This window comes from Bufo gargarizans, chromosome 3, assembly GCF_014858855.1.
Source record: "Bufo gargarizans isolate SCDJY-AF-19 chromosome 3, ASM1485885v1, whole genome shotgun sequence".
Lineage (NCBI taxonomy): Eukaryota > Metazoa > Chordata > Amphibia > Anura > Bufonidae > Bufo > Bufo gargarizans.
In genome coordinates this window covers 515,704,517-515,848,695 of record NC_058082.1, presented here as the reverse complement: position 1 = coordinate 515,848,695, position 144,179 = coordinate 515,704,517, and the positions used below count along the sequence as shown (strand labels likewise).

Here is a 144,179-nt window from a genome sequence, read left to right as displayed (position 1 = left end):
CAGTGTCATCCACAGATCCCCCCCTTCAGTGTCGTCCACAGAGCCCCCCTTCAGTGTTGTCCACAGATCCCCCTTCAGTGTCATCCACAGATGCCCCTCCTTCAGTGTCATCCACAGATCCCCCCCTTCAGTGTCATCCACAGATCCCCCCTTTAGTGTTGCCCACAGATCCCCCTTTCAGTGTCGTCCACAGATCCCCCCTTCAGTGTCGTCCACAGATCCCTCTTCAGTGTCGTCCACAGATCCCCCCTTCAGTGTTGTCCACAGATCCCCCCTTCAGTGTCGTCCACAGATCCCCCCTTCAGTGTCATCCACAGATCCCCCCTTCAGTGTCGTCCACAGAGCCCCCCTTCAGTGTTGTCCACAGATCCCCCTTCAGTGTCATCCACAGATGCCCCTCCTTCAGTGTCATCCACAGATCCCCCCCTTCAGTGTCGTCCACAGATCCCCCCTTCAGTGTTGTCCACAGATCCCCCTTTCAGTGTCGTCCACAGATGCCCCCTTCAGTGTCGTCCACAGATCCCTCCTTCAGTGTCGTCCACATATCCCGCCTTCAGTGTCGTCCTCAGATATCCCCCTTCAGTGTCGTCCACAGATATCCCCCCCCCCACTGTCGTCCACAGATATCCCCCCACCCAGTGCCGCCTCCTAGCTAATTTATTCACTGCACTTGCTTCTGTGAAATTGAAGAGAAGCGCTGTAATCTCGCACAGGCGCACTGGCAGAGGCCAGGAAGATGGTGCATGGGCACTTTGATGCCTCTGTCAGTGCGCCTGTGCGAGATTACGGCACTTCTCTTCAATTCCACAGAGGCAAGTGCAGTGAATAAATGAGCTAGGAGGCGGCGCTGGGCGGGGAGATTGCAGGCACAGGCAGCATCGCTTTGCTGCCTGTGCTGTTCACAGTGCTCCCTGTGCTGATAAAGTCCTGTCACTGAGCAGGCTGCATAACACGCCTTAGGGCCGTAGGTTGGGCATCACTGTCCTAGGGGATGTAACACTGGGAGAGTCACTTATAGAGAAGGATTTGGGTGTCCTTGTCGATGGTAGATTAAATAACAGCAACAATAACAGCTGCTTTTAAGGCAACAAGGATATTGTCATGCATTAAACGAGGAATGGACTCGCGGGCAGAGATGTAATATTACCACTTTACAAAGCGCTGGTACGGCCTCATCTGGAATATGCAGTTTAGTTCTGGGCACCAGTCCACAGAAAGGACTCTCTACAGCTAGAAAAAGTACAGAGGAGAGCGACTAAACTGATCAGGGGCATGGAGGGTCTCAGTTATGAAGAAAGATTAAAAGAGATGAGCGAAACGAAGTTAACAAAGTGGAATTCAATCCGAATTTCAGGAAAAATTTGATTTGCACCGAATCCAAATTTTCTAATGCTTTGTGTTAACGCATTGCATTTTTTGCTAAAATGGCTGCTGTACGTGTTAGGACATGGAGCAAGGAACTCTGGAAACGAGGTATCACCCACAATGCCATGCATGCAGCCAATCAGCAGCCAGCCCTGTGATGTCATAGCCCTATAAATAGCCTCAGCCATCTTGGATTCAGCCATTTTCCAGTGTACTTAGTGCGGGGATTGATGTCAGCAGGCGCTAGGGACAGTGGAACAAAAGACTTTAAATCTTTTATTTTGCTGTATAGAAATTCAGGGAAAGGATAGGGAGAAATCATTCCACAGCATTGAAGCAGAACAGAGTTCAGTAGGGGAGTTTACAGCCTGGGTAATAGGAACAATCCTATTACACCTTGCTGCACTGAGTGCGGATCCAAATTGCCATTATACAGCTCTGTAATTCCAGCAAACCGTTCTTGTTATTGGGGTGCAAGTGCTGTTTAATAAAGCCATTAATAGGGTTTATTACAAGGAAATATTTCTATGTCTTATTTGCCATTGTGCGGTGCAGTCATATGTTCTAAAGCATTTTTTGGCTTGTATTAGAGGGGAAAAAAGGGCGTATTAACCGTTGTGTGGTGAAGTGAGAAAATTACAGACCCATTTGGCGTGTATTAATGGCACAAAAATATATATTTGCTGTTCAGCGGTGCATTTATATGTTCTAAAGCACTTTTTGGCGTATATTAGTTGCAAAAAATATATATTTGCCGTTCAGCCTTGCAGTTATATGTTCTAAAGCACTTTTTTGCATGTATTAGTGGCAAAAAATATATATTATTTGCCGTTCAACGGTGTAGTTATATATTCTAAAGCCTTTTGTGGCATGAATTAGTAGCAAAAAATATATATATTATTTGCCGTTCAGCGGTGCAGTTACAGACGTGGACAAAATTGTTGGTACCCTTTGGTCAATGAAAGAAAAAGTCACAATGGTCACAGAAATAACTTTAATCTGACAAAAGTAATAATAAATTAAAATTCTATAAATGTTAACCAATGAAAGTCAGACATTGTTTTTCAACCATGCTTCAACAGAATTATGTAAAAAAATAAACTCATGAAACAGGCATGGACAAAAATGATGGTACCCCTAGAAAACACAGAACATAATGTGACCAAAGGGACATGTTAATTCAAGGTGTGTCCACTAATTAGCATCACAGGTGTCTACAACCTTGTAATCAGCCATTGGGCCTATATATATGGCTCCAGGTAATCACTGTGTTGTTTGGTGATATGGTGTGTACCACACTCGACATGGACCAGAGGAAGCAAAGGAAAGAGCTGTCTCAAGAGATCAGAAAGAAAATTATAGACAAGCATGTTAAAGGTAAAGGCTATAAGACCATCTCCAAGCAACTAGATGTTCCTGTGAGTACAGTTGCACATATTATTCATAAGTTTAAGATCCATGGGACTGTAGCCAACCTCCCTGGACGTGGCCGCAGGAGGAAAATTGATGACAAATCTAAGAGACGGATAATCCGAATGGTAACAAAAGAGCCTAGAAAGACTTCTAAAGAGATTCAAGGTGAACTTCATGCTCAAGGAACATCAGTGTCAGATCGCACCATCCGTCGTTGTTTGAGCCAAAGTGGACTACATGGGAGACGACCAAGGAGGACACCATTGTTGAAAACGAATCATAAAAAAGCAAGACTGGAATATGCCAAACTACATGTTGACAAGCCACAAAGCTTCTGGGAGAATGTCCTGTGGACAGATGAGACAAAAATCGAAGTTTTTGCCAAGGCACATCAGCTGTATGTTCACAGACGAAAAAATGAAGCATATCAAGAAAAGAACACTGTCCCTACTGTGAAACATGGAGGAGGCTCTGTTATGTTCTGGGGCTGCTTTGCTGCGTCTGGCACAGGGTGTCTTGAATCTGTGCAGGGTACAATGAAATCTCAAGACTATCAAGGAATTCTAGAGAGAAATGTACTAGCCAGTGTCAGAAAGCTTGGTCTCAGTCGCAGGTCATGGGTCTTGCAACAGGACAATGACCCAAAACACACCGCTAAAAACACCCAAGAATGGCTAAGAGGAAAAAATTGGACTATTCTAAAGTGGCCTTCTATGAGCCCTGACCTCAATCCTATTGAGCATCTTTGGAAGGAGCTGAAACATGCAGTCTGGAAAAGGCACCCTTCAAACCGGACACAACTGGAGCAGTTTGCTCATGAGGAGTGGGCCAAAATACCTGCTGAGAGGTGCAGATGTCTCATTGACAGTTACAGGAAGCGTTTGATTGCAGTGATTGCCTCAAAAGGTTGCGCAACAAAATATTAAGTTAGGGGTACCATCATTTTTGTCCATGCCTGTTTCATGAGTTTATTTTTTTACATAATTCTGTTGAAGCATGGTTGAAAAACAATGTCTGACTTTCATTGGTTAACATTTATAGAATTTTAATTTATTATTACTTTTGTCAGATTAAAGTTATTTCTGTGACCATTGTGACTTTTTCTTTCATTGACCAAAGGGTACCAACAATTTTGTCCACGTCTGTATATGTTCTAAAGCCCTTTTTGGAGTGTATTAGTAGGGGGGGGGGGGGGAAGAAAAAGGGCTTATTAGCCATTGTGTGGTGTGAAGTGAGAAAATTACAGGCCCTGCACAGGGGAGTGGCAGAGGCCTAAATATTTCTGGCGCAGGCACAGGTCGCAGCAGAGTAAGGGGGCGTGGCAGCAGGGGTCACAGCAAGAGGCCTGAGCTCCTAGTGTCATCTAGCGGTCGTGTCTTGTCTTGACCAGCAACCCAGTGGTTCTTGAATGGTTGACTCGGTCATCCACTTCATCCCGAGTAACATTAGACACCCCCAGCCAAGAGTTGGCATGGCCAAGGAGTAGGCCCTGTGCCCTCACCTTTCCTCAACCTGCCTCTGTCCTTTTCTGTTCCCTCAGCCAGAGAAGTATTATATACTGTGGGCTGAGCTCCACTATACAGTAAAGATGAGCTACTAGAGGACAGTCAGCAGCTACTGGCCAGCCAAGATGTGGAAGAGACATCTGCTGCTTCCTCCACATGGGCGGGCAAGTAGTGATGAGGAGAGTGGCGTGGGAGGTGGTGTTGCGAGCGGTTAAGCTCCTGACGTGCAAACAGTACTCAATGATGATGATGTAGCAGATCGCACTTGGGACCTGGGTGAATTAGGGGCTTCATCATCATCGGGAGAAGAAGTTGGCAGCTTGCCTGTGAGTCAGCGACGGAGCCAGCAAGTCGCTAGCATGGCCAGGAGTCAGCAGGGTGGCAGCAGTGGGAGGTCGGGAGCCAAACATGCTTGGCGTAGACCAACCGCTTCGCAGGAGCCTACCTGCCCAGAAAGTAGTGGTGTAGGAAGCAGCAGCAGTAGCAGACAGTCAGTGTGGAGTGTTGGGGGAAAATCACCTACTCAGTGGTGTGGCAGTTTTTTGTTAAGCCACTGGAGGAGGTGAACATGGTCATTTGTAGAATCTGTGGGCAGAAGGTGAATCGTGGCCTGGGTGCCAATGATGTGGTGGTCCAGCCTGCCGCAGCAACCTCTGCTTCAGACACAGTGGCACGCACCAGATGTTAGGCAGTCAGGGCTCCACCACCTCAGCCGAAGGGAGCTGTCTGTCCTTCCCATCATCTGCTGGTCCTGATGCTCCTTCTTCTACTCTTCATCAGTCATTCCATCAGCAATCGATCACCAAAGTGATTGCCAAGAGACAACAGTATGCGTGCACTCATCCAACTGCGCAGAAGCTGAATGTGCTCCTGGCCAAGTTGCTGAAAGTTGCTGAAAGGTGCAGAGTCCAGTACTTGGAAAAGGAGGGACTACAGCACATTTCAGAGAACCGATGGCTTCTGCTGAGCCGAGGTGCAGAATCCCAAGCCGTCATTTCTTTGCCAAAAAGAACAGAAGGTGGGCCAGTCCTTGAGCCTGTCGGTGTCTGCCAAAGTGCACAGCAGCGCCGACGTGTGGAGCTACGGTCAGGGACGATACATGTCCTTTAAGACCCACTGGGTGAATGTGGTTCCTGCACAGCCACACCAGCAACTTGGCCAGGTGACGCCGCTTTCGCCTCCACGCTCTCACGCCGTTGGTCCTGCGACACTGGTCACCTCAGCAGAGAAAATTCACAGTGTCCCTCCAGCATACCACATGTACAGGGCACGGCGGTGCCACGCTGTTCTACATCTCGTTTGCCTGGGAGAATGGAGTCACACAGGGAAGGAACTACTCCGTGTACTTCATCAAGAAATCGAATGCTGGCTTTCTCCACGACAACAGGAAGAACATAGTTTCAGCGCTGCTAAAAGGAGGGCTGAGCCATGCACCCTGCATGGCACATGTGGTAAATCTGGTTGTCAAGCGGTTCCTGAAGTCTTCCACCCATTACTGGCGGGGGGCTGTTATTACTGGCAAATGGGGGGGGCTGTTATTACTGGCAAAGGGGGGGCTGTTATTACTGGCAAAGGGGGAGCTGTTATTACTGGCAAAGGGAGGGCTGCTATTACTGGCAAAGGGGGAGCTGTTATTACTGGCAAAGGGGGGCTGTTATTACTGGCAAAGGGGGGCTGTTATTACTGGCAAAGGGGGGCTGTTATTACTGGCAAAGGGGGGCTTTTATTACTGGCAAAGGGGGACTTTTATTACTGGCAGGGGCTGTTATTACTGGCAAAGGGGGGCTTTTATTACTGGCGGGGGCTGTTATTACTGGCAAAGGGGGGCTTTTATTACTGGGGGCTGTTATTACTGGCAAAGGGGGCTGTTATTACTGGGGGCTGTTATTACTGGCAAAGGGGGGCTGTTATTACTGGGGGCTGTTATTACTGGCACAGAGGGGCTCTTATTACTGGGGGCTGTTATTACTGACACAGAGGGGCTCTTATTACTGGGGGCTGTTATTACTGACACAGAGGGGCTCTTATTACTGGGGGGCTGTTATTACTGGCACAGAGGGGCTCTTATTACTGGGGGCTGTTATTACTGGCACAGGGGGCTGTTATTACTGGGGGCTGCTATTACTGGCATAGGGGGCTATTATTACTGGCAGGGGGGGCTGTTAATACTGGCACATGATTGGGGGCACTATAGGGGCATCTACTGAGGCCACAAAGAAGGGGTATTTTATAAGGGCTCTCTGTACAGTACAATTTTATACTGGGGCACATTATGGTGGGTACTATGGGAAAGGGGGAGATGAGTACTATGGGGTCATCTACGGGGGGCACTAAGAAGGGGTATTTTATACTTGCAAATTATAGGGGACACTGAGGGCATCTACTGGAGCATTTTATACTGGTACATTATGGGGGGCACTAGGAGGAAGGAGGGTGTGGAGCACTATGGGGTCATTTACTATGGGCACTATATAGGGGTATTTTATACTGGCACATTATGGGGGCACTATGGGGACATTACCTCAACTGGGGGCATTACAAGGGGGGATTTTTTGCACTGTCACATTATAAGGAGAATTATTACTATTGGGGGGGCATTATGGTGGGCTTTATTACTCCCCCATGGTATGACCCCCTTGTAGCAGCACTGGCCTCTCCCTGCTCTGCTATCCTTCTGCCCCTTCTCCAAATCCTTATTATGAAATCTTTCTCATTAGGATAAAACAGAACATCAGCTCCGCCGAGCCCCCGGCCAAAGTGTGGAAGTGGTGTCCGAGATCCCCAAGGGCCAAGCCAAGTAACTGTAAGTTTTCATGTGAAATATGTTTGTTATACACATATAGCCTACACTGTGGAGTCTGTTCTATAAGCACCATTGTTTTGTGGCGGCGGACAGAAAATAATCTGAAAGTGCTCCTCCCGAGACCAGGCTCTGGATCCGCCATTGGTAGTGGGTTGAACTTGAGAAGGAGGAGGACATTGGAGCACAAGCAATGTGTAGTGAAATGAGTGGTTTTTCTGCACAGGTGACAGGAGAGGAGCAGGATCAGCCAGAGGAGCTACAGGGCGATGAGGAAGAGGAGGCAAAGGACCCAGACACACTGTGGCAGTATGCAGTGGAGATGGAGGCAGGGCGTTCCTCCGAGTCACTTGCACAAATGGCCCAATGCATGCTCACTTGCTTGCGTAGTGACAGCCGAATTGTCACCATTCGTCAGAGAGATGACTTCTGGCTTTCCACCAGTTCAGAATGGGGGCCTTTTTTACACCTGCTGAGAGGGAGGACAAACTGAACTACTATAGAGACATCCTATGTAGTCCGCTGCCTATCTGCGCCATCGTCCATCTTCTCGCAGGTACTTGGACAGCACCCTGCCACACTGAAGATCCACTGGACTACTGGGCAGCCAAATTGGATTTGTGGCCGCAACTCAGAGCGGGTGTTTAGTGCGGCGGGGGCCATAGTTACACCAAGAAGAACTCGGCTTTCCACCCAAAATGTGGAGAGACTGACCTTTGTCAAGAGGAATCAGGCGTGGATCAGCCAGGATTTCCACCCACCAATGCCTAATGCATCAGACTAGATCATCCATGGTGCCACACCAACACTTTGACAAAAGAGAGCGGTTTCTTCTGGCTACTTGCCTAAGCTACTATTCTGATGCTGCCACCCATCTGATGCCAAGTGCTCCTTATTTCACCCACCATCTTCAGCTGGTGCTGGTATTTCCACCCACCTCCCCACTCTGTCACCTTACCACTCTGTGGTCTCCTGATGCTTCTGCCATCTCCACTCTATGTCACCTTGCCACTCTGTGGTCTCCTGATGCTGCTGCCACCTCCACACCATGTCACCTTGCCACTCTGTGGTCTCCTGATGCTGCTGCCACCTTAACACTGTCATTGGGCCACTCTGTGTTTTCCTCATGCTGCTTCAACCTCTCCACTAAGTCATAGGGCCACTCTTCTCATGCTGTTCCCACCATCCCCACTTCATGACTGGGTCACTATTTTGCCTTTCGGCCTGGTTGACATAATTTATTTGACCCTTCTTCTGATCTGTCAGAAGGAAGGAAAAAATGAGACACACAATGTATCTTGTCTACGTAACAGCTGTAAGGCCTGCATGACATGGTCCCTATTTTGCATCAGAATTGGCTTATGATTTGGTAGCCAAAAGCAGGAGTGGGTACAAAAGACAGAAGACATGCAAATATTCCATTCACGTGTGATCTGTTTTGGATCCACTTGTGTTTTTTTTTTGCTTTAGCAATACTGATGGAATACTGACCAAATGCTGACCGAGTAAAGGCTGATGCTCCACAGACAGGATCCGTTTTTTGGGGGTTATTGTTCTGACGTATCAGGGGGAGGGCAAAATAATCAGTGATGTCAGCACAAACTTACTGCTGACACCATCTCCACTCTGTTGGGGGGGGTTCTACTTGTGTAAGAGTTTAATAGAACAGGTTCTGTAGACATCTATGTGGAATCAGCTGCCGACGGTGTAAAAGGAGTGCGCTTTTTCTTGACGTTAACATTGACCTGTAAGGCCGAGGTCACACTTAAACTATTTGGTCAGTTTTGGCCCCCTAACTGCCCAAATAAGTGAAGTGTGCAGTGATTCTAAGAGTGACGCCTGTCATCTGCGTGTCATATTGTTTCACTATCACAGCAGACTCCCTATGCGTATTACTGCAAGGCACAGTGTTCTACACCACTATAAAGGCTCTCTGCAGCCAGGAAATAGCCGTATATATTTTTTTAAACTTTCAAGTTTTATTGATTTTTCAACATAAGAAAATCAGATGGTAAATATGTCACTTGTATAAGCCAGTATCAATGTTAACATATGCAAAGCACATCCTTGACATACATATTGTATTGTTACATAGTTAGGCCTCATGCACACAACAGTATTTTTTCACAGTCCGCAAAACGGGGTTCCGTTGTTCCGTGATCCGTTTCCGTTTTTGTTTCCGTGTGTCTTCCTTGATTTTTGGAGGCTCGCCAGACATGAAGGAAAGTGAAAAAAAATCTAAGTCAAGTTTGCCTTGCAAATGATAGGAAAAAAACGGACACGGATCACGAACGCGGATGACAATCTTGTGTGCATCTGTGTTTTTTCATGGACCCATAGACTTGAATGGATCCGCGAACTGTTGTCCATGAAAAAAATAGGACAGGTCATATTTTTTTGACGGACTGGAAACACGGATCACGGACACGGATGACAAACGGTGCATTAGCCGAGTTTTCCACGGACCCATTGAAAGTCAATGGGTCCGCAGAAAATCACGGAAAACGGAACAACGGACACGGGACACAACAACGGTCGAGTGCATGAGGCCTTAATCTAACATAAGAATATCAGATAGTAAATATGTCACGTGCAGAATCCAACATCAATCGCTAACATATGTAAAGTACATCTTTGACATATACATCATATTGTAACATAGTCAATCCAAAAAACATACTAATACATTAAAGTCCAGAACTTGTGATCCTTCTAAGATATATAGTTTAATCTATAACGTGTCACTATATAGTTGTTTCCTACACAGTTGACTATCCACCATTCTCTTCCACTATGCATACTATACCATCAGTCACTATAAAGCCAAAGTGGAGATTTTAGCTGCAAATGGTAAGGAGTTCCACAACTCCCATCTTTTGTGAGCTTTTAAGCGGTCAGGATAAGAGTCTGCATATATATATATATATATTCATGCTGCATATATTGATTTACTAGGGAGATCACATCAGCTAACTGAGGGGTAATGGGCAGCTTCCAGGAGGTCGCAATAAGCTTCCTTGCAGCTGAGAGAATGCCCATTATAACCGGTCTATGAGAATAAGGTAGATCCCCTATTCCAATGGACAGCACAGCTAATGGAGGGTCAAGGGGGATCAGGAAGCCTGCCACTGTCGAGATAAGGTCAAAAATCTTCTTCCAAAATGGGAGAATAATAGGGCATGTCCACCACATATGGGATAAGCTTCCCTTTTCCCCACAGTTCCTCCGACAATTTTAGCTATAGCCAGGATCCATGTGGGCTATACGGGCTGGGGTCAAGTACCATCTAAGCTGTATTTTCCTATTTTGTTCTATGTGATTAATGCATTTGGCGGTAGCTATCGTCCAATGGAAAGCATCCTTCCACTCCTCGACCCTCCAAGAGCTCCCCAACTCTTCTTCCCACTTCTCCATAAAGTTAAGCTTAGTTTCTAATGTAGGGCCGAGTGCATGATACGCAGTCGCCAGTCCTTTCCCCTGACCTGTCTTACTAATGAAATACTTACTAAAAGAGGTAGTTCTAGTCAATGGATCAATGGGAGGTCTCGTCCCGTGTAGCACATGTCTAACTTGGAGGTATTGATAAAAAAAAGTATTAGGTATACCATAGGTTTGATGCAAGGTCTCAAATGTTTTCATGGTAGCACCTTGGTATAACTGTTCCAGACAAAAAGGAATGATGGAACCCCTGGCAGTATTCAACAGTTTCTTTAAGAACCATGTAAGGAAAGAAATTTGGTGAGAGTTAGGCACATAAACATTAGCTATAGTATATTCAGCATGATTTATGGAGCAAAGGAGAATATTATATTGTCCCGCTTGATCAATAATGGTTTGATGTGCTTTAAATTGGACCGAGCGTCTGACCCCTATAAGAACAAAATAAAGATGTGGGTATTGTCTATTAGAACACCTATCGGTATCTTTGGCCAACAAATGGGTTTCTTGAGCTAGCAGTATATCACACTTGCTCCTATTAGCATCATTCCATAACGCAGAGCGCTTGTAGGGGGAGTTTAAACCCCTCACATTTATAAACATTAGGTGTAGTACCATTGTGAGGCTGTGGAGGTAAACAAGTACTTAGCATTATTCAGGAAAGAACGGTGGATTTCAGGTGGCACGGTAGACATAATAGATTCAGGATCACATTGCAGCTGGAAGAAACAACAATAGTTAACAAGATCACAAAGTGAAACTAGGCAAACATGCCTATATTGGTATGATAACCAATGATGAGCGCCCATGAGTTTTCAGGAGTGCAGAGGTTTCCAAAGTAGACAAAAAGATCCTGAAAGGATCACCTTAACTAGCTATTTGAAGCTAAAATAAGTGAATAGAAACTTGGCATAGTAAATACAACTATGAGGGTGTTACCTTTCCCAACTCACTCTATAGACAGATAAGCAAAGATGTTAAGTAATCTATAGAGAGGTTAGTGATAGAGCAAGTACAGAATAGGAGGACAGCGATTTCTCAGCATAGAATACATGAGCTGTCCCACATCCCAGGAGAAATTTCATATTAAAACAACATTCATGTTATCTCCTCATCAGCGTGTTTGGGGGACAGCCGATCATTCTTTCTCTTATTACTTCTCCCGTGTCTGCCAGCCTGTGCAGTGGACCATGGGATCGGAGCTGGTAGTACTGGAAAGGCCTGCAGATTATGGACAATACACCAATCTTCAATGGAGATCATGGGGTCTCCCAGTGCTGATAAAAGTTCCGTAAGGTCCTCATGTCGCCGGATAGTAAAAAAAAATTCCCGCCACCGTAGAGGTGAGTCCAAATGGGAACATCCAGCGGTACAATATCTTCCTATTCCGCAGCAGATCTGTAAGAGGCTTCAGTTGCTTCCTTTTGTGCAGAGTCATAGGGGCTAGGTCTTGGTACAGCACAAGCTGGTGGTCCTCAAAGGACCAGGTGGGGTTTACTCTGGCTTTCCCCAACATATCTTCCTTAACTCTGAAGTCCAGAAATTTGCAGATAATATCCCTGGGGGGATCATTAGGGTTAGGTCTTAGAGCTCCCCCTGCTCTATAACATGCTGCCTTCAGCTCAGATGTCATGTTTAATGTGACAGGCTCCCTTTCAGTCATCATCTTTACCTCCAAACCAGCATTGATTCCTAGATAAATTAGTAAACCTTAGTAAACCCTTTAGGGGTAATGTATCAATACTAGTAGTGTCTCTCACACCAGTCTTAAAAGAAAACCCTCATGGCATATGATGCTCAAGGCTTATTGATTGTGGTGCATTGTCGGGAGTCCCTTGGGCTAGAAAAAAGAAATCTACGCCAGCTGGGAAGCTGGCATCGCTTTCTGACCTAATGTGCAGAAATTCTCTGGCGCACATATTGTTGCTCCTGCTCCTTGCCCGTCTCAAACCAGTTTTTCAGTATCAAGGGAGGTGTAAAAAAAAATGTTGGGATTTTTGTCTGAAAAAGCCACTTTCACCAAATATTGTGACTTTTGTACTCCAGTGGTATGCACCCCCACCCCACCCCCCCTTATTTGTGAAGAAGAGTAACATTTAGTCTCGGATAATTCTAAAAACATATGTACACAATTATAGTAAGTCATTAAACTCGACTGTTGGATTCTAGAGGATGAAAACTCTTTTCTCAGCAGTTTTTGCATGTGTCCAGCAGACAAGGGATCTAGAGAAAATAAATTGTCCCTTTAAACTGGCTATGAGTGCGATAGTTTATATTCATTTTCAAAGTTTGCTTACTATGCCATATAGAAAAGAGCGTGCTGAAATGTGAGACGGCAACTGAAAGATCATTTGTTACCGCTGCAATACAGAACCAAAAAGAGTAAATATGCAGATGTAGATTCCCATGTCAACATTTATGGCGTATCCGCAGGGTATGTTATAAATGTCTGTGTGCATTTCACCTCTGGACCTCATCTCATGGCTGCTGTGAATGGCGAGGTGGCTGCGCATGGTCACTTCTATGGGAGTTCGATAAAAAGGGTAAATGTACTTCTACAATAAAAATATTAATAAATTATTTGTGAAGGAATCTCATCCATTCCATTCTGGGACAGAGTGCAACTTCAACTGCTTAAAGGGCTTCTGTCACCCCACTAAACCGTTTTTTTTTTTGTTTACTTATAATCCCTACACTGCGATTTATGCCTACATAATAATAATCAATTTCATCATTTTGGTCCAGTAGATTTTGTTTAAAACGTGCTTTTAAAATATGCAAATTACCTTGCTACCAGCAAGTAGGGCGGCTACTTGCTGGTAGCAGCCGCATCCTCCATGTGACGTCATGCGCCTGCGCCGATGACGTCACATCTACACCCGGCGCAGGCGCATTGAGGATGGAGCGGCCGAGCGAGCGGCCGCCTCTCAGTGCGCCTGCGCCGACTGAATACCATTATGGCGCAGGCGTGAGATCTTGATAGCAGACAGGGCCAGCAGAGGACGATCCCGTTCCCTGGCCCTGTCAATCAACATGCGGAGGGGGCGTCTTTAGGATTGGAGGATGCGACTGCTACCAGCAAGTAGCCGCCCTACTTGCTGGTAGCAAGGTAATTTGCATATTTTAAAAGCACGTTTTAAACAAAATGATTAATTAGATTATGTAGGCATAAATCACAGTGTAGGGATTATAAGTAAACAAAAAAAAAAAAAAACGGTTTAGTGGGGTGACAGAAGCCCTTTAATAACATTTAAATAAGTGGGACGGAAGAGTTGTAATTACACCTGCTCGCCGCTGCAATGTCAATGGCAAGCAGGTAAACCGTAAAGAGAACGTAGTGCTTGGATGAGCTTTGCATTTCTTTTAAACAACCGATCAATGGGGGTTTCGGGAGTTGGACCTCCCGCCAATCTGATTTCTATTACCTACACTGACGAGCAAAAGGGTAACAATGTTTTGAACTTTTGACTATTACGTCATATGTCGGGAAGGGGTTAAAAATGTCGAAGTAGCTCTATCCCCTCTTCTGCTGTAGTTTAGTAGTTTACCAAGAAAGGCGGGCGGGTAAGAAGTGACATATGACTACAGGCAAATTCAGACTAAACAGGAATAGTTTGTGGTCTGTAAACATGGAGACACATAGGTCTGCATGGGAACTGAATACACCAGTTGCTGGGATATTCAATGCAGATGGTTTGTGTTTATTTGCTTGAATTTAATTTTTTTTTTTTTTTACTTAAGATGCACTTGGGCAATACACAGGGTTAAAAGAGAACAGAGCACTACATCTCAAGTGTCCTTATTGCTTGCTTCATTCCAGTAGTTCACGGCATCTCTTAGGCCGCTTTCAGACGGGCGTTGCAGGAAAATGTGCGGGTGCGTTGCGGGAACACCCGCGATTTTTCCGCGCGAGTGCAAAACATTGTAATGCGTTTTGCACTCGCGTGAGAAAAATCACGCATGTTTGGTACTCGGTGTTCTGTAGATTGTATTATTTTCTCTTATAACATGGTTATAAGGGAAAATAATAACATTCTGAATACAGAATGCATAGTAAAATAGCACTGGAGGGGTTAAAAAAAAAAAAAAATTTAACTCACCTTAGTCCACTTGATCGCGTAGCCCGGCTTCTCTTCTGTCTCCTTTGCTGAACAGGACCTGTGGTGAGCATTCATTTCAGGACCTGTGGTGGCGTCACTCCGGTCATCACATGTTCCATCACATGATCCATCACCATGGTAAAAGATCATGTGATGGAACATGTGATGATCGGAGTGACGTCACCACAGGTCCTGTTCAGCAAAGGGGACAGACGAGATGCCGGGCAGCGCGATCAAGTGGCCTAAGGTGAGTTAAATATTTTTTTAAAACATTTTAACCCCTCCAGCGCTATTTTACTATGCATTCTATATTCAGAATGCTATTATTTTCCCTTATAACCATGTTATAAGGGAAAATAATAATCATCGGGTCTCCATCCCGATCGTTTCCTAGCAACCGTGTGTGAAAATCGCACCGCATCTGCACTTGCTTGCGGATGCTTGTGATTTTCACGCAACCCCATTCATTTCTATGGGGTCTGCGTTACGTGAAAAACGCACAAAATAGAGCATGCTGCGCTTTTCATGCAACGCATAAGTGATGCGTGAAAATCACCGCTCATGTGAACAGCCCCATAGAAATGAATGGGTCGGGATTCAGTGCGGGTGCAATGCGTTCAACTCACACATCGCATCCGCGCGGAATACTCGCCCGTGTGAAAGGGGCCTTAGGGTATGGCTGACGGTGTGGTTTATAGCATGTCACGCCAACCAATGGATGCATTTTGTAGTAAAGTTGTGTAGCCATTTGCTGCAGTCGGTGGCCGTGTCAGCCACACTGTTGAGCCGTACCCTTAGTCCTGCTGCCTTCATTTTTGGGAAATCTTTAAAATGTACCCCTTGTTAATAAACAGCACTTTGCGTTGGGTAGAGAACAGCAGATCTGTGTGACCTGTAGCGATTGACTCTTGGATACCCTCTCCCATAGGTCCATAGGTATACATCCAGATAAGAGACAGTACTTAAGGGAAGTCAAATGCAATTGTTTGTAGTTTATTTATTCCACTCTGAGACAAGAGCAATGTTTTGGGTGATTATAGCTCCCTTTTTTCGGCAGATTAGTAGTAATGTATCGGTAGGAGTGTTCCTACTCTGCCTGAAGAAGGGTCATAATCATTCTTGTCTCATAACGGTGTGAATAAACTACTAGCAATTGCATTCCCTTCCCTTGAGGCCTATTGCACACGACCGTAGGTGTCCCGTTGCCGTATTGTGGACCACATATGCGGATCCGCTATGCATGGGCACTGTTCCGTGTGCATTTCGCATCACGGATGCAGACCCATTGATTTAAATGGGACCGCAAATTCGGAGATGCCGAATGGTGCGGAACGGAAGCACGGAACGGAACCCTACTAAAGCACTACAGTAGGGATCCGGGCAGATCTCTGACCCATTAAAGTGAATGGGCACATATGTTCCTGTGCAGGAGGCCTGAGAGCTATTTTCTAAATATAAGTCCTTGTTGAAGTCCTTGCTCTACCATTGTTAGGATCAAACCACATATACAGGTTTTTAGATGCAGTTTTTTAAACCAAAATTGGGAGCGGATCATAAACAGAGTATTTAAGGTTTTCTGCTTTCCCCATATTAATGACATATCCTCAGGATACACTGACGAGCAAAAGGGTAACAATGTTTAGAACTTTTGATTTTCAGGCTCCAAATCTCACCATCCGCTACAGCGTCAAACATGAGACTACCCTAATTTTATAGACAATCATCTTGGCTATCTCATACATAAATTGGACTTGCAACTATTTAGCATATAAAGAGTTATGCAGATTCTTGTCATGTAACTGCATTGTTACTGTCACGGATCAGCGGATGTGAACCCACTGTGCTACTGACTGGCTGTACCCTGGAGGGGTGTGACTAAGCAACTACCTCTGATGGTGAGGATAGACTTGGGCCGATAGGGTAGTTGCCTGGTGCCACTCCAGAGCACTGCAGTCCCAGAGTCAGTAGCAACTGGTTCAGGCCGACCAGAAGATACCTGAGATAGGTACCAGCAGTACAGGCGTGGTAGACAGGCAGGGTCATTACCAGGAGCAAAAAAGCAGGAACCGAAGGATGAGGCAGAGGCGTAGTCAGACAGGCAGAAGGTCAGGGCAGGCAGCACAGGTACAGGTCAGGCAATCCGGGTCGGCAACGGGAGAGACAAAGCAAGCAGGCAGGGATCAGATGATAAGCGGAGTCCAGGGACAAAGTATAGGTCAGGAACACAAGTGGTTATCAAGCTTTTTAGCAACAGACTAGGATCTTGACACTCAGGCATCTGGGAAAAGGGCTGAACCCCTTAAGTACGTGTAGGAGAGCCAGGGTTGGTCAACGAGGTCACCTAACAAACCCAGCCCATCCTAGAGAGTGATGCGTACCGCCCTTAGAGCAGTGACAAATGAAACCACCAGCCGAACTCATGCTGTGTCCAGGGCTGAATGGAAGCTGTGGAGCGGATTCCTCAAAAGCAACATCACTCACACAGTGTCCCAGACTGCAGCGGTAACTGAGAACCACTGGCCACCGATCACCGAAGATCGCGGCGGTAAACAGGGGAACAGTGTCGCACAGCAGTCGCTGTTACAGTTACTGGTTTGCTCCTGGTGGTGGAACAATCTTTTTCTTCTTGTATACTACAAATAACCTGTTCTCACATTCCCTAATAGTTCACTGTGTTTGATTCCCAGGCGAAAGGTCACTGGTTCAAATCCAGGAGCAGCTATGAAGAAGATTTCCCAAGAAAAGAGAAACAGCATCATCCAGCTCATCAACAACATTATCTAAGCCAAGAAAATTGCCAAACTGCATCACGTGAGTGCCATGACAGTCAGAATAGAACCACGGCATAGAAGGTGCATGCGGCGGGTGAGGGAGCCCTCAGCAGTGCGGGGACCCGATGGGTGACAAGGTAGCCTGATGCCATGCACAGGCTTCCCAATGCCTTGCACGGCATCGGGACCGGCCTTCTATAGGTGCAGAGGAGATCCAACCCCAGGCTGGGTCTCCTAAGCAACCTGTTACTGTATTACTCAGTGTAGTACACTAACAGGCAAGTAAAGTCATACATTAATGTAAAAAAAAAAATTTTCATTGAAACTGTACATAGAACGATGTCAGAAACACTGACGCAGTAATCTTAAACACCTTTGGGTTACTTTCACATGTCATTCATTTTGAAATGGTTTTTTTTTTAAACACATGCAGATTATGGTTTGTTCTGTGCCTTTACAAATGCATATTCACTCTGATTTTTGGCTTCAAAAACGTCATCAAAATGGCAGGTGTGACTTTACCCTGAATAAAAACAGTTATAATAAGGTATGTATTGAGCTTGAAGGACACCTAGTGGTCTGGATGAGAATTACAAGTAACCAAAGTAACAGCAGGAGATGTACTGTACAAGTGAGAAATCCCTGGGAGAACACTATCTTCTAGGAGGAGGGCAATGTTCTCTCTGCAGTGATAAAACATCAAATAAAGAAGTCAGATATCCAATCCAGTATATGTGAAATGCAGTGGAAACTATAAAGAGTAAGGCCTCATGCACACGACCATTGTGTGCATCCGCGTCCGTTCTGTCATTTTTCACAGTTTAGCGGAGGTCCTATTCATTTCTATGGACCTGTGAAAAAAAACTGATAGTCCTCTGTTTTTTTCCATGATCCGTGATTCCAGTCCGTCAAAAAAAAATATAACCTGTCCTATTCTTGTCAGTGGAAAACGGAGGACGGACCCAATCAAGTCAATGGGGGTCCGTAAAAAAAAAACGGATGCACAACTAGTATGTCATCGGTGTCCGCGTCCATGTCAGGTTTTTTTTCTACAAGACCATGGTGCAATAAAATTACACTTTTCATTAACCTTCCCTTTTTTTCCCCCTGTCAGACAAAAAAATAAAAGGAAGACACAAGGAAACACAACTGAAGCAAAATCGGACACGGATCACTGACAGTGAAAAAACACTGTCGTGTGCATAAGGCCTAATCCTGAAACTCCACTTGTAAGACCACAGAAAAATAGAGTAGTTCCGCGCAGTCTCTACTTATGGTTAGTCAGTCATTGCATGTGATGTGCAATCTCACAGAAATCCTTCCTCATATACGTCTGTGAGATTGTGCGGTTTTTCTTCAGCCCTCGGAGTACTTCAGATGAAAAAGTTATAGCCTTTTCTCAATGCCGAGTGATCCTCTAGGTATTCAATACTTTTCTTCACTTCAGCAAAAGGTCAGGATTTAAAGGGAGTCTGTCACCTACCTGACCAGTTTCAAACAGGTGACATTGTTCAGTGGCACAGACATGACACAGATGTTACCCGTGTTTAGCTCTTCAGATGCTTCAAATCGCCCAAAAAGTCGTTTTTATCATATGCTAATGAGCCATCGCAAGTGCCCATGGGCGGAGAGTTTTCTGAAAGTGCCCAAGTTCCCCCGCCTCACTCGCGCCTAACTCCGCCCCTCAGTAAGCTCAGGCCAGCCCTGTGGCTCTGTGACATCATATTTCCCTTTAGGCTGTTCGCGCATCACTGCCGGGCCCGGGCATGTGCACTGTTCTGCCCACTGTGGGCAGAGGCACAGAGATATGCAATGTGCATGCGCCAATTTCACGCCAGTAACTTGTGCATGCGCACTCCATATCCCTGTCCCTCTGCCCACAGTGGGCAGAACAGTTGCGCATGCCTGGGCCCAGCAGTGATGCGAAACCCAGGTCAGTCTGCAAAAAACGGATCCGCAAAAAATACAGATGTCGATGTGCATTCCTTATTTTGCGGAACAGAACAGCTCGCCCAATAGAACAGTACTATCCTTGTCCGTAATGCAGACAATAATAGGACATGTTCTATTTTTTTACGGAACGGAAATACGGACATATGGAAACAGAATGCACACGGAGTACCTTTATTTTTTTTGGGGACCTATTGAAATGAATGGTTCCGTATACGGTCCGCAATTAAAAACAAAAACGGAACGGACACGGAAAGAAAATACATTTGTGCGCAAGAGGCCTAAGCAAAAGAAAATGATACTGTCAAGTTTATTAACAAACCTAAAAAGAGTTTCTGGAGGGAGGAGTCAGTGTTCAAAGCATTCACCTTACACAGGCAGTATAATTTCTTCCATGGTGGCAGGCCACATGACTGCATCGGGGTCTGGGGGGAGGGGGGACCCAGTACTGAACTACTTCTGTTCCTCACATGAAAACATAGAATTTTCACACAGCTGCCACTAGAGGGAGCTCCATGCAAATAGATTTTTCCAGCTTCCATTGCAGTAAATGATACCGTAACTTTAAAGTCCAAGAAAACTGAAAAAAGTCCAACTTCCAATAAAAAGCGTTGCATCTTTATTCTTCAAAAATCAAGAATAAAATCCAAGTGTGACATCATACAGAAAGGATAGCGTTATAGTCTACGCATTTCGGATACCAAAATACACTATGGATCTTGCCTGATCCAGGTTTATGGTCCGTGCCTCCATTGAGCAGGACACAGATGAGCGCAGCTCATTTTCCTCATTTGAGTAAATGGTAACTGTATAAAATGACTATGCACCGAGCTCCCCCTAGTGGTGAGTTCAGCCAGTTTCATAATACAATGTGTGATGTGTGATGTGTGAAGGAAGCCGTAGACATACAGCTGAATGGGGAGATTTATCAATGTATGAAACCGCCACTGTGTGTGTTGTCTTTGGGTCCTTCTGCATCTGTGCCGGCCGACACAGCAAATGTTGAATATCAATGGGTGGTATGTGCTATATACGCGTGAAACATCACTCAGTCAGTGAGGTTCAGCACCAACTATGGCCCTCTCTGGGCGATCCCGGTCTACCTCGGCTATGATGTACATAACGTCTCTCTGTCAGTGACGGAGTAATATCATGTGCAGCAGTGATGGCGGCAGCGCAGTAGCCCTGGGCTAACAGCAGTTGCCACCGCCAATCGAGGTGCTGGCTATCCACAACTGTATCTTCGCCCTGAGGACCTAGATATAGTTGGAAGTTGTGTCGCTGTCACTGACATGCCCCAATGGGGCCCCCAGACAGGTGGAGGCCTCATGGAATTGCGTTGTTGGTGTGGTGATAAAGACCGCCACTGGTCATGTACGATGTGTTCTAGTGAAGGGACGATGTTCAGTGATATTTTGCAAAATATATAGTTTTATATTTGCAAATAGCCATTAAATTTTAGCAGACATACCTCTCATACAACAGCCATGTTTTTTTCTTTCTGTACGCCATTTATTAACGCCAGATTACAGACATGAACCAACTCGTTTTTAAATAAGCCCTTGAGCGCTGTCCCCTTTACTTGCACATATTGTCCACATTAGGCCTCATGCACACGAACGTTGTGTGTTTTGCGGTCCGCAAACCGTGGATCCGCAAAACACGGATGGCATCCGAGTGCGTTCCCCAATTTTCGGAAAGGCACGGACAGCCTTTAATATAACTGCCTATTGTTGTCCGAAAAGCACGGACAAGAATAGGACAGGTTATATATTTTTTTGTGGGGCTACGGAACGGAGCAACGGATGCAGACAGTACACGTAGTGCTGTCCGCATATTTTGCAGCCCTATTGAAGTGAATGGGTCCGCATGCGAGCTGCCAAAACTGCGGCTCGGATGCGGATCAAAACAACGCCGTGTGCATGAGGCCTTAAAGGGACACTGACAGGCAAATTCAGCATATTTAGTTATATATATGACATTACAGGTCTTATACAGTCTATTAAAAGCATCTAAGTATCCCCCTGTCTACCTTTTAAATACCGAAAAATAAAGTTTTATAACCTGCCTGTCTCCTCACCAATCTGCCCAAGGGGCGGCGTTTCATCTCAAAATGCGCCCAGCCAGCTGCTCCCAACTGCCGTTCTGAACGATGCCAGGAGGATTATATTGCCCATGCGCAGGATCGTGACTGGGGAGAGTTGTAGCCGCCGCCCAGCGAAGTGAATATTGATGAGCTGGGCGGGGCTTCAGAACGGCAGTTGGGAGCAGCTGGCTGGGCGCCTTTTGCGATTACGACACGACTCTTGCATAAAATCCAACTGTGCTGGATTTTGTGTCACAAGTCGCATGCGACATTCACTCCACTGACATTCAATATAAGTCACACATGACACGCGACTCGCCTGCAACATGGCTGTTTTCACAGCCATATCCCAACTCCAAAATAGTCACGCAACAGTAATTTGCTAACAAGTCGCATATATTTTTGTGTTGTGTAACTTTTCTGCGACATGCTGTCACGCAATATGTTGCTGTGTAGTCCAAGCCTTAAAGACATTGTTACCCTCATGCATGTCATGCCCATGGAAGTATTCCTTATCTCCATACACTTGTTTGTTTGATGGAATGTAGAAATGTCAGCACACACTCATTTTTAATAGCAATTACTTGCAAATATTTTTAGAACGGATGATAACCTGAAGGAGGAAGGAAAAGTGAGGAGTAAGGCTCCATTCACACGTCCGTAACGTGTTTTGCGGATACACAGATCCACAAAACACGGACACCGGCAATGTGCATTCTGCCTTTTGCGGACCGCACATCACCGGCACTAATAGAATATGCCTATTCTTGTCCACACAGAGCTATCGGACAGGTATATTGCGGACATGCTAGCGGCGATCTATCCCTGCATGTCCGCAGCTCTACAGGGTAAAACTAGGTGACAGATTCTCTTTAACGCAGGGCAAAAGGGGCAGTTGACCTGGGCCCAGTTTTTCAGAAAAAAAAGGCAGTATTTACATTACTGCCAAGGAACACCTCATCATTAATAAAATTTACTAGTCTACGAGGTGTGGATTTTTTTGTGTGTGTTGTGGTGGAGGGCATGATTGCATGCTAGGGTGTAGGAAAGCGGGATCCAGGGGGCCCAAGTAAATTCTTGCCATGGGTCCAATCAATATTAAAGACGGCCCTGGACCTGATGGTAGAGGGACTGGGAGAGAACAGCAGAAAAGCAGTTCTTCAGCCACAAATCTTCCCTATTCTGCTCCCACACCAGAATGTACAAGGGCACTTCGCCATGCAGGCACCACCCTTCATAGGAGTCAACCAACTGTGGCTGCAGTAGTTGACCAACAGGTTCTGGATTATCTAAACCAGACCACTCGTGAAAACGACACTGTGTTCTCTGCATAGCCTGGCCCCACAGCTCCAGTAGGTTTCTGCACAACATCAAAACTGGATTCAGGTGAGGTGTTCCATAACTTGGAACATTGGTGCTTCTTTGGTCATACGGCCCCCACCGGGAGCACCTGCACCACCTGTGCTACTCCCCACCCAGGTGTGCTTGTTCATCCATACTATTGGCCGATTACTTATGAAGTGGAACACATTATGGTTCAGATGTCCCTGATAGTAGCCAGAGGAGCATTATGTCCACTTGCTCCAGGACCACATAGTCAACCCTCTAATTGTGTTACACAAAGGAGTTATCCTGCTGACAGGTCTCAGCAAATCATCGGATGTGGCAGTGATTCAGAGGAATTATTTGATTAGTAGTTTAATGTAGTCTGCCTTTTTGTATTACTCTAAGTATGTTGATGAAAAAAAAAGTATCATTATTGTACACCGTTTTTTTTGTTTTGTTTTTTAAATTAAAGGGGTACTCCGCAAATTAAGAAAATAAAATTACTGAAAATACTGTTATGGGCAACTAAGCCAGTTCTACTTTACACCAATTTGAAAAATGACTATATATATATAATAAATAAATATAAAGAAAGAAATTACAGCACTCTCAAACACTTAAGTCACAATGTTTTGAGCTCATTCACAGTCTTTTTTCAAGCTATGAGCTTAAACGTTGCGTCTAGTGTTGAGTCAAATTGTGTTTCAATTTTGGCGTACAAGGTTCGGGTTATCTAAGAATTCCGTTATGGATTCTGCTACCACTGGACCATAAGTTATGGTCCGTGGTAGCGGAATCCATAATGGAATTCTTAGATAACCCGAATCTTGTATGCCGAACTTGAAACCACATGTTCGCGAATAAAGTGTTTTTCTTTTCACTCCTTTTTTGTGAGAGTGCTGTCATTTCTTTTTTTTATTCTTATATTCTCCTGGATTTGTTGCCGGATCCATTGGCCTGCGCCTCCATAATTATATTTAGCCTGCTGTGCTGCCATTGTCATAAATATATATATTAGGGTTACTCCTTCAGTATATACAGTGGATATAGAAAGTCTACACACCCCTGTTAAAATGTCAGGCTTCTGTGATGTAAAAAAATGAGACAAAGATAAATAATTTCAGAACTTTTTCCACCTTTAAAGTGACCTATAAACTGTACCACTCAAAATATTTCAATTTGTTTTTCAATTAGGTGGAGGGAAGAAAACAAAAAATAAATAAAATAATGTGGTTGCATATACTGTGTTCAGAATTAAGCAATCACATTCAAAATCATGTTAAATAGGAGTCAGCATACACCTGCCATCATTTAAAGTGCCTCTGATAAACCCCAAATAAAGTTTAGCTGCTCTAGTTGGTCTTTCCTGAAATTTTCTTAGTCGCATCCCACAGCAAAAGCCATGGTCCACAGAGAGCTTCCAAAGCATCAGAGGGATCTCATTGTTAAAAGGTATCCAAGGCATTAGATATACCATGGAACACAGTGAAGACAGTCATCATCAAGTGGAGAAAATATGGCACAACAGTATATAAGAACTGGACGTCCCTCCAAAATTGATGAAAAGACGAGAAGAAAACTGGTCTGGGAGGCTACCAAGAGGCCTACAGCAACATTAAATGAGCTGCAGGAATATCTGGCAAGTACTGGCTGTGTGGTACATGTGACAACAATCTCCAGTATTCTTCTTATGTCTGGGCTATGGGGTAGAGTGGCAAGACGAAAGCCTTTTCTTAAAAGGCCCAAAAGCATGTGGGAAAAGGTGTTATGGTCTGATTAAACCAAGGTTGAACTTTTTAACCATAATTCCAAAAGATATGTTTGGCGCAAAAACTAACACTGCACATCACCAAAAGAACACCATACCTACAGTGAAGCATGATGGTGGCAGCAGCATCAGTCTTTGGGACTGTTTTTCTTCAGCTGGAACTGGGGCCTTAGTTAAGCTAGAGGGAATTATGAACAGTTCTAAATACCAGTCCATATTCAGGCTTCTGCTAGAAGAAAGCTGAACATGAAGAGGAACTCTATCTTTCAGCATGACAACGACCCAAAGCATACATCCAAATCAACAAAGGAATGGTTTCACCAGAAGAAGATAAAAGTTTTGGAATGGCTCAACCAGAACCCAGACCTGAATACGATTGAAAATCTGTGGGTGATCTGAAGAGGGCTGTGCACAGGAGATGCCCTCGCAATCTGACAGATTTGGAGTGTTTTTGCAAAGAAGAGTGGGCAAATCTTGCCAAGTCAAAATGTACCATGCTGATTGACTCATACCCAAAAAGACTGAATACTGTAATAAAATCAAATGGTGCTGGGGGCGTGGTTTGCCAGCCGAGAGAGATGGCCGCTTGAGCTGTGAGCTCCCGAGCCCTACAAAGCGACTACATAGCTACAGCGAGTTGACATTCGTCACAACCGCCGATATCTGGAGCATAGGTCTCCCTCCTTACCCCCATGATGACGAGAGGGAAAAGATCGGTCAAGAAACAAGGAAAGCTGGACTTCTTTGTGGAGAGACTAAGGGATCAAGATGGCGCGGGCTCGCCGGCCTCCATGCGCTCCTCGGGCTCTGCGGAACAAGTTTACCCAGTGACCACTCCGCTTCAGCAGAGAAGCCCGCTAGCCTCTCAGCCTTCCCCTACACATTCATCTCCTCCGATCCAGCCTGAGACGTGCTTGCCTGACCGACACAACCCTTCCAGCTCCCGGGACCGGGATGACGACTCCCCCTGCCAAAGCCCACCGAAACAAAAACCGCGGCTCCATGGAGGCACGCTGAGACCAGCGGGGGTGAGTGAACGGGATGCCCCGTCTCTAATAGACTTCCCTACCACGGATGACCTAGCTACAAGCAACATGATCAAAGAAATGCTGGTGGTCTTTAGCCGCTCCATGCATAGTGAGATTGTGGCCTTGTTATCTCCCCTGCAGGCCTCAATTACAGAGGCAGATAAACGGCTCACCCATGTTGAATCTAAAATGGGAGACTTTGCGGCATCTCACAACCACCTGGTGGATGCACATGAGGAGTTAACCTCTGAAGTCGAGAGACTTAAAAATAAAGTGGTGGACCTAGAAGACAGGTCCCGCCGCAATAACATTAAACTCAGAGGCATATCAGAAGATATACCACCAAGGGAACTGGAAGCCTATATTCTAGACCTTATGAGATCCCTCCTGCCAAACGTAAGCGACAAAGATCTCAATCTAGACAGGGCCCACTGAGTGGCCCGGCCGAAACACCTTCCGGATTCTGTCCCTGGAGACGTCTTAGCTGGGGTCCACTTCTTTCATATTAAAGAACTGCTCATGAGTGCCTCCAGGATAAAAGGCTCCCTGCCAGCTCCACATGAAGGGGTTAAAATCTTTGCCGACTTATCCGCCCCTACTCTTCAACAAAGAAGAACCCTGGCCCCCTTCACTGCTGCTTTAAGAGACCATAACATACCCTATCGTTGGGGCTTTCCCACCAAGGTTCTAATCCAGCATCAGGGAACGCTGCACGCAGTGCATTCCCTGGATTCAGGATGGAAACTCCTGGCAGATTGGAACATCTCCATGAAAGAACCTCCTGAGCTTCAATCAAAAGGCCCAGAACCTATCACAATAGACTGGCAGACAGTCTCATCCAGGCGTAAGCCACACCGTTGACTGGTGACCTGCCAACTTGTTCAAAGGTTGTCTTACACTGTTTGGGCTCGGTGCGGTTAGTCGGGTAGAAACCGCCTCACAAGCCCACACCATAGTGCCTGATGGCTATCAGGTGTCTTTCCATGGTTATAGTTTTATCCTTTTTCTTGTTTTTATTTTTCATGTCATGTTTTTGTTGCCTTAGCATTTTCTTTCTTTGCCCTCCTCAAGTACCAATAGACATCAAACTGCGGGGTTCAGAACAGGGATCATGTTTTTCGGGGCCTGTGCCCCATCTTTCCACTATGTGTAGGATTTACTTTGCAGATCTGCCTTTCCCTCCTTCATCATGGTTCTCAAAATTGCCGCTCTGAATGTTAAAGGGCTGAACAGCCCCTTTAAGAGATCTATGATATGGATTTTGCAAACTGAAATGTGACATCTTCTGTGCCACAGAAACTCATCTGCTTAAATCTGATGGTCACAGGATCCATCATCCTAGGTTCCCGCACATTTATCAATCCCATTATCTTAAAAAGCAGAGAGGAATCCTAGTGGTCATAAGTAATTCTGTGACCTTCTCCTTAAAATCCTCGGTTCTGGACCCTAGCGGAATATACTCAGTTTTTTGTATATGCCCCTAACAGGCATCAGTTATCCTTTCTCCGCCGCCTGGCTTCGAGGGTGTGTGGGCTGAGTTCTGGCCATGTAATCTGGGGAGGGGACTTTAATTCCATTTTAGACCCAAGTGTGGACACCACGACCCCCTCCAGAGATACTCCTGGGGCTGTTAACTCCCTATTTCTACAAGAAGACCTGTATGATGTTTGGAGAATCCAGCATGGGTCTGAAAGAGATTACTCTTTCTTCTCGGCGGCAGGCCAATCCTATTCTAGAATAGACATGTTTCTGACTGGCAGGTCAGTGATTGCTAACACGATCTCGTCGTCCATCCATACGATCACATGGTCAGCCCACGCCCCGATCACTCTGACGCTTAAAGAAACTCATTTAACTAAACCCTATTTTCCCTGGAGAAATAACACTTATGTAATCGATCATCCCGACCTCTCCAAAGAACTCAAATCTGCATTGACGGAGTTCTTCAGTATAAATGATGGCTCTGTTTCTAATCCCTCCACCCTGTGGTGCGCCCACAAGGCGTATATTAGAGGCGTCTTTATTAAAATAGGTAGCAGACTCCAAAGAGAACGTAGAGAGAAGATAGACAGGCTACTGAATGAGATTAGGACAGTTGAGACCCTTAATAAGTCCTCTGTTTCTTCTGTGCATTCAGAAAACCTAAAATTACTTAGCTCACAGTTATCTGCCTGTCTCCTTTATAGGCATGAATTGTTCTTAAAAAGGACACAGGATGCATTTTACTCTCAAAATAACAAAGCAGGTCGCTTGCTGGCTAACCGCTTAAAACAAAGAGCAGCTAAGTCCAAGATCCCCTATATCCTAGACCCTTCCTCAGGGAAGAAAATAGTATCTCCTGTGGACATAGCTGACGCATTTGGCGAATTCTATGCTTCTCTCTACAATCTATCTCCTCGTCAGCTAGCCACGCCTCCACAAGCAGAACTTATTGATGCCTTTCTAGACAGGTTAGGTCTTACAAAGCTGACTACTGCCCAGTTGAAAACTCTCAATGCCCCCTTGACCATTGAAGAACTCCATGCCATTGTTAAAAAATTACCTCCACATAAAGCCCCAGGTCTAGACGGCCTATCTAATTCCTACTATAAGGTATTGTTCAACCAGCTCTCCAAATATATGCTCCACTCATTCCAATCAGCCAGAGAAACAGGATTCTTCCCCAAAGAAATGCTCGAAGCGTTAATAGTGACCATTCCCAAACCCAATATCCCTCCTAAACACAGATATAATGATATTCTCCAGAATCCTATCGACCAGACTAGCCCCCCTCAACCCTTTAATGGTGCACTCCGACCAAATCGGATTTGTTAAAGGACGCCAAATCCAAGAAAACTCTAGAAGAGTCTTAAACATACTCTCTCACCTTCACAAAAGGAAAACCCCAGCACTATTTGTGACATTGGACGCTGAAAAGCATTTGACCGCATCTGTTGGCCCTTCTCCTTCGCGGTTTTGTCCAAAATGGGCTTAGCAGGCCCCATCCTTGCTTCTATTCAGGTCCTGTATAAGAACCCTTCTGCTAGAGTATGGGTAAATGTGTCCCTTTCCAGACCCTTCACCATTTCCAATGGGACCAGACAGGGCTGCCCCTTTTCCCCTCTCATGTTTATATTATCTATTGAACCCCTTGCTCAAGGGAAAGTGTCGGGCGTCCAGATCGCGGATCGCACTCATATACTGAGTCTTTACGCAGACGACGTGATACTCACGCTTACCGACCCTGTCTCCTCCCTATCCTCAGCCCTGGACACGATTTCCCACTTTGGCCTACTTTCCTATTATAAATTAAATTCATCCAAATCCCAGGCCTTACCCATTAATTTAGACCCCCAAACAGTGAAATTCCTAAAAGAAAACTTTGACTAAGGGTCCATTCACACGTCCGTTTTTTCTTTCCTGATCTGTTCCGTTTTTTCAGGAACAGATCAGGACCAGATCTGGACCCATTCATTTTCAATGGGTCCTGGAAAAAATCGGACAGCACAATGTGTGCTGTCCGTTTCCGTTGTTCCGTTCCGCATGTCCGTTTAAATATAAAACATGTCCTATTCTTGTCCTGAAAAATCGGATCCTGGTACAATACAAAGTCAATGGATCCGCAAAAAACGGATGACATTCGGATGTCATTCCGTATGTCATCCGTTTTTTGCGGATTCCGTTCCTGGAAACACATAACAAATTTTTTTTTTTTTTTTTTTTTTTTTTTTTTTTTCAAAGAAATCCAAACAACTTTATTTGATTATTGAAATGTATACATGTTCCCGTTTTTTGCGGATCCGCAAAAAACGGATGACATACGGAAACATTTTCAGGAACAACGGATCCGCAAAAAACGGACCGTTTTTCAGGATGAAAAAAAACAGGACGTGTGAATGGACCCTTAGATTGGCAACCGGACCAAATTCAATATCTAGGCATAAACCTTACCTCCTCAATCCATCGACTGTATTTGGCCAACTACCCTTCTCTTTTATCTGGTCTAAAAAAAGACCTACAGCAATATGACAAGTTTGAAATATCTTGGCTAGGTAGGTTGGCCACTTTCCAAATGTTTGCCTTGCCTAAACTCCTTTACCTATTTAGAGTCCTCCCTATAAAACTTCCTGTATCTTATTTTTTTCAATGCAACAAGCTATTAAATACCTTCCTATGGCATGGCAGGAAACCTAGAATAGCGTCAAAAATTTTGCATGCCAGGAAACAACTAGGCGGCATTAGTTTACCTAATATCCATGACTACTATCTAGCGACACAAATTGCCCAATTGGAGAGCTGGTGTAAGATGGATTTTTCTAAACAGTGGACTCATATTGATTCCACGGAGGTCCCATGGGGCAACCTGAAAGCTTTACTGATAGCCTCGCTAACTAAATCATATATAAGACCCGACCTGTCCTTCCTTGCCTCCAATGCCGTAGATTGTTGGGTCCGATATCATACCCTCACATCCAAAGAGTCCCGCCCCACTCCAGGCCCTCTCCCGTTAATGGTTCTAGACTATCTTATCCCGTATTTGGGAGTGGGAACTTGGCACAAATATGATATAACAGAGATTCTTCAGTTGTTTCAAGATGACAGCCTTTTCTCCTTTGAAAGCTTACACCACACCTTTAAGGTTCCCAATGCTGAATTCTACAACTATCTCAGAATTAGGCATTTCCTAGCCGACAATCCCACTCTGCCAACGGCCAACGAGCGGATCCTAGAGCTTTGGTCGTTACCCAAGCAGAAGCTTAAAACCCTCCGCCCTTTATACTCACAGCTTAGTCGCAAGGACACTTTTATTATGTCCGCGCCATTCCTATCTTGGGAACGAGACTTAGGGTCCAAATTTACGCCTTTGCAATGGCAATCAGCTTTTAAATACGTCTCGAAGAACATCACCTGTGTGACCCAATATGAATCATTTTTTAAAACCTCCCTGAGATGGTACTTCACCCCTGAAAGGTTACACATTATATACCCGTCTGTCTCTCCCCTATGTTGGAGGAGCTGTGGCCATAAAGGCACACTGTATCATATACTATGGAACTGCCTGATAATTAAGCCATTTTGGGATGAGGTCTTTTCCCCGATTTCTCAGATCTCAGATTCAAAGTCAACCCTGAGTACCCCCTCCCCCTCGTTAGCTTTGCTGATGATTGGTATCACAGCTATACCTATTGCCTACAGGGGATTGGTCTGTCATATCCTTCTTTCTGCTAAATTAGCTATCACTTCTAAATGGAAGTCTCTATACCTCCCTACATTAATCAAAGTAATCCAAAGGGTTAACAAGACCTGCCTCTTCGAACAAATCATGGCCTCTGCGACTTCGAATGTTTCTTGCAATACCGTGAAATATGAGAAGACGTGGCAAGTGTGGAGGTCATCGAGCTATATGTCCCCCTCCTAACCGTCCATGGTTGACAAAGATGGAACTCTCTGAAATATGCTCCCCTCATCCTTTTCCCCTATTGGTACACCCTGAGGAATTGTTGATTTTCTGTATTACTTCTTGATATGCTATATAATTTGTGTTGATCTATGTTTTTAACTCCCTCTGTCTGGGAGATTCGATGTTCACCTATGACTTTCACCTGAGTCTACTCACCTGCGAGTGAGTAATAACAGTAATTTTTTGTCATTTGCTGATATATCTCAATAAAAAATTATTGATTCTAAAAAAAATCAAAAGGTGCTTCAACAAAGTATTATTTTAAAGGTTGTGCACACTTATGCAACCATATTATTTTATTTTTATATTTTTTCTTCCCTCTACCTAAAATATATCAGTTTGTTTTTCAATTGAGTTGTACAGTTTATAGGTCACATTAAAGGTGGAAAAAGTTAGGAAATTATTTATCTTTGTCTAATTTTTTTTTTAAACAACCTGACATTTTAACAGGGGTGTCTAGACTTTTTATATCCACTGTAATTCTTTTGCTAGAGGTAGTTGTGCGCATATATTACGCTTTTTGTGAGGCAAGGTAACCAAAATGGCTATTCTGGCACAGTTTTATTTTTTTTACAGTGTTCACCTGACAGAGTAGATCATGTGATATTTTGATAAGCAGGTCGTTACGGACACAGCGATACCTAATATATATATTTTTTAAATTTTGATTTACACACTAAAAGAATTATTGAAAAAAAAAATGTTTTTGTGTCTCTATTTTCTGTACAGTACAGACCAAAAGTTTGGACACGCCTTCTCATTCAAAGAGTTTTCTTTATTTTCATGATTATGAAAATTGTAGATTCACACTGAAGGCATCAAAACTATGAATTAACACATGTGGAATTATATACATAACAAAAAAGTGTGAAACAACTGAAAATATGTCATATTCTAGGTTCTTTAAAGTAGCCACCTTTTGCTTTGATTACTGCTTTGCACACTCTTGGCATTCTTTTGATGAGCTTCAAAAGGTAGTCACCTGAAATGGTTTTCACTTCACAGGTGTGCCCTGTCAGGTTTAATAAGTGGGATTTCTTGCCTTATAAATAGGGTTGGGACCATCAGTTGCGTTGTGGAGAAGTCAGGTGGATACACAGCTGATAGTCCTACTGAATAGACTGTGTGAATTTGTATTATGGCAAGAAAAAAGCAGCTAAGTAAAGAAAAACGAGTGACCATCATTACTTTAAGAAATGAAGGTCAGTCAGCCGAAAAATTTGGAAAACTTTGAAAGTGTCCCCAAGTGCAGTCACAAAAACCATCAAGCGCTACAAAGAAACTGGCTCACATGCGGACCGCCCCAGGAAAGGAAGACCAAAAGTCACCTCTGCTGCGGAGGATAAGTTCATCCGAGTCACCAGCCTCAGAAATCGCAGGTTAACAGCAGCTCAGATTAGAGACCAGGTCAATGCCACACAGAGTACTAGCAGCAGACACATCTCTAGAACAACTGTTAAGAGGAGACTGTGTGAATCAGGCCTTCATGGTAAAATATCTGCTAGGAAACCACTGCTAAGGACAGGCAACAAGCAGAAGAGACTTGTTTGGGCTAAAGAACACAAAGAATGGACACTAGACCAGTGGAAATCTGTGCTTTGGTCTGATGAGTCCAAATTTGAGATTTTTGGTTCCAACCACCGTGTCTTTGTGCGACTCAGAAAAGGTGAACGGATGGACTCTACATGTCTAGTTCACACCGTGAAGCATGGAGGAGGAGGTGTGATGGTGTGGGGGTGCTTTGCTGGTGACACTGTTGGGGATTTATTTTAAATTGAAGGCATACTGAACCAGCATGGCTACCACAGCATCTTGCAGCGGCATGCTATTCCATCCGGTTTGCGTTTAGTTGGACCATCATTCATTTTTCAACAGGACAATGACCCCAAACACACCTCCAGGCTGTGTAAGGGCTATTTGACCATGAAGGAGAGTGGTGGGGTGCTGCGCCAGATGACCTGGCCTCCACAGTCACCGGACCTGAACCTAATCGAGATGGTTTGGGGTGAGCTGGACCGCAGAGTGAAGGCAAAAGGGCCAACAAGTGCTAAGCATCTCTGGGAACTCCTTCAAGACTGTTGGAAGACCATTTCAGGTGACTACCTCTTGAAGCTCATCAAGAGAATGCCAAGAGTGTGCAAAGCAGTAATCAAAGCAAAAGGTGGCTACTTTGAAGAACCTAGAATATGACATATTTTCAGTTGTTTCACACTTTTTTGTTATGTATATAATTCCACATGTGTTAATTCATAGTTTTGATGCCTTCAGTGTGAATCTACAATTTTCATAGTCATAAAAATAAAGATAAATCTTTGAATGATAAGGTGTGTCCAAACTTTCGGTCTGTACTGTGTATAATATATATATATATATATATATATATATATATATATATATATATATATACACACACACACACACACACACACACTCACCTAAAGAATTATTAGGAACACCTGTTCTATTTCTCATTAATGCGATTATCTAGTCAACCAATCACATGGCAGTTGCTTCAATGCATGTAGGGTTGTGGTCCTGGTCAAGACAATCTCCTGAACTCCAAACTGAATGTCAGAATGGGAAAGAAAGGTGGGCTACAACAGCATAAGACCCCACCGGGTAGCACTCATCTCCACTACAAATAGGAAAAAGAGGCTACAATTTGCACAAGCACACCAAAATTGGACTGTTGAAGACTAAAAATGTTGCCTGGTCTGATGAGTCTCGATTTCTGTTGAGACATTCAAATGGTAGAGTCCGAATTTGGCGTAAACAGAATGAGAACATGTATCCATCATGCCTTGTTACCACTGTGCAGGCTGGTGGTGGTGGTGGTGTAATGGTGTGGGGGATGTTTTCTGGGCACACTTTAGGCCCCTTAGTGCCAATTGGCCATCGTTTAAATGCCACGGGCTACCTGAGCATTGTTTCTGACCATGTCCATCCCTTCATGACCACCATGTACCCATCCTCTGATAGCTACTTCCAGCAGGATAATGCACCATGTCACAAAGTTCGAATCATTTCAAATTGGTTTCTTGAACATGACAATGAGTTCACTGTACTAAAATGGCCCCCACAGTCACCAGATCTCAACCCAATAGAGCATCTTTGGGATGTGGTGGAACGGGAGCTTCGTGCCCTGGATGTGCATCCCTCAAATCTCCATCAACTGCAAGATGCTATCCTATCAATATGGGCCAACATTTCCTATCAGCACCTTGTTGAATCAATGCCACGTAGAATTAAGGCAGTTCTGAAGGCAAAGGGGGGTCCAACACCGTATTAGTATGGTGTTCCTAATAATTCTTTAGGCAAGTGTGTGTATATATATATATATATATATATATATACACACACACACACATACAATGTGACAACTCAGGGTCCCTTAGCTCTCCAGGATCGCCGTCTTCTCCATTTAGACTGTTGGCATACCTTAAGAAGCCACTCCAACACTGCAGATTTGGGTGCAACCTGTCCACGGCCAGCTTTGTCACTTTTACAGCAGTCCAAACAAATCATAAACATAAATCCTCGGCCATCTTGCCACTGACTACATAGTATTTCTCCCACTCTAACGGGATCTGGGTCTACCACCCAGCTCCCCAAAACACAACACAGTGCTTAACCCCACACAGGGTAGAGGGTCCTGGCTCCCACAGGCCTTGGCGCAGTCTGCTTCTTCCCCAGACTGGAAGCCCTGATTGAGGAGCTCAGCCCACCTTTTACCTGAGCTCCTCAGCTGGCTGCTAATTATCTAAGTTACCAGCCTTGCTGCTGCAGACAGTGGGAAAAACCTATTTTCCCAGCATTTCCTGTTCTCACCTAGGCTCCTCTGGGTGAGATACACCATTTCAATGGCCCTCTGGCAGCCCCACTGCCACAATTGTTTTTCTATAACTTTTTTCTTACTTTTTTGACCCAGAACCACTTAGTTCTTGAAGATCCAGTAGGTCTGATGGATCTACAATACACTGCAGTACACAAGCAGAGTGTCAGCTGTATGTTACAGCTGATCTTCTGCTGCGCTTGGCCCTCCTAAACAGGTTGGCCCTCCTGGTTGTGTCTGTAGTTTGCCCCTTCTATACAGCGGTCCCCAAGGACCACGGCATGGAAGGAGTTATGTCAGCCATTTCAAGCAGAGTGTCAGCTGTATGCTACAGCTGACACTCTGCACCCTCAACCATCCTGTTGAGGGGAAGAGGACTGCTGCAGGGGAGGGAGAGAGACAGTGCGCACTCCGTGTGAAGCCAGGAGGAGTTACAGAAAATCCGTCAGATGACAGATTCTCTGTAAACTCACTGAGAGCAGCCTGCTGTGCATAGGAAAGCACAGCAGGCTGTAGAACAAGAACAAAAATATAAATAAAGACAACCAATTGGAGAAATAATTTTCTCTACAAAATAAATTAGTGTAAATTTTTTTTTATTATTTTTTTACAAAAGGTGTCCATGGCCTTTAAGGATCTTCATTTTCTTAATTCCCAGCGAACTCCTTTAAAAAATGAGAGCAACTTGACCTGACACTTATTATGACTCCCTATGCCAGAAACTTTTTGAATGCCACTGTACCTAAATTTAGGTGCATGTGGCCTTTGTAGGCCACTCTTGCCATTTTCTGAAAAGAGGGCCATCAGCCCTGTAAAGCTTTCTTTCATTTACATGAGTTTACTGTCTAGGAGCTGGAGAAGATTTCAGTCTAGATGCGCAGACTGCCTGAGGATGCGCCTAATTTATGAAAAGGTTGTTTTGGGGATATTACATATTACAAATTACATTTGGGAATATTAAAGACCAGTGTAAAATGCTGGTCTATGATAAATGAAGCCCAAATAGTTTATTGTGCATTTACAGAGTACTGGAAGTAAACCAGTCTTTGGTGGCCACAGCAACAAATTATAGCAAATCTTTACTGTTCAAAGAGCAAGATGGGAAATGAAAGCTGGACTTTGGTTGCTATGGCCAACAAAGACGTATTTACTTTTTGCTAATTTCATAATTCTTAGCCATCCAGTTATTGAACATCTTTCTCACATAACCCCCTTCCAAAAATTAAAATTTTTCATGATTTTAAATTCAATATACACATGAATGAAGTATTGGTTGGCACTTTGCCCAAAATAAACAGGATATATATCTTCTTGATTATTTTTTACAAGGTCCACATTCGCTTGCAAGTCCCTGACTATATAAAAAAATAAAAACTAGCTAATGAACAGAAATGGCAACCAGATGCAGCCAAACCTTCCCTACCCAAAGAAGAAAAAATTACCAAAATTATCTGGGCATATGAATACAGGCCGGCTGCCAAGGAACAGCTACCTGTAGTGTCATCTGCAGAAAGGTTGTGAACGCGTAGTCCAGATGTTCCAGTTGATCTGCATTCCAGAGGGATTGGCAAAGTACTAGGAGTGGTCTCCATCTATTGAGGCATCATAAATGGGGAGATATGGCGATTGAGATGGTCATGGGAGCTGCTGGATACCCTGAGGAGCATGTTGTGTAGGGCAGGCATTATCTTCTTAGAACATCACATCTCCTAACAGATTTAAAAAATAAATAAAAAAAAGCGACATTCTACAATGTCCTGAACATACTGAAAGCTGGTCATTGTTCCCTCCACAAATAACAGACAGAAATGGCCATGGTAGCTAATTGCGTCTCACACTATGACACCTGGTGGCACATTTATTAAGTCTTAATAAACCTTGCCCCAGGCACTCAAAATACCTGCAACATCCAAAGCACCTCATCCACCATCAGGCCTGGTCCCTACATCCAGAGTGTGCCCCAGAGGAACTTGTGTCTACCTCTCCTTCACTGCCGCATGCCTGCCCAGGGTTCTCCTCCAAACAGTCTGGGTGTTTTTCCTGTCACAATAAAGCACTGCTAGTATGCGGACATCTAATTTTTCATTTTTAGACTTCTGTGGACTAGTCTCATATTCAAGAAGATAGGTTGGCACTGCCCTTCAAGAGCATATATCAACATGAAGGGAAGACCCACAATATAAGTATAGAAGTTGAAGCATTCAGCAGAGCACAATATAGAAGCTATTTCATACTGCTTGGATATTTTTGCTCTAAGGTCCAATGGAAAACCTGTAACAGGGTTCCCCACCTATCAATGTGTCATTTGTCATATGGGTATCGGTCGTGTGCATGAGACCCAAGACAAATGATCACTAGGAATATGAGTGTTTATTTCTACTAAAAATCTTTGTGTAGTTTCGAGAAATGAGACTTTAAAGTTTGTGATGAAGTCAGTAGCCTCTACTAATATCTTGTTGTATTCAGAACAGAGGGCTGAAAAGGAGTTTGTCCAGGACTTCCATATCTATAACATACCCTTAGAATAGATCATCAATATCTAATGGGAGGGGGATCATCCGATTCCTGGCACTCCCCCAGATCAACAGTTGAAGTCACTGTGCTTGGGGCGGGCACTGCAGCTTGTGACATTAAATCCATCAATCAAATGGCCTTTGTGTAGCTCAGTCCGATACCAAGCTGCTATACAAAGGTATGGTGCTGTATTTGGTACACTATGATTTGGTCAGGGAGCTTGTCCAAGCACTGCGGTCCCATCAAACAGCTGATCAGTGGGGGTGCTGGGAGTTTGACTCCACCAATCCGATATTGATGGCCTATCCTTACCATAGTTCATCAATATACAAGTCTCAGAAAACCCCTTTAGAAGTGCTATAAAACAAAAAGAGACATAAAACAATTCAGGCACTTTATTACATTAATACACAAATTTCTCAACATAAAACTAAAACCTGAACAGAAACAAAAATAAAACAAACCATGCTGTTGCCAAAGGAAAGGTGTAATAAATACAGACAACCCATCTATAAGAAGTCCTCTGTGTTTCAGCCTTGCATTTTATTCTTGCGAAAATGGTATTGAGAAATTAGCAATTTTTCATCTGAACATGGTCATTAAAAAACTGTGAAAACATTACAAAAGTTGTGCAGCAATCCACTACTGAGAAAATAGTATCTTTTATCAAGACTATTTATTTTTTAGTGCCGATGCTCTTAACGAAGCCCTGGAAAGTCAAGTATCTACAAGTAGAAGCTCTAGTGGATAAGATTCCTCCTGAAGCTCATGGAAGTCGGTTACATCCTTGGGGCTGGGTTCTTCCATCCCTGTAATGAGAAACATCAGAATATATGTTCAATATATTGAAGTGCTTTAAATAATTATTTTCTGTTACATTGTTTCTTATCTGTACTAAGGTGTTTATCCCAACCCTAATGTGCGGGTGCGTTGCGGGAGCACGCGCAATTTTTCCGCGCGAGTGCAAAACATTGTAATGCGTTTTGCACGCGCGTGAGAAAAATCGCGCATGTTTGGTACCCGAACGTCTTCACAGAAGTTCGGGCTTGGGATCGGTGTTCTGTAGATTGGATTATTTTCCCTTATAACATGGTTATAAGGGAAAATAATAGCATTCTGAATATAGAATGCATAGTAAAATAGCACTGGAGGGGTTAAAAAATAAATTTAACTCACCTTAGTCCACTTGATCGCAAAGCCGGCATCTCCTTCTGTCTTCATCTTAGCTGTGTGGAGGAACAGGACCTGTGGTGACATCACTCCGGTCATCACATGATCTTTTACCATGGTGATGGATCATGTGATGACCGGAGTGACGTCACCACAGGTCTTGTTCCTCCACACAGCACAGAAGACAGACAGAAGAGATGCCGGGCTGCGCGATCAAGTGGATTAAGGAGAGTTAAATTATTTTTTATTTTATTTTTAACCCCTCCAGCTCTATTGTACTATGCATTCTGTATTCAGAATGCTATTATTTTCCCTTATAACCATGTTATAAGGGAAAATAATAATGATCGGGTCTCCATCCCGATCGTCTCCTAGCAACCGTGCGTGAAAATCTCACCGCATCCGCTTGCGGATGCTTGCGATTTTCACGCGACCCCATTTATTTCTATGGGGCCTGCATTACGTGAAAAACACACAAAATAGAGCATGCTGCGATTTTCACGCAACGCATAAGTGATGAACCCCATAGAAATGAATGGGTCTGGATTCAGTGCGGGTGCAATGCGTTCAACTCGCGCATCGCATCCGCTTGGAATACTCGCCCGTGTGAAAGGGGCCTAAGGCATAAAGCAAGTGGAATAATGATGGACTTTCTTGTATTGGCATACTTTAATTCATATACAAACTAAAATATATGTCCTGCTTCTATGATGTATCTCACAGAATTAGTCTTTGTTCACGTTAGAACACTATCCTACATATTTTTGGCATATAAGAGTTACTCACTGATATTTGAAAGGACAAAGGGGTGCACCCCAAACACAACAGTTAGGTGACTCAATGTAGGAGTACACACACTGGTCCCGACAGGGTGTGGACTAACCTGACAGAGTTGGTCTACATAATCACAACTCTATAGTGCACTGGTTACAAGTACCATGAGTCAGATTTTGGCAGGAAATCCTAACTATTTATTAAAGGGATTCTGTCACCAAGTTTTGGGCTATAGAGCTGCGGACATGCACGACTAGAACGCCGCTAGCATGTCCGCATAGGGCTGTGTGGTTTTAATTTCTTTAAAAAAGGATTTTATAGATATGTAAATGAGTCTTGTATGTGTCCAAGGGGCTGTACTAACCTTCCTGGAGCCCAGCCACGCCCGCCTGTGAAGGAGCCCAGCACCGCCTATGTCCTCCGAATCTCCTCCTTTCATCAACTATAGACTGCCGCGAGCTCGCGCATGCGCAGTGCTGGTATAGTGTTCCTTCCCTGTGCTGACATCAGCATCAGCGCGATTACGCAAATCTATAGTTGATGAAAGGAGGAGATTCGGAGGACATAGGCGGTGCTGGGCTCCTTCACAGGCGGGCGTGGCTGGGCTCCAGGAAGGTTAGTACAGCCCCTTGGACACATACAAGACTCATTTACATATCTATAAAATCCTTTTTTAAAGAAATTAAAACCACACAGCCCTATAGGACAGATATATTGCGGACATGCTAGCGGCAATCTAGCCGTGCATGTCTGCAGCTCTATAGCCCAAAACTTGGTGACAGAATCCCTTTAAGTGGACGCTGACTTAGGCCTCATGCACATGACTGAATGTTATTTGCGGTCTGCAAAAAACGGATCCACAGAAAATAAAGATGACTTCCGCGTGCATTCCGTATTTTGAGGAACGGAACAGCTGGCCCCTAATAGAACACTACTATCCTTGTCCGTAATGCAGACAATAGGACATGTTCTATTTTTTTGCAGAACGGAAACGGAATGCACACAGAGTAACTTCAGTTTTTTTGCGGACCAATTGAAATGAATGGTTCCCTATACGGTCCGCAAAAAAACAAGAAACGGAACCCACACAGAAAGAATGTACGTTCGTGTGCAAGAGGCCTTAGTCTGCAGTGGTATTGATGGAATAAAGTTTAAAATGGAAGGATCCTTTCACCAAGCCATCCAGCTAAAAGGATTTTCATTGTAACCAATGACATGTTTCAGCATTGTAGCGAGGCTTCCCGCAGGCTAAACCGGTATCCGCATGATGAAATGTGTCGCTTGTTACAATAAAAATCCTTTTATACTAATTGTTTCATGGAAAAATGCTTCTATATATAACTTTATTCCAAAGATACCACTACTGACTAAGCCAGCGCCCACTCTGGGAGTTAGGTTTCCGGACGGAAATTGGCCCTTCACATCTGGTACTCATTGATATCTGACAGATTTGCTATGCTTTCTTCAGTTGGAAAATAATATAAATTACCCAAATATCCCTCTCCCCATCCCATGTCATCTGCTGGACCTGGGAAGAGACATGTAGGGTACATGCAGGATATAATGTGCTGGTGTAAACCCATACACTCACCCACCACACAGTGATGGGGGGCTATTCTGACTGCCAAGTAGGTAAGGCTCTACATCCAGTACGTAGAATAGTGGACAGAAAGAAACACTTGCCCTTTTTTTTTAAAGGAATTATAAATTTGGCATTATCGTTACAATCCACCATTTGGTGTTGCTAAATAACACTACCCTTGTAAAAGTCAGGGATAGTCCACTGTCAATGGGATTTTATAACCTGAAACAGAATTTACCATCTTAATATTCTTTTATAACAACATTAAACATATATATTAATACTATGCTATATCCTGTGGATTGGGGATAAGTTGATATCTTGGCAAAACCCCTTGAGGGGCAAACAACCATTTACTAAAGGCTCTGCATTTTGAGCCACAACGCTGCATGTGTGAATAATAATACTAGTATAGTAATTTGTAAGTAAGCTGTTCAAAGTGCTGCCATCATTTCTTCTTTGGATCTAATATTAAAAGGGTTAATAATTGATAACCTGTCCTCAGGATAGGTCATCCGTATCTGTCCTCAGGATAGGTCATCAATAGCTCAAAGATGTGTCCAACTCCCAGCAACCCTGCAGATTGGCTTTTTATTTGGAGAGGCTGCAGCTCTCCAGTGAGTGCTGCGGCCTCCTCTCAGCTTACAAAGCACAGTGCCATCCACTGTATAGCAGTTGTCCTTGGTATTGCATCCCAGCTCCATTTACTTGAAAGGGACAGAGCTGCAAATAAGCCATGGGACTGGTGAACGTGACATCACTGCTCTAAGAAGAGGCCGTATTGCTAACTGCAGCCTCTTTAAAACAGCTTATCAGCATGATGCCGGTAGATGGACCAGATGCTGGTGACCTATCCTGAGGACAGGTTATCAATATTCAACTCCTGGAAAACGACTAACACTAATAGATAATCCATTAAACATAATTGATACGGTTGAAAATACTCACAGGTCCATCAAGTCTAACCTATAGGCAGATGCCAAATGCCTGACAGAAGGAATAATTTTAACCCTACTAAAAGTATGGCATCAGAATAAATCCCTGGGTCAACACCCCATCTCCAGCACGCTAGTATTCAGGCCCCTCCTAAACGTGATCAATAAATCACAACATCTTGTTCCATATCCTCCCTGTTCTTTCCTCCAGACATAAGTCATGGTTACTGGCCTAGACATAAAAATGTCATTAGAAAGATCTCTGTATGGTCCATTCATATATTAGTACATGGGACAGTGGAATCAGACATAATCTCTGTACACAGGTTAATTTTCAGTCTGCCCGTGTGTATGTTTATTATGTTTATCTAGATTTCCCGCATATATCCAATACTTGGGTTTAGAAGGCATTCATAAGTTTAATATTAGACTCTTAACTTCCTAATGAGTTAACATGGACTTTTCCTTCCATTCCTGGCTAAGCTTGTGACAGCAGTAACACAGCCCATGCCCTTAAGAGTGCCATGAATCACCCCCTACATGTAATGCCAGACTTATTGTGGACAGCTAACAGCTAATAAAAAAAATATAAAATGTAGATGGTTAAATCATTACCAAGTTAAATTGAGTTGAAAGTAAGCTTGAAGAACGTCTAAGCAGGTGAACGTAATGTCTGTGTGGTTACCACTGGGTGTGGGTTGGATTTCCATTGAAAAACCAAAAAACCCTAATGTGGTTATACAATTTAAAGAGATCTTGGAACTTTTGGAATAAAAAAACAAGAACATTTTTTCAGCTTCCCAGAAGACATATTTTGGTGGCCCAAACCTCATCCATTAAGAATAAGAAACCACCTTAAAAAAGACATATACTTTCCTGTCAAGTGGCCGAACGTATGGAAACTGTTGAGCGGGCCGACGCTCCATTGTTTCCGAAGCTCCCTTTGTAGTGAATGGAACCTACACACATAGCGTAGCACAGATATGTATGCTGTTTCCACAAGTTAGGAGTTACAGAAGCAGTATAGCTTGTGCCGATATGCTGTTTATAGAGCTCCCATTCACTGCAAAGGAAGCTTTGGAAACAGTGGAGCGTCGTCCTGTTTGGCAGTTACCTTAAACTTGGCCATCTGGGGCTAGCCCTTAGTCCCATTTCACCATGGAAATGGGACAACCCCTTTAATATTTTCTTTTCCTCTAGGTAATACATCACAATCACCACAGAGAACCTGTAGTCTGGTGAATACATTGGCGTCATTGAAGTGGTTTCATTAGGACAACCCTTATCCATATGGCCTATTGGGGCATATGGACATCACAGTGGGGTCCTCACACTTGGAGCCATAATATATCAGCCACTAGAGCCGCTTTGTATGAGCACTCCCATTCTGGGAAACTGATATTGTCCTTGTATTACATGAATGCCCATTGATCGTAATTTATGCCATGTAATAATACAGGGGAAAAGCACATTCCACATTTGCAGTAAAACTTTTTGAAGAGTTATGCACTGAGTGGGGTTAACTGGGAAATGTAAGTAAGAAAGATTCCAACAGATTTATCATTTTTAAAAATACCAAATGGTTCAAAATGTAGAGTAAATCTATGACTGCTTATAGTAGATATCTTGTGAACACAAGTTCCTTGGAGTAGGGTTCCCACCCTGTCTATATAGGTTAGAAAAGACTCCAGCACTCCAGAGTTTTTCAAGGTACAAAATGTGATTTATTTACATGCCGCTACACATGCGACGTTTCGGTCCTTTGGGACTTTTCTCAAACACATACTGTAGGTCTAAATTTACATTCACATATCTTCATAAAATCACATGAACTATTGTCGCAGGACTTCCGGTTCCGGCGCCACCATGGTGGCATCTAACCAGCTCCATGCACAAAACCTCCCTTTCAAACCGGAGAAATACCGGGACAAGCACCACCACAAGTCAGGTGAACATCTATGGAACGTTTCCTTTTGAACATGGGGAGCAGAAATAAAACCAAAAGTCAAGGTAGGCAGACGAAACCCTCAGCGCGGGACACAGACATGGTGGAGGAGGACCTGCTGACTCCTTTCTCACAACTAACCAGTGTCCAAGAGGATTATACAAGTAAGGACACCGAATCTATTGGGGAGGAACCGCAAATAAACTATACAAAACTAGCAATAGAAGTAGCCAGCAGGATCCTTCCAGATCTTCAAGAATCTCTGTCGAGCACGGTGGGAGCAACATTACAAGCCCTCCAAGTCACTACAGCCAAACATGGTGCCAGGCTGGATGGAGTTGAGCAAAGAGTACAGCTGCTGAGGTTCCTGCCACAAAATAAGAACTCACCTAGAATCAGCACTGCGGGACAACAGGTTACTAACAGAAAAAGTTGACAACCTGGAGAATCGATCCCACAGAAACAGCCTGCACATCATAGGCATCTCAGAGTCGATTCCCGCCCAAGATCTTGTGCACATTTGTGAAAAAGACATCCCACCAGCGCTGGGAATGCAAAATCGCTGCAAAGTAGAGAGAGCACACAGAATTGGTCCAGATTTGAGATCTAATGAGGATAATAACCTAAAAGCTCCAAGTGCTCTGGCCAGACGCCCTAGACCAGTAATAAGTGAAATACCTGGACTTTACAGACAAAACAGCAATCATGCGATCCTTCAAACAAAACAGGTCAGCGGTGGAAATTAATGGCCAAAGAATACTGATCTTTGGAGATTATTCAGCGGAAGTGCAAAGAAGTATGAGAGAATTCTCAACTATTTGTTCAGAGCTGTACGAGAGACACACCAGGTTCGGGCTTTTATACCCTGCACTGCTGAAAGTTTTTCATGCAGATGGCACCATAACTACAGTGAGGAACAGAAGTATTTGAACACCCTGCGAGTTCACCCACTTAGAAACCATGGAGAGGTCTGAAATTCACATTGTAGGTGCATTCCCACTCTGAGAAACAGAGGGAATTTTTTTTTAAAAAAATCTAGAAATCGCATTGTATGATTTTTAAAGAATTTGTCTTGCACTGCTGACCAAAAGTATTGAACACCTGTGAAACACCAAGAATTCTGTCTCTCAAAGACCTGTTACTGTGCCTTTAAAAAGTCCACCTCTACTCCACTCCACTCATTAATCTAACTTAGTACTCAGCACTCTGAGCTCTTTAAACACACCTGTCCACCCAACAGTCAAAATACAGACAAAATTGTGGACCTCCACAAGGCTGGAAAGGGCTACGGGGCAATTGCCAAGCAGCTTGGTGAAAATAGATCAACTGTAGAGGAGAAATTAGGTATTTATAATTGTGGTATGAACTTCACCCTGCTATTATATGCTCTTCTTAATCGATGTACAATAATGCCAATTTGGAGATTTATAACTTTGTAAAAGTACTGATAAGCGTATATATCTGGGGTGAGGGAAGCGGGGGAGAAGAAATAGAGGAACTACGGCAAAACAAACGGGAGGAAAGCGGGGAAACCACATCTTAATTTGGAAAATACGATCTCCCCAGGAACAAAAAAAATCTGATTGGTCCAAACAGTTAATAACCAGAATGATTAAACAGCTGAGTTCTCCAAACACCTTTTCTATAAAAAAAAAAAAAAAAAAAAAGGGAGAAGCGACTTGGGATAAAGATAATATAGTGACTCAGGATGAAGATAATATGGTACATCATGTAGAAGCACTACATGATGTACCATATTATCTTCATCCTGAGTCACTATATTATCTTTATCCCAAGTCGCTTCTCCCTTTTTTTTTTTTTTTTTATAGAAAAGGTGTTTGGAGAACTCCGCTGTTTAATCATTCTGGAAAGCTAGATTAGAAAGGAACCCCAGTGATGTTATTTTCCGATTATGCGAGAGAGACTCAGAAGGAAAGGAGTAGATTTACTGATGTGAAAAAAGAACTTCGTTTGAAGGGGGTCCAATAATTAAGGGTGAAGTGGAAAGGGAAAACATGTTTTTTTTTTACTCTCTGCAAGAGGCCAGAGTGTGGATGGGGGAAAATATATCTGGACATAATGGTTGCACTGGATTCCCAGGGGGAGTTATGCTAAATCAAGAGAGCCAGGGGCTGTTTCAGTCTTATGGGTCAAATGGTAGGGGAGGTGGGTGGAGGTGGGTAAGGGATGGTTACCTCCTCCTTCTTTCAGCTTTTAATTTTTTTTCTCTCTCCTTCACTCCTCCGGATCAGTCTATGGTATTCTCAAGGATGAGCAAGTTACATCCTTGACCTTTTTGTTTTGTTTTTTTTCAGGTTGGTTTATCTTGCTGTGAGAGTATTTATTCCAGTAATTATTAATTGATAGATGTGTATAGTGTCATGGAATATTAGGGGTTTAGGAACAGGGGTTAAAAGAATCACAGTTTTTAATGTAATTAATAAACAGTTGTCAGCAATTATTTGTCTTCAAGAGACGCACTTGATTAAAGAAAACTGTAAAGTCCTGAAGAAACCATGGGTACAACCAGCCTTTCACTCGGTGTTCTCCACTTATTCCAGAGGAGTCAGTATCTTGATTCATAGGGATATTAAAATTACAGTAAAAGGGCAGTTAACGGATAGGGAGGGGTGTTTTGCGTTTTTTGGATTGCATTATTAATAACCAAGCTTGGGTAATTGCGAGTGTATATATTCCACCACCTTTTACAAACTACATGAATTTTCCACAAATAGGAGGGACAGGGCACTATTGGTAGTGGGGGACTTTAATATGGTAATTGAGGAGGGGGTTGATAGGTGCAGAATGGAAAAGAATTGCAAATTAACTCTAGATTTTAAAATATTATTCACAAACTTGATTGGGTAGATATATAGCGGTTATTAAATCCTAGTGTTAGAAAATGTTCTTGCTTTTCCAAAACACAAAGTATACAAATTGATATGGCATTAGTGAACAGAAAGGCCTTGCATGATATTATAAAAGTTAAATATGCACAGCATGGTGTTTCTAATCACTGTCTACTTATGGTTAATATTAGAGAAGATAAGATAGTTAGAGGAGGGAGAGTAAAAATTAAAATTGATTGGATAAACACTTTAGAGACACATGAGAAGATTCAAAGGGAAATACGAGAATTTTTTTTAAAGTTATAGTGTGGGAAGCGGGGAAAGCATATAAGAGGAATATTTATAAAATACACCACTTTATATAGTAGAGCTAAAGGGAAACAGATGAAAGAGATCGAACCAGAGCTGTGGAGTCGGAGTCGAGAAATCGGAGGCAATTTTGGGTACCTGGAGTCGGACTCTGCAAAAATAAACCGATTCGGACTCCTACTAAATTAAAATTGGAAAAAAATAAATAAAAAAATGTTCCAATTCACAAAAAGTTATAATTAATTACTTCTCTACTGTAAGAATAAAGGCCAATGCATGCAGTGCGTCACGTTACCGCAAAACGAACATGCTAAGTGACTGTGAAGAAGCGTGCTTTTCATTTGCTTCACTATATGGCACGCAGTGCAGTGTTAAGGAGCGGCAATACTTATACTTTCCATTGTGTTGTGTTCCGCTGTTACAGGGAAAGCAACGCCCATCTTAACCTAGCCTCTCACTGATAACTGATTAAGTAAATATGTTTTTTGCAGGACTAGAGACACTTGTAGGGAATGGATAGATCAATAGTTGTAGGGAATGGATAGATCAATAGTTCAAGACTGAAGCTGTAAACCATTTGAAAAACTGCGGTCATTCAGCTAAGGCTGTAAAAACTTGTAAACTCAGATTGTTAGCTTAAACTTTAAAACATGACTATGGGATTCTACTAGGGAAATCATGTTTCAAAATAAATGCCCCTTCCCCTTCCTGGATCCTCCCACTGACCTATCTTCAGCAGAAAATCAGCACACAAAGGAGAAGGCGGCAGCAGCAGCACCATTTTTGAACTGGTAAAGTTCCTGTTCCTGATGTTTATGCCTGCTGCTACTATCCAACCACTTGATAAAAAAATAAAACTTTGTTGTTTTCATTGTGTTTGTCTTTTGCTTAAACTGTTCAATACAGTCGACTGTTGGCTTCCTAGCTAGTAGTTCTGTGGTAATGACATGTATGCAGGGCTGTGGAGTCGGTAGATAAATGCTCCGACTCCCTCAGTTTTTGGTACTTCCGTCTCAGACTCCTCTGTATTTAATATGTGAATATTTTTTTTTACATTCCTTGAAGGAAAGAGAGGCAACATACATGTCATTTTTTTCAATACATGTCATTACCACAGAACTACTGGCTAGGAAGCTGCTGCCTTCTCCTTTGTGTGCCGAAGATCGGGCAGTGGGAGGATCCAGGAAGGGGCATTTATTGTAAAACATGATTTCCCTAGTAGAATCCCATAGTCATGTTTAAAGTTTAAGCTAACAATCTGAGTTTACAAGTTTTTATAGCCTTAGCTGAATGACAGCAGTTTTTCAAATGGTTTACAGCTTCAGTCTTGAACTATTGATTTTCCATTCCCTTCACTTATACAAGTGTCTAGTCCTGCAAAAAACATATTTACTTAATCAGTTATCAGTGAGAGGCTAGGTTAACCATGGGCGTTGCGTTCCCGGTAACAGCGGAACACAACACAATGGAAAGTATAAATATTGCCGCTCCTTAACTGTGCGTTGCGTGCCATATAGTGAAGCATATGAAAAGCATGCTCCTTCATGGTCACTTAACGTGTTTGTTTTGCGGTAACGTGACGCACTGCATGCATTGGCCTTTATTCTTACAGTAGAGAAGTACCGTATTTTTCTCAAAAGTGGGGAAAAAATAGCAGTGCATCTTATGGGGCGAATGCTGCGACCGTCCGGTGAATAGGCTGAGAGGGAGGAGAGGCTGGGGGCTGGCATCCATTTCTGTAATGGCAGCGGGGCCCGGTGCAGTCCCTGTATTCTACTACACCGGGCCCCGCTCACTGTAGTATACGGTAATCATATCTAACTTGTGGGTATTGTTAAAGTATTCCAATCATCTTAAATCTAGCGCTGTACTACTTACTACTAACTTCTTGGCAGTCAGTAGGCCAGGTGGGCGCTCATAGCGTAGCTCACTAAGTCACGCGCCTGCCCCGCCCACTTTATGAATGAAGCAGGCACCCGGCCCCGTTGCCATTACAGAAACAGATGCCGGCCCCCATTCACTACACAGGGACACTTATGGGGGGGGGGGGGGGGGGGGGGGGGGGTCTGTGGATGACACAAGATAAAATGCTATATATGTGCCATCCACAGATGCCCCCACAATGATCCCCCATAACAGTGCCATCCACAGATGCCCCCATAATAGTATCATTCACAGACCACCATTAGTTCAAAACCCACCAAAAGCACACCTTTTGGTTCAAATCTATATTTTTTCTTATTTTCCTCCTCAAAAACCTAGGTGCGTCTTATGAGCAGGTGCGTCTTATAGGGCGAAAACTACGGTAATTAATTATAACTTATTGTGAATTGGGACATTTAAACTTTTTTTTTTATTCCAATTTGAATCTAGTAGGAGTCGGAGTCTGTTCATTTTTTGCAGACTCCGACTCCAGGTACCCAAAATTGCCTTCGACTCCTCGACAGCCCTGCATGTATGTTGCCTTTCTTTCCTTCAAGGAATGTATAAAATACATTTGCATATTAAATACATCAGAGTCGAAAGTTCCAAAAATTGAGGAGTCTGAGTCGGAGCATTTATCTACCGACTCCACAGCCCTGGATCGAACTAGACGTTAAGAACTGTGAAAAGGAATATGTGGTGAACCCAACTGAGGCAAATTTTCAAAGATGGGAAATAAAACAACTCCAGTATAAAGATTTGCAGTATTCGCAGGCAGAGCAGCAAAAGAAAAAGTACGCTCAAGTATATTATTCTCAGGGACATATACCGGGAAAGTTATTAGCTTCAAATCATAAGTGCACAAAGGGATACTAATTATATTTTTCAGTTGCTTAATGGTCATAAGAAAGTTAAACAAGAAGATAAAGTACAGTTATTAAGGGGGTATTTTTCAGAAATGTATAAAAGCAGGTCCCAAGCTGTACCGGATGAAACCAGAAACAAGTAGAAGCCAACTTTAGAAGCCCCAATAACAAAGTTTGATAATATCCTTAAGACTATGGCTAAAAATAAATCTCCATGCCTAGATGGTATTCCCTTTGAGGTCTATGATAGATATAAAAAGGTTTTAATGCCCAAATTTCTGGAAATGTGGAATGATTCAAAACTAATAAGATCTTACTAGCATTACGTGAAGCATTGATTACCCCGACACTAAAACCTGACAAAAATCTCAGCTTAATGGACTCCTACCATCCGATATCTTTGATAAATACTGATAATAAGTTATTGGCAAAAATATTGGCAAATAGATTAAGAGTGGTGGCTACACTTATACATGAAGACCAGTCAGGGTTTATGCCCGGAAAACCAACTTTGGATAATGTCCGGAGAGATTTTTTAAATATACAGTTGAAAGCAAGTAATGTAGGGCAACGATTGGCAGTATCAATTGATGCCTCAAAAGAGTTTGACAAAGAGTTTGACAAAATAGAATGGCCATACTTGGTGGCTACATTAAAACAATTAGGGATAGGAGAAGAGTATATATCCTGGATAACACTCCACTATACGTATGTTAAAGCTAAAATAATAGTAAATGATGAGATATCTGATTCAATCAAAATACAGAGAGGAGTAAGACAAGGATGCCCCTTATCTCCATTGCTTTTCGCCATCGCAGTAGAACCCCTTGCTTCGCTAATAAGACAGGATAAAAACATTAAGGCGTTCGTATTTGGGAACAGTGAAGAAAAAAATAATCTCATTATACGCAGATGACCTAATGTTATACATAGGGTCACATGACTCTTTGTTACATATATTTGACATTTTTGAGCTGGATTAAAAATGAATTGGGACAAGTCGGCCTGTATTCCTTTAGATCCACTAGGAGACTTTTTACCAGAGCTTCTGGAGATCAAAAAGGCAGGTATCAAAATATCAGTAAACCCATATGATTATATAAACCTAAATTTGACACCTTTACCAAGTAAGGCAAGGTAAGAGACAAGATTCGGGCATAGAAGAAATGTCCCTTATCAATGGCAGGCAGAATAGCTTTGATTAAAAATTTTAGTTTACTACCTATGATCAATTATTTAATATGGAATGCCCCGATAGAGATCCCCAAAAAGATTTTTAAAACTCAAGAGAATTTACTTAGTGAACTAATTTGGAGGAATGAGATTACAATTGCTACAACTCCCAGAAAGTGAAGGAGGATTGTCTGTTCCAGATCCGAAGATTTATTTTTTGTCAGGTCAGCTCAGAAATGGTTTGGATTGGGGGAAAACTCAAGTCTGTAGGGCAATTCTGAGCTCAGAGGATAAAAAGATGTGAAAGACTGGGATATGTCAAGTATTAGAAACAGGTATCCATTTATACCAAGGGATCAATAACAATGTTATTGATGTATAAAACCTGGTTAAAAGTTTGAAATCTATGGGATCGGGGGACGGAGCCTGACCGTGCTGGATGGTGGAAGCAAGAGAGCAGCGCTCCCGCCACCAAGCCTCTCCTAAGCCTCTGATTAAGCACACTAACTTTACGGAATGGTGAAAATCCAGCCGAAGAACTCTCAGGGCTTCACAGTGTCTACCTTGGAGGACTCTCAACCCCAGAAAGATATGGAGAAGTTCGTCAGCCGCCAATCGCTCCAGCAAGCTGGGCTAGCTTCTAAGATGGCGCTTCGACTGAAAGACACAGCGCTTCCTCTCCCTGAACCTCAAGCCCCGGACACCGACGCTACAGCGGAATTCTCCACTTTACACCCAGAGGTGAGCGACCCCACCACCCTCACCAGGGATTATCTGGATGAGGCTTTGTCAAGGGCTCTGGCCCCTATAGCTGCTGATCTAGCGGTCATTAAAACGGAGGTCCGCCATATTGGGGAGAGAGTGGAGTCTCTGGAGCAGAACCAGGACGCACCGCTTACTTCTAATGCAGCGGTTAAGGTCACCCTGGACACCCACCGCACAGCAATAAACAGCTCCCTATTACTCGTAGAAGATCAAGATAATAGAAGTCGCAGGAAAAACCTGAGAATCAGGAACCTCTCCGAGGCCGCAGATAAGGAGGACTTATTCAGAGTCATGGGGGTTCTATTTGAGTTTCTACTGGGCCCTGACAGGGCTGAACAAGTTGTGGTGGAGAGAGTGCACAGAGCTTTGCGGCCAAAGCCTCCCCCCTCTGATAACCCCAGAGACGTTATATGCGGGCTGCTAAGTTTCAAAGACACGGAAGCTTTCCTACAAAGAGCCAGATCTATGGGAGAAATCCAGCTTCTGGGTTCCAAGATTCAGATATATCAGGACCTGGAATTCTGTTGGCCGTGAAGAATGGAGAAGGATCTTCTTGGAGATGAAGAAAATGTCATCAAATCCAGCTCATAGGCTGTTCCAATTCTTCGTGGTCCACAGATTGTACCATTCCCCAGCTAAATTAATAAAATTTTATAAAGAAGGTAATAAATGTGGAGGGGTAGAAATTGTGTTCCTATCCAAAAGTTTTGGCAGGAGGTAAATTACTCTAATCTGGGCTCTCCATCAAATAAAAATTTCTGCCACCATTGAAAAGTGTATACTAGGCAATATGGGGGATCTTGGGAACTCAAGTAAACAGGAGATTGTAGCTAAAATACTGTTTCAAGCTAGATGGTGTATTGTGAAGAATTGGTTAGAAAGTAGGGCTCCTACGATTAGGATATGGGAAAGGCTGGTTAAATGTTCTATAGCATGTGAAAGAATTTATATTAATTCATCGGAAAAAAGAGCGAAATTTGACAGAAGAGAGTAGGAGAGTGAAAAAAAGGAAAAACAAAACATTTTGTGTGTCTTTTTTTCGTTTCTTCCCCTTACCTCTATACTGTCAATACAGAGGGGCAGGGGAATGGAAGGAAGCAGGACAAGGAAACTCTAGGTTTATGCGAGGAGAGGTGGTGGGAGGAGGATGAATGTAAAGATGTAATAGTATATTGAATGAATTGAAGAAAAATTAAATTGTTTTCAAATATATTTGGAATGTTATAGATATTATATTGCTTTGGATTTCGATTTGCAATATTTTGTATGGTTTATGTTTGAAAATATATATATAAAATTCATAAACTAGAAATGCAGCCTAATTGTGGGCAGTCTTAAAGTCTACATGGCCAGAGAGGAATATGACTAGCAGAACCAGCTGAGCAGATTCTTTTTCATTACACAGACTTTATACAGACCTATAAAATCTCTTTAAAATGTGTTGGACGAGTAGTGATGTCACTTCTGGAAACAGCTTTTTTCCTCTCAAGTTTCACAAAGGCAAAAAAGTGAGGATTCAGTGATCTCAGTTATTATTTATATGAAAGCGCCATTAATTCCATGACAATATGACCGTTACATCATACAGGTTTAGTTAACGGGAACTGGTCACCTTGAACACACTGTCCTGCAGGCAGCAGGTTAAAGAACACGAGGCTGTTGTGTGCTGAAATGGGAAGTATTTGTCAGTTTCTCAATACTGTCCAGCCACTGCACAGCATTTCAAGCTTAAAGGGGTTGTGTCAAGAAGCATATTATTCTACATTTTGTTCAAAACTCCACCTGAATCTGAATAGTTTAGCAATTGCATGTAACTAAAAATGTACTATTATCCACTGAGCAATAAAATGTATCTCTATTTTTTGTCTGTCTCACTGAGCTGGTCAACGTGCTCCAGTTTAAAGGTCTCATGCACACAAATGTATTTTCTTTCCATGTCCATTCCATTTTTTGGGGGGACCGTATACGGAACCATTTATTTGAATGGGTCTGCAAAAGTTAATCCGTGTGCATTCCGTTTCCGTATGTCCGTTCCGTAAAAAACAAAACAAAAAAAAACCCCCAAAAAAAAAACATGTCCCGTTATTATCCGCATTACGGACAAGGATAGTACTGTTCTATTAGGGGCAAGCTGTTCCGTTCCGCAAAATATGGAATGCACACGGATGTCATCCGTATTTTTTGCTGATTTGTTTTTTGTGGACAGCAAAATACATACGGTCGTGTGCATGAGGCCTAAATCTTCAACTACCACCAGCCATATGTTCTGTGCAGCTGTGGCATTTACAGGGAGAGCGCTGTCAGGCTGAAGATAATCTAGCAGAATAACTGGAGCAATGAATGTGGAGATCTCTGGATCCATGTGCAGTGCCGGGCTGGTTCTAGCTTTGTTAGAAAGTTATTGTCATGTTCTATATTATGACTAATTTTAATTTAATGTCAATCATAGCGTAACCTGTTTAAAGGGATTCTCCAAGATTGGGAACGCTTTTTCAAATGTGCAGGCAGAAGTTAAAGAAAAAAAAAAAAAAAAAGACACTCCTATCACTGATCTGGTTCCAGCGCAGAGCTCTCTTCTCCCACTGGATGGGAGGTGTAAACATGCCATACACACACACACACACACACACACACACAACACCACTAGTGGCAAATCATTGGCCTCAATAGTGGCAGCGGTCACATGCTGTGTCTGCACATGTCCTTGCCGAGTCCTTTGGCGGGTCAACTATAGGGGAGGACGGCCACTTCTTAGCCAAATCCTCCAGAAATGGATAAAGGACGTTTAAGCATTTTGGCAAGGCGAAACGTCTATCAGGAAATATCAACTCCTTGGAAAGAGAGGAATCAAAATCCTGGTGGTTGGGGAAACATTTGGGAGAGTGACGGGACCTCCTAAAGGAAAAACCCGAGCTGGCCGATGAGGGTGCGGGGTCCTCAACCTGTAAGGTCTCTATAACCACTGTAATAAGATTGTCCACCATGGAGGACAGTTTAGACGACTGATCCTCAGGAGAAACAAAATCCTCATCTGAAACATGCCTCTTCCATGGAGGACAAGTCTGAATGAGACTCTCTGGTAGGTGTCGGAAAGGCAGAGAAAACAGGAGACGCAGACACTCTTTTGGGGGAGGATGGTCTGGCCCATTTAGCGGGAGGGCCGTGATGGGAATAAGCCCCAGGATCCCCAGAGTCAGACTGGTAAAATGACGGCCTGGCTGACAAACGCCCCAATATTTCCACAATAGCTTTGTTGGTATGGGAGACGTCCTGTACCATCCTAGTCTGGAAGCGTACCATCCTAGACCGGGAGCGCAACCCCCCCCCCCCCCCCCAAACGCCGGCCGGGAGAGAAGAGCCCGCGGGGAGCAGGCCAAAAAAAAAAAGCCCCGAACCGAACACCGTAACAAGACGGAATGGTCTGCAGATGGAGCGCACGGCAGATAGAGTGCTTCTCCCATGCCCCCCCCCCCCCCCCGCCCCCCATCCTGACCGGAGAACGATACCTGGAGGGGACAAGGCATCCATGGGGGAGTCCACAGAAGGTAATTAAAAAGGGGAGGGAGGCGGAAGGAGAGGAGCACTTTGGGGTTCAGAAATACTCACCTGTCTGACGTCTTCTGGCTCCATGGTGGCCATGGTGATCTAAAGGCTGGCGGGATGCAGAGGCTTTATGAACCTCTGGTCCTCCTTTACTTCTGGAGACCGGGAACGAGCAGCGGGCTTGGGGGACCCCCTGATCTCCCATCTCCTGGGTGGGAATGCAGGCAGCTAGGACTGCCTGAAATCCCACTAAAAGGAAAAAAAAAAAAAAAAAAGGAAAAATAAAAAATAAAAAGGGAAACAAATTGCAGACACTAAGCTAAAACTGATTTAGCTTAGTCCCTGTAGGAAGGGTATAGCTAAAGGGGAGGAGCTCACACCTTTAGTGTCCGCCTCCTAGTGGCAACAGCTATACCCATGGTCAAGCCTGTGTCCCCCAATGATATGGATAATAAATGAAAGTTCCTATTGTAGGACTGCAAGCAGAGCTCTTGAAAAAGGTCACAAGACCAGGAAAGATTTTTATTCACTGGAAGTAAACAGTGAAGATTCTTATTAAAGCACTGTAAGCAGAGATCTTAAAAAGGTTAGGAATGCATACAGAGAATTATATAGAAAAATCGTACAGTTTTTCACTGGAAGAATAAGGTGTGTTTGCTGAAAACAGAACCTCTCTAATATCTTTCCCCATCTTGGCTGCTTACTAAAATTTTGGATTTTCTAAAAACTTCATATATGATGTATGATTTCCATTATTCTGGAGCCTGTTAAAGGGAACCTGTCACCGGGATTTTGTGTATAGAGCTGAGGACATGGGTTGCTAGATCGCCGCTAGCACATCCACAATACCCAGTCCCCATAGCTCTGTGTGCTTTTATTGTGTAAAAAAACCCCGATTTGATACATATGTAAATTAACCTAAAAGAGTCATATCTTACTTGTGTGGCCAGAGAAGAGTCATATTTTCAATCTCTGACTCATCTCAGGTTAATTTGCATATGTATCAAATCAGTTTTTATACACAATAAAAGCACACAAAGCTATGGGGAATGGATATTGCGGATGTGCTAGCGGCCATCTAGCAACCCATGTCCTCAGCTCTATACACAAAATCCCAGTGACAAGTTCCCTTTAAGAGTACCTATACTCACATCAGCAGCAAATGACCTTGTGAATTATATTATGGTAAAGTGTGTGGCCCAGTTGCAGTCCTATTTTGTGGTTGAGCGGTGGCGCCTGCCTTGACGGTTTAAGTGTTAAAAATAAAGACAAAAAACCTGCTGTGACTCATGGAAGGAGGGAGTTTGATTTAATGTCTCCTACAAAGTAATCCCAGTAATGAATTTCTCCATAATAAAAACATAAAAATCAGCTCAAAATAGGAAAGTGCGAGTCGTCCTGGTGTCAGAGTGAACGCTGCTCTAGTCCTTTACGCCCAATGAAGTGTAAGACGTATCTGGATGTAGTTATTAAATAATCAGCTCTGGCTTGGGTTAGATTCAAAATGATCACGCTCAGACCTGAAGAATTACATTATAACATTTCTGACATTAAGTAGCAATCCTTCATTACTCCGGTTTAGAAACCATGAAATCCCTGGTTGTGGGCTATAAACATTACACCATAAAGCCTCATCCAGACGTCCGTGGAACACGGTCCGTGAGATACCGGACTGGCATTGCAGGAGCGCATGGCGTCACTGGCTGCTATGACGCCGTGCGCTCCTGCAATGCCAGTCTGGTATCTCGCAGACCGTGTTCAACGGACGTCTGCATAAGGCTTAAATTCTACAAAAACACAGGTGATCTAATGCAACTCCACAGATAAAGATGACAAACTCAGGGCAAAACAGGATTTACTGGCAAAAACTGCCGAATATAGAATATTGGATGATCGTTCGAAGGACCAAGCTTTATACGTCTGTGCGGTATCACAAGGGTGGGTAAAAGACCTGATGTAACTAGGGTGCAGGAGTGCGCAGGGACCAAGGTCTGGGAACTCTTGCATGTTGTAGGTAGAGCAAATGGTGGGCCTGGTCACATTACAGTGGGCAGAGAGACATGCGAGAATGACCTTTCTTGTATATTACTTGCTACAGAGAAGATTAAAAGAAAATGTCCCATATGAAGAACCCTTTTAGGAAACAAGCACCCTCTGGCAAGGTGATTGCCGTAGTATCATCAAGGGGCAGCGGCACAAGTTGCAGGCGAATGTAGAATAATACGGCCTCCAATTCAAATAAATGGATGACCAGCGGTTTGGTCACACCAGGAGCCATATTCTCCACTGGCTATTAGTAGGCGCCACAAACAGGACCCCCTAGGAATGCCTATATGTTCTAACAGAGCATATGTAGAGAGGTTCCTGGTCTTCGTACAGCTAACATACCCTGGGTATGCACCACCCACGAAGCATAGCCTTTAGGGATAATACAAACTAGATAGTTACGATAGATCTATTTGTCACCACAGTCTTTTAATAGGAATATACCAGGATCCTCTCATTGCCATCCAAGTGGCTTTTTATGCATTTGATCCTGGATTTTTATGACCTTGTGGATGTGTTCAGACTTCGGTTGACAAAGCAGGATTTCAAGACTTGGCTTAGCTTTGAACGCCATATGATTTCTCAATATCATTAAAGGGGTGGTGCAGTCATATAACACTCTATAGATATAATTATGTTTCCATAAAACAATTCACATGCTAATAAATAAAAGAATTTCCACTTTCTGACCACAACGCTCCAGAGAACACACCTGTGGCATGACGCGTCACCTGCTGATCATATGACTTCATCCACTTGTAACCCTGCCCCGTATGGCACAGTGTGCCTATCCTTTGAGGTCAGCTAAGTGCCTGATAGTTGGAATGCAGGTGAAGTGCCCAGTCGATAGCAGGTGACATCCTAGAAGCCCCGCCCTTAGAATGCCCGCTAGTTTGAGAATCGCAGACACACAGTTCACTGAGCGCTGCTGTCAATGTGTTTCAAGTAATTCTGTCTCAATCACTTGAGACATGCTAATAACTACTAAGGCAGAAGGCACGCAGTTCACTGGGAAGTAGGGATCGACCGATTATCGGTTTTGCCGATATTATCGGCCGATATTTAGGATTTTGACCGTTATCGGCATGTATTTTGCCGATATTCCAATAACTTATTGGGAACACAGATCGCGCTGCTCTCAGCGCTCTCCGTGTTCCCTCAGCAGCACAGGGGAGAAGGAAGCAGTGCCTCCCTCCCCCCTGTGCCGCTGCAGACAGTGAGGGGAAGGAGGACAAGAGAAGGGCTATGGCCACTGCGCCACCAATGAAGATAACTCATTCATTAATTCATATACAGGAGGCGGGAGCTGGCAGCAGAATCACATAGCCGGCTCCCGACCTCTATGAGCTGTAGCTGCGATCTGCGGTAGTTAACCCCTCAGGTGCCGCAGATCGCAGCTACCGCTCATAGAGGTCGGGAGCCGGCTATGTGATTCTGCTGCCAGCTCCCGCCTCCTGTATATGAATTAATGAGAGATTTCTCTTCATTGGTGGTGCAGTGCGCCCTCCCCCCCCCAAGCCCCTCAGTATTAATCATTGGTGGCGCAGTGCGCCCCCCCACCCCCATATTAAAAACATTAGTGGTGCAGTGTGCACCCCCCCCCCCCCCCCCCCAAGCTGTGGCATTTTTACAAAAGGTTTTTAGAGGCTTTATTTAGTTAATAACAGACATTCAAAGTTTTAGGCAGGTATCAGGAAAATGCCACAAAGTAAGAATGCTTTCAAAGTAAGAGTTAAAAGCTTAAATGCTTAAATCTAAATGTATTCTGCAGCAGGACAACCCCAAACATACAGCCAAAATCATTAAGAAGTATCTTCAGCGTATGGAACAATAAAGAGTTGTGGAAGAGAGGATATGGCACCCACAGAGCCCTGATCTCAACATCATAGAGTCTATCTGAGATTACATGAGGAGACCGAAGGATCTGAGCAAGCCTACATCCAAAGATGATATGTGGTTAGTTCTCCAAGATGTTTGGAACAATCTCACTGCCGAGTTCCTTAAAGAACTGTGTGCAAGTATACCTAGAAGAACAGATGCTGTTTTGAAGGAAAAGGGTGGTCATATAAAATATTGATTTGATTTAATTTCTCTTTGGTTCATTTACTTAGCATTTTGTTAATTGATAAAAATGAACTAGTAACATTTCTATTTTTAAAGCATTCTTATATAGCAGCTTTTTTTCTACACCTGTCAAAAACATTTACACAGTACTGTACAGATAAAATACTATAACCATAGCATTTAGAAAAAAGAAAAAAAAAGCATGCGACTTAACATCTAAATACAGTGTTTTGGGGCAAAAAAAACCTTAACAACAAAGCAAAAACACTGTTAAATACGGTGTAATAATTCAGCTTTAAAGGCAACCTGTCATCAGCTGAGCGGATATATAGCTCTGTGGGAAAAGAATCCGTACAAGTTGAATTTTATTTAGTTAATTCCTTGATCTTTCTATTCTCGGGAGTACAGGGGGTCGTCCTACTCAGTGGTTGACCGCTATCTCTGTACGAGTGTGCAGATGGGTACAGTAGCTGTCAATCAGTAGGACTGCCTAAATGATTTATACCGTGCCTTGTGAAAGTATTCACCACCCCTTGGTGTTTTCCTGTCTTGTTGCATTACAACCTGGAAATAGGTTTTGTTTGTGTTTTTTTGTAGGGGGATTTATACCATATAGTTTACACGACATGCCTATCACTTTGAAAGTGCAAAACATTTTTATTGTGTTACAATGAATAATGAAGAAAAACAAACAAAAAAAAAACATTTCATGTACGTAAGTATTCACCTCCCTAAAAGTCAATACTTTGCGGAGCCACCTTTTGCTACAGTGACAGATGCAAGTCTCTATTAGCTTAATACAGGCATGCTCAATGTGCGGCCCTCCAACTGTTGTAAAACTACAACTCCCACAATGCCCTGCTGTTGGATGATAGCTGTAGGCTGTCTGGGTATGTTGGGAGTTGTAGTTTTGCAACAGCTGGAGGGCCGCAGGTTGAGCATCCCTGGCTTAGTACATCTAGACCAGGGATGGCCAACCTGCGGCTCTCCAGCTGTTGCAAAACTACAACTCCCAGCATGCTCAGACAGCCTACAGGTATCAGTCTACAGCATGGCATGGTGGGAATTGTAGTTTTACAACAGCTGGAGAGCCGCAGGTTTGCCAGCCCTGATCTAGACACTGGGATTTTTGCCAATTTTTCCAGGCAAAACTGATCCAACTCCTTCACACTATGGGTTGCGTTGGTGTATAGCAGTTTTCAAGTCATACCAATAATTCTCCATTGAACAGAGGTCTGGTCTTTGACTAGGCCATTCCAAGTCATTAAAATATGTGGCTTTATCCATATGTTTAGGGTCACTGTCCTGCTGGAAGGTAAACCTTTTATCCTTAAGGACTATGTACACCTTTGTGGGCAATTATTATTTTTTTATTACTGCATTGTACTCATTTTGATATAAACATAATTTTTTTAATTGTTTTTTTTTATAAAAAATTCAGAGCGCTTTTCTCTGTACATTCTCTAGTAGCAGGATCCGAATTTTCTCTCTGCTCTGTGGGCTCCTTATTTTTTATATATTATAAAACATTCATTATAGCTTAGTTATCTTACTGATAAGAATGTGGCTTAAATAAGTGTTTATGACCTCTTGGTTAAGGCGAGTTTACATAGCATGATGATACTAGAGATGAGTGAATTGCACGTTATGAAAATCGTTCACGCTTCGTTTGGTGGTAAAAGCAGAATTGCGTTATGCAGGAGAGGACTCCCCTGCATAACAAAAACGGGACGGATCCGTTTTGCAGCCCATAGACTTCTATTATGACGGAATGAATAACGGAATGATTCTAAAGGTATTCCGTTATGCAATTCGTCATAGAATTGCGTTATGGTCCGTGGTAACGGAATCCATAACGCAATTCTGCTTTTACCACCAAACGAAGCGTGAACGAATTTCAAAATATGAAATACGCTCATCTCTAGATGTTACAGCAGATTGTCGGGAAGGTAGTGTTCCTTACTGACAGTCGGCTGCTCATTCAGTGAAGGAGACTGTTGCATTTACATGCAGCGATCTCCTTCCCAGTATCAGCTATTGCGATCCCTCGTCCCTATACAGAATCATTGTTTCTGGGCAGCAGACCACTGTTTAGACCGGACAATCTGCTGCCCAGAAACGATAATTGATGTGCCTGCATAGAAGACCCGTTGGCGATTGGCGGCACATTCAGATGGGTAGAGGAGTCCCCCTGAGGAAGCAACGTAAAACAGATGTTGGGCCTGGTGTTTGTGGCGCCTACTGGGTCTGTCTATCTGTATTCCTTATTCTACCTGCATTTTATGGTGTATCTGTATCGGTCCAACTGTGTTAATTTGACCCTAGTAGGTGTCTTGTCATGTAGTATTTTCTGTCTTTACCAAACATGTTTTTTATTTTTTTTACTTATGATGTATAATAAAGCTAATATTTTTAACCATATAGTGTTAGCAGAGTGCACCTTTCTGCTTCGGTGTTCTCTTACAAACACAATGGTCAACCCCTTTAATGGTGCTTTGTAGGATGTTCAAACTTAGGGTAATTAAAAAAATAAAAATAAAATCCCAATCTTGGTCTATAAATCACACCACAAATATGCCTGTGACCTGTTTGGGAAGCTCCTTGGTGTTCATGTTGCTTGCTTAGTATTGTTGCAGGCTCAGAGGTCTTTCAGAACAGGAGTAGTTATACTCATATCATGCGACACCTTGACAGCACACAGGGGAACTTTTTTAACGAATTATGTGACTTCAGACCTTATTTTAGGGGGTTCACAGCAAAGAGGGTACGTGTATATGCACATACAGCTTTATCGTTTTTACTTATTTTTTTCATTGCATTGTAACAATATGGACTATTTTGTCCAGTCCATATCCCTTAGAGCAGTGTTTCCCAAACAGTGTGCCTGCAGCTGTTGCAAAACTACAACTCCCAGCATGCCCAGACAGCCTTTGGTTGTGCGGGCATGCTGGGAGTTGTAGTTTTGCAACAGCTGGAGGCACACTGGTTGGGAAACACTGCCTTAGAGAACCCTGCAATTTTCTGTTTTTCAATCCCCGCCTTCCCAGAGCCATAACTTTTTTTATTTTTCCATTCACATAGCCACTTGTTCTTTGCGGGACAAGTTGTACTTTCACCATTTAATATTGCATATGATGTAACGCGGAGCAGGAAAAAATTCCAAATGGAGTGAATTGGAAAAAAAATGCAATTGCGACACAGTTTTATGGGTTTTGTTTTTACGGTGTTCTCTATGCAGTAAAAATGACCTGTTACTTTCATTCTCAAGTTCAGGGAGATTACAGAGATACCACATTTGTATCGTTTTTCTTCGGTTTTATACTGAAAAAAAGAACAAAAACTTAGAAAAAAAATTAAGTTTTTTTTCCTTTATCGCCATATTCTGACTCCTATAACTTTTTTGGGGGCGATCTGTATTTTAAAGGGCTTCTGTCACCCCATTAAACCGTTTTTTTTTTTTTTTTCTTTACTAATAATCCCTACACTGCGATCTCATCATACATAAGCTAATTAATGATTTTCGTTCAGTAGAATTTGTTAAAAATCGATTTTTGAAATATGTAAATTACCTTGCTACCAGCAAGTAGGGCGGCTACTTGCTGGTAGCAGCCGCGTCCTCCGATGGTAATGACGCCCCCTCTGCTTGTTGATTGACAGATCCCGTCCGCTGGCCCTTTCTCTGCTGGCCCTGCCTGTTTTGATTCAATATCTGGCGCCTGCGCCGCGGCCGTACCTCTCTTTAATCTGCGCAGGTGCACTGAGAGGCGGCCACTCGCTCGGCCGCTCCATCCTCAATGCGCCTGCGCCGATGACGTCACATCTACACCCGGCGCAGGCGCATTGAGGAGCGAGCGGCCGCCTCTCAGTGCGCCTGCGCAGATTGAAGAGAGGTACGGCCGCGGCGCAGGCGCCAGATATTGAATCAAAACAGGCAGGGCCAGCAGAGAAAGGGCCAGCGGACGGGATCTGTCAATCAACAAGCAGAGGGGGCGTCATTACCATCGGAGGACGCGGCTGCTACCAGCAAGTAGCCGCCCTACTTGCTGGTTGCAAGGTAATTTACATATTTCAAAAATCGATTTTTAACAAATTCTACTGAACGAAAATCATTAATTAGCTTATGTATGATGAGATCGCAGTGTAGGGATTATTAGTAAAGGAAGAAAAAAAAAAACGGTTTAATGGGGTGACAGAAGCCCTTTAAGTGATACCATTTTGAAGGGCGTGTGACTTTTTGATCACTTTTTATTCATTTTTTGGGGGGAGGTAAAGTGACACAAAATGCAGAATTTGTTTTGCATTACGCCATTTGTCATATGCAATAAATATCATTATATTTGAATAGTATGGGCGTTTTCTGATGCAGTGATGCCTATGATGTTTTTTTAATTGTTTATTTTGGAGAAAAGAGGATGATTTGAACTTTTATTTTTTTAAAACCTTTGTTCATTTTTTAGGTGACTAACTCACAGGTATATTACAGCTTCTCCAATCTCCGCTGGGAAGCGCTGTTACGGGTGCAGGAACTGAACTCTCCCACATCTGCAATACTCAGATGCTGTGGTCACATTTGACCACAGCACCTGAGGGGTTAAATGTATGCGATTGGCCTCATGGCTTATGCATACATTCGCCCTGCGATTCTGCTGTTTGAAACAGCAGAAACCCAGCGGCTATGGCGCCTACTGCACTCATGGCCGGGCAACAACTTTAAAATAACGACTTTCGCAAGACATCTATGGAGGAGGTTGCCAAGGGATTAAATAAAATTTTAATCTATCTTAATTCCAGGTTATAATGCAACAAAACAGGAAAAACACCAAGGGAAGGGGTGTGCGAGTACTTTCACAAGGCATAGGTTCCCTTTAAAAAACGACAAGCAAATAATTTTAAAACATACTAAAACAAGTCATAGCAAGATAGTAACTGTTAAATAAAGCTCAAAAGGTAAAATTAAACTCACTTTCCTACACTGTTAATACAAGGCACTTGCACTTCTGTTTTAAGTACTGAGGCTACTTTCACACTAGCGTTTTTACTGGATCCGGCAGGGTTCAGCAAAAATGCTTCCGTTACTGACAATACAACCATCTGCATCTGTTCTGAACGGATGCGGTTGTATTATCGTTAACATGGCCAAGAGGGATCCGTCATGAACTCCATTGAAAGTCAACAGGGGAAGGATCCGTTTTCTATTGTGTCAGAGAAAACAGATCCGTCCCTATGGACTTGCATTGTGGGTCATGACAGATCAGTCTTGCTTTGCATCCCGTGAAGGAAAGAAAAAACGCAGCATGCTGCGGTTTGCTCTCCGGTATGGGAACACAACCAAACGGAACGGAATGCATTTTGGAGCATTCCATTCTGCTCTGTTACGTTTTGTCCCCATTGACAATGAATGGGGACAAAACTGAAGCGTTTTTTACGGTACTGAGCCCCCATGATGGACCTCAATACCGGAAAATAGAAACGCTAGTGTGAAAGTAGCCCGAGCAAACAGATTTTTTAGCACAGTTGTCTCTATTAGCACAAAGTGGACAAAATATCCAGACTGCAATCCTCAGTTTATAATAGAGAAGCAAATGAAATAAAGTTCATATTCAAATCTTAAAGAGACATGATATCACACTTACCGGAGGCCTGCCTGTTGACTTTCGGAAAGGTGTTGTGCCCCCTCTTGACAACTTCTGAAATTCTCCAGTGTCGTTATTACGTGGTTTGAAATAGCTGCCTGGAGCATCACTATCACAAATATATAAAGAAAGAGTAATTATCTTTGTATTTAATACATGTCACCAATATTAAAAAAAAAAAAGATAACCAAGCTTACTTAAGGGGTTCTAAGGATGAAAATTTTTTTCAAAGGCAAGTTATTAAATAATCAATGAAATTGTACTTACCTTTTCAACCCCTCCCCCTCTACTGCAACTCCACCGCTCTGATCTTCCCCACTGCTGCAGCAATGGCATCCCATATATTGCACATGACCACTGCAGCCAATTACTCGCCTCATCTACAGTATGCATGCCATGAGACCCCTGTGGCCAGTGACGGTCTGCAGTGGTTACAAGCAGTATATATATGCATGTCACCACTAGAGTCATGTAAATAATGCCTGGCCAGGAGGATAGGCCTAGCGGAGATCGAGTGGAGTGGGTTTGAACCAGTAAACATAATCCCTTAAAGGAAAATTTAATGGAAACAAATACAGGAACAGGCTCCTTAAAGGGGTATTCCAAGTTATCTGTTAACTATTAGATCTGAGAACAGCGGCTCCTAACCTCCTTTAGCCCCATGAAATGAACGCACCCGTCACCGATCTAATAGTTATCCCCTATCCTGTGCATAGGGGATAACATGAAACAACCGGAATACCCCTTTAAGGTTATCTTATTCAGTGCATAGTGGGAAATAAACAGGAAACACATTAAAGGAATACTTTAACGTTGTACATTGCAGATGTGTGTGCATGGTACAGAGCAGGAGGAGCGCCCGCGCACACAACGAGCTTTTGACGTTATTCTGCAGCTCTCCTGGCCATCCCGATCACCAGATCTCTTCCCCCATAGAGAATTTCTGGGACAGGATGGGGCGACTTATCTCCCATACACAACAGCCAACAACCACCTGGACTGAACTACGGGTCCAAGTACAAAGAGCTTGGAATGACCTAGCACAGGAGGACATCCAGCATCTGTATGACGCCATACCAGAGTGGCAGCAAGGGGAGATGCCACCCAGTATTAATGTCGCAGGGAAATAATGAAAATGGAGATGTGATCAAATCCCAGGGAGATGATCAATTCACGGAAGATGATGTTCCCTAAAGAAAGTAAGTGATTTGATCATCAAATCCCTTAACTGTTTTAGTGAAAAGTTTAATATTTTTGATAATATAATAAGAAATAATATTGTTTAGCTATTTGGAGTCATACTTTCTCTTCAAAATCAAAGATTTTTTTAGTACCTACTTCCATAACATCGTATTTTTTTTCCATAATAGTACTATTTATGTGTCTGTTGTAGTTTAAGTAGTGGCGCTAATTTAAATTGCTCAATGACTGTAATAGCTTCTTCTATCCTTTCGCGAGTCCACAAAGGTTTTTCTTTATCATGCCGCTTGTTCAAAAACATCCTGATAGTTTCATTAAACTGTTCTTCAGATACAACTTTGGTCAGTTAGATTTTTTTTCTATATCTGAACCAATAGCCAGGAGTGTGCCCCCCCACAGAGATATGCCTGGCTGTGTTCCCCCTGCCAGAATAGTATATACCTAGAATCAGGGGCGCTGCTAGGGCCTTTTATCAGCGAACTGTGAGAGCTATGGGATAAAAGGACCTTTAAAGACATCATCACCATGTGACCAGAAACATAGCAATATTACTGGTCACATGTCTATGAGGTAATCAAAGGTCCTTCAACTGCTTTATGTTTTTTCCAGGACTCCTTACGTTTATTTAATCTTTTCACTAAAACAGTTAAGGGATTTGAACCAAATCACTTACTTTCTTTAGGGAAATCACCCCACAGAGATGTTATTTTAAACATCTTCCGGGAATTGATCATCTCCCTTAGGGATTTGATCAAATCTCCATTTGCATCATTTCCCTGCGACATATATACATGCACACACCATTTTTTGCTTTATAAGACACAGGCTTTAGAGGAGGAAAATAAGAAAATAATATTTTTCATCAGACCCCTATATTAAATCCTCACATCAAAACCACATACCAGGACCTCACAAAAAGTGAATATATATATTATTATTTTTTTTATATTTTTATTTTCATTATTTAGGAAAATTCACAAAAAATAAAAACAATAGTGCTAGCCGACAACCATACAGCCCCCTCCCAGTGCCTTGTATATTTCAGAGAGAAAATACAACCTGTCACAAAAGGAAACATTGGCATTGCTATCCTCTTCACTGTGCAGTCTCTGCTTTCTTCTTCTTTCTATATCATGCCGCAAATCATTAGGATCATCAATTACTCGCTGGCTGGCCTGGAAAAAATAAATTAGTTAAGGTAAATGAGTTAAACACATTACAATTAAATTCCTTTAAACCAGCATGAATGTAATCATATGTTTCTTTTTTTCCATATTTTTGAATGTCAATTTTTTTCCCCCCATTAACCTCTTAAGGACCACCATTCTTTGCGTTTTTGTCTCTGCTTTCCAAGAGCCATAGCCTTTTTTTTTTTCAGTTCACACAGCTTTATTCAGGCTTACTTTTTGCGAACAAGTTGTATTTTTCAATGGTCCTATTTAATTTAACATATCTTGTATTGAAAAAACAAAAATAAAATATTAGTAAAGTGAAATGAAAAAATAAAAATACAATTCTACCATGGTTTTTCAGGTTTTGTTTTTATGGTGTTTATCATATGCTAAAAATGACAGGATAAGCTTATTCGGAGGGTCAGTACAATTAGGGTAATACCAAAAATAAAAACCTCTGAAACGATAAAACTTTTCTATGCATCGTCATATTCTGACACCCCAAACGTTTTAATTTTTCAGTCTACAGAGCTGTGTGAAAGGCTGCCTGCAAAGCTGTGCCTGAGGCATGGCCTGACCCGGCAGCCTTTCAGAATCCCATAGACTGCTATAGTATTCTATTGCAGTCTATGGTACAAGCGATGAGAAGGTTGCATGTAAAGTCCCCTAACTGGACTAAAAATTATAGTGAAGAAATTAAAAGTAAATTTAACTCATTCACTATTAAAGTGCTGTAGGCCTTCACAGGGCCCCAAGCTGTCCGAGCAACTGATCAGAGCCCCGAGATTGTCGCTATTAACTGTGACATAGAGGGTTTAAATGACCAGATTTGGTGTATCTCTGATCCCGGTCATTGTGGACGGCTGTAATACACAGCCAGCACCTGCAAAATATGAAGCAAGATCAGTTGATGACCCTGTTCTATACACCTATCACTCCCGCTAATGTCCTATTACACAAAGAGGTTAAAGTAGATGGGGAAAGGCTATATGAAATCCCGTTCATTTTGTGTCACGTTTTTCGGATGTTGCCATTTTTTCCTTTTAATCATGACATTTCTATACAGGTGCACATGTTTTTCTAATTATGTCATTCGGTTATAGTTGGGCAAGATCCAGACAGGTTAGTTACTGTGTGAAGAGTCATACACATGTTGACCTTCACTAAAGTAATAAAAGCAAACACTAAAAATTACTAACTAGGAATTTCCTGTAAACAGATGTTCCTCACTATGTACATTACAGCATTGCCTCATTACAGCCTCATCCTACACACCACAAAGTATACATTATATTCTGTGTAGCCATTATGTGCATTGTAGACCCTGAAAGGCTGTGTAAATACGGTTTTCCCATAAGTCTGGTATGACATCAAAGATGCTGACACGTTGCCATGTGTGCACATTATAAGGTGCACAGTATAAATCCTCAGTAACATCTGTACCAGTTGATCTCATTTTACAGCTGACGTTTCGGAATGTCAATATTGTAACCGGCATTCGGTTACAACATGGAGCTGATACTTACCATGCTGACTTCGGTTTTGTGGAGAGTCTTCTTCTGAAGATCTTCCAGGGAGATATCAATTCTCCTGCCAGGTCAGACAATTACAAGAATGAATCAGATAATTAATGAGAGGACTTCAACACTAAAACATAATCTATACATAAAACATGAAAATCAGACATCATATAGTACATGTCAATCTCTTTCTAACAAAGCTAGAACCAGCCCTGTACCTCACATGGATCCAGAGATCTCCCCATTCATTGCTGCAATTACTCTGCTAGATTTATCTCCGGCTGACAGCTCAGGGGGCGTGCACTCTCAGAGGGCATGTCCTTTTTTGCTGCAGCTGGTGGCAGTTGAAGGATGGAACTGAGCATGTGTGTCAACCTCAGTGAGCAGGAGTTCAGCTTCGTATTGTGATACAGTAATTTATGCAGATACAGCAATCCGAACCAGATTCGCTCAATCCTAGTGGCTATACTAAAATTTTAATTACATGCAATTACAAAAGTACTCCGATCCAGGTACTGGTTTAAAAAAAAATGTAGAATATTTTACGTCAGACAACCACTTTAAGCTGTATTTTATCTTAAATGACACCTGTCTTCAGAGGTTGTATTCTGTGCCTGCATCATACTAAAAGGACATGGGGAAGAGAATAGTGAGGGGAGACCTGTCAGTCAGCTGCTGTCAGGTCTATTCTCACAATGCTTCTGCCATGAGTCCTTTTCAGTTTAATACAGACACAGTATATACCGTATTTTTCACAGCAAAAGACACACTTTTTTCCCCAAAAAGTGGGGGGGGGGGGGGGGGAATGGCAGTGCGTCTTATGGGGCGAATGCTGGCCTTTTTAATCGCTAACACTGATACATCACGGGCGATGTATCAGCGGGGAGGGAGGAGGAGCTGGAGGCCGGCAACTGCTGTTGGAATTGCGGCAGGGCACACTGCAGTCACTGTACTCTATTACACGGGGCCCCGCACACAGCAGTATTCATATGTAAAGTGTAGGCAATCCATATGTAAAGTATAGCAATCCTATGCGGTAGCGCAATCCACGTAGTACTAACTATGAAACTCCTATACTAGCAGACAGGCTGGCCGGTCACTCACTTCATCACGCACATGCTCCACCTGCTTCATTAATAAAGTGAGAGGAGCATGTGCGTGATGAAGTGAGTGACTGGCCAGCCTGTCTGCTAGTATAGGAGTTTCATAGTGAGTAGTATGTGGATTGTGCTACCGGAGAGAATTGCTATACTTTACATACGGATTGCCTACACTTTACATATGAATACTGCTGTGTGCAGGGCCTGGTGTAATAGAGTACAGTGACTGCACCAGGCCGAGGTTGCCGGCCCCCACCCCCTGTATTGGGGGGTCACTACACAGGGACACTGTTATTGAAGGGGGGGGGGGGGAAATCTGTGGATGACACATATATAGCATAAGATGCTATATATGTGCCATCCACAGATCCCCCCCCCCCCCATAACAGTGAGTCATCCACAGATCCCCCCCCATAACAGTGCGTCATCCACAGATCCCCCCTCCCCCATAACCGTGCCTCACCCACAGATCCCCCCCATAACAGTGCGTCAATTTTTTTTCTTATTTTCCTCCTCAAAAAATATGGTAAGCCTCAGTATGACTATGGCTCTTTAAGAACTAAGGCTACTTTTACACTAGCGTTTTTTGCGGATCAGTCAGGGATCAGCAAAAACGCTTGTGTTACAAAAATACAACTGCATGCATCCGTCATGAACGGATCCAGTTGTATTTGTGTCTTCATAATGGATCCATTTTCTACTGTGCTAGATTGTGTCAGAGAAAACAGATCCGTCCCCTTTTACTTACATTGTGTTGCAGGACGGATGACTCCGCTTCATTAGGAAAACAGCAAAATGCTGCAGACCGGAATGGAGACTGAACAGAGGCAAACTGATGCATTCTGAGCAAATAGTTTTCAATTCGGAATGCATTAGGGCAAAACTGATCCATTTTGGACCGCTTTTGAGATCCCTGAACGGATCTCAAAAATGGAAAGCCAAAATGCCAGTGTGAAAGTAGCCTTAAAATGTCCGGAGAACCACTATCTCATATGATGAGGGAGGAAAAGAAGGAAAGGGAATGGAAGGGAAAGGAAAAGGATGGATGGATAGATAGATAGATAGACAGTGACATAGAGATACAGTTATAGATAGCTACAGTAGATAAATAGACAGCTAGATAGAAAAAAGGAGATAGGTAGGCAAAATATACAGATAGTCTCAGTCCACAATTCTATGTACCTAACCCCCCCCCCCCCCCCCCCCCCCCCGAAATGATTTAGTCCTTGGAGCATCACTTGCAGAATGTGCTGAGTGACACACCAATGTCAGATCCAATTCTTATAGCAAAGCCACTGTCACATTCAGGCAAAACAGTCTTCATAGACAACAAGAACCAGTGAAGGCAGACCGGGGCTTGTCATCAAATATCTCACATTCACACGAACATGCTGCTGCCTGTCGTCTGGACAGGAGCGCCGTCACATTGGTTTACCTGTGGATCTCCGGATTGGCCTGTGCTGTAGTTCTGTTAAGGTTCAGCTCTTCCTTATTGCTTTCTGCTTGCAGCTTGGAAAAACGTTCATGGAGTGACATTTCAGTAGATTTGAAATGGTTTGCTGTACATAAAAGACAAAAAATATAAGGAATGATTCAAATTTGTATAACACAGTAAAATGGTGGAAATCTAAGTCTGTCTAGAAGTAGCTGCACTACAAAGAATTGGTAAGAATCGGGCTCATCCAGTAAAAGACACATAAATACCTATACAATAAACGGTGCATACAAACAGGCCATGCACTTAGTACAGACTGACAATCCGTTCAGAATGGGAATAGAAACATAGAATGTGTCGGCAGATAAGAACCATTTGGCCCATCTAGTCTGCCCAATATACTGAATACTATGGATAGCCCCTGACTATATGAAGGATGGCCTTATGCCTATCCCATGCATGCTTAAACTCCTTCACTGTATTTGCAGTTGCCACTTCTGCAGGAAGGCTATTCCATGCATCCACTACTCTCTCAGTAAAGTGATACTTCCTGATATTACTTTTAAACCTTTGCCCCTCTAATTTAAAACTATGTCCTCTTGTAGCAGTTTTTCTTCTTTTAAATATTCTCTCCTCTTTTACCTTGTTGATTCCCTTTATGTATTTAAAAGTTTCTATCATATCCCCTCTGTCGAGTCTTTCTTCCAAGCTCTACATGTTAAGGTCCTTTAATCTTTCCTGGTAAGTTTTATCCTGCGATACAGTTTAGTAGCTCTTCTCTGAACTCTCTCTAAAGTATCAATATCCTTCTGGAGATATGGTCCCCAGTACTGAGCACAATACTCCAAATGAGGTCTCACTAGTGCTCTGTAGAGCGGCATGAGCACCTCCCTCTTTCTACTGGTAATGCCTCTCCCTATACACCCAAGCATTCTGCTAGCATTTCCTGCTGCTCTGTGACATTGTCTGCCTACCTTTAAGTCTTCTGAAATAATGACCCCCTAAATCCCTTTCCTCAGATACTGAGGTTAGGACTGTATCACTGATTTTATATTCCGCTCTTGGGTTTTTACGCCCCAGGTGCATTATCTTGCACTTATCCACATTAAATTTTAGTTGCCAGATTTTTGACCATTCCTCTAGTTTTCCTAAATCCTTTTCCATTTGGTGTATCCCTCCAGGAACATCAACCCTGTTACAAATCTTTGTGTCATCAGCAAAAAGACACACCTTACCATCGAGGCCTTCTGCAATTTCGCTGATAAAGATATTAAACAATATGGGTCCCAGAACAGATTCCTGAGGTACCCCACTGGTAACAAGACCTTGGTCTGAATATACTCCATTGACTACAACCCTCTGTTGTCTGTCCCTCAGCCACTGCCTAATCCATTCAACAATATGGGAGTCCAAGCCCAAAGACTGCAATTTATTGATAAGCCTTCTGTGTGGGACAGTATCGAAAGCCTTACTGAAGTCTAGATAAGCGATGTCTACTGCACCTCCGCCATCTATTATTTTAGTCACCCAATCAAAAAAATCAATAAGATTAGTTTGACATGATCTCCCTGAAGTAAACCCATGCTGTTTTTCATCTTTCAATCCATGGGATTTTAGATGTTCCACAATCCTCTCCTTAAGTATGGTTTCCATTCATTTCCCCACTATTGATCTCAGGCTTACTGGCCTATAGTTGCCCGATTCCTCCCTACTACCTTTCTTGTGAATCGGCACAACATTTGCTAATTTCCAATCTTCTGGGACGACTCCTGTTGCCAGTGATTGGTTAAATAAATCTGTTAATGGTTTTGCTAGTTCACCGCTGAGCTCTTTTAATAGCTTTGGGTGTATCCCATCAGGCCCCTGTGACTTATTTGTATTGATTTTAGACAGCTGACTTAGAACCCCTTCCTCTGTAAAGACACATGCATCAAAAGATTCATTAGTCTTCTTTCCTAACTGAGGTCCTTTTCCTTCATTTTCCTTCGTAAAGACTGAACAGAAGTATTCATTGAGGCAGTCAGCTAGTTCTTTATCTTCTTCCATATACCTTCCTTCTTTTGTTTTTAATTTTGTAATTCCTTGTTTTAGTTTCCTTTTTTCATTTATGTATCTGAAGAATGTCTTATTGCCTTTTTTCCCTGACTGAGCTAATTTCTCTTCTGCCTGTGCTTTAGAAGCTCTTATAACTTGTTTGGCCTCTCTCTGCCTAATCTTGTAAATTAGCCTGTCATCCTAGTTTTTTTTTTTTTTATATATATAATTCCTAAATGCTATCTTTTTGTTTTTAATGATTTTGGCCACTTCTGCTGAGTACCACAGTGGTCTTTTCCTTTTTTTGCTTTTACTGACAAGCCCAATGCAATTTTCTGTTGCCTTCAATAGTGCCTCTTTTAAGTAGTCCCATTTCTCCTGGACTCCACTCAGCATCTATGCAGGTTATTACAGTACTGTAAAAAAGAATGATTTGCCCCTTTCAGATATACCGTTATTGCATATATTTGTCCCACAGGTAATACAGAATCTACTACTGGACAAACACAAAGGAGGCCATGGAGGTTAGTGTTCTGACGAATGCTTCTTCAGTTGCCTTTCCTGACTGCACACTTCTGCAAATTATTGGGAAGAGTAAAAGGCTCCCATACACATTAGGATATTGTTGGCCAAACCTCACATTTTCTGAGGTATGGTGGCCTCATGACCCCCCCCCCCCCCCCCCCAACATGGTGGATGTTACTGCTTTGAGAATATTAGATATGATCCTTTTGTTCTCCTAGAAATAAGTTGCTACCATATCTGTCGGACAGCAGTTTTCTCCTCTCTCCCAGAAAAAACACTTGGCTGAGCAGAGCATATAGGTGTATGGGAGAACTGGGAGAGCCTGTGGTCAGCTGTGGCATCTTAAAGGGGCTTTCCAAGAGTTCAAACACTGATGACCTATCCTCAGGGTAGATCAACAATATCTGACCGGTGTAGTCCAGTAGCTTATCGCCTGGATTACTGGGAGTCGGACCCCCATCGATCAGATACTGATGACCTATCTTGAGTATAGGTTATCAATACTAAACTCCTGAAAAAAAAACTAACATACCTAATTTTTCAGTCTCCCTACATCTGCTAATGGGGGCAAGTCAGCGGGCTCCCCTATATGTTAGACCAGGCATCTCAAATTGCGGCCCTCCAGCTGTTGCAAAACTACAACTCCCACAATGCCCTGCTGTAGGCTGATACCTGTAGGCTGTCCGGGCATGCTGGGAGTTGTAGTTTTGCAACAGCTGGGGGGCCGCAGTTTGAGATCCCTGCCTTAGACCCTTGGCAGATTCTAATGAAAATGTCAAAATTGAAGGTCTTCAATCTAATGGGTACAGCCAACTAATATCTAACAACTAACGCACTAGTACCACACCAGACAATCACACTCAAAGCACAGCACTCCCCAGTTTTTAATATTGCATCTTACCTTTCACTTCATGGATGATGGTTATTATTTCCTGAGTAAATTCAGTGCTTGGAGCATTAGTTCCCCCATGCGTCGAAGAGCTTAGATGGTCAAACACAGGGTGAAAAGCATCTTTTCTACCTACTGCTACCAGGTCTTCAGACATCTGTCTCTCATAGGAAGTGGAATTGCTCCTGCAATAGTTAGTGTCAATTATAATCAAATAGTCTCTCTTTTTTCTGTAAAGATGTCTACATTTTGGTGGCAGCTATTACTAGCCATGAGTTATACAAAGATGACGGTATTGATGGTATGATGGAATTTTGTTTGCCAAGGCAATATAACAACTTCCTTCATAAGCTAATGCAAAAATTAAGTTCCTGCCATTTTTGCAATTACTGGAATGGTTTTCCAAGTCTAAATCTTTCCAATGCAATGCATGATGGTCACACAAAAAAATGTTGTTAAATACAGTGTATTCTCCTTATTTGGCCACAAAGGAAAGTGTTTTTTAAATTTTCCATGTCATGATCTACATAAATAAAATTCAGAAATCTTGCAGTTTTCACACTGAGCCTCATAATAGGCTGACAAGTCCTGTTCTGTAGAGATCACTTTTCAGCAGTCATCTCATTATTATGAGAGGCATGGTTACAATGAAAAGGTATGATCTATATAGAGATAATACATAATAACACCATTCACAATAGGCGATAGTCACAGCTCACCCTCCTTTCACTATGACCTATACAAACGACACACCACTCTCCCATAGAAGTCAAATGAATCAGCCTCCTAAGGTCCATGTGGCTGCAGAAAAGCCTATGAATGCTGTTAACAGCAGCACAGGCAAGATGGCTGCCATAATCACGTACAGAAAATAAAATAATCTAACAAAAAAAAGTTAAAATATAGGTTTAAAAATCTGTAAAATACAGGAGATTTATTCCCTTTAAGCCCTTCAACCTCAAAGTATAATCACAATTTGGGCCGTATTCAGTTCCCAACGCAGTGAATATTTATTACCTCCACTTTATTTATGAGGTTCCTCTGTGCAAACAGCATTCAAAATAGAAAAACGTTAAAGAGGACCATTGGTTTGTAGTAAGTGAGATAAATATCTGTACCTGCGGGGTACCCCCCCGCTATTCTGCCACCCTGCCTGTTTTTTTTTTTTTAAATAGCCCAGTTATGGCCCCCCACAAATTTTACGCTCATTATGCTATCAGAACAATGGGGAGGAGATGCAGTCTCTCTCTGTGGGCGTCTCCTTCTCCCCTGGCTGTAGCTCTGTCCAATCGGAGCGCAGAGCGTCATAGCCAGGGAGGTTCTCTCTCAAAGTATAGACTTTAGCCCTGATTTATCATCATGCCTTCACTACAGAATTCTGGCTTTAAAAAGTCTCAAAATTGGGTTTTGCAACTTTTTTTTTTATCTAGTTTAAAACTTTTGCAGTTTTTTGCATTTTTACACCACTCACTCCAGTTTTTAAATATGGGTGTGGTCAGGTATGTTAACGAGTTTTACTCCAGATTTATAAAGCAAGAAGGGCTTAATTTCACTGAACTAGGACAGTTGAGTAGGAAAACTGGAGTAGGTTTTTCTACACCAAAGGCCTCATGCACATGACCGTTGTTTTGGTCCTCATCTGAGCCGCAGTTTTTGCGGCTTGGATGCGGACCTATTCACTTCAATGGGGCCGCAAAAGATGCGGACAGCACTCGTTGTATATAGTTTACATATGTTGTCAAGGAATGAAAAGTGCACCTCTTTTGAACATCCTTTTCGGGCATCTTCTGTTCAGAATTCCTCTTCCCTTGGGGAATGTCAGACTTTGGTTGAATGTCTTTGGAGATATTCCAATGCTCATGAGGTTGTCTAGATAAGAAGATAACTAGGACATTACCTCATTCACTCTCCATAAAATGTACACATAAATCACCTAGCTAACGTAACGCATAGCACATTTTGAAGCATGGACTCGCCAAGTTTTGCAGAATCTAGGAACCAAGAGTTGTGAAGGTCTCACGTATCTTAAATAGTTATAAATCTGATATTTGATTACAAGAAGAGGTTACAAAAGCACAACTGGTGTCTGATATTTTTACAAAACTAAGATATAAAAGTAAACATGAAATACTAAGAAATAAATGTAATAATCTATGTTTCATTTTAATAAGAACAGAAAGAGATGTTGGTACATGACATTATTTATGCGATTTTTACATATTCTTGTGTTTTGGGTAGAAGCTGATTTCGATGATAAGTATATATTATGGTGAGGCAGACCTTAAGTTTGGGGATTCTCAGCATTTTCACTGCAAATTTCCTTCATATTTTGGAGAAGATACTCTAACCCGATTAAAGGTTATGCTGGACAACATAGCTGGTCGATTAGGAATGAAAATTCCTCATCAATTCAGCCGTATAACTGCATGTAAGGCGAGGTTTCAGCTCACACAAACTCAGTGTATCGATTTCCATGTATTCGGTATGACTGTTTTTCAGCTGCATTCTGCCATGGTCATGACTTTTGATATTCGAGGCCTTTAATGTTTAAGGGTTTTTTCTCCCTGGCTGTGACGCCCTGCGATTGGACAGCGCTACAGCAAGGGGAGAAGGAGACGCCCACAGAGAAAGACTGCGTCTCCTCCCCATTGCTCTGATGCTCACTATTAGTCGACTGAGCGTGAAATTTGCGGGGGGGCCATAATGGGGAGCAGGAGCGCTATTTTTAAAAAAAACAGGCAGGGTGGCAGCACAGCGTGGGATACCCCGCAGGTACAGATATTTAGCTCACTTATCACAAACCAATGAAAGGTCCTCTTTAACCTACATTAATCTTACATCCGTGTTCACATTTGAGGAAGCCAGCATTATCATGCATTCATTACTTTGCAAGCCCCGGCTGGTAGTCTTTTGCAAGAGCAAGATGCAAAGTGTCAGGTCAGTATACTGCACTCGCCATGTGGAACGTTTTAAGGGTCACGCCCCCTTTTTCAAGCTCTTTGCACAAAGAAACCTCATACATAAAGAGGATGTAATCGATATTTGCTGCATTGTGGATTGAATATGAACCGAATTGTGGTTTTTCTGAGGAGGAGTGGACCTCGGCGCTGTATTCTGTGTTGTAAGCTGCCAAAATATTGACTGCAATTCAACCTTAAAGTATAGACTTTAGCCCCGATTTATCATGCCTTCACTACAGAATTCTGCCTTTAAAAAGTCGCAAAATTGGGCTTTTGCAACTTTTTTTTACTCACTTGTTTAAAACTTTTACAGCTTTTTGCATTTTTACACCACTCACTCCAGTTTATAAATATGGATGTGGTCAGGTATGTTAACGAGTTTTACTCCAGATTTATCACAGAGACTTTTTTTTTTTTTTACTTTAAAAAAAAAGTCTCAATTTCACTGAACTAGGACAGTGAAGTAGGAAAACTGGAGTAGGTTTTTCTACAGTAAAGAGTTAGGTTTAAAGGGAAGACACATTTATTAAAACGAAACGTGGCATAACGTACACCAACGCAGACTCAAGCAAAACAGACTTCAAACATTCCCCTCATAATAAATTCCCCCTCGTTTGTATATAGTTTACATATGTTGTCAAGGAATAAAAAAAGAGCACCTCTTTAGAACATCTTTTTCGGGCATCTTCTGTTCAGAATTCCTCTTCCCTTGGGGAATGTCAGACTTTGGTTGAATGTCTTTGGAGATATTCCAATGCTCATGAGGTTGTCTAGATAAGAAGATAACTAGGAAATTACCTTGATTCACTCTCCATAAAATGTACACATAAATCACCTAGCTAACATAACACATAACACATTTTGAAGCATGGACTCGCTAAGTTTTACAGAATCTAGGAACCAAGAGTTGTGAAGGTCTCACGTATCTTAAATAGTTATAAATCTGATATTTGATTACAAGAAGAAGAGGTTACAAAAGCACAACTGGTGTTTTTGACATTTTTACGAAACTAAGATATAAAGTAAACATGAAATACTAAGAAATAAATGTAATAATCCATGTTTCATTTTAATAAGAACAGAAAGAGATGTTGGTACATGACATAAAACTATCGTCTTACCTGTGAAATACTTCCTGTTCTTTCAGGATCCACATAGTAATATATGAAGCCACCCATTCATCAAAAACTACATAACTCTGATTTCCTTGGATTACACAATTCAGCAGCGGGGTAACCCGAATATTATATTATTTTTGTGCTATGATAGATTTGTGAGGCGAGAAAAATTTCATGCGACTTTTACATATTTTTGTGTTTTGGGTAGAAGCTGATTTCGATGATAAGTATATATTATGGTGAGGCAGACCTTAACTTTGGGAATTCTCAGCATTTTCACTGCAAATTTCCTTCATATTTTGGAGAAGATACTCTAACACGATTTAAGGTTATGCTGGACAACATAGCTGGTCGATTAGGAATGAAAATTCATCATCAATTCAGCTGTATAACTCCATGTAAGGCGAGGTTTCAGCTCACACACACACTCTGTATCGATTTCCATGTATTCGGTATGACCGTTTTTCAGCTGCATTCTGCCATGGTCATGACTTTTGATATTCGAGGCCTTTAATGTTAATAAGTCCTATGTATAAGATCATCGAAATATAAGACATGAATTTCTTCATAACATGTTAGCACCCATTACGCAGAATGCTAGTTCATGGCGCCGCCAAGTAAAAAAAATAAAACAACTTAATTAGCTTTGATTTGACTGTTTTTCAGTTAGCAGCTTGTTTGTTGTTTTAAATAATGTCTGCCCTGAAATTTCATATAACTTTTGATTGACGGATTCTACAATTTCTCCTCCAGTAAAGTTGGTCCCATGGAAACTTTCTTAAAATTTCCCCCCCCCCGTTTTCTTTAGGGAATTAAAACAACATTTATTCAATCAAATGTCCTAACTCGTTTCCAAAGAATTAATTGGTGTGTGAAGTCACCGAGAGCGTAAGCCATTCCGCGAAAAATATTAGGCTTGGAAGAACTGTGTTCATATGATCCGCATGGCTGTCATATATGAAGGGAGCGTGACCTTTTAAGAAAATATTTTGATGTTCCCGTTTTCCGTTCTATTTTTTACTTTTCATTTTTCGTCTTGTTTTCATGTCGCCTGCTTCTTTTTTTTTTTTGTCTTTTTCTACAAAAAAAAAAAAAAAAAAAAAAAACCCTGCTCCTATGTATAGCTTAGGGTGATTATTTTCCACTGACGTTTCTTCTGCAATTCCACCAATGAAATTTGTTTCACGCATGAAAATTTCGGCACCTTTCGACCTTCTAGATGTGTCATCCTCTTGTTTCCACGGGTGAAAGAAGCATGAACTTTTACCTCGCTCTCACAGAAAACCCAAGAAAAAAAAAACAAACCTATGAGAGTAATTAAAATAATACCTATACTTATCCACCGATTTCTTCAATTCCAGATTAACCATGATAGATTCCTTTTCACAGTTAGTCTTCGGTGTTATGGTTGGGTCAGAAGATTTTGGACTATGGTTATCCAAGTGGCGTTTAGAACTTGGTTCCCTCCTGTATTCAGCTTCTCTTCCACTTTCCTTGTGCTTATGATTTAGGTGTAGGTTATCAGTTTTGAACGCACCTCTATCGGGAGCCTTTTTTTCACTGTATTTAGTAGTCTGTTCTGGTGATCTTTCAGAAAATGTTCCCCTTTCTCGGTTACTCATATTTGACCTGTTGTGTTGGGAAGTTCTGGTAGAAAAGTTTTTCTTGTCTTCGTAACGGTTGTCTCTCTCAGCATGGTCATTTAAAAAAGGTGGCTCCACATGTACATACGAAGGAGATCTATGACTATAATCATATTCTATCTTGGCAAGTTCTCCTGAATGGGTCTGATATACAACAGGACTAGGATCTCGGAGATCTGCGTCTTTTGACCAATCCTTGTCATGATGTGGCCATAAAGTATGATCATCATTCCAGTGAGAATGTCTTGGTGGCGGCCTGTAGTCATGCCTGTCTGGTTCTCTAGTTCTCTTAGGAAGTGGCTCATGTTCTCTGTAATCACGATCCTCAGGATGCCTGTTGACATAATTATTTTTGTGTGAAAATTAAAGCAGATTAGAAATCCAACAATGTGCACATTACTTCAGTCACACAAACAGCTTTAAAAAAAAATAAAAAATAAATAAAAAATGTATGGGCCAAAAGAGGTGTGGACATTTCCAACAACAACATCAAAGTTCTAACATAATGCAATGCTAAAACTAGTAGGTGTAGTATAAAACATAAAAAACATGCTTAGAAACCATGTCTACCTCTTTTGAAACACATTTTGATCAACAAATTCTTCAGATCTTCTGCCGGATGGTGGCAAATATGGATCTGTGTGATCTTGATTCCACTGTCCATCATGGTCATGCCAATCCCTATCAGGTTCTCTGTGGTAAGATCTGTGAGAGGAGCCTTCTCGTCTCACATGTTTAAAACCATTTGTTTCGGTATGTGCATTAAGTTCTTGATTTCGATGGTGATAATCACGGTGTTCTCTATGGCCATGTCTATTACGATCCTCTGGATATTTTGCTGGAAATCTTCTATTACCATCTCCACGCCTATCAGGAGAATGCATTCTTTTAAATCGACTGGACGATTCAAAAGGAGATTTCCTCAAGTCTGCAGAAAATGCATCTGGCTCATAGTTGTTATCATTAAAGCGTTTATATGGAGTCATCCTGAAATTGCTTTGTCCGTGCCTTTCTTCTTCCCAGTGTTTGGGCCTTCTGGGGCCTCTATGGAACCCTTCACCATCTTGGTAATGCTCGTGAAAGTGTCTGCGTCTATTGCGCTCGGGACTTTTGTATGGTGGCGGCCTACATAAAAACAAAGTACAATAAGACAATACGCACAATATATTTTATTTTAAATTTTCTGTGGAGCTGCTATGGTACGGCTTGGCTTCAATGTGATTATTCAGTATAAATTTAGCGCTTTTGTGGAGGAGCACTAATTATTTCTATGCTGTCTGCAGTTAAAGAGATTTTATGTAGTTAATGCCTAAAAAGTTTAGTTCAGTTTTAAAAGAGAAAGTTTGGGCAGCTAAATATGTGAGGAACAAAAAAAAAAAAAAAAAAAACAACAACAACTCTGCCCATCCCATGTTTTGGAAAGAGTCCTAGTAATGGTTGGTTCATATGAATTATTAGCTTAAAAGAGGCAAGTCACCATTCCTGAAGTATCCGTTTCAGTAAAGGATCAAATTCCGCACAAAATAAGAAATCTAGAGCATCTATTCATAGACACATAGAATGTGTCAACAGATAAGAACCATTTGGTCCATCTAGTCTGCCCAATATACTGAATACTATGGATAGCCCCTGGCCCTATCTTATATGAAGGATGGCCTTATGCCTATCCTATGCATGCTTAAAGAGGACCTTTCACCAGAAAAAAGTATCTAAACTGACTATACAGATGTGTAGAGCGGCGCCCAGGGATCCCCCTGCACTTACTGTTATCCCCGGGCGCCGCTCCGTTCTCCGGTTATAGCCTCCGATATGTTCCTAGTTAGTCTCCACCCAGGGGAACCTGCCGCGGTCTCCTTCTCCTATGCTGTAGCGCTGGCCAATCGCAGCGCTCAGCTCATAGCCAGGCTATGACTAGTGTGTCTGCTCCCAGTTTTACTAGTGTGTCTGCTCCAAAAATCTGTCTAAAAAGTAGTGCAAATTAGCTCAATTTCGGTGCAATTTAGCACATCTAGGGTTTCTACACTTCTTTTTGACATGCTTGAGGAACGGAGGGGCTTCATGGGAAAGAGGGCTGGCCTAAGCCAAAATTGCACCACAATTCTGGCATAAAAATCTGTCTGAATGTAGGCCAACCAATAGCTGGTATGCAGTCAGGAAAATGAGTCTGTACCTGCACCAGACTTATCCTCCAGCCTGAGCCCCTGTGATAAATCTGGTGCAGGTCTAGGCAGCATGGCTAAGCTTACACCATCTTTAGGCTTAGTAAATCTGGGCCAGAGTTCTTAGAAATGAAGGTGCAGAATTGTTATTCATTTAACCCCTTAGTGACTAATTAATTAGGGTACTTTCACACTCATTCTTTTCCAGTATTGAAATCCGGTAAAGGGTCTCAATACCGGGAAAAAAAACAAAAACATCAGTTTTGTTCTAATGCATTCTGAATGGAAAGCAATCCGTTCAGTATGTATCAGGATGTCTTCCGTTCCGCTGCGGTATTCTTTCCGGACAAAATCTCAGAACAATACCGCACTTGCAGGCATTCATTTAGAGCTGTATTAATGCTGGATCCAGTACCAAGTGTTCTGGAAATTGCTGAGTCACCGGATCAGATTTTCTGGTCTGCGCCGGGATATAGGAGGAGAGAGTTTTGCTTTTAATCTTTGAAAAAATTTAAATACTGGAGCAGTTATTCGGATGATAAAGGATGAGGAAAATTCGATTCGAACAATGTTAGTGTGAAAGTAGCCTTACTGTGTAAGTCATGAGATCAAAGTGTCACCGCAAGTATACTTGCGGTGACACCGGCATCTAAACGGGTGCTACGGACAGCTGAGCTGTCCGGGCACGGGACCAAATCACAGCTGTCCCTGCCTTTGGATCGCTGTGATTGGTCAGTCAGATTTGACTGATCAATCATAGCGTTCAGCAGCGCTGCTCTGCTGTGTTTACTGTGTCCCGATCAACCCCCCTTAAGGATGGCCAAGCGTAACAATGAGGGGGCCGACCCCCCCCCACCACCCATAATTATCCAGGATGGCCGAGCGGTAGTAGATTGTCAGCTGTAACATACAGCTGACAATCTATTGTAACAGCAGACATAGATGCTGGCACAGATGTTGGCCGTTTAACCCCTTCTATGCCGCGGTCCGTAGGGACCGCTGTATAGAAGGGGTTAACAAGAAGGAAGCTCCCTCTCCCATCGGGCGCTGCTGTGGCAGCGGCACGATTGATCATAACAGAGGGAGGGAGCTTCCTCCTTCCCATCAGGCCGCTGCTCTGCTGTGGCAGCGTCCCGATGGTTACCATGGCAAGTGGACGCCCATATCCGAACATTTATAATTGGGTAAAAAATTAAATACCCTAAACATGTTTGGTATCGCCGCGTCCGGAGAAACCAGCTCTATAAAAATATCACATGACCTAACCAATGTCACTTACCATCACAAAAAGTGCAACACGAAGCGATCGAAAGGGCATATGCCCCCCAAAATACTACCAAACTGTCACCTCATTCTGCAAAAAATGATAACCTACCTAAGACAATCAGCCAAAAAAAAAAAAAAAAAAAAAAAAAGCTATGGCTCTCGGACTATGGAGACACCTAAAACATTATTTTTTTGGTTTCAAAAATAATATTATTGTGTAAAATTGAAATAAGAAAAATTATACATATTAGGTATTGCCAGTCCTGTAACGACCTGCTCTATAAAAGATATCACATGACCTAACACCTCAGGTGAACACCGTAAAAATAAAAACAGTGCCATTCACCTTGCCACATAAAGTGCAATAACGAATAAGCAATGCATAGGAGGGGACCTTCTCCCTTATCCTGGCTTCCAGGCCTAGTGGCATGGTTTATATAGACATTGTGCATTATTGTTTTTTTCCCCCACTTCCCACCGTGACAGTATGCTCCACAAGGAGAGCCTCATGGATAGGTGACACATCCAGAGAGGAGCAAAGCTCCTACTCATACAAAGGCAGACATACCCCTAACCTCAGGCTCACAACTGCAGTATAAGAAGAGCCATAAGGCCACACCCAGCTCTACCTTGCACACTCCAACACTAAACAAACCAAAATGGGAAGAAACTACAGCCTAAAAGGGAAGTGTAAAATCATGCTAACAACACGTTGCCACCAGCAACAAGCATGCACGGCAAAAGTGTCATGGTCCACTACCATCTGACCATGACAGCCGTGAGACATATGTACCCAAAAATGGTACCGATAAAAACTTTAAAAGCTTAACGAGCCCCTGCACAAGACGATCGTCAGAATTTTTTTTTTTTATAATATGGCCGTGCAGAAAATGGAAACACAAAAACAATTTTTTTCCAAAAATGCTTTTTATGCAAAACTGAAACAAAGCAAGTAGACATATTCGATATCATCGCATCTGTAACAGCTTGCTTTATAAAAATAGCACATGATCTAACCTCTCAGATGAACGTTGTAAAAAAAAGAAAATGGTGCCAAAACATCCATTCTTTGGTTACCTTGCCTCACAAAAAACATAATATAGAGCGATTAAAAATCATATGCACCCCAAAATAGTACCAATAAAACTGGCACCTTATCCCGTAGTTTGCAAAATTGGGTCACTTTTTGATTGTTTCTACTGTAGGGTGCATCTGGGGGGCTTCAAATGGGACAATGTGTCTAGAAACCAGTCCAGCAAAATCTGCCTTCCAAAAAACATACAGCACTCCTTTTCTTCTGCACCCTGCCATGCGCCTATACAGCAGTTTACCACCACATGTGGGGTGTTTCTGTAAACCGCAGAACCAGGGCAATAATCAGAGTTTTGTTTGGCTGTTAACCCTTGATGAAATTAAAGTTAATTAAAGTTAAATAAAAAAAATGGATTAAAATGGAAAATCTGCCCAAAAAAAAGAAATTTAGAAATGTAATCTCCATTTTCCTTTAATTCTTGTGGAATACCTAAAAGGGTTAACAAAGTTTGTATGATCAGTTTTGAGTAACTTGAGAGGTGTAGTTTCCAAAATGGGATCATTTATGGGGGGGGGGGGGGGTTCTACTAATGTAAGCCCCACAAAGTGACCTTCAGACCTGAACTGGTCCTTAAAAAGTGTGTTTTGAGAATTGCTTCTAAAATTCTAAAATCCCCAAAAATAAAATGACATTTACAAAATGATGCCAATATAAAGTGGACATATGGGGAATGTTAAGTACTAAATATTTTATGAGGTATCACTTTGTTTTAAAATAGAAATTTTGAAAATTGCAAATTTTTCTAAAATTTTGGTAAATTTGGGATTTTTTCACAAATAAAAGGTGAAATATATTGACTCAAATTTATGACTGTCATGAAGTACAATGTGTCACGAGAAAACAATCCCAGAATGGCTTGGATAAGTAAAAGTGTTCCAAAGTTATTACCACATATATATGTCAGATTTTCAAAAATAAGCCTGGTTACGAAGGTGCAAAATGGCCCGATCGTGAGGCCTTAGTTCACACCTGAGCGCTTTACAGCGCGTTCCTACACGCTGTAAAACACTCAACAAGGAGAAACCAATGCTTCCCTATGGGAATGGTTCTCACCTGGGCGTTTTACAGCGCGTACAATCGCGCTGTAAAACGCCCGACGCTCAAACAAGTTCTTGAGCTTTTTTTTGGGGCGTTTGTCGCGCGTTCCCGTACATAGACTTCAGCGGGAATGCGCGACAATGTGTGTTTGCTTGTCTCTGTATGCGCGATTGTAAACGCAGGTACAATCGCGCATACAGAGCGCTCGTTTCAGAACGCTCAGGTCTGAACCCAGGGTAAGGGGTTAAACCGACATGTCAGGAGTGGTGACAGGTGCCTTTTAAATACTATTAAAGGGGTTGTGCAAAGACATAATACTGAAGACCTATCCTTAGGGTAGGTCATCGGTATCAGATTGGTAAGCGTCCGATTCCCCCATGATCAGCTGTATGAAAGGGCTTCGGCACACTTTCTCTTCAAATTTTACCTGTATGCCGTCTAGACGATAGCGGCAGTGCAGTGTAATTACAACTGCTTGTTCCATTTAAGTGAATGGGACAACCTATTACAGTGTACCACCTTCAGTTAAACATTGAAGAAGATGCAGCGCCTGGAAAAGCACCTCAACCCCTTCAAACAGCAGATTTGGGAGGGGGGGGGGGGGGGCTTCTGGAAGTTGGCCTCCCACCGATCTGATATTGATGACCTGTCCTGTCCTATGTAGCGTATTGTTGCAGGATATCGGTCATGGATTTGCAGCTTTTGCAATGGAATACAAAGGGTGAAATACATAGCAAATAGGCAACACATTCATCTAGTTCCATACACAGCTTTGTAGAGAGATTCACGGCCAGTGTTCAGTTAAAAGGATTGACTGACTTTTTTTTGTACTGATAACCTACCGTCTCCTCTGGATAGGTCATCAGTGAAAAAATCCCGCACAACCCCTCAAAAATTGCTGCAGACATTTTCTACCTCATACTGGTCCACCATAAAATGTCACACGGCTAAAGTCATGTACTAACCTGGATTTCCACTTGGGTGACCTCGAGCGTGATTTTGCCATACTTTTTATGGTGGCCTTAAAAGTAAGCAAAGGAAATTACGTCTGAAGAGGAGATCAACATTGTTTTTTTATCTGAAACAGATTTTGCACATAATTCAGATGTAAAGTACAGCAACCTGTTCTATAATGTACAACAATACTGTATAGTCATGCAGGAGGTCCAACTGTTCGGAGTCCTGGCAATCGGCCACATTTATAACAGCGGTCTAAAAGAAAAAGCATCTTCGTTGCCCACAGCAACCAATGACCGTACAACTTTCGTTTTTTCAGAGCAAAATATGAACTAGAAGCTGTGCCGTGATTGGTTGCTAGGAGTTTTTACTTTAGACACAGTGTTGTAACCTTCCCCCCTCCCAATGTATTTGTTCCAGTGGCAAATAAATAATTGCCAGGCCCAATGTTTTCAATGGACACTTACATGTCTGTGAAGCTAAACTAACAGTACCTGGGCACCTTTTATTAGAATTCTGCATTGCAGTGTTGCTCTGTTAATCTTCCTGGAAATGAATAAAAACATATTGCATACAGTGACAATGGTGCTTCACAGTTTCCCCTCGATAAAGGGACGTTTCCCACAGTCAGATGTATGAAATGAGAAATGGCGAAATCGCTGAATTTTAGTGTTTCACATATTTTTAGGAAGAATAACAGAGGAACGGGGCATTTGGGCTGTAAGAAAATATTTCTGTTACTTATATGTCAGGAGAGGACATCTCCTGTTCAGTTATTATGTGCTTCTTACCGCTTACGTGCAGCTCTCTGTGGTGCTGAAATGGGTATAAAATATTCACTTCATCCAAACGTAGTGCGTTACGTCATCCTTCACCTTTACGCAGGCACACGTTTAGAGACTATTCACAACGGTCATTTTGTTCCTCAAGAAAATCTACAAAGTGTCAGGAAAGAGCAAGATATACAATAACGATAAGTGTAATCACCCTGACAAAATAAGTCTTATTATACTTTTAGTAGCATTATTGTCCATTTGTGACTACTGTATACGGACCATCTATAGGCATATTGTGGTACCTAGCGGTCCAGGATACAATGTCCCACTGATGTCGAGTCAGCTTCCCAATCCAGGACATAGTAAGGGGTTTTCAAGAGAGTAGAATATTGATAGCCTATCCTCAGGATAGGCCCCCCAATATCTGATAGTGAGGGTCTGACTCCCCTGTCGATTTGCTGTTTGAAGAGCCACGGGCCTGTTCCTAGGCCAGCAACGTCATGTTCGACAGTCGCACAGCGTATTTGCAGCTCAGTCCCATTCAAGTGAATGGACCTGGGTTGCAATACTAAGCATGACCACTGTATAATGTAAGGCAAGGAGGCTGCAGTGCTCACCGGAGTACCACAGCCTCTTTAAACAGATGATTGAACTAAGGCTAGGGGATATCAATCAGACATTGATGACCTTTGCTGAGTCTATGCCATTAATATTGTACTTCTGGAAAACCCTTAACATTTTTAGCACACTGTAAATCCATTCCATGGGAGTGATGAGAACTGGACCCACACCAACAATTATCTAGTCAATCAGTGATGCAGAGATAATAACATTGTTCATGTTGTGAACATTTTGATACCGCTGAAACTGTATTGGGGAGAGCTTACATACATCACCAGCCAAGATCGGCTACCTACAACTGAAATGTTAATTAAATGGTTGCTTCTAGTTACTTTACAATTCAAAGGTAACACCTATTACCTTTATACTCCTCTCGTCACTGAACAGGACTATCCCATTAGCCACTGCTCCCCATAAGATCCTGAGAACTGAAAACATTAGGGGGGCATCTGTCAAGCCATGTGTGTTTCTATGACCAAGTTGCGGCATAAAGCATAATGGTTGGGATCAAATACCGGTAATAACTACAGTACATGCAGCAGGTCTGGGCGACAGCCGCAGTGGAAGCATGTCTGGCATAATACTGGCATACGATCGAGACTAAATATACGCTTCTTAACAGTCAACATTAAGTCCCATAAGGAAAATCTAACTCAAGACAACTATATAAAAAACACAAAATAAACCAATGCTAGTACCTTTGCTATAACATTCCAAAATCATTAGCCAACTTTATCCTGGGGCTGCAACTGCATTACATCGAGATGCAATAGCAACTGTCAGTAACAGCGGACATCACTTGATAGTTGTCATGTGACAAGCCACATCTCCAAGTGAACGGGCCGTGCTGTGTAGACAGGTGACCGGGAGCCCACTGTGCAGGGAAAAACCGGGATCTGTGGGGGTCAAGCATAGCGTGCACCGATCAGATGCTTATTTTTCCTGGGAGTGCAGTCTGGCCTTCTATTGCAGCTAACCATATACTGTCCTTCCAACTGACAGAAATCGGTGTAGGTTCACCTCCACTTAACTGTTATGGTAGAAAACAGCCTGCCGAAGTTCTCCGGATCTGACCCAGCTGGATACTGCCATTCACCGCTGGACTCCATTGACAATCATAAAATCTAGTGGGGTTCTTGACGCTTTCTGGCAAGAGTTTGGGTTTTGGCCAGACAAAAACTGTTACATGCAACATTTTTCATCTGTTCGAAAGCAGCATTTTGCTGGAAGAGGACTGGTTCTCATTATACTCAATGGGGTCCGCCGGTGAAAGGCAGTATTGGACTCGGCCTGATCTGGTGAACTCCAGAAGACTTATCTGCCGGAACAGACTAGCGTTCCAGTTAAAATAAGGTGTGAAGCTACAGTTAGCATAAAATGCCCTTGATGGAGACAAAGCCACCCAGTTAAGCCAGTACCCTCTGCTCTGCACTGATGAGGAGCAATTACCCCAAACAGCAGATGAGATGCTGGCTTATTTATTATCCAAGTTATGTCTCAAGGCCTGTGTAAAAGGTTGAACGTTGACTGATAGCTGCCTTACATCTGGTGGCATCAGAGGTAGAGCTTGCTAAGAGCTCTTTTGCATCCCGTCTTCCCAATGGTTCTGGTAATTATCCCATAGTTCTTTGCACATGCAGTATCAAGTCATGGGTTAATATTCTGCATGTAAACACCCAGTTCACATTGAATAAATTAAATAAATTTTGTATAGTAAAAGATGCAAAAATGGGAATGAAAGGTTCCTATAATTTTTAATGAGCCCATAAATTTAGACGTCACTTGAAGTGCTGCACAATTATCTGTCACTGAAGGGAGAGGTCACTTCAAAAAAGTTTGGGAAATTGGGCAATTAAAGTTTTAGAAAGATTTAGAAACATAAAAAAGGATTATGGTAATAGGGACAGTCACATTACACGCAGCTGCCAACAGAACTGGCTTTAAACATCAGTTTGCATTAGCACTTCAAGGGCACTTGAGAAATACATGTCCGGGAATTTTACCACAGTCAACAAAAAAAAAAAAAAAAAAAAAGTGAAAAAATAAATTAATAAATGAAAAGACGCTGAATACACACAAGCTCACTGTCTTTCTGCAGAGGTCAAATGTATCATCAGACAAGTTCTGGCATCGTATACGGTGGGGGACGTGTCCTGTCAAACTCTAGTCAGCAGAGTATAATGAAAGAACAATTCTACTCAACTGGCACTGCTTGCTTGTATTTTACCACATACTCTAAATATGCAAGAAAGAATGGAGAAGAGACCTGTGCGTACAGACTGGAGGCCTGTCAGCCCTGTGTACACAGTCAATCTGCAAACCCTGCCAGCGCTTTTCTAAGCCATTTAGAGTTATGCATGGTAGAAGCTTCATTTCTCAGCACCACACGTCCATGTCGGTGACGTCATCTGTGACGAGGTGTCAGTAGTGCATCCGCAAAAAAATCCGTGTTTGGTCCGTGTGTCATCTGTATTCCAGACACTGCTAGGCCAAAAATTAAATTCCAGAGCATCTCCTACCAATGGTCCATGGAAAACCACTGATGTGTGAATACACAAACTGAAGTCAAAAAGGTATCTGTGCTGTCCGTGGGGAACACAGACAGCGCAAGTCCATGACTCACTGACATGAAGGAGGCCTAAATCTGTATTTCATTATGTAATGGGTAAAGAGTTACAGACCCTGCACTGTACACCAATGAAAAAAGATGGGGAATATGCTATAAATTTGTAGCACCAAAATGATAAAAAATAAAAAAATAAAAAAATAAAGTTATTGCTTCAAACTTAAGATAATCCATTCTATAGGAAACAAAATATTTGAAGACTGATTAAAATTAAGTTTTGGCTGATGCCAGGATATCCACAGGATACAGATTAATACAGGTCCTTCTAAAAAAAAATAGCATATTGTGATAAAGTTCATTATTTTCTGTAATGTACTGATAAACATTAGACTTTCATATATTTTAGATTCATTACACACCAACTGAAGTAGTTCAAGCCTTTTATTGTTTTAATATTGATGAAAAAATTCTAAAAAAATTAGCATATCATGAAAAGGTTCTCTAAACGAGCTATTAACCTAATCATCTGAATCAACTAATTAACTCTAAACACCTGCAAAAGATTCCTGAGGCTTTTAAAAACTCCCAGCCTGGTTCATTACTCAAAACGGCAATCATGGGTAAGACTGCCGACCTGACTGCTGTCCAGAAGGCCATCATTGACACCCTCAAGCAAGAGGGTAAGACACAGAAAGAAATTTCTGAACGAATAGGCTGTTCCCAGAGTGCTGTATCAAGGCACCTCAGTGGGAAGTCTGTGGGAAGGAAAAAGTGTGGCAGAAAACGCTGCACAACGAGAAGAGGTGACCGGACCCTGAGGAAGATTGTGGAGAAGGACCGATTCCAGACCTTGGGGGACCTGCGGAAGCAGTGGACTGAGTCACCGCGTACAGGAAATGGGCTACAGGTGCCGCATTCCCCAGGTCAAGCCACTTTTGAACCAGAAACAGCGGCAGAAGCGCCTGACCTGGGCTACAGAGAAGCAGCACTGGATTGTTGCATGTCATTCGGAAATCAAGGTGCCAGAGTCTGGAGGAAGACTGGGGAGAGGGAAATGCCAAAATGCCTGAAGTCCAGTGTCAAGTACCCACAGTCAGTGATGGTCCTGGGGTGCCATGTCAGCTGCTGGTGTTGGTCCACTGTGTTTTATCAAGGGCAGGGTCAATGCAGCTAGCTATCAGGAGATTTTGGAACACTTCATGCTTCCATCTGCTGAAAAGCTTTATGGAGATGAAGATTTCATTTTTCAGCACGACCTGGCACCTGCTCACAGTGCCAAAACTACTGGTAAATGGTTTACTGACCATGGTATTACTGGGCTCAATTGGCCTGCCAACTCTCCTGACCTGAACCCCATAGAGAATCTGTGGGATATTGGGAAGAGAAAGTTGAGAGACGCAAGACCCAACACTCTGGATGAGCTTAAGGCCGCTATCGAAGCATCCTGGGCCCCCATAACACCTCAGCAGTGCCACAGGCTGATTGCCTCCATGCCACGCCGCATTGAAGCAGTCATTTCTGCAAAAGGATTCCCGACCAAGTATTGAGTGCATAACTGAACATAATTATTTGAAGGTTGACTTTTTTGTATTAAAAACACTTTTATTTTATTGGTCAGATGAAATATGCTAATTTTTTTAGATAGGAAATTTGGGTTTTCATGAGCTGTATGCCAAAATCATCAATATTAAAACAATAAAAGGCTTGAACTACTTCAGTTGTGTGTAATGAATCTAAAATATATGCGAGTCTAATGTTTATCAGTACATTACAGAAAATAATGAACTTTATCACAATATGCTAATTTTTTTAGAAGGACCTGTATTAACTTGGTGGGGGTCTAAATACTGGCACCACCACCAATCACAAAAACGAAGCCCTGTACCCTAAATGAAGGGAGCGGCTGATTGAGCATCTGGCATGATGCTTCATTTATTCTCTGTGGGATAGCTGGAGATAGAGACATACAGCAATAACTTCTTATAACCGGAAAACGACGTTAATAGGGGGGAAAAAAATGAAGGTCAGTCTGAAGATCGTGGGGTCCCAGAAATTGATGCCTCACTGATCAAAAAAATAGATATGTTACTCACCCATCCCATTCCTCTGGCATGCTCTGTCCTTTCTCCTGAATATCAGCACTCTAATGACGTCATGCGGCCGGGTTTTTTAAATCCATCTCTGGAGGCAGAAAATTTGTCCTGCTGCCAGTCTGTGCCCCTGACCCTGCCACTACATCAGCCTTGCTACATCCATCTCGGCTATATTAAAGGCATTATCTGAGATTTTTATCTGATCGGTGGGGGTCCGACACCTGGGACCCCTGCCAATCAGCTGTTTGAGAAAGCATCGGCGCCCTTCTTTCAGCTTTTCCTAGGCCGAGTGACATGTTCATCCGTACGGCACCACTACTGCTCTGCTACCCTCGGTGTTCCTGAACTCTGCTTTTGGTTGCATACCCATAGCTCAGCATTAGTTCCACTTTCGCTGCATCTGTGCTTCCACTCTGCTGAATCTATACTTCTGCTTTACTGCACTAGGGCCAGATGTCTGTGCTGCTAAAGACCTGCTTATCCAGACCAGTGGCTTAGTAAATCTACCTCACCAGGTGGGTCATGATCAGATGACATATCCTAGCAATATGCACCACTTTATCAAATGTAAAAACATTAAAGTTGTCCCTGAAATAATGGGTGAAGACTCGCTACCATGAGGTTTCCCCACACACAGAGGAGGAGAGGAGATGCAGCTCCCCTATGGCCATCTCTCACATACAGAGAAGCAGCAGCATGGAAGACACTATAGAGAAGTACTGAGCAGTGTAGATGTGAATCCAGTAGCTGTGAGAAAGCAAAACACTGTTAGCTGCAGCAGAAATGTCTGTGTGCCTCTCTATCAATTGGCTACTTCTCCCTTCTCCGCTCTCCGCCATCTCCTCACCACAGACTTCTATGGGCAACATGTAATCTAATCCCCCAGTGAGCTGAAAGTCCATATTGTCTCTCAAGAGGGATTCAGAAGTGAATTCAGAGTAAGGGTACAACTTTGAGAAGAAGAGGGAAGGAAAGAAGCATTTTTCAATGACAAGATATATAACAAAGTTTCTTATATTCACCTGTAAACTGCTTTATGCAAAGTTTGTTCAAACGACAGTGAAACATTTAAGGTTTAGGTTTTCTCCTTCCTAATCTAAGAATAAAAAATTTATAAAAATACAACACATGTGAAAATCACAATTACTGTTGGATGTATTAATCCAGGCAAATACTAAAATATCCCTGAAACCTGCCTACATATCTGAAGCCCCTCCATGCTCACCTGTAATCTAGCATCCTCAAAGCTACAGCAACATTGCAACTCAGCAATTTATTGGAACGTTTTGCAATACAGCATCTTGTTTATGGTATAATTAATAACCATGCTGGAGGTGTCTTCTGTCTGCAAACTTTTTATGATATAATGTGATGTGTCATAAATATTAACCACAAAGCATTTTTTCTCAGGAATGAAGCAATGGATCACTAAGTGAAAGGTATCATTACATTCAGCTGAGCTAGTCCTACAAGAAACTGTGACTAATACCAAACATGTTCATAGATCAGCAAAAACGCTTTTGTTACAATAATGCAACCACATGTATCCGTCATGAACGGATCCGGTTGTATTATGGCTTCTACAGCCAAGACGGATCAGTCTTTAACAACATTGAAAGTCAATAGGGGACAGATCCGTTTACTATTGTGTCAGAGAAAACGGATCCATCCCCACTGACTTACATCCGTCTTGCTCCGCACCACATCGCGGACAGAAAAACGCTGCTTGCATTTTGGTGCATTCCGTTTCGTTCAGTTCTATCCCCATCGACAATGAATGGGGACAAAACTGAAGAATTTTCTTTCGCTATTGAGATCCTATGACGGATCTCAATAGTGGAATTGAAAACGCTAATGTGAAAGTAGCCTAAAAGTCATTGGGTAAAAAATAAAACAAAATATAAAATGGAAAAATATTAAATATTATATATATATATACACACACACACACACACACATTCTCAATTTTACATTTAAAAATAAATAAATAAAACACACATAACAGGTATCGCTGCTTTAGGAAAGCTATGAGCTATAAAAAAATAAAAATCCTGTGAGATGAATACTGTAATGAAAAAAAAATAAAAAAAACTTGATTTGCCATTTTTTTGTCACCATGTTCAGCCAAAAAAACAAACAAACAGTGATCAAAAAGTCATATGTAGTGTACCCCAAAAATGATACAGATAAAAATACAGTTAGCCCTGCAAAAAAACAAGCCCTCATACAGCTATGTAGAGAGAAATAAAAAATAAAATAAAAAAGTTATGGTTGCCAGAAGATAGCGATGCAAAGAAAATTGAATTTTTTTTCAACGGTTTTATTTTTTATTAAGTAATAAAACAAATTAAAAAACTATACAAATATGGTATTGCTGTAATTTTATTGACCAGCAGAATAAGGACATCATGTCCTTTTTGGCGAAAAGAGAACCTCATAATATCAAAAACCTTGGCGGAACGGTGTTGTGTTTTCTTTATTTTTTTTTTTTCAATTTTACCCCACAAAAGATTTTTTTTCCTGTTTTCCAATACACGATATGGTAAATTAAATGGTGTCATAAAAAATAAAAATTTACACCTTGTCCTGCAAGGTGAGGATAGCTCATCAATATTAAAAGCCCGGAGAACCCCTTTAAAGTTTCCGGACACTGTTAAAGGCGTTTATCAGTCTACAGTAGATTGATCAATAGGCATGTATACTTTCTGCACTTTCCTAGGGGCCTTCACTTATCACAGCTGGGGGGACGGTTTAAAGGGGTTTTCAGGGACTTGTTTACTGATTACCTATGGCAGGCATCTCAAACTGCGGCCCTCCAGCTGTTGCAAAACTACAACTCCCACAATGCCCTGCTGTAGGCTGATACCTGTAGGCTGTCCAGGCATTGTGGGAGTTGTAGTTTTGCAACAGCTGGAGGGCCGCAGTTTGAGATCCCTGAACTATGGCTAAGTCATCAACATTAGAATGGTGGGGGTCTGACTCACGGCACTCCCCATCAGCTGTATTTAGAATTTCTGGTGCCGGACTGCACCTCTCCATTGACTGTGTAGTGGCCGGGACGGGTGAAGCCCCCATTTAGGGCTCATGCACACGGCCATTGTGGGACCGTTCCGTGCATTGGGGACCGCAATTTGTGGTCCATAATGCACGGGCAACATCCGTGCGGCGGGCGGGACGTACTGAGACCCATTCAACTTGAATGGCTCTGTAAACCGCCCACACCGTAAAAAAAAAAAATAGAACACGTTAAATTTTTTGCGGTGTGGAGGCACGGTCAGAAACACCATGGAAGCACTCCGTATTGCTTCCGTGGGCTTCGGATCCGTGCTTCCGTTCAGCACCACACCTCCTGGATTACGGACCCACTCAAGTGAATGGGTCCACATCCGTGATGCGGGGTGTACACGGCCGGTGCCCGTGTATTGCAGCCGTGTGCATGATGTCTACATGTTTCTCAAGCAGTCAGTCCTGTTGGAGGAGTCGCATTCATGAGGCAGTTTCACACAAGTAGCCTGGAGGCTTATATGCAAATTATACACAGGCTCTCATTTGATTTATGACGCGTCAGTAAGGTTACAAATAACTCACGACTGCATTATAATTAGCAGTCACCTACATATACACTGGAGGATGCGAAAACTGGTCATACACAGTGCACCCAGTCATTTAGACAAGGCTAAAATCAGAGGCCTTGTAAAGTTAGTTCAAAAGAATAATAACCACAAATAAAATGTTTTTCCTTCATTTAATCTCCAGAAAGATTGACTAGCTTTAAGGGGTATTCCACAGGACAGGGGATAACTATTAGATTGACGAGAGTCTTACCGCTGGGACCCCCACCGCACCCCCTGCAGTCCCCCTGAATTAAACGGAGCGGCCAGTCACACAGACGTGTGGCCGATACATTCATCTCTATGGGAGTTACGGATATAGCTGAGCGCTGTACTCTGCAATCCCATAGAAATTAATGGTGCAGCCGCACGTATGTCTGACTGACCACTCTATTAATTTCAGGGGGGGCTGCAGGGTACGGGGCCCGGTTCTCACGGTCAGTAGGCCCTCCACTGATCTAATAGTTATCCCCTATCCTGTGGAAACAACCGGAATCCCCCTTTAAACATTTTCATGTCAGCAGGATCAATCCTATTAAACTAGGTATACTGCCTGGTAGGGTTCGCCCAGTTGAAGCATTCCATGTAGCATTTGTGAAGGTCTAGACTGACCAATTGTGACCACAGCTTTACTAATATTGTCACTACAAGAACATAAAATACATTTCATTAAACCCTTTAAATTATATTCCGCATCTAATAGATAAAGCGGAGTGTATGTATGTGTATGTCCGCTAAAGGAATCCAGGAACATCAGGTGTCCAGGAAGGCTTTAGACCAGATCTCAGTTCTGTAGCACATACTCTTCCTTAGATATTACAAAAAAATGCATTTGCCAATAGAAGCCTGCTCACATGACCCTTATCAGCCAATAGAAGCTAGCAGGCCCTTAGTCTCCACATACACACAGTTTTACACCAGGTTTCCATAACAACCCAGCCATTTTTCTTCACTGCTGTAGGTCAGCTTTAAAGGAAATCTGTCACCAGGATAATCGCTAGTGAAGTAAAGCCATGGCCTAATAGTACATAGTACATTATTTCCAGATGTGCCTTTGTTTCATCAATAGATGTTTTTATCCTCTGAAAATCCAGTTTATTTGGTATGCAAATGAGCCAGTAAGGTGCCCTGAGGGGCGTCACTCTGGCAGGAAGGAGCTGTTAAGGGGACTGTAACCTATGGTCAGTGTTAAGGGGCGGGTAGGGTTGGGCAATAAACCGGTATTAACGATATACCACAGTATAAAGAAAAACGATATGATAATATCGCCATTTCTTAATTACCGTGGTATTTTAGTGACGTCATAGGGGCAGACACACGTCACAGTGCTGAATACCTCCAAAACGTCCGGCGCACATTACACCAGGCACAGTTAAGAAGGAGAGAGTCCCTCCCCACTGTGATCCGGCTGCCGCTGCGCCACCAATAAGAAGGTAATAGTGAGGAGGAGGGGAGGGGCTCAATACAAATATAGACTGCGGGTGCCAGCCGTATCACATACCACCAGGTCTCAATGACAGGAAGCGGCAATACTGCGAACCGAGGCAATTTTCCCCTCAAATGCGGAACAATAAAAATAATAATAATATAATAATAATTGTTTAAATAATAACTTAAGTATCGCCACATCTGAAAAAAACAAACTATTAAAGTATTGAAACATATCTCCTATGTGGTGAACGCCGTAACAGAAAAAAAAAAAAAAAAAAAAAAACACACACTGTTCTCTTTCTCCCCTAGGATAGGACTGTTCTATTATGGGCCGCACGTTACATCAATTGCGGAATGCACACTTTTTTTTTGCATTTAGTTTTTCGTGGTATCGAGTATTGCATTACTTTTTTATGGGACTGAAACTGAATCAAAATTTTGGTTTTGTGACAACCCTAGTCACGGGGGTATAAGTCCTTTAGGTCACAAAGAATATAACAAATTGTAAGAATAAAATTGGTAGGGAATAACGGGCCGTCATGGTGATCTCATGGAAACCGAATTACCGGTAAGTATAAATCACCATGACGGCCACAAGTAGATATCCAAAATTATAATATCAAGGGAGGGCTACTGAACGAAGGGCTTTACGCCCAAAAGACAGAACAGCAGTATTTGAAAAATCTAAGCGGTAATGCTTTATAAAAAAAAAGGTACGTACACTGGACTAGGTTGCCGCCCTACAAATGTCTTCCAAGGAGGCACCTGCTTGTTCGGCCTATGAAGAGGACATAGCGCTTTTAAGTTAGCTGGACAAGAAACCCCCTGAGCTGTATAACAATGAGAAATTGTGCACTTAATCCACCTAGCTATGGAAGATTTGGACAACCTCATTCCTTTGTTCTTTCCCGAGAACTGAACCAGAAGACTAAATCGGACTTCCTGAAGTTTTTTGTGACCTCCAAGTATTTTAAAACCACACGTCTAACGTGTAAGGTGTAAAAAGAACTCTCCCCCCTATTTTTGGGATTATTACTAAATGAAGGGAAAATGATCTCTTGATCTCTGTGGAAGTCAGAAATTACCTTGGGAAGGAACCCTGGGTCTAGTATGAGTACAATCCTATCGTCCAAGATTCTAAGATAGGGCTCCCTAATTGAGATCGCTTGTAGCTCACCCAGCCTCCTTGCTGATGGGATTGCAATGAGAAATGCTGTCTTGAAAGATAGAAATGTGAGAGGACAGTTTTCCAGAGGTTCAAACGGACTCACAGTTAGGCCATGTAAAACGGTATTGAGGTTCCTGGAAGGAACTCACGATTTTAATGTGGGCCAGTCTTGCTGCCGCTTTCATGAATCTTCTGATCCATCTATAGCTTGCTAAGTCTACATCAAAGAAACAGCTGAGTGCCGATTCTTGTACCTTAAGAGTAGATGGTCTAAGACCTAATTTTAGACCTTGTTGAAGAAAGATTTGTTAAATCTTAGGTCTAACCATGTTAGGAGAAGAAGAATCCCCTGACCAAGAGCAGAACCTCTTCCAGATTTTTAGGTATATGGCCGATGTCACCTTTTTCCTACTGGCCCTGAGAATAACTATGACCTTATCTGAAAGCCCTTGACCCTCAGTGTTTCAACCTCAGGATCCAGGCTGTTGGGGATGTAGATGGGGCCCTGGATGGGGTCCTGATGTGGAAGATCTTTCCTGAGAGGAAGAGACCATGGTTCAGAGATTGAGTCTTTTGAGGGAGGAGAACCAACTCCTCCTTTTTGGCCAGAAAGGGATTACCAGGGTGACGGTCGGATTCTCTTGAAGGATTTTCTGAATTACTCTCAGAATGAAATCGGTATCGGGGGGGAACGCATAACACAGGTTCCAATTCCATGTCCATCATACAGGGATTGCCCCTGGGATCCAGGGAACAGAATCTGTTTACTTTTTTGTTGTCTTTTGAAGCAAACAAGTCTATGTCTGGTGTCCCCCATCTGTCTGCTATCATCCTGAATACTTCCGGATTTAGGGACCATTTGGTTTGGTCCAATGCATGACGGCTGAGGTAGTCCGCTTCCTGATTGAGAGTCCCTTTGAGATAGACCTCACGTTCCCTTCTGCCCATGCCCAGTACAATATTTTGTTTGAAAGGCTTAGAAGCTTCTATGATTTAGTTCCTCCTTGATGTGAGAGGTTAGCCACCGTCGTTGTATTGTCTAACAGGATCCTCAGGTGGTGATCCTGAAGAATCTCTTCCGCCACCTTTAAAGCTTTCCACACATCGCTCAAATCCGTGAAGTTCGAGTATTGGCTGCTCAACGAACGGGCCCAGGAACCCTGGTAGGAGTCCCCGATTTTTGCACCCCAGCCCGACTGGTGTCGGTCTTGATCTGGACATACGGAGACTTCCTCCAGGCCACTCCCTGTGAGAGATTGCTGTTCACCTTCCACCAGTTTAAGGAGGTGTTTACATATCCTGGAACTTGAACCTTGCGATCTAGCGACTTCTGTTTGTCCCAGATGTCCAGAATCTAGGACTGCATGGGACGGGAATGCAGCTGACTCCACATTACTGATGGGATACAGGATGTCAATGTTCCTAGCAAGCTTATAGCTTCTCTAACAGAGCAGATCATCTTCCTCTGGAAGGTCTTGATTTTCTCCCTCAAAGACAGAATCTTGTCTGTGGGCAGGAAGGTAGTCTGTGACTACGAGTCCAGGATGACTCCCAGGAACCATACTCTGGTCGATGGTTGTAGACAGGATTTCTGAGGATTGACAATCCAGCCCAGCTAGGGTAAAAGGGTGTCTATATCCAGTAACAAATGGTCTACTGTATCTCCCACTAGTATGAAATCGTCCAGATAGGGGATCAAATTCAGCTCTGCCTCAAGAATGCAACCATATTGACCACCAGTTTGGTGAATATTCTGGGAGCCGAGGAAATTCCAAACAGAAGAGCCTTAAATTGAAAATGGCAAGTGTTGCCTTGCTGGTCTTTTATGGCAAATCTTAAATTTTTGGGTGGATCAGGATGTGATCGTACACATCCATGCATTCTTTTTTTATTAGGGGAGTTAGGGATCCGATCCTGAATTTTCTGTAGGCAATGTACTTGTTGAGGAACCTCAGATTTATAATTATACGGAATGACCCTTCCTTTTTTACCAGAAAGAGACTGGAGTAAAATCTCCAGCCCTGTTACGAGACTGGGACCTGAATTACCACTCCTAGATCTATGAGGTATTTGATACTTTGCCAAATGCTGCTCAGAGCTTTCCCTGATCCCAGATTTGATATATAAAAAAAAAATATCTTGTAGCCTACCCTGAGTACTTCCTGGGCCCAGGGATTTGTTGTTATCTTTTCCCAGGCAGATAGAAAATTCTTCAGTCTTTCCCCCACTCTGGCGTCATTGTTTATCACTGGGTTTACTCTGGGTGTTAAGGAGAAACCCTTTCCCTTCTTAGGGTTAACTCCAGCTGCCTGACTTCCCTTTCCCTCTGTAGGATCTCTCGTCCCTGAAAGAAACAAAAGGGAATTTTCCTCCTATAAAAAGGTCTATCCTCTGGAAATCCCTTCTTTTTATCTGAAACCTTTTCCAGGATCTTGTCTAGGACTGGCCCAAAGACAAATTCACCTGAAAAAGGGATACAACATAACTTAACTTTCAAAGTTTTGTCCCCAGACCAGGATTTCACCCAAAGGGCACGACGTGCCACGTTAGAGAGACCTACATCCTTGGCAGAAAATCTGATGGACTCAGCGGAAGCATCCGCTAAGAAGGCTGTTGCTGATTTAAGGAGAGGGATAGAGTTTATTATTTCCTCCCTGGGGGTCTTATTCTTCAAATGGGATTCTAACTCGCTCAACCAAAGGTACATAGACTTCGCTACCGAAGTCGCAGCAATGTTAGATTTGAGATTAAACATAGACGCCTCCCAAGATTTACGTAATAAGCCATCAGCTTTTCTCTCCATGGAATCTCTCAATTGTGATGCGTCCTCCTCGAAGGGCAACAAGGTTTTTTAATTGACCTTGGCCACTTGTACGTCTATTTTGGGGATCTCGTCAAATAATTTTGACTCAGATGGGTCAAACAGGCGGTTCTTGTACTCTCTGGACACCCCTAGTTTCCTTTCAGGGACTGACCATTCTTCTAAGATCATGTCCCGAATGTTTTAGTTAATTGGGAACACTGGCCCTTTTTGTCCTTAGACCCCCAAACATCTCCTCTTGAATGGAGTGAGGTTTTTGAACTCCTTCACCCCCATGGTGGCTCTTACAGCTTTTAGGAGATCCGACATCTCAGAGGCAAAGTAGAATTTTTTACTGCCCTCAGGGATCTCTCCTTCCGAAAGTGGGTCTTCCTCCCACTGCTTGGAAGAGGAAGCATCGTCACCCATGCATTCTGAATCAGAGGAGGAGGGTGGAGTTATTTTTTGCCTCCTTGGAGGTAGGGGTCCCTGGTCCGACTCTGACATCTGGGATAATGAACTTTTCTCTGTTCCTGCCCCTATAGAGGTCAGGTGTCAATCTACTTGTGGCCATTATGGTGATGATATGGAAAGTATACAAATAAGTGCTACATTATGCCATTTAAAGGAGTACTAATAGATACTGATGATCTATCCAGAGGACAGGTCATCAAAATCAGGTCAGCAGAGTCTGACTCCTGGCACCCCCGCCAATCAGCTGTTTTTGGCAGCCATCAGTGCTGGAAATAGGTGGAAACAAAAGGATCAGTCCACAGTGTAGTGGTCATGCCGGGTTATTGCAGCTCAGCTCCTATTCACTTCTGCTGAGCTGTACTACTCCAGCATGGCCACTACACAGTGGAAGGAGCCTTCTGCTTCTACCTTCTGTCCACCGTTTTGTTTCCGGTTATTTATGTCTAGCGCATATGCTGGGAAAATCTACCAGTACATACTCTGAATGTAAATCCCTTGACGTAGGTCACTGAAACCTATGTGTATCGATAGCTATAAAGGCTCTCTTTCTATAGAACAACATATACCAGTCTGAGGGAGAAGACCATAAGGAGGCCCTGGGCATCTGGAGGGACTAGATGGCCCTATGAACATGTTTGATCTAAATGGCAGGATTTATTCACTTAGGAAACCTTGTAATGTCATTAGGAGGCAAAATAGCAAAAAAGATGTAACGAAAAGGAGTGCATAAAAGAATAAGACTGGAATAACAGCCTTCTTCATGCAGATTTTTTGTGCACATACAGTAGATGGTAGAGGTATACAGGCTACAAGTTTGGTTGCACACCCATATTGACGCCTTTAGCCAGGTCTACATAGCTCCCTTACTTGCTACCGATTCCAAGTAATGGATAAAGCTTGAGGTCTGTGGGTCTGGCCCTTGTTCTCTTCACATCAGACCGTGACATGGCAAATTCTGAGTTTACACCAAATAGTGAACAGATGATTAGCTCCTTTCCGGAAACTGAGGATTACTAGGGGTTTTCCATGGATTAAAATACTGATGATTCAAATTCTCAATCGGGTTTTCCAAATATTGATGTTCTATACTCAGGATAGGTCGCCAATATTTGATCAGTAGGGGTCCAACTCCCAGCACCCCAGCCAATCAGGTGTTGCGGTCTGGTGAATGCTGCGGCCTTCTCAATTTACCAAGCACAGTGCCTTACATTGTATAGTGGCTGTGTTTGGTATTGCAGCCCTGGCCCATTCACTAGAAGTGGAACGAGCTGCATATAGGTCCCGTGACAGAATAAAAAGAGGCCGCAGCACTCACCAAAGCACTGTGACCTCTTCAAACAGCTGATCGGCATGGGTGTCAGGAGTCAGACTGCCAGATTAATGACCTATTCTGAGCATTGCAACCCCAGGGACTTCAAGTTTACAAGCTTTGCAAGCTGAAAGAGGCTTATCCACCACTGAGAGTTATGGAATGAGGCCTGTCCACGTGACAGTACGTGCGAGATTTCCAGCAACAAAACTTTCAGTAACTGGAATACTAGATATTTTTCAGAACAGTCTTTCGTTTCATAATATTCTGGAAAAATACATTAATGGGGGTGGGGTGCACATTTTCCCTTATTACTTGATATGATTAATTCAGCCTGAGAAATAATCCCTGCTACATCATCTAACTATAAAGATACCACAAAGTTCAATAATGGTTTAACCTATTAAAGGGGTATTACCGTTTTTATTTTTTTATTTGATTATGTAGTAGAAGATCAAAAATGTTTCTAATATACATGTATTCTGCAGACATACTTTTTTTTATATCAGGCAGTTGACCCCTATATGCAGTAGAATGGTATAGCCCATGTATCAGTCCTGTGTAATGGCATCAGTCATGCGACACACTTCACATCATATAATCCCTGTCATACAGTAGGCAGCAGTCTGACATGTGTGCTGGGTCAGCACACATCCATGTGCTAAGTAACTAGGGCCGGCGGAGGAATCATTTTATTGTTAATACAGTAACTACATTACTGTGTGTATTCACATGGCTGCCTGTCTCTAGGTAATGTCATGTTGTTAATAAAGTTTACTGTATAAAAAGACATCTGTTTCTACACAGACGCTGACAGACATGATGCACAGATAATACTGTATATACTGCATATGTTCTGCTCCTCAGTACACTACTATTCACCTGTTAGATACCTGGGCAGTTAACTGAAAGACAGGTCACATGATATTTGTGAGGATCACATTACTGACGCCATGTTTAGTCCTATCCAACTCTCTGATGGTTGCATTTTACAGGACTAAACAATGGGCCATACCATTTTTTTTCTTTACAGAAAGGCTGCTTTATGGACATAATAAAAGGTCTGCAAGTAGGGCTGAAACGATTACTCGATTGAATTGAGTAATTCTAAAAAAGAAAAAAAAAAAAATCCTAGCCTGAGCGGATCCGTCCAGACTTTTACATTGAAAGTCAATGGTGGACGGATCCGTTTGAAGATTGAGCCATAGTGTGTCATCTTCAAACGGATCTGTCCCCATTGACTTACATTGTAAGTCTGGACGGATCCGCACGGCCAGGCGGACACCCGAACGCTGCTGAGCGGAGCGGAGGCTGAACGCTGCCAGACTGATGCATTCTGAGCGGATCCGCGTCCACTCAGAATGCATTAGGGCTGGACGGAAGCGTTCGGGTCCACTTGTGAGCCCCTTCAAACCGAGCTCACAAGCGGACAGCCGAACGCTAGTGTGAAAGTAGCCTTACTGCGCTGCACTGGATCCTGACACATCGTCAGGTCATAGTGCACATAAGCGCGCATTATGACCCAATGCTGTGCGACGTCAGGACGACAGTGCAGAGCGGCAGAGAATGAGATGGAGGAGCTGTGGAGCGGCGCCCCTACAGGTAAGGTAAGTACTGTTGCTGGGGAGATGGTACCACTGGGACTGGGGGGGCAAGCCAGTGGCACCGAGAGGGGCTGCCGATGGCACTGGGGGAACGGAGCCGATGGCACTGGGGGGGAAATGATGCACTTGGGCTGATCACACAGGAAGAGACAAAGGGTGTTGGGGACTGATGAGTTTTTATAAAGGACAACAGTCAATTTTTTTTTATTAGTTTACTCGATTAATCGTAAAAAATAAAAAAATAAAAATCGATAGAATACTCTCTACTTCTAAAATAATCATTTACTGCGAGCCCTATCTGCAAGGAATGGGGGTTATTTATTAACCCCTTCCCGACCAGGGTGGCCGCCTGCTTCTTATAGTAAACACCCGAGGCTCATGTCCACAACCAGCAGTAATACCAATCGCGGACATTTAAACCCTCAGATGCCGTGGTCAATCCTGACCACGGCATCTAAGTGCGCTAAAAACCAAAAGCACGCGTATCCGGTGGTGCTCTGGCTCCCCCATTCGGCGATCGGAGGAGCCGGAGCTTGTGTGCAGCAGCCCCTGTCTTTGTGAATGACAGGAGGCTGCTGCATAGTATTTCCTATGGACCAATTGCCTGTAATAGGGCTCCATAGGAAACAAGCAATCTCTCATAGACTCCAATGCTACTGCATTGGAGTCTATGAGAATAGCATTCTAATGATTGAATGTTATAGTTCCCTTTGGGTAGGGAACTATAAAAAAATATATATATAAAAAAGTGTAAATAAAAGTAAAAAAAAAAATCTTCCTTTTAAAAAAATAAAATAAATTACATTAAATTAAATAAATACACATCATGGGTATCGCGATGTGCGAAAGCGCCCATAGTATAAGAATATATTTCCCATACAGCAAATAGTAAGACGGAAAAAGACGTCCAAATGGCCGATTAGCCGTTTTTGGTCACTTCATTTTCTACAAAAACTGAAATAAAAAGTGATCAAAAAGTTATACACACCCCAGAATGGTATCAATGAAAAGTTCAGATCGCCCTGCAAAAAATGAGCCCCATACAGCTCTGTACACATAATTCAAAAAAAGTAATAGGGGTCAAAATATGGCGACAAAAAAATAAAACAGATTTTTTTCCCATTTTTCATCGGGCTGTTCTCGGAACTGTGGGTACTTCCTGAAACACGCATGTGATCCTAACCCAGTTACAACTCGCGTTGTATGTGGATTGCGCCTGCGCAGTCAGGTAGCCTCAGGCACTGTGATTCGCAGGTTGTAACCAGGCTAGGATCCTGGCGCGTGATCCATGAAGCGCCCGCAACGCAATTACAATGGGAAGCACAGCACTGGCCTGGCAGGAATATTTTTAACATAAAAAGGGGGAGACCAGTAAAGAATTTAAAAAAATGCGGATAACCCCTTTAAGAAACAGACAGAGCTGGGTGTCAGAGCATCAAGTATGCAGCGCTCAATGATCCCACCTTCAATATGTCGCTGAAGAACCTGCCAAGTGACCTCTGTGCTAGCTTCACTTACCAGAGCTAAGGGAATCAAAAGAGATTCCCACAATTTAGACATGATGAGGCAGAATATGTGGGTGGGAACAGTTTGTACTTTTTACACACAGACCCTGTGATGTCTTAAGTAATATGGACTCCCAGACTGTGGCCTCATGTATTATGCTACATGTATTAAAATATCTTACATAACCGGCAAAGTAATCAGAGTTAGAGCATCTCTAACCCCTACAGATTACAGACCTCTGTATGCATCCTGAAAACACTTCTCAATCCGTCCACACTTAAAGACTCTGCAGTCGTGTAATGTGGCATACTGTGTATTCCAGGACACATAACTACAGTTTAAAGGGGTTCTCCGGGAATATAGAGTTTTACCAAGAGCCTGCCTCCATAAACATAAGATTCATACTTACCTGCTCCGGTCCTCCATGCTCTGGTCCCTGGCTTGTTTTCTTCTGGCGCCACATGGTAGCAGCAATGTAGAGTACCGGAGAGGCGGGAAGCAGGTAAGTATGAATCTACTATTGATGGGGGCAGGCTGTGGACATTTGGTAAAAACTCACTATTCCTGGAGACCCCTTTAAGATGAACATGTTGTTACAGGGATTTTTCAGAATAAGCTGTTGTGTGTAATAAAATTATATGTGGTCGTCACATGATTTTTATATAAACTTTATAACCAGTTTTACCCTTTACAGGGCCGGACTAGCTGCTATGTGATCTCCTATACACAGCCCACACAGGGAGGACATCCTGCTCCCCACCCCACCCTCATATACAGGGAAGCAGATGCAGCAGAGAAGCCTTATGGAGTAAAGAGCAGTGTAGACGTGAATCCAGTAGCTGTGAGACAGTAAACACTATTAGCTGTATTAGGCCTCTTTCACATTTGCTTTGTCCGAAATTACACGCCGGATCCGGAAAAACGCAAGTGTACTGAAAGCATTTGAAGACGGATCAGACTTCAAAATGCTTTCAGTGTTACTATGGCACCCAGGACGCTATTAAAGTCCTGGTTGCCATAGTAGGAGCGGGGGAGCGGTATACTTACAGTCCGTGCGGCTCCCGGGGCGCTCCAGAGTGACGTCAGAGCGCCCCATGCGCATGGATGACGTGCCATGTGATCACGTCATCCATGCGCCTAGGGCGCCCTGACGTCACTCTGGAGCCGCACGGATGGTAAGTATACTGCTCCCCCGCTCCCCACTACACTTTACCATGGCTGCCGGGACTTTAGCGTCCCGGCAGCCATGGTAACCACTCTAAAAAAAATCTAAACGTCGGATCCGGCAATGCGCATTAATTCCGGATCCGGCCTTGCGGCAAGATTTCAGGATTTTTGGCCGGAGCAAAAATGCTGCGGTATTTTCTCCGGCCAGAAAAACGTTCCATTCCGGAACTGAAGACATCCTGATGCATCCTGAACGGATTTCACTCCATTCAGAATGCATTAGGATAAAACTGATCAGGATTCTTCCAGCATAGAGCCCCGACGACGGAACTCTATGCCGGAAGAAAAGAACGCAGGTGTGAAAGAGCCCTTAGCATCTGTATATCTCTCTGCTTCTCTCTCACTCAGCTCCCTCCCCCCTCCAAATATTTCTATGTTCAGTATGTAATCTGAATCCTTAGGCTGATTTCATAGGTGCGGATGTGCTCTATGGGGGGAAAAAAACCATTTGCATCAGATACAGAGAATTCAATAGAAAACATTTGTGACGTGCTTCATTGGAAGCCATATTGCAAAGACATTCTCCTCTAGATGCACTGCTCCTGTGGGAGAATAACCTGTCATATGGAGTCATAGAAGCACTGCATTGTTTGGATGCAGAAACCGGGCGACACACAGATGTCCACACCCTAGTAGCGATCTCCACGTGTCACTCACAATCAGTGAATGTAGTTTCAGTACACAGGCGTCAACATTTCTATCTTTCCACAAGCGTAATCAGTATGTGAAATATGCTCCATGTGACAGCAGTATTTCCTGGACTGAACCCTGCTCCTGTGACATGAATGATTTATACTACTGTGTGCTCCTGCCTGACCACCACCAGATAATGCCATCAGTACAGTGCAGTATAACTGAGGTTGGGCAGGAATGCACAGCATTAAAGGGGGTCTTCAGGGTTGCGCAGCAAAACTGCACGATGCACGCGGCTGGTATCTGTACTTTGCAGATCTGCGGTTTGCAGACCACAAAATACATATGGCCTTAAAGGGGTTATCCAGGTTGCACAGCGGTCACGTGAGGTGGCCACTTCCACGATGTGATTGCGAGATTCAGACTCATGCATGCGCTGTAGGTGCTAACCCTTGGCTAGGATCGCATGCCCAATGTACAGCATGTGATCCCAGAAGTAGCCGCCACACGGGATTGCGGCACAATCTGGATAACACCTTTAAAGGCTGTGTACACCTTTGGGGTACATTTTTTTATTAGTGCATTATCCCCTTAAAGAGGACCTCTCCCCACTCCTGACCTGCCTGTTTTAATAGCTTCTTGCATTCCCCATGTAATAACAACTTTGGAACATCTATTCTTATGTCTCTATGTTGTGCCCTTCTTTTATTATTTCTACTAGAATTCATGAATCAATTGCTATTGGCCCTCAGTAAGGGTACAGAGGGGAGGTAACCAGATTGGGGGGGGGGGGGTCCCTGCACCGTCTCACTCTATCCAATCAGTGCAGCCATTTTCGGTCTGGGCAGGTACACCCCCCAACTGGTTACCTCCCCTCTGTACCCTTTCTGAGGGCCAATAGCAATTCATGCATAACTTCTAGTAGAAATAATAAAGGAATGGCACAGCATAGAGCCGTAAGAATAGATGCTCCAGAATTGAATTTCCTCTCTGCTCCGTCAGGCAGGGAGCTGACGGCTCCTCGTCTCTGCTCTCTGACCTTATAAACACTCAAAGCTCAATCCTTATCTTACTGATAAGACTGTGGCTTTAGTAAGTGTTTATGACCTCTCAGTAGTTTAGAGGTAAGGTTTATTAGATGACCAAAGTGAATGTGAAAGTACTAGTCACACAGCTAGACAAACAATTACTCCTCAATATTTTTAATAAATACCAATAAAAAAAAAAATTATTAGCCCCAAATGAGTAAAATGCAATCATAAAAAATTGTCCCCAAAGGTGTACATTGCCTTTATAGGGGTTGTCCGGGTTCAGAGCCGAACCCAGACATACCTCCATTTTCACCCCGGCAGCCCCCCTGACATGAGCATCGGAGCAGTTCAAAATTGCGAGATGGACATGCAGACAAAAGGATGTGGAGCGCACACAGCACCAACTGAAATGAACAGGTCCGCATCAAAAGTGCAGAAAAAAAATACAGATGTGTGCATGAGGCCTATACACTCACCTAAAGAATTATTAGGAACACCTGTTCTATTTCTCATTAATGCGATTATCTAGTCAACCAATCACATGGCAGTTGCTTCAATGCATGTAGGGTTGTGGTCCTGGTCAAGACAATCTCCTGAACTCCAAACTGAATGTCAGAATGGGAAAGAAAGGTGATTTAAGCAATTTTGAGCGTGGCATGGTTGCTGGTGCCAGACGGGCCGGTCTGAGTATTTCACAATCTGCTCAGTTACTGGGATTTTCACGCACAACCATTTCTAGGGTTTACAAAGAATGGTGTGAAAAGGGAAAAACATCCAGTATGCGGCAGTCCTGTGGGCGAAAATGCCTTGTTGATGCTAGAGGTCAGAGGAGAATGGGCCGACTGATTCAAGCTGATAGAAGAGCAACGTTGACTGAAATAACCACTCGTTACAACCGAGGTATGCAGCAAAGCATTTGTGAAGCCACAACACGCACAACCTTGAGGCGGATGGGCTACAACAGCAGAAGACCCCACCGGGTACCACTCATCTCCACTACAAATAGGAAAAAGAGGCTACAATTTGCACAAGCTCACCAAAATTGGACTGTTGAAGACTGGAAAAATTTTGCCTGGTCTGATGAGTCTCGATTTCTGTTGAGACATTCAAATGGTAGAGTCCGAATTTGGTGTAAACAGAATGAGAACATGTATCTTGTTACCACTGTGCAGGCTGGTGGTGGGGGGGATGTTTTCTGGGCACACTTTAGGCCCCTTAGTGCCAATTGGCCATCGTTTAAATAGCACGGGCTACCTGAGCATTGTTTCTGACCATGTTCATCCCTTCATGACCACCATGTACACATCCTCTGATGGCTACTTCCAGCAGGATAATGCACCGTCACAAAGCTCAAATCATTTCAAATTGTTTCTTGAACATGACAATGAGTTCACTGTACTAAAATGGCCCCCACAGTCACCAGATCTCAACCCAATAGAGCATCTTTGGGATGTGGTGGAACGGGAGCTTCGTGCCCTGGATGTGCATCCCTCACATCTCCATCAACTGCAAGATGCTATCCTATCAATATGGGCCAACATTTCTAAAGAATGCTATCAGCACCTTGCTGAATCAATGCCACGTAGAATTAAGGCAGTTCTGAAGGCAAAAGGGGGTCCAACACCGTATTAGCATGGTGTTCCTAATAATTCTTTAGGTGAGTGTATATCATTATAAAGCGGTGTTCAGTCCGGGACTCTGCATGGAGAGTGTCACAGCACTGAATGTGCTCATGTGAAGCAGTCCGGAGTGGTTTCACAAGGCACCAAAATGAAGAAAAGATTAATGGAGACAGCTGCGCAGAGTGCTCAGCCATCTCTGGAACACCGATAGAAAGAATGGAGCAGCCATGAGCAAGTGCGACTGAACACTCCATTAGAGGGTACGGGGCCTCCGTTCTCGTAATCGGTGGGGCTCCAAGTGGTAGGACCTCCACCAATCTGATAGTTAACCCCTTTAAATGATGGGGGGGGGGGGGGGGGTGAATAATAATGCCAGTGTCTGAGCACTGTAGGACACTGGGATTTTCCCAATACTGGCTACATTATGAGATAGATATACCAAGACCGTCTTGATATCCCCTGCGCTGCCAGAGGAATAGATTTTACATTTACAGAGACAATAGAGGGGGAACTACTAAACAGAATGCATCAGACGTCTAGAGCAAACTGTACGCAAAAAGTGGCATATGTGGCACGCACCAAGTTTCCTACGCGTTTTAGACACTTCGCACTTGATGGCTTTGAAAAGTGTCTAGAAAAGGGGCGTGGCTAACAGGCGTCATAAAATACCTACCATTTTTTGGCCCAAAATGCCAGTGTAAAGTAAACCGGCTGAGGAATGGTGTAAGGCTAGGTCTACACGACGACATGTGTCACGTGACAGATAGGGCACAACTACACTGCGACATTTTGTCGCACCAATGTCGAGCAGCCATTTTTATAATGATGCGGCTCTCCAGCTGTTGCAAAACTACATCTCCCAGCATGCCCAGTCTGCCTACAGCTATCAGCCTACAGCAGGGCATGGTTGGAGTTGGAGTTTTACAACAGCTGGAGAGCTGTAGGTTAGCCAGCCCTGATCTATGGTGTCACAATGCGACACGCTGTGACGCTACAGTCGCAGAAAAATCCATCTTGAAAGGATTTTTTCCGACTGTCTCGTCGCAGTGCGACACCATTGACTATCATTATAAAAATTATCGCACGACATTGGTGCGACAAAATGTCGCCGTGTAGACCTAGCCTAAGAAAGAGAGCACTAGCTAACAGCGCTGCACTTACCAGTCCCGTCCACTACACAACGGATGGATATACATCACACTTTAAGGGGTTGTCCAGTCCGCAAAGCAATTTTAATTTTTTCCCCCTCAAAGTGATTAGAAGAAAGAAAGAAAACCCACCTACCAGCACTCTGCTCCAGCGCCAGGGGTCTTGTCCCTGCTACGTAAAGTTACCCCTGTCCTGTCAGTTGTCACATGCACCAGTGTCACATACCGCGGAGGGGCAAGTCACAGCCGAGTCCAGTGACTGGCAGCTACGGGGCACATGGCGATGGGCAGACTGTCCACAGGGGACTGGAGGCAGCGGGCATGGGACCCTTGGCCAGTGACAAGGTAGGAGGCTTTTAACTATTATGATAATCACATTCAGGGCTATAATTAAAATTTCGTTTGGTCCCGGACTCCCCTCCCCTTTAAGCAAAGGCCAATGCTGTGCCACACTTTTCTTTTCGGAGATCAGCGGTGGTGAACAATCCTGATCTCTGACGTATCAGGAGATGGAATGGGGCCAAAGGGCAAGAGGGGCAGACATGAGGCGGGACAGAGGAGGCACTGGATGTAATTTCACCTCAGCACAATAAAATGCACATTTCCCTGCAGAGTCATGAATCAGACTAGCAGCAAAGCCTTCATTCCCATCATTATGCAGTGGTGGCTACACTACTACTCCCAGCCGGCCCTGACAGCCTTCTGCGTGCTGAGAGTAGTAGTTCTGGGCAGCACTGCACTACACGTCACAATGCTTTCTAATATTCTACTATAAAATGCGCAGCTTCTGTTCTGTGCGACTAGAAGCATTAGAAAGGGCGCAGAGCGACCTTCCTGCGCCTCAGCGGAGAAGGAAGTGGAGGAGGGGATTACAAAGGAAATAATGCTAGACTGAGGGCATACCGACACAGAGCTCCCGGGACTGCGGTCACCAGAGGACGCCTGCTGCAGTGCAGCCCGCATGTCACATCGGCGCCCCCGGGGGAGGGGGTTTCACAGAAATAACAGGGATGACACATTTACACACCCCCCTCCCCACGTGTGAGAATGAGACTTACCGGTGCGACGGGGGGCGGGGTGCCGGAGAGGCGGCTGACGCTGCGGGCTGTAAATCCACCGCACAGGACGAGGAGCTCTCCTTCCCTTCACCCCATGCGATCCGCAGCTGCTGCTCCAGGACTACCGTACATGCTATTTCCTAGTGGGCTAAAGGACCTCTGGTGACGTCATGCCCATGTGACCAGACTTTCCTGTGGGAGGAGCGTCAGTGGAGTTTACTACAGAGTGTTTTGCTGGGGTTTCTGGTTAGAAACTGAGGAGTTATCCTCCTGAGGGAGGTTTGTATGAAGGGGATGTATGACATGGCCGCAGTGCTATCCAGGGGCTGGGGGCAGACTGTAAGGGAATGTAGTGCTCAGCCTGTGGACTCCGGGTGCACTGCCCTAATGCTGTGTGTGGACTCTGGGCTCATTACATGTGGACTATCGGTGTAATACAATGCTGTGTGTGGATAGTGGGGTGCAGGGGGGGTGGGGGGTTGCAGTGCCCTGCGTGGACTCATGGACTGTAGGGAGGTGTGGGGGGTTGCAGTGCCCTGCGTGGACTCATGGACTGTAGGGGGGTTGCAGTGGACCGTGGGGGGGTTGCGGTGCCCTGCGTGGACCGTGGGGGGGTTGCGGTGCCCTGCGTGGACTGTGGGGGGGTTGCGGTGCCCTGCGTGGACTGTGGGGGGGTTGCGGTGCCCTGCGTGGACTGTGGGGGGTTGCGGTGCCCTGCGTGGACTGTGGGGGGGGGGGGGTTGCGGTGCCCTGCGTGGACTGTGGGGGGTTGCGGTGCTGCAGTGGACTGTGGGGGGTGTTGCAGTGGACTGTGGGGGGGGTTGCAGTGCCCTGCGTGGACTGTGGGGTGGGGGGGGTTGCAGTGCCCTGCGTGGACTGTGGGGGGGGGTGCAGTGCCCTGCGTGGACTGTGGGGGGGTGCAGTGGACTGTAGGGGGGTGCAGTGCCCGGGGGGGTTGCAGTGGACTGTGGGGGGGGTGCAGTGCCCTGCGTAGACTGTGGGGGGGGTGCAGTGGACTGTGGGGGGGGGGGTGCTGTGCCCTGCGTGGACTGTGGGGGGGTGCTGTGCCCTGCGTGGACTGTGGGGGTGTGCAGTGCCCTGCGTGGACTGTGGGGGGGGGGTGTGCAGTGCCCTGCGTGGACTGTGGGGGGGGTGCAGTGCCCTGCGTGGACTGTGGGGGGGGTGCAGTGCCCTGCGTGGACTGTGGGGGGGGGGGGTGCAGTGCCCTGCGTGGACTGTGGGGGGGGGGTGCAGTGCCCTGCATGGACTGTGGGGGGTTGCAGTGGAGGGGGGTGCAGTGCCCTGCGTGGACTGTGGGGGGGTGCATTCCGTTTTGGTATTTCCGTTCCACAAAAAAGTAGTGCGTGCCCTATTATTGTCCGCAAATCGCGGTCCGAGGCCCCATTCAAGTCAATTGAATTGAATGGGTCGGCAAAAAATACGGAACACATCCGTATGTAATCCGGATTTTGCGGATCCATACTGTAGAAATGCTATGCCCGGCCCATATTGCTCATGTGTTTGGTAATTAATTAGTTACTGTTTCCGATTCTGATCCGCAAAAAAAACAGATTAAATACGGAAACCATACGGATATGTTTTGTAGAATAAGAGAACGGAAGAGGACTTAAATCAGAGGAAAAAAAACTCGGATACGGAACAATAAATCCGTGAAAAAAGGACCGCAAAACAAGTCGTGTGCATGAGTCCTTACACTGCTAGATGACTGCTAACAAGCGTTCATACAAATTCTCTTTAGCAATCATCTGCCGAAAAATCGGCAGGTGTAATACAGTCTTCAGACGCCCAACCGGGCAGTTTTAGGCCTCTGTTTAAGCGTGTCCTGTGCAGGAATCACTCCCCGTGTGTGAGCATGATTGCCTGCTCATTTAGCAGGAGCGCAAGGCAGTATACTGAATTATAATGCTGTCAGTATAAGGGTTCATGCACACGACCGTTGTTTTGCGGTCCCTTTTTCACGGTTCCATTGTTCTGTATCTGAGGGGGGGGGGGTTTCTCTGATTTGAGTCCTCTTCCATTAGGCTACTTTCACACTAGCGTTCATGGGTCCGTTCGTGAGCTCCGTTTGAAGGAGCTCACGAGCGGACCCAAACGCCTCCGTCCAGCCCTGATGCAGTCTGAATGGAGCGGATCCGCTCAGACTGCATCAGTCTGGCGGCGTTCAGCCTCCGCTCCGCTCGCCTCCGCACGGACAGGCGGACAGCTGAACGCTGCTTGCAGCGTTCGGGTGTCCGCCTGGCCGTGCGGAGGCGAGCGGATCCGTTCAGACTTACAATGTAAGTCAATGGGAACGGATCCGCTTGAAGATGTCACCATATGGCTCAATCTTCAAGCGGATCCGTCCCCCATTGACTTTACATTGAAAGTCTGAACGGATCCGCGCAGGCTACTTGCGCACTTGCGAAATTTTTTAAAGTTATTAATGCAGACGGATCCGTACTGAACGGAGCCTCCGTCTGCATTAATATGATCGGATCCGTTCAGAACGGATCCGATCAAGCGCAAGTGTGAAAGTAGCCTTATTCCACAAAACATATCCGTATGCGATCCGTTTTTTGAGGATCGTAAACGGAAACAGTAACTTATTAATCACCAAACACATGAGCAATATGGATGTGTTCTGTTTGCGTTCCGTATTTTCTGCGGACCCATTGACTTGAATGGGGCTTCGGACCGTGATTTGTATACAATATTAGGGCACGCACTACTTTTTTGCGTAACGGAAACAGAATGCACACGGAGTACCTTCCGTTATTTTTGCGGACCCATTGAAGTGAATGGTTCCGCATACGGTCCGTAAAAAGAACAGAAGCGGAAAGAAAATACGTTCGTGAGACACACAGCATTATAGAGCAGTGTTCATAGTGGGCAATCGCGCTCATACATGGAGCATGATTCCCACCCAGGACACACTCATCTGAAACCGCCCTTACTCTTTAAAAAACTAAAAAAGTTAAAGAAAAGTCTCACGTATTTCTACTCCTGAGACTTTCTTTGGGCCTGAGCGCTGTGTTTGCGCAGCCTGTCTAGTCTGCTCAGTCTCTGCTGCCTGCACCATTATTCCCTGCTCGGGCGGCAGGAACTAAACAGACTTTACAGGCTGAGCTCATACAGCTCTCCAGATCACTGCAGGAGGCCGGCACTGACTGAATCCGGGCTCGCACTGTAACAGCCGTACATGGAGAGAACTCCCTAGGGGGCCTAAGATAAAGTAGAAAAAGCTGGAATTGGTACTCACCGGTAATTCTTTTTCCATGAGATCACCACGATGGCAACACAAGGAGATTGACCCCTGAACACTGTAGGGGCAGTGTCACGGAAGGTGTGCAGGAAACTAGAAAACACAAAATGAATATACGACTGACTGGATCCAAAACTAAGGAACAAAAAGGGAGAGCCCTGCATCAGACCTGGCTCTCTCCCCGACTGCTCAGCCTATGCGAAAATCCCAATGGTAGATGATCGCATATCCTCGTACCTCGACTGTATAATACCTGAACACCCTATAATAGTGAGGGGACACGACCACCGGCTCCCTACACTAGATACGGAGGGAGTCAGGGTCACCTGGGATCCAGCAAACAAAAAAAACACAAAGAAATGAACAAAACTTATCTTGTAGAAGACTCAGAAGTAGTAACAGCATGCACACACTCCAGGAAGTTGTATAAACCGCAAAGTGATGCACTATGGGAAAAGGATTTAAAGGGATGCAATCAGTGCAACTACATGACAGCTGAGAGAGGCTAACGAGATGAGAAAATGAAAGCAAAACAAAGGAACCTCAAGGAGGAGGTTCTAGACGTCTGTCAGAGCTTCTCAGATGTCTGGTGGTGACAGGCAGGAAGCAGAGAAAGGTTTAAATACCCACCACCAACACTGGTGATTCCAAAATTCAAGAGTAGAAAGGTGGTGGATAAACAAGTAATTTACATTATCAGTATTTTAAACCAAAAGAGGAGAAGATATTACTTTATAGCATCCCAAAAAAGATAATGGGAGGGAAAATATGTGACGTTGTGGTAATGTCATGGAAAAAGAATTACCGGTGAGTCCTTATTCCAGCTTTCCATAGCATCACCACGACGGCAACACAAGGAGATATACAAAATATAATCAGGGAGGGGGGGTAACAGCCTGAAGGACTTTTTGTCCAAAAGACATGTCTGATTTATTTATTTTTTTAAAGGTCTAGTCTATAGTGCTTAACAAAAGTATGGACATTAAACCAAGTAGCGGCTTTACAAATTTCTTCTAAGGAAAAACCCGCTCTCTCCGCCTGAGAGGAAGACATCACTTTGGTAGAGTGAGCCTTCAGATTTTCTGGACAAGAGAGATTCTGAATAGTATAACAGGTTGAAATGGAATTCTTAATCCATCTAGCAATGGAAGATTTAGAAATCTTCTGCCCTTTGTTTTCCCACCGAATTGAACAAAGAGACAGTCAGATTTCCTAAGATCTTTTGTAGAATCTATGTAGTCAAGTACAGCACGTCTGACATCTAGGGAGTGAAACGTGAATTCCCTGTCAACTGAAGGGTTATCATAGAAAGATGGGAGCGTGATCTGATCCTTGTGGAATTTAGAAACTACTTTCGGCATGAACCCTGGGTCTAGCTTCAGAATTATTCTATCATCTTTGATTTAAAGATAAGGTTCCCTCATGGATAACTCCTGTAGTTTGCTAAATCTGTGAGCAGTGGTAATGGCCACCAGGAATGCAGTCTTGAACGATTTTAAATTTAAAGAACGGTCACTTAATGGTTCAAAGGGGGGGGGGGGGAACGCGATAATCCTGTGACAACAATATTTAAATCCCAAGTAGGAATACGAGATTTTATCGTTAGACGTAGTCTGGTAACTGCCCTCATAAATCTCTTGATCCATTCATGACTTGCTAAATCAGTGTCATAGAAACAACTTAACGCTGACACTTGAACTTTGAGGGTAGAAGTTCTTAAACCCATATCAAAGCCATTCTGCAAGAAGTCCAGAATCAATTGTATATTGGGGTGGATTTATTAGGAGAAGATAATCCCGACCAAGAACAAAATTTCTTCCATATCTTCATATAAATGGCGAAGGTAACTTTCTTTCTGGAGGCCTTGAGAGTAGAAATCACTGAATCCGAAAGACCTTGATGTTTCAAGATTTGGGTTTCAGGATCCAAGCTGGCAAATTTTAGAGAGTCCGGGTCCGGATGAAAAATTGGACCCTGATGTAGAAGGTCCTTCCTCCTTGGGAGGAGCCAAGGTTCTTCAACGGCAATCTTCCAAAGGACGGGAAACCAGCTCTTTTTCGGCCAACAAGGTGTTATTATAACGATGTTTGTTCTGTCCTGGTGAATCTTCATCACTCTTGGTATTATTGGAAGAGGCAAGAAGGCATAGTAAAGCGCTTGGTCCCATGTGAAGGAGAAAGCGTCTAGAATCCACGGGTAGTCCTTGGGGGTCTAGGGAGCAAAATGTTGGAACCTTTGAATTTTCCAGCGAGGCGAACAGATCCACCTCCGGTATGCCCCATTTGTTTATCATATGGAAAACCTCCTTGTTCAAAGACCATTCTGATTGGTCTATCTTCTTCCGGCACAGGTAGTCCGCTTCTACAGTTGTGGGCAAAAGTTTTGAGACTTGCATAAATATTGGAAATTGGAAAAGTTGCTGCTTAAGTTTTTATAATAGCAATTTGCATATACTCCAGAATGTTATGAGGAGTGATCAGATGAATTGCATAGTCCTTCTTTGCCATGAAAATTAACTTAATCCCCAAAATACCTTTCCACTGCATTTCATTGTTGTCATTAAAGGACCTGCTGAGATCTTTTCAGTAATTGTCTTGTTAACTCAGGTGAGAATGTTGACGAGCACAAGGCTGGAGATCATTATGTCAGGCTGATTGTGTTAAAATGGCAGACTTGACCTGTTAAAAGGAGGGTGATGCTTGAAATCATTGTTCTTCCATTGTTAACCATGGTGACCTGCAAAGAAACACGTGCAGGCATCATTGCGTTGCATAAAAATGGCTTCACAGGCAAGGATATTGTGGCTTGGAAGGAAAGAGGTTCAATTCTTGTTAAGAAGGCTTCAAGGCGTCCAAGAAAGTCCAGCAAGCGCCAGGATCGTCTCCTAAAGAGGATTCAGCTGCGGGATCGGAGTGCCACCAGTGCAGAGCTTGCTCAGGAATGGCAGCAGGCAGGTGTGAGCGCATCTGCACGCACAGTGAGGCGAAGACTTTTGGAAGATTGCCTGGTGTCAAGAAGGGCAGCAAAGAAGCCACTTCTCTCCCAAAAAAACATCAGGGACAGATTGATCTTCTGCAGATAATATGGTGAATGGACTGCTGAGGACTGGGGCAAAGTCATATTCTCAGATGAAGCCTCTTTCCGATTGTTTGGGGCATCAGGAAAAAGGCTTGTCCGGAGAAGAAAAGGTGAGCGCTACCATCAGTCCTGTGTCATGCCAACAGTAAAGCATCCTGAGACCATTCATGTGTGGAGTTGCTTCTCATCCAAGGGAGGGGGCTCACTCACAATTTTGCCCAAAAACATAGCCATGAATAAAGAATGGTACCAAAACACCCTCCAACAGCAACTTTTTCCAACAATCCAACAACAGTTTGGTGAAGAACAATGCATTTTCCAGCACGATGGAGCACCATGCCATAAGGCAAAAGTGATAACTAAGTGGCTCGGGGACCAAAACGGTGACATTTTGGGTCCATGGCCTGGAAACTCCCCAGATCTTAATCCCATTGAGAACGTGTGGTCAATCCTCAAGAGGCGGGTGGACAAACAAAAACCCACTAATTCTGACAATCTCCAAGAAGTGATTATGAAAGAATGGGTTGCTATCAGTCAGGAATTGGCCCAGAAGTTGATTGAGAGCATGCCCAGTCGAATTGCAGAGGTCCTAAAAAAGAAGGGCCAACACTGCAAATACTGACTCTTTGCATAAATGTCATGTAATTGTGGATAAAAGCCTTTGAAACATATGAAGTGCGTGTCATTATATTTCACTACATCACAGAAACAACTGAAACAAAGATCTAAAAGCAGTTTAGCAGCAAACTTTGTGAAAACTAATATTTGTGTAATTCTCAAAACTTTTGGCCAGTGATGTATATTCAGGGATCCTTTCAAATGAACCACTGAAATTGATTCTGTTTATTTCTGCCCAACTGAATATTCTTGTGGATAGTCTTAGCAGGCTCATTGATCCCATACCTCCTTGATGATTTAGGTACTTTATCGTCGTCGTATTGTCTGAAAGAATTTTTAAGTGACGGCCCTGGAGCTGTGACTCTGCAACCTTTTAGAGTTTCCCATACCGCCCTCAGCTCCCGATAGTTCGACGACTGAATCCTGATTGAATTGGACCATGGACCCTGATAATATACAGGGTGGGCCATTTATATGGATACACCTTAATAAAATGGGAATGGTTGGTGATATTAACTTCCTGTTTGTGGCACATTAGTATATGTGATGGGGGAAACTTTTCAAGATGGGTGGTGACCATGGCGGCTATTTTGAAGTCGGCCATTTTGAATCCAACTTTTTTTTTTTTTCAATAGGAAGACACAATGATGTGCTTGGTTTTAACGTAACTTTATTCTTTCATGAGTTATTTACAAGTTTCTGACCACTTATAAAATGTGTTCAATGTGCTGCCCATTGTGTTGGATTGTCAATGCAACCCTCTTCTCCCACTCTTCACACACTGATAGCAACACCGCAGGAGAAATGCTAGCACAGGCTTCCAGTATCTGTAGTTTCAGGTGCTGCACATCTCGTATCTTCACAGCATATGCTCTAGACATATTTTGTTCTTTGAGGTATGGTAACTCTGTGATCTAGAAAGGAAACCTGTTTTTTCCCATACTCTAAGTATCCACATTTGAAGAGGTCTGAAGTGAATCTGACACCATTGGACTGATGGGATGCAGGAGGTGAGGAAACCTAGAAGACTCATTGAGTTTCTGATGGAATAGGTCCTTCTGGAAAAAAAAATATTGTGATCTTCCTTTAGATATCTGATATCTTGTCCCGAGGTAGACTGGTTAACTATTTGAGTGTCCGGAATTGTTGGGAACTGTGATGTATTGGGACATGGTAGTATGCGTTGCTTAAATCTACCATGCACATAACTGAATCGTCCTCTAACAGGGGAATGATGGAATTTAGGGTCTCCATGCAAAATTTTCGGTAGGAAATTAACTTGTTTAGGAGCTTCAGATTTATAATGGAATTGAATAAAGAATACTGGGCACTTTCAATATATAGGAACCATACAATTTATTAATGCCGGTATAACGAGGAGCCGGTGTCTTGCGAGCTCGAACCCTCCTCCCGCGCTGGTGTTTGTTTGGTTTGTGATCGTGCAGTGATTTCTATTGATAGCGCGTCAGGTTTGATTCTCAGGATTGGTTTGGCATCAAGTTATTCAGCAGATGATGTTCCGATCCATCGGGTGGGGGGGGTCTTGAACCAAACGCGTTTCGGAGTTTAAAGGGAACCTGTCACCAGGATTGTGTGTATAGAGCTGAGGACATGGGCTGCTAGATAGCCGCTAGCACATCCGCAATACCCAGTCCCCATAGCTCTGTGTGCTTTTATTGTGGATAAAAAACGATTTGATACATATGCAAATTAACCTGAGATGAGTCCTGTATGTAAGATGAGTCAGGGACAGGACTCATCTCAGGTTAATTTACATATATATCAAATAGTTTTTTATCCACAATAAAAGCACACAGAGCTATGGGGACTGGGTATTGCAGATAGGCTGCTAGATGGCCGCTAGCACATGTCCTCAGCTCTATACACAAAATCCCGGTGACAGGTTCCCTTTAAAGTCACCCCTTCCTCACCAGTGTCTTCCTCCTCCCATACTTTGGAAGAAAGAGGCACTATCCCCAAAGTCATCTGACTCAGAGGAACAGGAATCCCCTGTTTTCAGTCGCTTATGTGGAGGCTCAATTTGAAGAGGGGTATCTTTGTGTAACGCAGACATAGACGCAAAAGAAGATTTAATTTCCTTCTGCATCATGGCTCTGAACTCATCCATTAATGATGGTTGTTCATCACATATAATCCTGGCAATGCAATCACTGCATCGTTTTTTCGAATGATCGTCTGGTAATCTTTTATAACAAGAAATATATTTTGTGGATTTCTTTGGCTTTTTTTGCGTTTCTTTAGGAATGGAAAAAGCTGGGCGGCGCAGCAGACTCAGCATGTTCTGGTGCAGACAGCCTGGAAGGGATAGAGGAGCCACGAACTCACTACTACCAGGAATGCTGACGAGAAGGAGATTTTTTAAATGGCCTCCAGGATCCCGACGCATATGGCCAGTGCGCGCCGCTTTAGTCACTTCTGGTGATGTCATCCCGGTGCCAGAAATGACATAATTTTATATAGCGCCCGGCAACCCAGCTGAAGACTACCAGAGCCCAGGCAGGAGACCAGCACCCTGGGAGCAGGCCCCAGATAACACCGGAGCAATCCCGATCCTCCACCTGCCCAGCGTTAGTCGAAGACCGCGGGAGGGCAGGGAGGCACCATGTAAACTATGGTGTAAAAGGTACACGTTGTTTTCATCTCCCCGGCCCGAGGCACACAAGGAGACCTTTCTCCGCCCTGTCCTCTTGTAGGGACAGGAAACACTGGTGTTGATGGTGGGAGGGGGGGTATTTAAACCTTTCTCTTCTTCCTGCCCCTACAGAGGTCAAGGGTCAATCTTCTTGTGTTGCCGTTGTGGTGATGCTATAAAAAAAAAAAAAAAAGACCAAATTAACTATGAAATAATAAACATCATGGACATCGCCATGTGCGAAAACGCCTGTATTATTGAAATATAAAAATATTTATCCCATACGGCGAATAGTGTAACAGAGAATATGCGATTTAACATTTTTTCATCACTTTACCTACCCACATGTTATCAATAAAAACTACAGATCATCCCACAAAACAAAATAAGCCCTCACACAGCTCAGTAGACATAACTATAAAAAAAAAAGTTATCAGGGTTAAAATATGGTGTTGGAAAAAAAAAAAATTCCAAAGTTTTTTTTTTTTTAGAGTATTAAAACACAAGAAAAACTATATAAATATGGTATTGCCGTAATTGTACTGACCTAGTGTTGTGTTTTTTATTATTTTTTTCTCCCACTCTCACGCCATTTAAAATTATTTTATTTTCCAGCTTCCCACTGCTTCGTATGCAATATTAAATAATGCCATTGGAAAATACAACTTTCCCTGCATAAACAAGCCCTCCATCGTCTGTGATGGCTAACCTCAAGAACTCCAGCTGTGGTAAAACTACAACTCCCAAGATGCACACTTGCTTGGCTGTTCTCAAAACTCCATAGAAATAAATGGAGCATGCTGGGAGTCGTAGTTTCGCCACAGCTGGAGTGCCGGAGGTTAGCCATCAAGGATCTATGTGAATGGAAAAATAAAAAAGGTATGGCTCTAGGAAAGCAGGGAGTGAAAAATTAAAATGGAAAATTGCAGGATTAGAAGGAGTTAAAAGAGCATCTGTGAGCAGCAACGCTCATCAGATCCACTGTGCAAGCACCAAGTAACTGAGCCTCAGTGCTGGCGCGAGAACACATGACTAGATTAGATGTCACGTCCTGTCACTCAAAAGGGAGGGGGAGTACAGAGCTCAAGGGTGTGTTATGCTGGCGGTGCTCCTAGCGCTATGGACAGCCCCTTGATGCTAGAAATATGTGACTTGCATAAATATATATCAGCGGCTATTAACCCTATAGAAAAATCAACCATACCGGGCAATATTCCTGGTTTATTAGGGTTGATCATGCTGATAGATGCTCTTTAATGATTCAAGTGCAAGTTGGACAGGATCTGTAATAAATGTATATTGAGCGTGGAGATTTTTACAGCATGTATCAGTAATTATTTTTACTTTTCAATGTAATGTGAAAAATAGCGATTTTCTATTTATTCTAGGTACATGGCACTAAATATAAGAAGCACAGAAGATGTAAAGAAGATATTCCGAGTTTTGAAGATTGTCCAGTACTGATACAGTAATGATTTTACTGTTGTAAACTGTAGTTCATCACATTGCAAGTACTGAAAAGTATATACTGAGCTCACCACATTCCCCATCGCATACAAATCAGTGCTTCCTACTCCTGAGTTATGGAAGATGGGCATTGGTTTGTAATCCCCAAATATGTATCAATCATGCTTTATTCCATCCATTAAAAAGTTTAGGACATGTCCATATGACTACATGTGTTGGACAAGCGTCCTTATTCACGGCATTTCCAAAATGTGTAGGCAGATGCACTTTAACTTTGAATGAAGTTTGATTGAGTTTATCAAGTAGTGCGGAGAAGACTTTCTGTTTGATACATACCTGGCAGGTGACTCAAGGTCCGGCTGACCTACCTCCTCAGATCTGCATGTGTCGACTTGGTCACTTAGCGCTGCCCCCAGAACGCCTAGCTGCAGTTATTAAACATCATTCATTGTTTTGCTCATTATTTCTGATTAGTAGTTATTTCATTCAATTTAATATTTATTTTGTCTGAGAGATGTTCTGTTTTTTGCCAAAAGTTGTAAAATGAAATAAATAAATAAAAAATTCAAACAATGTTTTATTTTTTCCCCGAACCTTAATATTGAAAAAAAAAAATCTCCAGTCAGCCATAATAACACAACATGCCTAATATTGTGTAGGTCCCCCTCCTGCCACCAAAACACCTCTGACCCATTAAAGGGGTTGCCCAGCTGTTAATATTAATAAACTGTTGTCACGATAGGTCATCAACATCTGATCGGCGGGGGTCCAACACGCAACACCCCAACCGATCAGCTGTTTGAAGAGGAGGTGGTGCTCATGCGAGCCTGCTTCCTCTTCATTACACTGCACATTGTCTCAGAAGTGTAGTGTAATACAAGTACTCACTCCATTCAAGTGACTGGAGCGAGTCCGGGTTTCGGAACCCTGCCATCAGATATTGATAACCTATTCTGAGGATAGGTCCTCAATATTAATGGTTAGACAACCCCTTTAAGGGCTCTTTCACACGAGCAGATGCCGTGCAGGTAATCGTTGCATGAAAGAGAGCCAAGCCCCGTTCCCGACAGCAGAGACACGGAGCATTAACATGATTGATAATGTGCTTTGATCTTTTTACTACAAAGTCACAGTGAGATAAAATTGTCACTGTGACTTTGTAGTAAAAAGGTCAGAGAGGAAAGAGCATTATCAATCATGTTAATGCTCCTTGTCTCTGCTGTCTGGAACGGGGCTTGGCTCTCTTTCATGCAACGGATTCCACGCATAGGATCTGCTCGTGTGAAAGAGCCTTAAGGCTTGCACTCCACACGAGCTCTGAAGGTTCCTGTGGAATCTGGCACCTTACGATAGCAGTGGATTATCTGGCTGCAGCTGCCACTCCAAGGATTCCATTTCTTTTTTTATTTATTCTCAAGCAACCAGTGTCTATGTGTAGCATCTTTTATGCTATTCAGTTCATACACTGTCATCCCCAATAGGGAGCGAAATAGAGCTGTGATCCCCTCCATGCTGCAGCAGCTCTGGATCATAGGCCATATACTGCCAAGGTATGCCTAGCTTATAGGATGCAGTGGCTACAGCCAGATAATGGTGACCGCTGTTTATAGAACATGTGGCAAGTCCTGCATGTTGAGAGCTGCCCCACATGCGGAACATGATGAACGGATTAAGATCTGTGGAATTTGGAGACAATCATTACTTTGATCTTTATTATGTATGGTAACTTACCATATTTAGGTAGGTGGTATGTGTCACAACCGCATGACGCTCAAGGTTTCCAGCAGAATATTGTCCAGAGCATCACACCGCCTCTGTCAACTTGCTTTCTTTCCATAGTGCCTATTGTTGCCATCTGTTCCACAGGTAAGGCCAGGTTCACATCTGCGTTTGTGAACTCAGCACTGTTTCCGGCCAACGATTTTTTATTTTTTAGTCCGGCCGAAAGCCGACCTATATGCCAGAAAGCGGACGGATCTCATTACAGTGTTTGGGGATCTGACGATAAACAGTGGTATCTGGCTATGCCGGTTACAGTAAACTCTGGCAGTCTGTTCCTCTGCCGGATGTGAACATGACCTAAGCGACGCACACACAACCTACTGTCTACAGGATGTACCCTGATTTATCAGACCAGGCTGCCTTGTTCCATTTTTCTGTAGTCTAATTCTGAATCCTAATTTTATTGAAGGTGTTTTTTTTGGGCAGTGGACAAAGGTCAGCATGGGCACTCTGACCAGTCTGCAGTTATACAGCCCCATACACAGCATGCTTTGTGTCCTGACATCGTTCTTTCACATATCTATGTACGAAGATACATACATTAGAAAAAGCCAACAGACCTCTCTACCTGAAATGCTATACTATAGAACAATAAAAAAAAATGTAAACAGCATTACTAGACTACAGTGATATGGATAAATAGTGCAAAAGGTAAAGTGTTCCTGTTTTGTTTTCTTACAATCTTCTTTGAGTTGCCCAACATGTCTAGCACTGTGCGGGTGCAAAAAAATAAATTACTGTATATTTTGGGTGCAAAATATTTTTTCTTGAGTATTCACCCCCTGAAAGTCGTTACTTTGTGGAGCCATTTTGGCTGCAATTATTCAAGTGCAAGTTGGACAGAATCTGTAATAAATGTATATTGAGCGTGGAGATTTTTACAGCATGTATCAGTAATTATTTTTACTTTTCAATGTAATGTGAAAAATAGCGATTTTCTATTTATTCTAGGTACATGGCACTAAATATAAGAAGCACAGAAGATGTAAAGAAGATATTCCGAGTTTTGAAGATTGTCCAGTACTGATACAGTAATGATTTTACTGTTGTAAACTGTAGTTCATCACATTGCAAGTACTGAAAAGTATATACTGAGCTCACCACATTCCCCATCGCATACAAATCAGTGCTTCCTACTCCTGAGTTATGGAAGATGGGCATTGGTTTGTAATCCCCAAATATGTATCAAACAGCATTACTAGACTACAGTGATATGGATAAATAGTGCAAAAGGTAAAGTGTTCCTGTTTTGTTTTCTTACAATCTTCTTTGAGTTGCCCAACATGTCTAGCACTGTGCGGGTGCAAAAAAATAAATTACTGTATATTTTGGGTGCAAAATATTTTTTCTTGAGTATTCACCCCCTGAAAGTCATTACTTTGTGGAGCCATTTTGGCTGCAATTAAAGATGAGTTGCTTGTGGTACGTCTCTATTAGCTTAGCACATCTTGACTGTTTTTGGCCCATTCTTCAGGCAAAACTGCTCCAACTTCTTCAGGTTAATTGTTGTGTTGGTGTACAGCAGTCTTCAAGTCAAGCCACAGATTCTCCATTGGATTGAGGTCTGGGCTTTGACTGGGCCATCCCAAGACATTTACATGTTTGACCTTAAACCTCCCCACTCTAGCTTTAGCCGAACGCTTAGGATCTTAGTGCAGGGAAGCTGTTCTGGCCCTGGGAGCACAGGTCTCCCGGGGAAACTGCTTTACATTCTGTGGTCAAATATCTGTAATCAGCATTATCGCTGATTGCACACTGTGTCTGCTGTACGGCGCTGTTCGGGAAAGGGGTAAAGCCAGATAAGGTTATATAATAGGAATTGCAATCCTGTGCATAACTGATGCAACAGGATCCGTATTTTACTGGATCTTGTTTTTTTTTTCTCTCTCTCTCTCTTCTTCTGATGGATCAGAAGAACGGAGAGCTGAACGGTGATGTGAATGCACACCTATCCGTGCAATGTTAATGCTTTAATTCAGCCACCCACCATTGTTTCCTCTCTGTTTGGAGGAAATGGTCTGGCTGAGAAGTTAAGTGAGGCTGTTTGCTGTGAAAAATGTCGAAAGTTAAAGAGCCAGGACAGGAAGTAGGATACATTAAGTGTTCTTGCATGGCAAGACCACTTACTGTTATCTCATATATATATTCTTATTATTATAGCCAAATTTACCACCCTAACTCCTTCCACAGTTTTTACACTACATAGACAGTAATATACCGAAACGTGCGGATTGTTCCTGATTGGTGTGCTATTACTTTGTGGAACGTTTCACCGAATCGTTCATGAAATATCTTCGTTTTTGTGGTGAAATTGGTCCCATAGGAATGAACGGCGGAATGTTCAAAACTAGAGTGGGTGCTGAAAAATCAGGATATGATATCTAAACTGCCAACACTCCCTCATTTTCAAGCCCACCTACACAAATCTTATATCAAAACGTTCAGCTATCCCCGTTGCCACTAAAAATAAGGGATAGTTCGGATAGTTTTCACAATATGACCATTTGTTTGCAACTCACGCCGCCCATTGACATTCATTGAAACTGCACTCTAGCCACCTCAAATTTGAAGGGCAATTTCTAAACTGCGAAATGTAGGTCTGGGTCTTGTGATTCTCACAATATAAAGCTCTTCGCTGTAGGATTTATAATTTTTTAAACTACAACCGTTTGAAGATGGCAACTGCCAGTGAAGTGATCAAGTTGGAGCAGTTTGTTTTCAACCTCTCTTCTCTGCCCTTGCAGTAGAGTGAGTTGCTATAGGAACCCAGGTGTGTGAGCAGCCAGCAGAGTGACAAAAGCTAGAGTGTGAGCTGAAAAACCAAGACATGATTTCTAAACTGCCACCACTCCCTCATTTTCAAGCCCACCTACACAAATCGACTGCTAATGTTTTTATAAATGTATGTTTTAATGTAACTGTGAAGCACTTTGGGCAACAACATTGCAATTAAATGTGCTATATAAATAAATAAAAGTTGAAATGCACTTTCTCACTCTATCAAGCTTGCCATGTGCACTTTTTAAATTTGATCAATCAATTGGTTAGTGTAAATGTACTATCTTTACTCACTCCAAACACTCCACACAGTTACCCTGCCCACTCCATAAAGTTATTCTGCCCAGTCCTAACCTTTCCACAGTTACTCCAGCCACTCCAACCACACAACAGTAACTCAAGCCACTTCACCCAGTTACTCCGCCCACTCCAGTTGTAGACTACTGGTGGAGGCAAGAACACTTCACACAATTTCCCTAGAAATTGTAGCTTTTCTAGTTAATGTTATATAATGCTAACATATCCTGCAGCGCTTTACAGACATTATCATTGATTGCTGGACAGTGCAGCGCCTTGAAAAAAGTATTCATACCCCCTTGAACTTTTCCACTTTATGCTACACCCACAAGCGTAAATGTATTTCATGTGATAGACCAACACAAAGTAGCAAGTATGTGTGAAGTGAAAAGAAAAAAAAATCTCCAGCTTTAAATTTTTATTAATCATAGAACATGCAAACAAGCAGATATATAAGAAATTATAGATATATGGATTCACACAGGAATACAAAGGAAATACAAAAGCATACAAATGTGAATACTCATATAAGTAATATGTCAATAAAATATAGAAACTATAACAAAATAAGCCTCATGCGTCTTATTAACTGGTGTCCTCACGGAAAATAAGATGGGAGAAAATCAAGGGGAGAGCATCACCATATAGTCAGTGAGATCAAGGTTTAGGAAATTACACCCAAATTTCCCATGTATGTGAGAAATTAGTGAAAGAGTGAGAACGAAGTGCAAATAATTTTTCCAGTTCATAGTTTTAACAAAAGAAAGTAACTCTCTAGTTGTCAAGGGGCAATGAACTTCCAGGATTTAGCAATTATTGCTCTAGCTGCCAATATAACATGACAGTCTGTATGTCGATCGGTAAATCATCCAAACCAACAAAATAAATAGCTATTGATGGAGAGATAGGAATTGTGAAACCTACTATATCCTTTAGAAGCAAAAACACAGCTTTCCAAAGGGTAGAAACCATAGGACATTCCCACAAAACATGCTTGTAGGTGCCAACCTGTCCACAATTCCTCCAGCATAAGGGAGGGTAAGAAGGGTAAAGTTTAGCTATATGCGCCCAAGTGAGATACCAGCTAAGAATAATTTTAAAAGCTGTTTCCCAGTGAATGGCCCCTTTAGAAACTTGATGAGGGAGGTGGTGATGGTGAGTTCACTAAAAGAGTTCAAGAGGGGCCTGGATGTATATCTGGAGTGTAATAATATTACAGGCTATAGCTACTAGAGAGGGGTCGTTGATCCAGGGAGGAATTTTTTTCCCCCTAAAGTGGGGAAAATTGGCTTCTACCTCACATGTTTTTTTTTGCCTTCCTCTGTTTCGACTTGCAGGATAACAGGCCGAACTGGAAGGGCAGATGTCTTTTTTCGGCCTTATATACTATGTTACCATGTTACTATCAAAAATGCAGAATACCAATCATCGAGTGTGTGGATGACATTCAAGTCTTTCTCCGACTTCATCACGAATGACAGTTTCTGATCTGAGTTAGCAAGGTTAAGAGTATTGTAAAAAAAAAATAGGAGATGCCCCTGAGCGGGTGATTTATCAGTGAGAAGATAAATGAGATGTAAGCATTTTTTTCGGCTGCATTGAAGTGAATAGGTCCGCCTCCGAGCTGCAAAAAATGCGGCTGAGATGTGGACCCAAACAACAGTCGTGTGAATGAGCCCTAAAATAGAGTTAATATCCCGCCCCCCATTATCAATAACCTTTTACTCACTGCACATATTTTAGGAAGGAGAGAGGACCAAAACATAAGTTGACCTAGACTTCTTTCAGGCAATACTACGTTTGTAAGGACTGTTAAGTGATCACCATGGCGGCATATCAAAGGAGTGCCATGAAGTGTCTAGGTGAAAATATAGAGAAAAACAGGCAGAGCCTTAATGCAGAAAAGTAAAAAATAAAACATGGAACAATAACAACTAGAACCCAAATGGTAGTACTTAATATCAGAAGTCGCCGGTACAACTGGTGGAAAGAATGTATTGTATCTAATGGGGACAGATAATATATAAGAGACAGATGCTCATAAAGCTAAAGGGATTGAATATTCAAACCTGTAACCCAATAAAGCAAATAAACATGACAGAACTAAGCAGGATCTCAGTCCGAGTGTTTTTAGGTCCAATCTTCTGAGACCTCCTTAGGTGAGAGTCTGGTGACGTGTGATGGGGATGCACCTCCCAGCACAATGTTCCACTTCTGAATAACTGACCCTTCCCCGACAAATGAAATGGTCACCGTTACTCCGTAGGGAGACGCCAACAATTTGGGAACCCCTAACGATATTTAAAGTGATTGTCTCTCAGTATCTTGTTAACAAGCATGAAATCAGGGGCTATTTTTTTGCAGGAAGAGTTGCCCTTTTTTATTGGTACCATTTTTGGGTACATAAGATTTTTTGATCATTCATTATTACACTTTATGGGGCAAGGTGACCCAAAAATTGGTTGTTTTAGCACACTTTTTTATTTATTTACTTTTACAGCGTTAACCTGAGGGGTTAGCTCATTTGACATTTTTATAGAGCAGATTGTTACAGACGTGTAGATACCTAACATGTATACTTTTTCTTATTTATTTAAGTTTTACACAATAATAGCATTTTTTAAACCAAAAAAAATATGTTTTAGTGTCTCCATAGTCTGAGAGCCATAGCTTTTTTATTTTTTGACCGATTGTATTATTTAGGGTCTCTTTTTTTGTGGGATGAGGTGACAGTTTGATTGGTACTATTTTGGGGGACATACACCTTTTTGATCGCTTGGTGTTGTACTTTATGTGATGTTATGTGACATAAAATGGCTTTATAAAATGGCTTTTTTTGGCACTGTTTTATTTTTTATTTTTTTACAGTGTTCACCCAAGGGGTTAGGTCATGTGATATTTTTATAGACCTGGTTGTTACGGACGTGGAGATACCTATTTTTTGCTATTTATTTAAGTTTTACACCATAATAGCATTTTTGAAACAAAAAAATTATGTTTTAATGTGTTCATGTTCTGAGAGCTATAGTTTTTTGTTTGTTTTTTTTAGCAATTTTCTTATGTAGGGGCTCATTTTTTGCGGGATGAGGTGACGGGTTTATTAGTACCATTTTGTGGGACATTCACCTTTTTGATTACAAAAATGGCTTTTTTGGCACAGTTTTTATTTTTATTTTTTTATGGTGTTTATCAGACTGGGTGGATCATGTGATATGTTTATAGAGCCGACCTTTTTTTATTTTAACACTTTATTTTTTTTTATACTTTGCATCCTCCATGAGGTCATACAAGACATTTAGCACCTAATCAAAGTCGCCTATGGGATAGGACCTGCCTGACTGAGACCACCTTGGCTCGGGTAGGTGGGCAAAGATCTGTTTTGATCAAAATATATTGACTGAGAGTCTCAGATTTTATTATATCAGAGTGAGTGCTTAGTCCATATGTTTTGTTTGCAAAGTACATTATTTTCCGTGATTTTAAAAAATGTAGCCATGCACATCTGCATATTTATCATATCGTGCAGGATGTTTTGTATTTTTTCCGTGATTTTCAACATAGGAGATCAGCAGAGATGTTATTATACTGCAAATACACATGCAAGCACTGGAAACTTGAATAAATGTAAATTGCATTACTACTCTACTATATAAAAATTAGAAGCTCTTTTTGCTTATTTTTGGTCAAAGTTGTGTCAGGCCCATATACCAACAACAAAACAGTATTGAATCTTTTGGCCACAACTGTAGACCAAAAAATAGTATGATCCTCCTAGATTTTAGTGGCAGTTGGGAAATTGTGACATCATAGCTGATGACATCATAACAGTAGACAGGTCAGATCATCATACTCGCAGCTGTAGTCAAGCAGTGTCATCTGAAGATAAGATACAGGTAAACTACTATCCTTAATTTGAAATCATTTAACCTTAATATTTTTGAGGGAATCACAAATTTTAATTGGAAACAATATGTTGAATATTTTAATTTCATCCATACTCCAGATTTGTAATTTAGAGCCATTCTGGACATTTTCTGAATAAATTCTGAGTAATATGAAATATGATTAGAGACACATTTTGAAAAGCCTCTCAGATGGTTAGCTTAATGAATGGGGTAAAACAGTAATAAATACTGCTAATCAATCCTAGGGGCCTGTGGCAGCAACTGTTTTGCAGTCATTTGCAGTTTTTATTTTATTTTTATGTTTGTTCTCGCTTTGTGTGTCTGTGCCAAATGTAATAATTGGTGCACCTTAATAATATGTTTGGTGTGATTGCAATGTGGTTTACACGTATATGTGTAAAAGTACAATGGGGGTTGCCTGGCATGGTTATGACTTTTACACAAGTCGTACATAGTAAATGTGGCATAATCCAGGTCTAATATCAGTTTTAACTCTTAAACATAGACTACTGTGAAAAGTGGTGAGGAGCACCAAATGCCACAAAACCTGACCAAATGTCGCAGAAAAAGCTGCAATTGGCATGACGTGAAACATTTTTAGCCACAAAACTAATGCATCTGATTTGATAAATGTCTCCCTTGCTATTTAGAACTCCGGTTAATTGATGGAGGTTCCAAACGAGAGACAATCCTCTTTGTTGGAGTTTTAGTAGAATTTTTAGGTTTTCTGTGCAAGATAAAGTTAGATTATTGTATTATTGTCCTTTTTAGAAATGTTCTGTCTACAGGAGTACATCTTAGTTTTATTATTTCTAAACAGATCTATCAAGAAAGAATATCCAGGCCATCATATAACCAGCAGCCTTAACTACCTACCATTCACAGGCTGCAAACATCATATTTCTTTGGGTTCATGGATTTGGAAAGCATTTGGGATCGCTTGCCTGAAATCTGTCTGCAGAACATATTTCTTTACCTTGGAGACCAGGACAGATGTAACACCTCTTTGGTTTGCAAAAAATGGAATCAAGTAATGAACTCGGCCAGACTTTGGAAGTCGCGAACTATAATCTTTCGAGGGAAATCAATTACATCCTGTGCGACAGAATACAGCTCTGCAGAGTGGTATATCTTGAGGTTTGGTAGATATCTTGAGAATTTGGAAATCAGGTTTCTCAATTCTTACAATACTTTCTTCACACGGAAGTTCCAAATTGTCATGACAAGTATATTATCAACCTTGGGTAAAAGCAATCGGCGTTTGAAAAGCCTTTCAATTCCATACCTGGATTTGGAAAGGCTAATTTGGAAGAGCCAAACAAGAGATGCTTTTGTCAGGGTTTTGTGCACATTTCTTAAAAAGATAGGAAGACACTTGGAATATCTTAACCTGAGAGGAGCAAAAATGTCATGTGAACATGGCCATGAAGTCCTTCATTCTTTGAGCTATTCCAGGAAGGTGATGAATATGACTGAATTGGACATTGAAGACTTCTTCTCGGCCCACATCCATGTGTATCTTCATAACACCTTCAGCCACATTATGTCTTCCTTTCAGAATCTCAGGATTATCTCCCTGAATTACAACTGTGTTTCAGATGAATTGCTGCAGGTGCTATGCACAAACAGTAACCATTGCCTTTTCACAATTAACATCAAGTGTCATATGTATAACCCGCATCAGCAGATTGTCTGGGGGATGTACTGGGCAAAACTCGCAAAGAAAGCCAGGAATCTATCTGTTAATTTCTACATTTATAGAGTGCTGCACTACAGTCACTTGTCAAGAATATTACTATCTGAGATTCCTATCAGACACCTCAGCATCAGAAGTAGTTACTCAAATGACCCTGATTGGTACATTTGTCCAACACTGGTAGAACTATTGCCAAACTATAGACAAACACTTAAGGTATGATATGAACTCGTTATTATTAGAAAATGGCTTAATATTGACTTTCTGGACTGGACCTAAAATATGTGTTCATTTCTTAGCTTTTTTTCACAATCGTAATTTTTTATGTTGATCTAACTTCTGCCGTCTCATCATGACAAACTGCATTACAACAAACTGCTGTGTGAGGTCTATCATTTGCTGTGTTTGCATCTGTCATAGTGCCCGATCTATCACACAACACCAAGAAGGCCTGATGGACTACCTTGACTGCAACGCAGACTCCCTGATGGGACCTGCGACGCAGGCTCTTGATAGACCTTACGCAGATATGAACAATACTTCTACACTGAGGCAGGCCACCTTTTCTTGCCACTTCTCACCACCGTGGGCTGCAATGTTTCCTCTCTTTTCCCTTTCTCCCAGGTGCTGCTGAGATGTTACTTCTCATTCACTGAAGTCTGCTATGGGAGAATGGAGCCTCTAGGAGCAGGAGGAACACCCCTCTACTCCTAGAGGCTAATTAGCATATTATAAAAGTTACATTTCTGGAATAAGGGGGGCATAGATAAAAGTAGGAATAGGCTAGCTAGGTTCAGATGACATTAGCACATCGCTAATGTCAGCCAGTTTAATTTAGGTATTTCTGGTGACAGAAACCCTTAAGCATTTTGATGTCTTTTTCCACTGTGCCCCCCCCCCCATAAAAAAAACTAAAAAAACCTGCTGCACTAGATGTTACTTTAAAGCATACCTTTATAGTATAGTTAAAAAATAAATAAAAGTTTGCAGAATGGCTGTACAATCATAACTGTAAAAGAACTGTTTTTTTGGCCTTCCCTAATGTCTCTTTCAGCTATATTATTCCACTTCAGCTGCACAGCTAGGTGCATTTCACTCCAACGCAGAGTGCATATCCCTTCTGTGAAATCTGCCAGCACTGTACTGCTGTGACATAATTTTCCTTACTTCCTACCATGTTTGTTTTCAGCTCCGGAGCTCACAGAACAGATAAAGAGGGGGAAATCACACTTAGGCCTCTTTCACACGACCGTGTGTCCCCCATGGCCGTATTGCGGCCCACATACAGCGGGTCTGCCATACATGGGGCACTGGCCACCTGCATTCCGTATCACGGATGCGTAGCCATTCACTTGAACGAAACCACGGAACGGAAGCACTACAGAGTGCTTCTGTGGGGTTTCGTTCCGTTCTTCCATTCCGCAAAAAGATAGAACTTGTTCGATCTTTTTGTGGAACGGAGGGATCGTTGGGATCCGCATACAGCTAGGCCACGGTCGGTTCAAGTGCATTGCGGACCGCAATTTGCGGTTCTCAGCACGGCCGTGGGGAACACATGTTCGTGTGAAAGAGGCCTTACAGACACACAGGACGCTCCTATAATTGTCAAAAGCTGTGTAGAATTTTTTTTTTATCAGGCTCAGGAGCTCAATTACAGTAGATCTGGCACACCCCAATTTCCTGTGAGTTATCTTCTGTGTCTCTGTTACTAGGGAAGGATCTTGTCTGATAACAGGCAGTGGACTGCAAGTTAGGTGGAAGTGAGACCTCTAGTGGCTATGATTTTACAGTTTTTTTTCCCGGGTGGATACAGGCAGAGTTTTTAAACGAATAGATATAGAAATTTGCTAGTTTCACCATTCTCTAGTAAATTAAATGTAATTGTGTGGAGGTACAGTGACACTTTAAAGTGTAACTGTCATTTTGTTTTTCAAGTAAAGTGCAGATCAAGCGATATTGCACTGTTTTATAATATATTTCTTTGAGGATCCTTCCGTATTAAAATCCATGACAAATGGCCATTTCTATCCTATTGTGTGATCTCAGGTGCTGCTCGATGATATGCAATATAAAACCGGCATACAATATACTTGAAATCTACTCCAGCTCCTGGCATGGGTAGCCAGTAGGGATGAGTGGAACCGTGGATATTCGGGCTCAACGGCTTTGGCCAAACTTTACTTCAATGTTTGATTTTACTTCAAAGTTTAGTTTGGGTACCCCACCTTGATCCAAACCTGACATGAACCTGAACCCCATAGAAGTCAATGGGGACCCGAACTTTGGTGCTGTAAAATGGCTGTAAAATAGTTGTAGTAAGGGCTAGAGGGCTGCAAAGGGAAACAGAATGGGGGTAAGAACAGAACAATTGCCCTGCAAACAGATGTGGATTGGGAAATGACTTAAAATAACATAGAATAGAAAAAAATAATCTTGAACCAGGAGGCGGAGATTCAAATGGATTAAGAGGTTGATAAGGTGATGGACTGGTGATGGCGGTGTAGGTGGAAGAGGTGGAGGAGGAGATAGCAACACTGTTTTAGAGTTTTTACATTTTTTATTATTTTTTTTTATTTTGAGAGGCCGCAAAACATTGGGAAATGGCAAGCAGAACAAACAAACTGCGGTGGAGTATAACAATGGATAGGTGCGGCCAGTATACTCCTCCACTCTGCCAATATAACAAATAATAATCTTGAAACAGGAGGTGGCGGTCCGAGTGGAGGAGGTGGTGGACATGGCGGTGCAGGTAGAAGAGGTGGAGGAGGAGGTAGCCATAACTGTTTTTGTGGGTTCTTTTTTAAAAAATTTTAATTTCACTTTTATTTTATTTGGGGAGGCCCCAAAACAATGTGAAATGGCAAACAGAACGAACAATCACCACCACCACCAGCATCACCATGACCACGGCCACATCCCTTATTTAATGCTCTCCACAGACGAACAATTGTATTTCTGTGCCATGGGTGTAAATTAGATGTATTTCACCCAAAAAAATGGCTATAGGTCACACGCAGAATTAACAGACAGATTAACTATTGTATTTCCGTGTCACGGATGCAAAGGAGGTATATCTCACCCCCAAAAAAGGGTTTATGTCACACATAGAATTAACAGACAGATTAACAGCCTTATTGCCTAACACTGTCTCTCATTAAAGCTCCGTCCTATCCTTACACTAGTTAGAGCAGAATGGCAGCACCACATGTGATCCAGCATTTATACAGGCCGGGTCATGTGCTGCGCCAGCCAATCACAGCCATGCCAATACTAGACATGACTGTGATGGCTTCAAAGTGCCCTCAGCTAAAAAGCTTGTTGATTGGCTGCACTGCAGCCTTTTAACAAACTTTATTCAGCATCAGAACACCGGACCCAACCAAGGACTTCTGTGACAAAGTCCATGTTCGGGTTCAGGTGCCCAAACCCTCAATGTCCGGTATGAACCTAAACTTTGTAGTTTGGGTTCGCTCATCCCTAGTGGCTAGTCTTAAAGGGCTTTTCAAGATTTTAATACTGATAACTTATCCTCAGGGGGTCCGACACCCGGGGCCCTACCGATCAGCTGTTTAAGAAAGCACAGGCTCTCCTGTGAGTGCCGCAGCTTTCTCGCAGGTTACCAAGCAGAGGGCCGTACATTCATTGTTTAGCAGCTGTGCTTTGTATCGTTCTGAACCCCATAGAAGTGAATGGGGCTGAGCGCAATACCAAGCACAGGCGCGATTCAATGTACAGCTCTGTACTTAGTTAGCTCACAGGAGCACCAGTGCCTGCTCAAACAGCTGATTGGCAGGGGCCCCGGGTGTCTGACCCCCACCAGATACTGATGACCTATCCTCAGGTCATCAGTATCAAAATCTCAGAAAACCCTATTAATAAATCTGCCCCTTAGTACTGTAAAGTCTACATGCAAAGCATTTTACATAGTGACATATTTGTAGTGTTTTTGGTGCTCTAGATATTTCCTTATTTCTGGAATTTTTCTTCATAGGCATGAAAAAATTCATAGAAGGACTACATTGAGGAAACTGTCAAGTGTGTGACCATAAGTAGCGTAAAAGTGCCATGAAGTTTCCTTAACAGAATTGCATGTGCAAAATCTGCAGCTTTTACAGTAATAGAGATTTAACCTCATTTGCATGCTGCATAAGAAATCCCTAGCAGACATTGACCTTTGGTGTGTATTTTGAATTTGCACATGTCAATTTATGCTGTGGATTTTCTCCCTAGTGGAAATTCCACTGTGAAAAATCCACCAGCAGTAAGCGATACACCCATTCGTGAAATTTACCCAAAGAGGCATAGTTAGTTCCATAGCTCCTGTGTCGGGTCTGATTTGAGTTTTGTATAGTAGCGTGGGTCTGTCAGTTCTCTATTCTCTTTCTTGCACTTGGATAAAAAAAAAAAAATATTGCTGTCTAGTTGTGCCTATTTCTTTAGAAGAGTTTTTAGTTCCCTAAAAATGCCAGAATGTACTGAAGTGCCACAGGTATGAAAGTATTTTTATTTAAAGGGAATTTCAAATCTCAGAAGGACAGGAGAATCGGGGAAAACAAACTCATAACGACCTTTCACATACTCAGATCAGAAATGAATGTGTCTCATGGATTTATGTCCTTCTACATCTCTTACCCTGGGTTCACACCTGAGCGTTCGCGATGGAGCGCTCTGTATGCGCGATTGTACCGGCATTTACAATCGCGCATACAGAGACAAGCGAACGCGAATCGCGCGTTCCCGAAAGTCTATGTACGGGAACGCGCGACAAAACGCCCCAAAGAAGCTCAAGAACTTTTTTGAGCGTCGGGCGTTTTACAGCACGATCGTACGCCCTGTAAAACGCCCAGGTGAGAACCATTCCCATAGGGAAGCATTGGTTTCTCCTTGTTGAACGCTCAGGTGTGAACCCAGGGTTAAGGAATGTGACCTTTTAGGTTCATCACATTCATCACATTCATGATATCTATTAGAAGACAAGAAAACTCACACTTCTTATCTATATCCTTATCTAAAATTGCTACAACTATTTACTGCTACAACATGTTTGTTTCCTTCTCCACTCATATTGATCTGCCTTAAATCATTTGTCTCATCTACCTCATTATTCCTATATACTTTGGTGTATAAATATGTGAATCTTCAGATACTGTCCTAAAAGACTCCTGATGACTAGGCCTAAGTAGCCATGAGAGCTTGCAATCGTATCATCTTTTCAGTTATCTCTTCAGCCATTCAAAAGTATCAACCACTGAGGAATCAGAATTTTTTACTTATCTTCTATAGTGGAGAGAGGAGAATAAGCTGCTGCCAGGCACCTCTCCAAAGAGAACAAGGACATGTTGGGATCCAGCATGCCTGATTCTTCTTTTTCAGCAAATGCCATCAATATGAGAGAAATCTACTTATTATTTTAGAGGTCCAGCCCATGTTAATCTAATGCTTATAGACAACATAATAGTCAGCATGCAGGCAGCTGCCAGCAGATGCACAGATCAGAAGACCCATGTTGTGCATCTAAGGTCCCAGCCATGAAGTGTTATGGAAGATGCACGTTCCGTACTTTTTCTGTGTGTACAGAATCATTGTGTTATCTGTGAGCAGATAACAATGATTTAAAGTAAAACCAGTGCAGTTCATGGTTCTCTAGCTTGGTCTTCCCCTACTATGATCAGGAGCATCAAGAACTCTATGGCAATGACCTTACAGGGGGAGAGTCACCCCTATTAATCCATGCCTTTCTGCAACTCTGCTGTCTGTTGAGTTCAAGGAAATGTAAGGGCACTAGGTCTGGCAACATGTCGTCACAAATCTGGCTGGCATTGTGGTGGAGCACAGTAAAAATCTTTTTTTCCCCTCATTTATGATTCTAATGGATGCATCCTATAGTACAAAAATATATGGTAATTATATGACTTAGCACTATGTTTTTATGTTGTATAGCTATTGACCAACTTATCTAAAGGTGACTAAGGTATTATCTTCATTTAAAAGACTTTGAAAGCATTTATGAAAATGAGTGCTATAAAAGACATGAAATTCAACAAAATGAAATAAGTGCAAATTGTAAAGCTGGGTATTGCTAGATAAGTGTTTGCAAAGTTGGTGAGATTTTTATGTAGATTTTTATCTGTGAAATATTGCAATGTTGTCTTCCCTTATTTTCCACCTCAAAGAAACTGACTCTGGAGTTCAATAACAGCCATGAAAAGGTGGATGAAGAGCTGCTAAACCTGGTCCTTGTATGCGATCGTCTTCATTATATAAAGGTCTGGGCCTTTCTCGATGTCAAATTTGTGGAAGCACTGTTGCATACCTGTGAGCAAGGCAAGATCTTCCTTAGAACTATGAAGGTGAGAATTTCCAAGACACTGTGTAGTGATCAAATTAGTGGCATCTATGGTGGAGTGAAAAACTGGAGCTTGGTTTTTGAATGTGCCAAGATGCCAACATGACCCTTGTAATTGGAGTTCCCCTGGAGGACTTTCCAGTTGAACAATTTTGTTTTATTAAACAGCACAACTTTCTTTAGTGGCCCTTGGGGTCCAGAACCTCAATCTCTACTGGAGGTCCCACCAACTTGGATTGTACCAAAGTGACAGCATGATATTAGCTTATGTGCACTAACTGCCACAGCCTGCCCCACCTAAACGCAGCTTGTGGAGCAACAGTTACTGTACTTTGCATTGGAAAAACTGCTCTATGCCTCCACAGGTCCTTGTCGGCACTACACCACTGTCTTTTATGGAAACCCGGCTAACCTTGGCTACAAACATGCAAAGTGCTCATGCATATATGTTGTGCAACACTGGAGTATAAAGAAAAGTACTCTTGTGATACTCTATTTTTGCCTTACCATTGCAGTCACTCTGTTAGCTTGGAGGAATTGACTCCTCTGTAGACAGAGCTGGCAGTCTCAATTTAGTCCAGTTACAGGTTGGTACTCTTACAACCAAAGGCAATTGGTTGTGTGGGGTGGGGGAGGAGAGGGTTCCCCCCCCCCCCCCCCCTCCTTACACCCTGTTAGGCAATTATGAATCTCCTGAACTTGAAAGCTGCACATTGGTAGGTAATGTATAGTAAATGTACCTGGTGGCCTCCTGGTGCCATGGATCTACTGATTTCCATTCCCATGTGCTTTCTTTGCTATTTTTTGTACAATGACTGTGTATTGAGGTAGTCTGCAGCACTTTTCTCTGGTAATGATTCTGGTCACAACATCTGCAGGGGAAGACACAGAAAGGATGGAGACAGCGTTGACGTTATCAGTGCAGGTCCATCTGAAGGCAGGAGCGAACTGTCTCAGATTATCCCAGCACGCTGTGCATAGAGTAGTCTGCTTTTATCTAAGATGACCACCAGATTCTCAGAGAGGACTGGGAATTTGTGGATCCACGGCACAAGGAGTGTTTCTTTAACCTCTGTAAAAATCTGTGAAGTTCAGGTTTTCCAAAAATGTGGAGGTTCTAGATACAAAAGGGTCATGTTGTGTTTGTACCCGAAAGGACTGACTATAATTCAGTGTAGGTTTTTGAACCACAATCTCCAATTTTATTAATGTATAGTTTATTTATGACATGGAAGTCAACTGTTAGAATATTTTGTCTATTGTCCTCTTTATGCCTCATCTCACAGGTCCGAATTTACACAAACAATTATGACACCAGTGAGGAAGATCAGAGTCTTCATCAAATCTTTGAGAAACACAGGGACTATATTTTAAGGAAAATGGATTATTACCACGTGGTTACATGTCCCATATTGTAAAACAAGAAATAGATCACACATAATTCACAACATCTGAATTATAAAGATTCATGCAAAATATCATTTTCTGTGTTTTCTTTTTTGCTTATATGTGTACAAGTGCAGATATAGACAATCAGGATTTTCATTATCAGTAACAAGCCCTGGCTGGTTTTATGTGTTCATATTACAGCCACATTATAGCACATTCAGTGATCTAGGTCAATTCAGCTGAGTGTATTAGAAAGTAAATTCCAGTGTATTGTAGCAAATGCGTGAGGGGTTTAACCGAAATTAGGGGGTCATTTATTTTACTAAAATACGCCTATATTAGACGTATTTCAGGTGCAGATGGCGGCACAATGATTAGTTGCGCAACAATCTGCGACTTCTCACTGCTCACGCCAGGTCTAAAAAAGTGGGCATGGCAGGCCTGTCTCATTCATTTTCTACAGCTGGTTTAGGCGTAGAAAATGGTCTAAATGTAAGCCAGCATGGAAGCTGTCTCACATTTAGAAGCGGCGCTGGATGCGCTGAAGTTATGTAGAAGCCACCGCCAGTGAAATGGCTTTATTAAGACCGGCGTCTAAAATGCCTGTCTTAATAAATTACCCACTTAGAGTCTATGGGGTGGAGATTTAGAGAGTTCATAAGCCAGTAAGATGCACTGATGCTGTGTAGTGAATATGAGGTCCCATGCCAGGACAGTGAGTTGTCAGAATATAGAGAAAACTGCTGAATTATGTATTGTAAGAGGGCTGGGCAGATGTTTGTCACTAACCTTTTTCTTCAGATGGAAGGAATGCCATTTTGTCTGTTAAATGGGGATTTTAATGGAACAGCCTTTTACCATATTTTTGCACATACCATTTATATACTTATACAAATTACCTTACTCGTGTTCGCCCCCAGGGGTCTTGTTTCAAGACTAAATAAATGTAATTCTTTTAATCTATCCATCAGTTTAGTTGCTCTTCTTTGTGTTTTTTTCCAGCTCTAGGGCATCTTTTCTATGAACTGGTGCCCAGAACTGAACTGCATGTTCCAGATGAGGCTTCAATTATGGTTTTTACAGTGGCATTATTAAGTACCCATCCTGCGAGTCCATCCCTCTTTTAAAATACAACAGTATTCTGTAGGCCTTAGAAGCAGCTGATTGTCATTGCATGCTGTTATTTTGTCAATGATCTACAAGTACAC

At 42.8% G+C, this 144,179-nt stretch overlaps 2 protein-coding genes across 4 annotated transcripts; one reads left to right on the top strand and one right to left on the bottom strand.

The window, feature by feature from the left end:
• Positions 1–37,713: 37,713 nt before the first annotated feature.
• BCLAF3 (BCLAF1 and THRAP3 family member 3) lies at positions 37,714–113,877 on the bottom strand. 3 transcript variants are annotated; one of them, XM_044283975.1, is made up of 13 exons: positions 113,701–113,877; positions 87,814–87,957; positions 87,031–87,143; positions 81,080–81,634; positions 80,196–80,843; positions 78,408–78,518; positions 76,547–76,657; positions 74,801–74,973; positions 71,341–71,464; positions 68,812–68,875; positions 67,173–67,288; positions 64,914–65,022; positions 37,714–38,145 (listed from the first exon to the last, which is right to left on the bottom strand). In XM_044283975.1, exons 3-13 carry the CDS (start codon positions 87,069–87,071, stop codon positions 38,116–38,118), a joined length of 2,082 nt encoding a protein of 693 aa, XP_044139910.1. In that variant the 5' UTR covers positions 87,072–87,143; positions 87,814–87,957; positions 113,701–113,877; the 3' UTR covers positions 37,714–38,115. The 3 variants fall into 3 exon arrangements, with proteins under 3 accessions (XP_044139910.1, XP_044139909.1, XP_044139911.1); XM_044283974.1 differs by having other exon boundaries at positions 87,031–87,086; XM_044283976.1 differs by lacking the exon at positions 76,547–76,657 and having other exon boundaries at positions 87,031–87,086; positions 113,701–113,876.
• Positions 113,878–134,453: 20,576 nt separating this feature from the next.
• FBXO39 (F-box protein 39) lies at positions 134,454–143,000 on the top strand. The gene is made up of 3 exons (XM_044285795.1): positions 134,454–135,452; positions 141,410–141,586; positions 142,869–143,000. The coding sequence occupies exons 1-3, from the start codon at positions 134,454–134,456 to the stop codon at positions 142,998–143,000; spliced, it is 1,308 nt and encodes a 435-aa protein (XP_044141730.1).
• Positions 143,001–144,179: the final 1,179 nt, after the last annotated feature.

Excerpts from the sequence above, each read along its gene's own strand:
- BCLAF3 (XM_044283975.1), bottom strand. The coding sequence starts at position 87,071 with ATGGCAAAATCACGCTCGAGGTCACCCAAGTGGAAATCCAG. Across the intron at positions 74,974-76,546 it reads GAAAAGGATGTTCAAAAGAG|GAGCAATTCCACTTCCTATG; the intron begins GTGCACTTTTCA and ends TAACTATTGCAG. Across the intron at positions 38,146-64,913 it reads AGTCAACAGGCAGGCCTCCG|GGATGGAAGAACCCAGCCCC; the intron begins GTAAGTGTGATA and ends TTCTCATTACAG.
- FBXO39 (XM_044285795.1), top strand. The coding sequence starts at position 134,454 with ATGGATTTGGAAAGCATTTGGGATCGCTTGCCTGAAATCTGTCTGCAG. Across the intron at positions 135,453-141,409 it reads ACTATAGACAAACACTTAAG|AAACTGACTCTGGAGTTCAA; the intron begins GTATGATATGAA and ends TCCACCTCAAAG. Across the intron at positions 141,587-142,868 it reads TCTTCCTTAGAACTATGAAG|GTCCGAATTTACACAAACAA; the intron begins GTGAGAATTTCC and ends CTCATCTCACAG.